Source organism: Salmo trutta, chromosome 34 (genome assembly GCF_901001165.1).
Source record: "Salmo trutta chromosome 34, fSalTru1.1, whole genome shotgun sequence".
Lineage (NCBI taxonomy): Eukaryota > Metazoa > Chordata > Actinopteri > Salmoniformes > Salmonidae > Salmo > Salmo trutta.
In genome coordinates this window covers 31,054,138-31,198,316 of record NC_042990.1, presented here as the reverse complement: position 1 = coordinate 31,198,316, position 144,179 = coordinate 31,054,138, and the positions used below count along the sequence as shown (strand labels likewise).

Sequence of the window (144,179 nt, the reverse complement as noted above, 5' to 3'; positions counted from 1 at the left end):
CCTTGGGGTGCGTGTATCCAGTCTGGTACCTCCAGTACCAGCCCCACGCACCAGGCCTCCAGTGCGTCAGCCCAGTCCAGTAGGTCCTGCTCCTCGCACTAGCCCTGTGGTGCGTGTAAATAGTCTGGCATCTCCAAAGCCAGCCCCACGCATCAGGCTTTCAGTGTGCAGTCCTCGTCCAGAGCTTCCGACGACAGTACCCCGTCCAGAACTTCCGGCGACAGTTCCCCGTCCAGAGCTTCCGGCGACAGTTCCCCATCCAGAGCTTCCGGTGACAGTACCCCGTCCAGAGCTTCCGGCGACAGTTCCCTGTCCAGTGCTTCCGGTGATGTCCTACAGTCCGGAACCGAGAGAGACGGCCTACAGTCCGGAACCGAGAGAGACGGCCTACAGTCCGGAACCGAGAGAGTTGCCCTACAGTCCGGAACCGGCGCAGCCAGAGTCGCCCTACAGTCCGGAACCGGCGCAGCCAGAGTCGCCCTACAGTCCGGAACCGGCGCAGCCAGAGTCGCCCTACAGTCCGGAACCAGCGCAGCCAGAGTCGCGCTCCAGTCCGAGGTCTCCAGCGACGCGCCTCAACCCGAGGTCTTCAGCGATGCGCCTTAGTCCAGAGACTTCGGGAGGGGTAAAATATAATAAGCAGTTAGCGGAGTTGGACAGGTTAGGTTGGGGAGTAAGGCCGCTGCCTGAGCCACCTCTGTAGTAGGAGGTTGGGGAGGGGGGTGTAGCACAAGAACTGTCGGTGACGGTGGCCACCCTCCCTTCCCTCCCTTTAGTTTGGGTTTAGTTTTGTGTTTTTTATGTTTAGGTGCATCCGGGGTCCGCACCTTTGGGGGGGGGGTACTGTCATGTCCTGACCAGTATAAGGGGTTATTTGTTATTGTAGTTTGGTCAGGACGTGCCTGACAGGACTGTTTTTGTCGTTCTTTTTGTTCAGTGTTCATTTATTTAATAAAGAAGAAAATTAGCATTCACATCCCCGCTGCATTTTGGTCCAATCACTACGACGCCCGTGACAAATCTAACAATTTCACAAAAACTACCTTATACACAAAAGTGTAAAGGAATGAATATGTACATATAAATATATGGATAAGCGATGGCCAAACAGCATAGGCAAGATGCAGTAGATGGTATAGAGTACAGTATATACAGTTGAAGTCGAAAGTTTACATACACTTAGATGGGAGTCATTAAAACTCGTTTTTCAACCACTCCACAAATTTCATGTCAACAAACTATGGTTTTGGCAAGTCGGTTAGGACATCTACTTTGTGCATGACACAAGTAATTTTTCCAACCACTGTTTACAGACAGATTATTTCACTTGTAATTCACTGTATCACAATTCCAGTGGGTCAGAAGTTACCATACCCTAAGTTGACTGTCCCTTTAAACAGCTTGGAACATTCCAGAAAATTATGTCATGGCTTTAGAAGTTTCTGATAGGCTAATTGAAATCATTAGAGTCAATTGGAGGTTTATCCGTGGATGTATTTCTAGGCCTACCTTCAAACTCAGTGCCTCTTTGCTTGACATCATGGGAAAATCAAAAGAAATCAGCCAAGACCTTAGAAACAATTGTAGACCTCCACAAGTCTGATTCATCCTTGAGAGCAATTTCCAAACGCCTGAAGGTACCACGTTCATCTGTACAAACAATAGTACGCAAGTATAAACACCATGGGACCACGCAGCTGTCATATTGCTCAAGAAGGAGACGGATTCTGTCTCCTAGAGATGAACGTACTTTGGTACGAAAAGTGCAAATCAATCCCAGAACAACAGCAAAGGACCTTGTGAAGATGCTGGAGGAAACAGGTAGAAGATTATCTATATCCACAGTAAAACAGCAAGGAAGAAGCCACTGCTCCAAAACCACCATAAAAAAGCCAGACTACGGTTTGCAACTGCACATGGGGACAAAGATTGTACTTTTTGGAGAAATGTCCTCTGGTCTGATGAAACAAAAATAGAACTGTTTGGCCATAATGACTTTATCTTTGGAGGAAAAGGGGGACGCTTGCAAGCCGAAGAACACCATCCCAACTGTGAAGCACGGGGGTGGCAGCATCATGTTGTGGGGGTGCTTTGCTGCAGGAGGGATTGGTGCACTTCACAAAATAGATGGTGTCATGAGGGAGGAATATTATGTGGCTTTATTGAAGCAACATCTCAAGACATCAGTCAGGAAGTTAAAGCTTGGTCGCAAATGGGTCTTCCAAATGGACAATGACCCCAAGCATACTTCCAAAATTGTGGCAAAATGGCTTAAGGACAACAAAGTCAAGGTATTGGAGTGGCCATCTCAATGCCCTGACCTCAATCCTATAGAACATTTGTGGGCAGAACTGAAAAAGCTTGTGCGAGCAAGGAGGTCTACCCACCTGACTCAGTTACACCAGCTCTGTCAGGAGGAATGGGCCAAAATTCACCCAACTTATTGTGAGAAGCTTGTGGAAGGCTACCTGAAACGTTTGACCCAAGTTAAACAATTTAAAGGCAGTGCTACCAAATACTAATTGAGTGTATGTAAACTTCTGACCCACTGGGAATGTGATGAAAGAAATAAAAGCTGAAATAAATCATTCTCTCTACTATTATTCTGACATTTCACATTCTTAAAATGAAGTGGTGATCCCAACTGACCTAAGACAGGGAATTTTTATTAGGATTAAATGTCAGGAATTGTGAAAAACTGAGTTTAACTTGGCTAAGGTTATGTAAACTTCCGACTTCAACTGTACATATGAGATGAGTAATGGAGGGTATGTAAATATTATATAAAGTGGCATTGTTTAAAGTGACTAGTGATACATTTATTACATCCAATTTTTAATTATTAAAGTGGCTAGAGATTTGAGTCAGTATGTTGGCAGCAGCCACTCAATGTTAGTGATGGCTGTTTAACAGTCTGATGGCCTTGAGATAGAAGCTGTTTTTCAGTCACTCGGTCCCAGCTTTGATGACCTCGCCTTCTGGATGATAGCGGGGTGAACAGGCAGTGGCTTGGGTGGTTGTTGTCCTTGATGATCTTTTTGGCTTTCCTGTGACATCGGGTGGTGTAGGTGTCCTGGAGGGCAGGTAGTTTGCCCCTGGTGATGCGTTGTGCAGACCTCACTACCTTCTGGAGAGCCTTACGGTTGTGGGCGAAGCAGTTGCCGTACCAGGCGGTGATACAGCCTGACAGGATGCTCTCGATTGTGCATCTGTAGAGGTTTGTGAGTGTTTTTGGTGACAAGCCAAATTTCTTCAGCCTCCTGAGTGATGTGTACGCCGAGGAACTTAAAACTTTCCACCTTCTCCGCTACTGTCCCATCGATATTGATAGGGGACTGCTCCCTCTGCTGTTTCCTGAAGTCCACGATCATCTCCTTTGTTTTGTTGATGTTGAGTGTGAGGTTATTTTATTGACACCACACTCTGAGGGCCCTCACCTCCTCCCTGTAGGTCGTCTCGTCGCTGTTGGTAATCAAGCCTACCACTGTGGTGTCGTCTGAAAACTTGATGATTGAGTTGGAGGCGTGGTTGATGTAGATGAGTCAGGCGCAGGACAGCAGATATGAGTAATGTAAGCAATTTTACTCAACAATAAATAACAAAACATGTCAATAAATCCCAGGCCACAATTACGGACCGCACTACAATAAACAATTACTCACAAACAGACATGGGCGAACAGAGGGTTAAATAATGAACAAGTGACTGGGGAATTGAAACCAGGTGTGTAAGACAAAGACAAAACAAATAGCAAATGAAAAGTGGATCGGCGATGGCTAGAATGCCGGTGACGTCGATCGCCGAACGCCGCCCGAACAAGGAGAGGGACCAACTTGTATACCTTGTTGTCAAACAAGGAGAGGAACCGAACACTGTTTGTATTCGGTCATGTTTCCGGTCGCCTTGCCATGATTAAAAGCAGTGGTTGGCACTTTCAGTTTTGCGCGAATGCTACCATCAATCCACGGTTTCTGGTTGGGGAAGGTTTTAATAGTCATCGTGGGTACAACATCACCGATGCACTTGCTAATAAACTCGATCACCGAATCAGCATACAGTATACATCAATGTTGTTGTCTGAGGCTATCCGGAACATATCCCAGTCCACGTGATCGAAGCAATCTTGAAGCGTGGAATCAGATTGGTCTGGCCAGTGTTGAACAGACCTGAGCACGGGCGTTTCCTGCTTTAGTTAGAGTCTATAGGCTGGGAGCAACAAAAGGGAGTTGTGGTCAGATTTGCCGAAAGGAGGGCGAGGGAGTGCTTTGTATGCATCGCGGATGTTAGAGTAGCATGGGTCCAGAATTTTTCCAGCCCAGGTCGCGCATTCGATATGCTGCTAAAATTTAGGGAGCCTTGTTTTCAGATTAGCTTTATTAAAATCCCCAGCTACAATAAATGCAGCCTCAGGATATGTGGTTTCCAGTTTACATAGAGTCCAATGAAGTTCTTTCAGGGCCGTCGAGGTGTATGCTTGGCGGGGATGTACACGGCTGTGACTATATTTCAAAAGAATTCTCTTGCTAGATAATGCGGTCGGCATTTGATTGTAAGCAATTCTAGGTCAGGTGAACAAAAGGACTTGAGTTCCTGTATGTTGTTATGATCACACCACGACTCGTTAATCATAAGGCAAACAGCCCCGCCCTGCTTCTTACCAGAGAGATGTTTGTTTCTGTCGGCGCGATGCGTGAAGAAACCGGGTGGCTGTACTTACTCTGACAACATATCCCGAGTGAGCCATGTTTCCATGAAACAGAGAATGTTACAATCACTGATGTCTCTCTGGAAGGCATCCCTTGCTCAAATTTCGTATACCTTGTTGACATGAGACTGGACATTGGCGAGTAGTATACTCGGGAGCGGTGAGCGATGTGCCCGTCTACGGAGCCTGACCAGAAGACCGCTCTGTCTGCCCCTTCTGCGGCACCGTTGTTTTGTGTCGCCTATTGGGATCTGATCCATTGTCCTGGGTGGTCCAAACAGAGGATTCGCTTCGGGAAGGTTGTATTCCTGGTCGTAATGTTGGTAAGTTGACGTTGCTCTTATATCCAATAGTTCTTCCCAGCTGTATGTAATAAGACTTAAGATTTCCTGGGGTAACAATGTAAGAAATAATACATAAAAAAAACTAAATACTGCATAGTCTCCTAAGAACGCGAAGCGAGGCGACCATCTCTGTCAGCGCCATCATTGTCCCACACAATGAAATAGGGGACCCCTTCACCTTGACAGGCCTGCTCGGTCGTTGTTTCTCTCAAAAGGCACCAGGTAAATGTATTTCATCGATACCTAGTGTCTCGGGTGACTGTTGGTAGGCTGATGGATGCCACTTTGGTAAAGGTATCATCGTTCTTCTCAATGGCCTGCTTTATTGCGGACAGCCATATGTCATTCCTGGCCCTCACCATTTCCACCGATGTCCACTCCTGCTGGTTGGTCAGCACACAGCCACGGCCACCACCATGGGGTCTTCTGTCAATTCTGAGGGTAGAACAGAGTCTACTGTCTATAGATCATACTGGAAGAATACTGGAACATGATTTGTGAATGGACATGCATTACAATATATCATTTACTGTAAATGTAATGGTAAAGCATAGTGCATATCCTGCAAACTTACCAGTTTTCTTGGTGAAATGTTCTCATGATCAAATTGATAGTTGATCTTTTCAGATTGGGGTGAACTAACCTAACTAATCAGCCTCTGCCATGGTAAGGCCTCTGTTTACCACATGGTCAACGACGATGGCCCTGGCTTCATTAGACACAACAGTTCCCTGCCGTTAAAGGAAAAAAAATGTCAAAATTAAACATAATAAAAGTATATTTGAATGACACTAAGTGACAGTGTTTTTACAACTAATGCCGGTTTGCCTGAGGCTGATGCCGTGCAGGTGTTTGTACACATGCATATACACACACTCTCATTCAAATAAACACATACAAGAACACACACATACATGTAATAGTGCCAGACATGCACACAAACATATAAAGTAGGTATTGCTGTTATGATTTCAGTTGTCCTTGATGTCCTTTGTTTTAAATTTCAATGTTTATTTTTAGTTTTTTTTTGCATTGTTGTTTGCGGTTTTCTTCTGTCTTTTTCTTTTTTCTCTTTAGTTCATTCTCTTGGTTGTTGGTGCATTGGGGGGTTCTTGGGGGTGGGGAATGGAATTAATTGTATTTTTAATTTTCATGCACACGCACCATCACATATAAGGTAGCGATAGCTCTGTTGCGGAAAGACTGATACATGTTTGATAGTGTCATGATGCTGTATTGTTTGTCCTTCATGTTCTAATACTTTAATGTTACCCCTTCCTTGTGTTTTTTGTAATAAATCATTATTTTTAAAAATTAAAACGTTCCCTGCCATCTGCCTCCCTATCTCTGATGTCCACCTCTTTGATAGGGCCCTTGCCCAACTCTTTAACCTCTTTGATGGGGCCCATACCTTCCTCTTTGATGGGGCCCATGCTCACCTCTTTGATGGGGCCTATGCCCAACTCTTTGATAGGGCCCTTGCCCACCTCTTTAACCTCTTTGATGGGGCCCATACCTTCCTCTTTGATGGGGCCCATGCTCACCTCTTTGATAGGGCCCATGCCCACCTCTTTGATAGGGCCCTTGCCCACCTCTTTAACCTCTTTGATGGGGCCCATACCTTCATCTTTGATGGGGCCCATGCTCACCTCTTTGATGGGGCCCAAGCCCACCTCTTTGATAAGGCCCATGCCCACCTCTTTGAGGGGGCCCATGCCCAACTCTTTGATGGGGCCCATGCCCACCTCTTTGATGGGGCCCATGCCCACCTATTTGACATCTTTGATGGGGCCCATGCCCACCTTTTTGACCTCTTTGATGGGGCCCATGCCCTCTTCTTTGATGGGGCCCATGCCCACCTCTTTGATGGGGCCCATGCCCACCTATTTGACATCTTTGATGGGGCCCATGCCCACCTTTTTGACCTCTTTGATGGGGCCCATGTACACCTCTTTGATGGGGCCCATGTACACCTCTTTGATGGGGCCCTTCTCCACCTCTTTGATGGGGCCCTTCTCCACCTCTTTGATGGGGCCCATGACCACCTCTCTGACGGGCCCCTTGTCCACCGCTCCATGTTGAAAGAAATTGCAAGTGTTCACACTCCCTCTTTATATATATATTTATTTATTTAACCTTTATTTAACCAGGAAAGGCTCATTGAGATTTAAAATCTCTTTTTCAAGAGCGCCCTGGCCAAGATAGGCAGCACCAAGTCATTACAAAAATTACAGACAAACAACATGAAAAACTACCAGTAATCTAGTAAAAACCATAGAATTCACAAGAGTATAACAAAATCAAAACAGCAAATTAAAAACATTGACATGTCAGGGAATCAGTCTCAAGATCATTCATCAGTGATTTAAAAATACCAATCGGGACAAGTTCTTCCAGTTTAAAAGTATTTTGTAAGGCGTTCCAAGACAATGGTGCAGAGTACATAAAAGCCCTTTTACCAAATTCAGTTCGGACATTTGGAACAGTTAGCAGGATAAAGTCCAGTGAACGAAGATTGTACACACCACATTTCTGAACAATAAAAATGCCCAAATAAAAGGTAGTAAACCCAAAATGGCTTTGTAAATAAAAGTATACCAGTGACTGAGCCTACGAGTGACTAGAGAAGGCCAGCCAACCCTGGTATACAAAGTGCAGTGGTGCGTAAGGGTTTTGCAATTTAAAATAAATCTCAGAGTGCCATGGTAAAGGGTGTCAATTGATCTCAAACACTGAGCGGAAGCATTCATATATAAAATATCCCCATAGTCTAGTAAAGGCATAAATGTAGCTGATACTAGCCTCCTTCTGGCTTCAAAAGAAAAACAGGCCTTATTCCTAAAATAAAATCCCAATTTCAACTTCAATTTATTTGTAAGTTGTTGAATATGCATTTTAAAAGAGAGGCCATCATCAATCAAAATTCCAAGATATTTATATGAGGTTACAACCTCAATCTCCTTGCCCTGACAGGTAGTAATAGGTGAAAGGGTCACAGGTCTATTTCTTGCTTTAGAAAACACCATTAATTTAGTTTTGTCAGTATTGATGATAAGCTTCTATTGACACAAGGTATGTTGAACAGTATAAAAAGCAGTTTGCAAGTTCTGGAAAGCTTTTGTAAGAGACGGGGCACAACAGTAAATAACAGTATCATCAGCATACAAATGAAGTTGCGCATTTTGGACATTTTTGTCTAAATTCTTTATATAAATAGTGAATAAGAGGGGACCTTAGTACAGAGCCTTGGCGCACACCATTAAAGACAGACACTTTAACAGACATAAGCCCATCAAATTGAGTGCTCTGAGTTCTATCAGACAGATAGTTAACAAACCATGCAACTGCATGCTCTGAAAGACCTACACTCAACAATCTCTGCATGATCAACTATATGGTGACCAATTGTAGTTACCACTATGTAAAGTCAATTAGCAATAACCAGTAGTCATTATGTATGGTTATCATGTATCATACATGTCATTTAGATGTTTAAACTTTACAAACACACATTCTATTTCTGTAGTTCTCAAAATCCATATATAGTAGACAAACCAGTTTAAAATCTATAGGTTAACCAAATGGTGAAGTGGTTAACAATTAAGCACAGTTGGATTAAGTGATGGTAAAATGTATTTAAAGAAATGAGAAGATAATCATATGAAAAGTATTGTGAGCATTGCGTTGTGAAAGGCAATTACTTTATATGAACGGTGTTTCTAGATGATTTTGTGTGATTTTGTGTGTTGTACTTAGTCAATTGAAAATGTGCTTAAAGTTAAAACAATAATAGCCGTTTTGATGATCTGTTATGAGTTTTGTACTAAGAGTTGTGAGATTTTACCACATACTTTTGAAAATAGTACCAAAGCAATAAAAAACAGAAAGAGGGAGAGATGATGACGGAAAAAGGCACAAACCGTTTCGCTATGGTCTGGTTCATCACTAGTACCGGTAAACCGATTGCTCCTTCAAGCACCATTGAATCTAAACACACAGTCTAAATGGGTAACAACTTTCTACTGTTTTACTGAATGGGGTATCGATGAAACGGTGGATCTATTCTAAAGGATACTATTACCAAGACACGTGCTAGTTGATTGGTACTCCTGATGGAACCTGTGTGGACCACTCAGAACTGTGGATCTTGACATGTATGTACATAAAAGACACAGTCTGCATTCATTTCTTCTTTACCCTCTTCATTTTGTTAATAACATTGCTCAAGTTCACAAAGGAATCAATTGTCTTCCTTTGTGAAGTGGATATTGAAGTTATTTTCAGTAAATGACAGGTTATCGTTGGAAATTAGATTGGTCAAATGTAAAAACGTGAAGGCCTTTAGAAGAGGAGCTCCCAGTCTTAATGAGAGAGCTGTGAACACACAGAGTCCACCCCAAATGGCACATTACTCACTATATAGTGCACTACTTTTGACCAGAGCCCTATGTGCCCTGGTCAAAGTAGTGCACTATATAGGGAATAGAGTGCCATTCGGGATGCAAACACAGGCCAATTTCCTTCCTTCTCAGACCAAGACATTTGTCTAGGTCTCAAGTCAGTTTGTTGTCAGTGCTTCAGATCTTGATGATTAGAACGAAGGATATTGAAAAACCAGTCAACTATTATTTTACTTTTCTGTTTTATCTGTTTGTTTGTGCCTTCTTTGTCACATTGACCCTGTAAATACATTATATTCTGTTATTTCCCTATTTTATTCTGTTCTTTAATAGCTGTATGATAGTCTGTATGCTGATTCCCTACTGAGCTACTGTTGTTTGCAGGCACTTAGTTTGTTATTTGTTCTAAATTATAAATAACAAAAAAATAGACGTATGACGTGTGTACAAGTTAAATGAATATTCATGCTACGATAAACAAAACCAAAAAATACCCAAATAGATGGTTTTAGATAGATAATTCCATGGTCTCCGGCCTTGCTGTGTTGCATGTCACAAAGCTGCTTAGCAGAGGGATGTATTTTGGGTACTGGGACAACAAAAGTTGGCCCTCTCTTTTGTATTGTGTCTGGGAATCCAATTCAGATAGTTTTCTCACAGTCTTGTCAGCAGGGGTGTTTTTTTCTTAATTATTATCACAAATGTGCGCTGCACTGTCCTGTAGAAGCAATACCATTGATTCAGAATGTAGACCAATAAGATGTGCTCTCTTAAGATGATCACGCTATTGTCGTTGAGACTTTTCCTGCAGCGCAGGAATTGCAAACTTGTAGTGTATTGGATTTTTAAACAGGCTCCTTCATTTTGTAATTCCCACTTTAAAATGTCATACTTGATTTGCCCTAATGAACAATAAATAAATCCCTACAAAAATGTCTATGAATTAAAATCCACATAATAATTAACTGTTGCTGTAGGATTATATTCCTGTTGTGAGAAACGGGTCAAATTAAAGATAGCAGATCTGTATAATGTAAAATTATAGTTAAAATGTAGAATATATAGAACAGGACAGATAAGGTCAAATAGCCATGAAATATTGGACCATTATATATTCTGTCCTAAAACAAAAGCTGTCTCAATGTTTTTGTTCTGGTTGATATCTGCTGGTCTCTGTCAATTCATTGAGAAACATCACTGTGTTGTTGTAACAATTTGTTAGCTAATGACGGCTGATGAATTCTCCCTTTGGGTCCCATAAAAGTTTTCACTGTCGTCAATGATACATACAGCTACTCTAAGATATCTCTTTGTGTTTTGCAGTAAGCTAGTCTTTTGACTGATTGTAGTCTAGAGCAGAGGAGTCATACCCATTGAAACTGAAAATGGCTCCGTCACCTTTCTCCATTTGCAGGGTAAAAAAAACATTTTAGACAGAATTGCTTCAAAATATATTGAATTTGGCTATCCGTACCCCTTAAAGGAATGGCTGTGTCCTGTGTCCTATATACTGAATACAAGCCAATGTAAAGCCTGTTTTCTCTTTAGTCCATTGTATGACTAATATAGATGCAGTCTGACCTTTTACTGTAACAGAGAAATCCAACATGGCAGTTAGATTAGGTTTGTGTCGAATAGACAAAAAAGCATTTTGGGGCTTCAACCGACCTGCCTTACAGGATGTTGCCCTTGGAATGGCACAGATAACATCCCAGGAATATAGAGGTATATATCCTATCTGTGTGTGTGTGTGTGTGTGTGTGTGTGTGTGTGTGTGTGTGTGTGTGTGTGTGTGTGTGTGTGTGTGTGTGTGTGTGTGTGTGTGTGTGTGTGTGTGTGTGTGTGTGTGTGTGTGTGTGTGCGTGTGAATGCATAATGCCACATCTGGTAGATGGCACATCCTATCAGAATGCTGTTGGTTTGTTCAAAGAAAAAGAAACAGACGAATACTAAAATCGAATACAATTAACCTTCTTAGTACTTACAGCACAGTTGCCTGGCACTAGCTCTATTCCATCTGTGGATTAAAGGACGACAGCAACAAAGTTGCAGTGGGCAACACTATTTGGTTGTAGAGTCCATCATGGACTACTTACTACACCATCTACTGTCTGTCATGGACCACTGAATGTTGTTTAAAGGCTTGATCCAATATTGACTTAATTTCTCTCTTCTATTTTTAGGACATTTGTATTCTATCCCATCCATTTCCATCAGTGTGTTGTTTCGTAGTTCAATGTTTCTTTCCTGCTTCCCCCTTTTCCCATTTTCCCCACGGAAAGCCACGGCCTTAAGGTTCACTGAAGTGACTCAACCTAGTCAGAGTGAAGTCAACAGAAAAGTTGAAATCTGAAACCGCGACAGTGTTTCTTAGAATGGCATTTACACAGGGTTCTGCTTTGCTGCGCTGACACTGTGTGTGTGTGTGTGTGTGTGTGTGTGTGTGTGTGTGTGTGTGTGTGTGTGTGTCACACTGGACGTGTTTACTTATACTTGTGTGGACCAGAATTCCCCAGTAAACAAACTAAAATTTGACCAACTGAGGTCATTTTGTTAGTCCCCACAAGGTCAAATGCAATGTCTATGGGGTTGAGGGTTAAGGTTAGAATTAGTGTAGTTTAGGGTTAAGGTTAGAATTAGTGTTAGGGTTAGCCCCCTTCAACTTTTTCAACTGTTTTTCACCTCGTCTGTTATTGATTCCCTGGCGTCTAACACGAATAAGTATGGTGCTAAGAAGCAGGCAGGAAAGAAAGAGATATGGAAGACCTTTTCCATGTCAGACCTTTTCTGCTACCTTTCACTGGTCATTTACATGTGGCTGGTGAAGTTGAAAACTCTGAGGGACTACTGGAAAACGCAGCTCTCTATCAACTGCCTTTCCCCATCACTGTGATGTCTTGTAAAAGATTTCTGGCTGTCTCACGGGCGCTTCACATCAGTGACCCAAAAGTTGGTGGGGAGAATGACAAGAAGAGAGGCACACCAAGGTGTGATAGGCTCTGCAAAATCAAACCTCTCTACACCAACATCGTTGAGGCCTGTAAGACCTATTTCCAGCCCACCCAGAACCTGTCCATAGATGAGAGGATGGTAGCCATGCGATGGATTCGTGAAGATGGCCTGCTCTTTGTAAAGTGGATGGATACCAGAGAGGTGGTCATGTGCACAACTATCCACAAGTCCTTCAGTGGCGATCACATCATCAGGCGTGTGAAGGACGGTACCGGTGCATGGACCACAAAATATGTCCACATTCCAGCTGGTGTAAAGGACTACAACAAGGGCATGGGTGGTGTGGACCTGTCAGACGCACTGATAGGATACTACAATGTTCTCCACAAGACAATGAAATGGTACAAGACATTTTTCTATCATTTCATCGACATTGCTGTGGTAAATTCCTTCATCCTCCAGAAGGAAATGGCTAAGAGCTGTGGACAGCCCCCCATCTCACAGCTAGCCTTCAGGGAACTGCTCATCCAGGAGCTTGCTAGCTACAGCAAGTCCACTGCAGCACCTTCTGTCCCCTCTACCTCTGTCCCTTCTGCTCCTTCAACCAGTGGTGTATCACTGTACAAATTTTGGGTACATACATTTGGGTACATTTGCGTGGGACACCTAGGTGACTTCATGCTCAATGTCATGTAGCTCGCTCATTCTTGAAGTTATCTGTCTGACACTTTGCTCAACTATTGTTGCCCTCTTATGTTCTTCATTCAAATTATCCCCAGCATCCTATCTCAATGTTAGGCTGTTCTTGTTCATTTGAAAGATGATGAAACAACAATAAAAAACTGAAAACAAATGTTTTTTCCTTATATTATCTTCAACCAGATCTATTGTGTTATATTCTCCTACATTCAATTCACATTTCCACAAACTTCAGAGTGTTTCCTTTCAAATGATACCAAGAATATGCATACCCTTGCTTTTGGGCACGCTTTTCATCCGGAGGTGGAAATAGTGCCCCCTACCCTAGTGAGGTTAACATCAGTTTATCTTCTACTCTTTGCTAAATTATTTGTCTTTGAAAAAATTATGAGCACTTTTTCTCACAGTAGCCTGGTCCCAGATCTGTTTGTGCTGTGTTTCAATGACCATAGGAGTTGGCTGTACAGCACAACGAGATCTGGAACCAGGCTACATTCACTGATCCTGGTCTTGTCATACTGAAATTGATTCATCCTTCTGGCGCACAATCAATCCTAAGAATTCGGACTTCGTTTTCCTATTTATGCATATGTAATCTCCGGTTCACAGCAGGGTGTCACAGCCACAGCTACCTGACTCAAACTTCACAGTCTATATATTCCTTACACTAGATTCCCTTCTTACTACTACAAACAGGTACACCACAACAGTCCTAAGAATTTATTTAGTTTTCCTATTTATGCAAATCTAATCTTCAGTTCACACTGGTGTCACTGCTGCGTTACAGTACCTGACTGAAGTTTCACATGAAGGAAAGGGAGAGTGTGTATAGTACTGCTAGTGGTGACAGGCATACAGTAGCTTTGATCTACTACAGGAGGGAGAAATGCAAGTCATTTCTCACCAACAAATCCTCAGATTTACCTCTCCGCTGCCCCCTCCCTCCCTCCCTTCCCTCCTCTCCTTCCTCCTTCCTCCTCCCACTCTCCTCTGCTGCCTCTCACTCCTGTCATCTCATTCATCATTGGGATTATAATTCGCTTCACCTTCAGGGCCTTCGTGTCTTGGAGCAGATTGGCAGCATATCACACCATCTGAGTGGGATACAATGGAGGGAGGGTCTGAGGAGAAAGAAATGATTTCCAACCTGTCTCCTGAGTCCCGAGATACCTTTAAAAACATCTGTGTGTGGGTAAAAGTAAAATTTCCGCTTGAATTTCCACTCTTCAGTTGAAAAATGTTCTCTTTCATCAGTAGCCTATGCCAGGTAGCCTAGTGGTTAGAGCGTTGGGCCAGTAACTGAAAGATTGCTGGATCGAAATCCCCGAGCTGACAAGGTAAAAATCTGTCGTTCTGCCCCTGAGCAAGGCAGTGTTCCCTGGCCACTGAAGACATGGATGTTGAATAAAGCAGTCCTCCGCACCTCTCTGATTCAGAGGGGCTGGGTTAAATGCGGAAGACACATTTCAGTTGAAGGCATTCAGTTGTACAACTGACTAGGTATCCCCCTTTCCCATTGTCTGTGCTGTACCAGCAGAAAACCCACCAAACCCCATCATCCATAATGAGTTTACCTTAGGATATCTGGAGACGTTTGGCCTGAAATAGATAATTACAGAGCCTCCACTCAGGCCTGACAGGGATATAGTGATGTCTTAGATATTGGTGCCCGAGGCAGGCCTGAATGGCTTTCAACAACAAGCCCTATCTCTGGGTGCTGTGCAGCTCCAAACTGCCCTGGTCTGTAGCCCTCCTAGGAGAAAACACTACCTTTAGAGTGTATGATAAGGTAGGAGGCCTTGCCTGCAACCATTAGTCCACACACACACACACACACACACACACACACACACACACACACACACACACACACACACACACACACACACACACACACACACACACACACACACACACACACACCTACAGTAGCTCTAGTTAATTTCCATCAAAGTTGCCGTCTAGCTGACTAGCCTCCAGACACCTTTCAACCTGGTGTTTATTGAAGCTAGCAGATGATGAATTTATACCTGCGGAATATCAAACGGAAACAAGTTATCGCTGCTCCCGCTATGCCTGGGACACCTCGTAAAACTGTTCTAGCACCGTGGAGGATGAGGGATGTGGAACTTGGATTGAAATGTTTCAATCTGTACCCTTCTAGAATCTAACCGCTGATGTCCAAGGTTCTACGTTCCCCTCAGAGCAAGCATCAGCCTTACTTAAACATGTGATCCTATTTCATCATAGGCTACACCCAAATGGCACCCTATTCCCTATATAGTGCACTACTTTACACCCAAATGGCACCCTATTACCTATGTAGTGCACTACATTTGACCAGGACCCATAGTGCTCCCATAGGGCTCCCATAGGGCTCTGGTCAAAAGTAGTGAGCGATGTAGGGAATAGGGTACTATTTGGGACCTATTTGAAATACGGCCAGCATTGAGTTAAATAAAACCCATCCGTCTCCAATTGAGATGTGTATCCTTGGTTAATAATGGTATGACACTCTGAATTAATGACAAAACAATTGGCTTTATGAATCTCAGCCATGAGGGCACAGTCAATTCTTTATCCATCTCCTGCTGCCTGTCAATCTAATTCACAGTTGTCCTCTGCTGTGAGCATGGGGCGGAATAGATAAACACCAAACCATGCAGTCATATCTATTTATACAATATCCTGGAGAGCATTGCTACAGTACAAGGCAAAGGGTTTAGGCCCATATAGCTGTTTGCCATTTTAAACTTCAAACAGACTTGAACTTGAGGTCAACTAAACTCTTCCATTTGATTATCCTTTATATAATATTGTGTGGCCCCTTTAGCCTCACTCCTAACAATTCCAAGCTTATCCGAAATAGTCATCATGACGACATCAGCGCGTGTGAATGCATGAATATCTCAACGGTTGGTTATGCAAACATTCCAAATGACCTCTGCTATTCAGGTCACAGGTCATTGCTTACAGACAGGACTATGCAGACAGGGAAAAATATGACAGGGCTATGCAGACAGGGTGAAACTATGACAGGACTATGTAGACAGGGTGAAACTATGACAGGACTATGTAGACAGGGTGAAACTATGACAGGACTATGTAGACAGGGTGAAACTATGACAGGACTATGTAGACAGGGTAAAACTATGACAGGGCTATGTAGACAGGGTGAAACTATGACAGGACTATGTAGACAGGGAAAAACTATGACAGGACTATGTAGACAGGGAAAAACTATGACAGGACTATGCAGACAGGGAAATACTATGACAGGACTATGCAGACAGGGTGAAACTATGACAGGACTATGTAGACAGGACTATGACAGGACTATGCAGACAGGGTAAAACTATGACAGGACTATGCAGACAGGACTATGACAGGACTATGCAGACAGGGTAAAACTATGACAGGGCTATGCAGACAGGGTGAAACTATGACAGGACTATGCAGACAGGGTAAAACTATGACAGGGCTATGCAGACAGGACTATGACAGGACTATGCAGACAGGGTAAAACTATGACAGGGCTATGCAGACAGGGTAAAACTATGACAGGACTATGTAGACAGGGTAAAACTATGACAGGGCTATGCAGACAGGGTAAAACTATGACAGGACTATGCAGACAGGGTAAAACTATGACAGGACTATGTAGACAGGGTAAAACTATGACAGGGCTATGCAGACAGGGTGAAACTATGACAGGACTATGCAGACAGGGTAAAACTATGACAGGACTATGTAGACAGGGAAAAACTATGACAGGACTATGCAGACAGGGAAAAACTATGACCGGACTATGCAGATGTCAGAGATAAACATTTACAGTGTGTGTGTGTGCATGCGTGCGTTGTGTGTGTACTAGCTTTGTATCCCCTTTATAACAGAAAAATGATTCTAAACGAAGTAACTAATTTGTTAAAACAATAATGAACAATATGTTTAGTAACATGTAGTAATCCCAGCTTGTTTAGTGTTAGGACAATGTAATTATCTGCAAAATGATGTTCCTCTCCCAGTGGAAGTGGCTTCTTCTAGTAACACTGCAATTAGTGGCACTGTCAAAATGATTTCCTCCACACAAAAACACAGGGATTAAATTGTTCCTGTCATAACAAATTAGCATTAACGAGTCTAATCATCTCATGTCTGGTAGATTGGTGGCTTCACTGTGGGCTGGTAAGAGATACTGTAGGAAAGGTCTTTCATAACTCACTCACACACACACACACACACACACACACACACACACACACACACACACACACACATGCACAGACACTCACAAGCACATGCACATGCACATGCATGCACACACACACACACACACACACACACAAACACACACACACACACACACACACACACACACACAAAAGGACCAGAAATGATGTTCTGAGAAGCTACAGATGTAGGATCGTAATTTGAGCTAGTTTGCTACAGCAGGAAAATAATCCTGCAGCAACAGGAAATGTGAATTATTATGTAGATTGTAATTAATGGACATATTTTTTAGGGGTTGATACATTTTTCAAAGTGGAAATTACAAACTTTAGAAGCCTTTTTAAGCCTTAAATAGACTACAAGTTTGCATTGCCTGCTGTGCAGGAAAAGTCCTGCATCAACAGGATGATCAAATTATAGTTTTTTCCAACTGCTTACACACAAAATCTTTTCATGTCACACGATTTTTGAAACCTCTCACTCAAAATGCAAAACTACACACCAAATATCCAAAACCATAAGCTATTTCTCAGCCTTTGACTCAGTTGTCAATTGCATAAAACACTTTTTTCAAAACACTACACACAATTCTCTACCTAAAACACAAAAATCTAACAGGAAGTGACTTGCTTTCCTTTTCCAAACACAACCAATCAAAATGCTACACTTATTCACCAGGTCACACACACACTCCTCACATGTGCAAACACTCATTGCTTAACTGATCACTAACCAATCACTGTTTTACTGTAGTATAGGCCTATAAATAGGTCAAAGGTCAGATTACCTGTTTTGAACAATGGATGCCAACAATGGACAGAGAGCAAGAGGAGTAGGAGGGAGAGGCAGGGGACAACAACGAGGACAAATTCAAAGACGAAGAGTTGGAAGAGGAGGAGGAGTAGGAGGAAGAGGGAGAGGAAGAAGTGGACGAGGGCAAAGAAGAGAAGGAAGGAGAGCCTTCTCTGATGAGATTAGGGCAACACTTGTTGATCATGTGATCAACCACGGTTTGACCACGAGAGAGGCTGGACTGAGAGTCCAGCCCAACTTGAGTCGATTTACAGTGGCGTCCATAATTCGAACCTTCAGAAATGAGAACAGGTATGCAACTATCTAATGACTATTTTAGCATTACAGTAATGTACTGTAAAATACGTATGACTGCATAGTATTGCATGAACATTTGTAACTCTAAGCCATCTATTTACTGCACTGCATTGAATGAATGAGGTTGGTTATCATGCTGTACTACCTTTTTTTGTACATTGTTTACAGTTCCTATGCTGAACACATACTGTGTTTGAATTCTGTACAGAGTGGAAAGGCAAAGACATCATGGAGGACGCTTGTTTACAGATGTACAAGAGACTGCAATTATAAATATGGTTTTGGCCAACAATGCAATTAGGATTCGAGAGATAAGAGAGCATATCTTGAATAATGACACCATATTTAACAACATCAATGCTGTAAGCCTGTCGACCATACAACGCATCCTCCAACGGCACCGAGTGACGAGGAAACAACTTTACAAGGTGCCATTTGAGAGGAACTCTGACAGAGTCAAGAATATGCGACATGACTTTGTAGAGGTATGTATGCAACACTACTTCCAGTACTTCAGACATACCATATTTACTCATCTGTATATCCTTTTGTCTGTTAGAGTATTGGAGCTGGATGCCCATGTAATTCGCCATGAATTTATTTATGTGGATGAGGTTGGCTTCAACCTCACCAAAACCAGGCGCTGCGGAAGAAATGTAATAGGACAGAGGGCAATTACCAATGTCCCTGGACAGCGTGGGGGTAAGACCTACCCCCATATTCACCTTCTCTAAATCCCATAGAGGAATTCTTCTCAGCCTGGCGCTGGAAAGTGTATGATCGCCAACCCTATGCCCGCATGCCGCTTCTCCAGGCAATGGAGGACGCATGTGGGGACATAGAGGTTGCCTCTGTCCAAGGTTGGATACGCCATGCTAGGAGATACTTCCCTCGCTGTTTGGCAAGAGAAAACATATCTTACATTTACATTTACATTTAAGTCATTTAGCAGACGCTCTTATCCAGAGCGACTTACAAATTGGTGCATTCACCTATAATATCCAGTAGAACAACCACTTTACAATAGTGCATCTAAATCTTTTAAGGGGGGGGGGTTAGAAGGATTACTTTATCCTATCCCAGGCATTCCTTAAAGAGGTGGGGTTTCAGGTGTCTCCGGAAGGTGGTGATTGACTCCGCTGTCCTGGCATCGTGAGGGAGATTGTTCCACCATTGGGGTGCCAGAGCGGCGAACAGTTTTGACTGGGCTGAGCGGGAACTGTGCTTCCTCAGAGGTAGGGAGGCGAGCAGGCCAGAGGTGGATGAACGCAGTGCCCTTGTTTGGGTGTAGGGCCTGATCAGAGCCTGAAGGTACGGTGGTGCCGTTCCCCTCACAGCTCCGTAGGCAAGCACCATGGTCTTGTAGCGGATGCGAGCTTCAACTTGTGATGTGGACGAAGTATTGTGGCCAGACCCAGCCCAGAGAAGAGATGAAGCGTAGCTTAGCACTGGTGACCGCCCACACACACAATTGTGTTCTTTACTGTATTCTAAAGAATATAGTTTTGGTTTACATATGTTTATGGTTTTGTTGTACGCTACTGTATACAACAGTAATGTTTGGCCTAATAAATATTTTCTGTTTCTACATTGCATTGGTGTTTACAGTGTACTTGTTACCCCTCTCAGCAGATTACTTTCACTGTAGAACATTGTAGTGAAATGTAGATATAAGCCTATGAAAGACCAAAGAGCTTTAGATTTAGAACAACAGTGTTTACATGGTATATCCAAAAATGTACTATTATGAAAGCAGTGTTTGCCATTTGATGCAAATGCTTCATTCTAACATGTGTTTATGGCATTTTGAATGTAGTGTTACATTTTGAAGGAGATGTGAGGCATTTTGCATTTTGTGTGTGCAGTTTTGGGAATTGTGTGTAGAGTTTTGAAAAAAGGAGAGACAGTTTTGAAAACGTGTGTAAGCAGTTGGAAAAAACTAAGATACGGCTTCTGTACTCAGCAGAAAATTAGCTATTTATCTGGCAAAACTGGTAATGGAATAATGCGCCCACAAGTACTATTAGGGAGGTAAGAGGATGGCAGTTATCATGTGGAACATAAGTCCACAATGCACTGCCAGATACACATTCTGAGTTTACTCATGGTAGAGCATCAACAGAGTGGTTTGTTTCAACCTATAGTTTACCATCTTATTTGTACTGGAACATTTACCATCTGTAAATATCTCATAGTTTTCTCTGTTCTCTTGTATAGATGAGACTCTAGAGGGACTGTGTTTAGACAGCCGTGACTTGATTTCAGTTCACGGGGTGGCAAAGCCGGGCATGGACCCCCACGTTAGAATTTGTGCACCCCCCCACACACACAGTTTTGTTTCCCCATAAACACAACAAATGGCATATGAATTAAAATGCCCAGTTTTGCCAATGTAGCGTTGTCAGGCCTGCCAGTAGCACAGACCGGGACAGAGGCAATTTTTTTATTTAACTTTTATTTAACCAGGGAAAAACACACTGAGACCTAGGTCTCATTTGCAAATGTGCCCTGAGAACAATACAGAAAATAAAATTATACACAATTTAGAACACAAAATTAAATAAATGGCAACTATTATATACACAATGAACAATCAAACAAAACAAACACATTTATCAATATAAAAATCCCTAGCCTTTCTCCTAAACTGACCCAGAGACAACAACAGGGTGATCTGAGGGAGGGGGATGTAATAATGTCATATTTAGTGGTTAAAATCTCAAAATGCATTCTGATTAGGCACCTAGCCATGCAATGTCATAAGGTACAGCCTTCATTACCTTGTTTAGGAAGCTCATTGGATCCCACCCAGGGCGAGGTCAAATTGACCGTTTATTTCTCACAAAGAGACAGCTACAGTTAATAATAGACTAGATAGTAGCTACTGGCTTTATTAAGTTTTAGTAGTGGCAAGCTGAATAACTATAGCTGGCTAATCAGCATGGATATCCACCATGTTGAGTGCGATGCCGAGCTCATGGAGCAGCCTGCTGCCCCGACCACTGAGGTTGAGGAGCCTAGCAGCAAATGTAGTACCCGCCCATCCCCCACACTGTCTGCTGACCAACAAGATAGAGAAGAGCCATGGCCTAGCACCAACAGCACGAGGGTAACATTACAACAAGCACCTGCACCTCTGTTACCTCAGCAACTAAGACCTGATGACCTGTTGGATATAAACAAACTGAACCAGTGGAAGCAGAGTTTATTGATTCTTGCAAAGTGAAATCGCAACAACAAACGGACACCCCACCCCTTTGTCAGCAATGCCGACTGTGCTGTTGGCACGGAAACATGGATTTGGATGAACATTTGGGACATCTACAGCAATGTGTGACACTTGTTACATCAACAAGAAGCACAGCTTGTCCAGCTGGCATTTGAGAGGGAACTGACAAGTAAATTTCGCCACGAAGGAGAATGGAATCAGAAACTTCTCCTGAGGTTCAACACAGCATGGAGGAGGCTGCAAATCGTCTAAATGGTAAGCTGGCATTACCCTGGTCGCCATGCCAGAATGATTACTTCATTGGTTTTCCCTCATGTAAGCCTGGTTGTTTGGCAGATTTTTTATGTAATGTATAGTTTAAGCCTTTGCTTTTTCTTCAATGCATCTTTGAAATTAATTTCATTGCTTGCTTTTGCTGGTCTAATTGCTATTGATAGATATACAGTTGTGTTTTTTGACGGGTATAAGGACGATGACCAACGTAGCATATTGTTTGTGCTCTGAGGTGATGCTGAAATTGGCAGTGCATCTAAAGTTATCCTTTCATTGTGCTGATGGGAGGAGGTCAGAGAGCTGGCCGTGTGGTGCAAGGACAACAACCTCTCCCTCAACGTGATCAAGACAAAGGAGAGGATTGTGGACTACAGGAAAAGGAGGAGCGAGCACGCCCCCATTCTCATCAACAGGGCTGCAGTGGAGCAGGTTGAGAGCTTCAAGTTCCTTGGTGTCCACTATCATGGTCCAAACTCACTAAGACAGATGTGAAGAGGGCACGACAAAGCCTATTCCCCTTCAGGAGACTGAAAAGATTTGGCATGGGTCCTCAGATCCTCAAAAGGTTCTACAGCTGCACCATCGAGAGCATCCTGACTGGCTGCATCACTCCCTGGTATGGCAACTGCTCGGCCTCGGACCACAAGGCACTACAGAGCTCTGTAGTGCGTACGACACAGTACATCACTGGGGCCAAGCTTCCTGCCATCCAGGACTTATATACCAGGCGGTGTCAGAGGAAGTGCCATAAAAATTGTCAAAGACTCCACCCACCCTGGTCATGGACTGTTCTCTCTGCTACCGCACGGCAAGCGTTACCGGAGCGCCAAGTCTAGGTCCAAAAGGCTTTTTAACAGCTCCTACCCCCAAGCCATGAGACTCCCGAACAGCTAATCAAAGGGCTACCCAGACCGCTCTTTTATGCTGTTGCTACTCTCTGTTTATTACCATATCACCTCAATTACCTCAACTAACTTGTTTCAAAATGATGCCTTTATTTAACAAAGATTTTTTTTGTAGATTGTATTTTACTTGACTAGCCAAGTCAGTTAAGAAGAAATTCTTATTTACAATGATGGCTTACCGGGGAACAGTGGGTTAACTGCCTTATTCAGGGAAAGAATGACAGATCTTTACCTTGTCAGCTCGGGGATTCGATCCAGCAACCTTTCGATTACTGGCCCAACACATTGACTCTGTACTGGTACCCACCGTATATAGACTTGCTATTGTTATTTTACTGCTGCCGTTTAATTATTTGTTACTTTTATTTTCTATTTTCTACTTATCAATTTTTTACTTACCACTTTTTTTTTCTTAACTTCTTAAAGCATTGTTGGTTAAGGGCTTGTAAGTAAGCGTTTGGCTGTTAGGTCTAAACCTGATGTATTCGGAGCGTTTGACAAATTTGATTTGATTTGGCAGTAGCCTTCTGTCCATGGTCCTGAATCGATGGTTACAGTGTATTCTGTTTTAATGAAAACATCTTGGGCTACCAAATAAAAGAAAACACTAAATCAGACTTCACCTCTGAAGTGATCGAGGTACACCAAATATGCTCTACACAGGACCAATAGTTTTTCAACGGTCCCTGTCTGAGACTCATGTAAAGAGTCTTCAACACCGTGTGCTTTCTTTCAAAAGGACACTTGTTGTGTATATGGCTGTATTTCCAGTTGTGGAAAAAGTACCCAATTGTCATACTTGAGAAAAAGTAAAGATACCTTAATAGAAAATTACTCAAGTAAAAGTGAAAGTCACCCAGTAAAATACTACTTGAGTAAAATTATAAAAGTATTTGTTTTTAAATATATAAATGTAATTGCTAAAATGTACAAGTAAGAATATTTTCTAATTCCTTATATTAAGCAAAGCAGATGGCCACATTTTGTAGTTTATATTTATTTACCGATAGCCAGGGGCACACTCCAACTCTCAGACATAATTTACAAACGGAGCATGTGTTTAGTGAGTCCTCCAGATCAGAGGCAGTAGGATGACCAGGGATGATCTCTTGATAAGTGTGTGAATTGGACCATTTTCCTGTCCGGCTAACATTCAAAATGTAACAAGTACTTTTAGGTGTCAGGTAAAATGCATGGAGTAAAAAGTACAGAATTTTCCTTAGGAATGTAGTGAAGTAAAAGTAAAAGTAGTCAAAAATATGAATAGTAAAGTACAGATACCCAAAAAAACAACTTAAGTAGTACTTTAAAGTATTTTTGCTTAAGTACTTTATACCACTGTGTATTTCAGATGTTGTATGTAGGACCAATAGCATGTATAACCAAACTAAAATCAGTAGGCAAACTTTCACTCTGTTATGATTGATTTGTATTACACAATCGTTGTGTGATAGGCTACTGTAAAGGTAATGTCAATACTATGAAAATTACACAGCCTACTTTTTCACCCCCTCCCTGTTCTCTTGCTATAGCATGTGTGTGTGTGTGTTTCTCTCTAACACATCAGCTGTGACATTAGAATATACACTTAGTTTGATTTAGTTTGCTCCTCTGAAACTCCCACACATAACATTTTACCCTCGTTGCGTAGTGTCACAAAAATGTAGCCTGTAGTTCTAATGATTGAAGTGTAACCTATGAAGCCTGTAAGAATCTCTGATAAACTAGTGGTGGTGCTCATCCTGTCAGCTGATCTGTGCATGTTGGTAGGCACAAATAATGTGTAGGCCTTACGCAACTACGGCTGCATTTCAGATACACATGTCAAAATGGGGTGGTAGGCCTATTTGGGCATTATTTTTGTTAAACATTTCACAAAGCTATACACGGTGTCACAATGATGGCATTTTTAGACTGCTGGCTGGTGGCAATAATGTGATTACATGTTCAGTAATTAAAGTTGGAAACATTGCAGATTGTACCTGAACCTGCATGGCATGAGCCGTCCTTGTGCTCTCTCCCAGCTTGGATAGAAAGTTGTTGTGCGTGAAACCAGTCTATTAATGCCAAATAATACAGTCAGTCTACCCTCAAAACACTAGCTTATTGGGGATTGTTTCATTATTCAGTGTACTATCTATAGCTATATACCGTATTTAGCTGCTGTTTAGCTGCTATTTATACACTTTTTCATAAAAATTGCACTTCAAATAGCCTAACAATGAGGAAAAAGTAGTCGGCTTGAGGATAAATTCAGCCACCACTCAGTGGGTTTTGTCTGGCTAATAGCCTACACAAATGGGCTGCAATATTCAAAGTAAATGTAATTCAATAAAATTAAATCCAATTTAAGAGACTCACCTAGTCTCCTGAAGTCCTCCCTTTTTGCGTCCAAATGTTTCCACCACGACCTGTAGGTCCAGGTTGCAGGCCCGACTGTTTTCTGTACTGAGAATTGCCAACCATACTGTCGTTTCTGAGACTGGAGATGGCATAAAGAACTACCTAAGAAGCATCAGGCTCTCGTACTGATATGCTGTATGCTTTTGAATTGATTAAGCTCCACTCATTGCACTGTCGCCGTTGTAGCCTTGACTACGGCATTTGTTCACTGAGATCCCCTCATACTTTGCTCTTTTTCAAGGCCTGAGGAACTTTTTCACTCACATTCCTGAAGCCCAAGAAACAAACCCTTAGCTTCCTAGTACATATGGAAATTAAAAAGGTTTAGGAATTACTTTTGGAAGGTTACTGTCAAAATGATTTATTAACTAAAAAAAATTGTCGCATTGGCCCCCAGAGCTTGTGCCCCCCCCCCATAGTTCTATGCACAGATTGGTCCTGTCTGACTGGGTACATCCTAAATGCACACTATTTCTTATGTAGTGCACTACTGTTGACCAGAGCTGTTGACCAGGAGAATAATGATGCAGCATGAGAATAGTGATGCAGCAGGAGAATAGTGATGCAGCAGCAGAATAATGATGCGGCAGGAGAATAATGATGCAGCAGGAGAATAATGACGCGGCAGGAGAATAATGATGCAGCAGGAGAATAATGATGCAGCAGGAGAATAATGATGCATCAGGAGAATAATGATACAGCAGGAGAATAATGATGCAGCAGCAGAATAATGATGCAGCAGGAGAATAATGATGCAGCAGGAGAATAATGATGCGGCAGGAGAATAATGATGCAGCAGGAGAATAATGATGCGGCAGGAGAATAATGATGCAGCAGCAGAATAATGATGCATCAGGAGAATAATGATACAGCAGGAGAATAATGATGCAGCAGGAGAATAATGATGCAGCAGGAGAATAATGATGCAGCAGGAGAATAATGATGCGGCAGGAGAATAATGATGCAGCAGGAGAATAATGATGCAGCAGGAGAATAATGATGCAGCAGGAGAATAATGATGCAGCAGGAGAATAATGATGCGGCAGGAGAATAATGATGCAGCAGGAGAATAATGATGCAGCAGGAGAATAATGATGCAGCAGGAGAATAATGATGCAGCAGGAGAATAATGATGCAGCAGGAGAATAATGATGCAGCAGGAGAATAATAATGCAGCAGGAGAATAATGATGCAGCAGGAGAATAATGATGCAGCAGGAGAATAATAATGCAGCAGGAGAATAATGATGCGGCAGGAGAATAATGATGCAGCAGCAGAATAATGATGCGGCAGGAGAATAATGATGCAGCAGGAGAATAATGATGCAGCAGGAGAATAATGATACAGCAGGAGAATAATGATGCAGCAGGAGAATAATGATGCAGCAGGAGAATAATGATGCAGCAGGAGAATAATGATGCAGCAGGAGAATAATGATGCGGCAGGAGAATAATGATGCAGCAGGAGAATAATGATGCAGCAGGAGAATAATGATGCAGCAGCAGAATAATGATGCAGCAGGAGAATAAAAAATTGTATCTTAAGTGATATACGAAAACCATTACATTTCCAAACTGGCCAATTTGCCGCTCCTGCTTCTCCCTCTTGCAGTTTCAGCAGCACTAGGTTGGATATGAATGGCAGCACTAGGTTGGTTATGAATGGCAGCACTAGGTTGGTTATGAATGGCAGCACTAGGTTGGTTATGAATGGCAGCACTAGGTTGGTTATGAATGGCAGCACTAGGTTGGTTATGAATGGCAGCACTAGGTTGGTTATGAATGGCAGCACTAGGTTGGTTATGAATGGCAGCACTAGGTTGGTTATGAATGGCAGCACTAGGTTGGTTATGAATGGCAGCACTAGGTTGGTTATGAATGGCAGCACTAGGTTGGTTATGAATGGCAGCACTAGGTTGGTTATGAATGGCAGCACTAGGTTGGTTATGAATGACAACATGCAGGCTTTCAGCCCAGTCTCTGATGTTTGTTAGTCTATCGTCTCATCCCCTGCTTTACAAATATACATCCTCACTAAAAAAGATGCTAATATAAATTGAAAGTACATTTTACATGAATGGATTAAGGGGTGCTCCGAGGAACATTATTTCATTATGTCTACTTAAAGGGCTACTTCAAGATTTTGGCATTGAGGCCCTTTATCCTATTGAGGACCTGATCCCGGTATTGGGATTTATTGTCAAGAGACCATGGCGGGAAATTCAAAACTGCAAGAATCTAATAATTTCAATTTCTCAAACAATCAACTATTTTTCACCATTTGAAAGATAAACATCACGACGGTCACGACGAAAAGTAAAAAAAAAAACTATTTACGTTCGTTCAAACATGTCAAACGTTGTTTAGCATCAATCTTTAGGGCCATTTTTAACGTGAAACATCAGTAATTTTTCAACCCGACCTCTCCTGTGTCTTGAAAAACGTTTTGAAAAATGTCTCGCCTCACATGAACTCACATGAACGCGCAGGTGCGCGCAATAATGAAGTGACGACATCCCAGGGACGTCAACTTCTCTTCCTTGTCATCCGGTATCTGTTCATCATAGACGCTTCAAACAACTTTATAAAGATCGTTGACATCTAGTGGAAGCCGTAGGAAGTGCGAAATGAATCCTTTGTCACTGTGTGATCTATTAGCAATGACTCGAAAATAGTACAACCACAAAATTCTCATTTCCTGGTTGTATTTTTCTCAGGTTTTTGCCTGCCATATGAGTTTTGTTATACTTACAGACACCATTCAAACAGTTTTAGAAAATTCAGAGTGTTTTCTATCCAAATCTGTTAATAATATGCATATCCCAGCTTCTGAGTTGGTGTAGGAGGCAGTTAAAAATGGGCATATATTTTTTTCAAAATTCTCAATACTGCCCCCTAGCCCGTATGATGATGAAGTTAGAGGTAGTTTCATGAGCATATGCTAACGAGTGTTAGTGCAATGACTGGAAGTTTATGGTATCTACTGGAATGCTAGCAGTTACCATAGACTTCCCGGCATTGTGCTAATGCTAGTTAGCAACTTCCTTCAAACTGCACTTCAAACTGCACACAGAGACAAGACATTTCCAAAATCCTGAAGTATCCTTTTAATAGCAAAGGATTTTCATCATAATACCCAATAAACTTTATCACACTGTGTGTATTGTAGCTATTGTAACACTCCCTAAAAATCAAAGGATTTATGCTACTAAACTCAATGTTGATGACTAGACCGTGTGCGTGGTATTGTAATCCTTAAGGAGGGAGTTATTTCATGTGATGATCACCACTGTTCAAGGCTTCAGAAGACATCTGACGGATGCTAATTTGACAGCGAGACACACACCATCAAGTACCATTTAAAATGAAATAACAGTGTTATTGTTGTGTGTTTTGTTAATAATTTGACAAGCTCTTCAAAACGTGGGAGAATGGGATCAGAAGCAAGCCCAGGGACAAGACAAAGCTCTGATGTCAGAGAGGAGTGTGCTTCACTTTACCAAATGGCAATGTGTTTTTATGGCCTTTGTGCATCTTCTGTTGTCATTGAAATTGTGTAAAATAACACAATAGATGAATTAGACAACAGGAGGCGCCTGTAGTGTCAGATGTCTGTAAGCTAAGTAGGTGGTTGTCCTACTGTGTATGATGACGTCATATCGCTGAGTCTGCCAGCATCCCAAATTGCACTCTATTCCCTACATAGTGCACTACTTTTTACACATAGTGCACTACTTTTGATGAAAGCCCTATGGGCCCTAGTCAAAAGTAATGCACTATATAGGAAATAGGGTGCCATTTGGTACGCAAAATGTCTTTACGGGTGAAGGTCTGGTTAGAAAAGTATCATTTCTAGCATCACCAGATAGTGACGACCAGATTGACCACATCTTTGTGGTGTCTTTGGCAGGAGATCCGCTATCTCAGTAGGGAGCTAACAACGCCAGCATATGGAGGAATACCAAAATAAAACTGCTCCATAAACAAATCTGGAAGAAAGTAAATAGTTGCACTCTCACACAAACAGATTGTCGGCTGATACATAAACCCTTGTGAAGGACTTCCATTATTAGACCCATGATTGAAATTACAGATCTTCTTCAATCTGAAAAATCTAATGTTAAAGGGAATCTGGACTCATTCACAGCAGATGAAGCATGTACAGCTTTAACCATTGACGGGAGAAGGTCTGTAATCCATGGAATGAGCCTTAGGAAAGAAGGAAAGAAGGAAGGAAGGAAGAGGGAACGAGAGGAGACGTGGCGGGGTCTGGCGTCTCAGTGTGGCAGACTAGAGGAGACACGGTGGGGTCTGACGTCTCAGCGTGGGAGACTAGAGGAGACGTGGCGGTGTCTGGCATCTCGGCATGGGAGGGAACGAGAGGAGACGTGGCGGGGTCTGGCGTCTCAGTGTGGCAGACTAGAGGAGACACGGTGGGGTCTGGCGTCTCAGCGTGGGAGACTAGAGGAGACACGGTGGGGTCTGGCGTCTCAGCGTGGGAGACTAGAGGAGACACGGTGGGGTCTGGCGTCTCAGCGTGGGAGACTAGAGGAGACACGGTGGGGTCTGGCGTCTCAGCGTGGGAGACTAGAGGAGACACGGTGGGGTCTGGTGTCTCAGCGTGGGAGACTAGAGGAGACACGGTGGGGTCTGGCGTCTCAGCGTGGGAGACTAGAGGACACAGAGATACCCAACCAAGAGGAAGAGAACAAAATGCTCTCCAACAACAACAAGGGATTTGGAGTCTCTTTCACACACCGCTGGGTCTATCTATGTATGTCTATGACTGGGCTCTGAGAGAGGTCTACTGTTACTTAGTTTGAAGGCATGAGAAAATGATACAACATATTCATAAAACGTTACATTCATGGTAAATTCCCCACCTGATTATTCCAAGGTAGGATACAAAGAGAAAATAATATCTGAATTCATTATGGAAATAGAACCCCAAATGGCACCCTTTTCTCCATACAGTGCACTACTTTTGATCAGGTCCCATAGGGCTCTGGTCAAAGGTAGTGCACTATTTTGGGAATAAGGTGTCATTTAGGGTGCATCCTATTTCCATGTTGGAATTCAGATATTATTTTCTCTTTTTATCCTGCCTTGGAATAATCAGGTGGGGAATTTACCATGACTGGTGATCCCTCAATAAGATCTGCTGTGTGAGGTTATGCCTCAATCCAATCCTTATGACTGAGTAAATGGGTTTCAATAAACAGGTTAAACGGTACGTTCCTGCAACAGTAAACTTTGATTATTTCCCCCCATTGTCTATTCATAAATACAGAGACAAATGAATATGAACCTGCTCCATATTGAGCAGGAGTCTCTTTGCTTCATTTTCCTCCCCACTTTCAAGTCGAACACTATCATTTAATGATTCAGTTTCATGGGTTGGGGTTTGCCTGTATAAGATATTGTAAAACAGCTATTTGAATAGCAGCTATTTGAAATCCAACATCATTGTTACTGACTTACTATGGTATAGCGGTGCTATAAAGAACCAACAGACCTTGAAATTGTCCTTCGTGGTCTAGATGCTGCATCGTTGCGGGGGCTCTTAGAAAAGCAAAAGCTTGGCCTATTAGGATGATAACAACCAGATTCTACTGATGGGAAGAACTGTCCTTTTCAGAGGACAACTGGGATCTGATGTGCCCAAACTTTAACTGTATCTCCAATGGCATCCTAGTCCCTTCATAGTGCACTACTTGTGGTCAAAAGTAATGCACTATATATGGAATATACAGCCTTTGTGTTGTATGGGTGTCAGAAGCATTACTGTATGACGGTTGATGAATGAGAGAGCAGGAATATAAATGAAGTCAATCTCACGATACATCGTTTCCATCACATACTCACAATGCAAATCCTCTGAAACTTGAAATGTGTATTTTTTCCGGACAGACGACTAGATTTTAAAGTATGCCTAAACCATTTAGGGGGGTAATTTGGGTACAAAATAATACAGTGGGGATTGTGATGAGGTATTTTAAAACTTTTAAATCCAGTTTCTTCTGCTCCCTTTAAAACACACACACACACACACGCACACACACATACGCACCCACACAAAGGTTTGTTCCTAAGTCCTACAGGTTGCATAGTATTGTAGGAAAGAAAGAACAAACACAACAGGGAATCTTTTAGGAATATATTTCTGATTCAAATAGCTTTCAAACAAACAGCTGGTCACTTTGTGCATTTTACAAAACACTGTTTTTGTTTTCTTTGAAATAACGCCACACAAAGCACTTAGATGTCGAGAGCCAAACACAAGCGAAACAAAAGAACCAAAAACAGCGCTTGAAACATTTCACATCTATTACACACACAAACTCTGCTGTCATGTTGACATGGGCACAGGACAACATGACCATGAAGATACTAAATATACAGAAATATTAATCTTCCTCCAAATTAAAATAAAAACCTTAACATGGTATTCATATCCACAACAAATAAACCTCAAAAGATGGATGGATCAAAACCTTTTTTAAATCCACTTCACAGTGGTTAAAGCCTTCTCTGGTATCAAACAGACAGAATTAGCTCTTAGAGATCTCATCAAATGGCCTTCTTCTAACTTTTCAAACTGATTGTCACCGTGTCAAATCTTCCATGCTGGCCCGACATCAGCAAAGACACTGGAAGCAGTATTAACATTGGCGTAAGTGTAAAGATTTACTTTATCTTGGCCTAATAGAATTTGAAGATGTAAAATAAATTAGATTGGCACAATTAACTGTATTGTCCCCAAAAGAAAATGTGTCTTCGACATTCAGGTCCAGACTAGTCTGCAATGGGTCTGGGCACCTGGGGCCTCATTTATAAATGGCATTGTATGCACAATTTAGGATTAAATCTGTGTGTACAAATCTTTTTATAAATGAGGCCCCTGGTTGTCATCGGTACTGAAGTACCTGTACCTGTCTACAGTAACATACTGCTACACTATTTCCAGATCAGGGCTGCTCCAGAGCCGTTCTTCCTTTCTGAGAGCCCCTGGAGTTAAATCCTAGCAGATGTCTATCTTTAAAAAACATGTGAAGATGGGATTAATCTGGACATCAGAAGGCCCCAAGGCTCATGGATCACTATCTGCATTTTACACACTGATAAACACACACACACGCACGCACGCTCGCACGCACGCACGCACACACACACACACATCTCCTTTAACTCAATACAAAGCAGTGTGCTGAGCCATTTCATTCAATTTCAATGGTTTTCAGTGTCCATTCTAGAAATCAATTTTGGTTGTGCAATTTACAAAGGAACACATTTGAAGGTTAAAATTAAAATTTCTATGAAACAGAAGGTGCTTGTTGAGGAGACCACCTGCATGCAGTGACGGTAAACAAGAGATTGTGTTTCTATTCCTGACTCCGTAAGACAGCCTTTGTCACACAAAACCAAAATCACACTCCTAAAAATTTGCCTGCGCTACCAGATTAGCTAAGAGCAAAGGATTCCACATTACACTTTCTGAAATGCCTCAATGACTTTAATTCAGGATCCAAGAGCATGATAATTTAAGGGCATGATATATTACAGATGTAGGATCTTAATTTGATTTTAACTTTCCTGGGGTTTAAAATCAAATATTATATAATCAAATTATATTTGTCACGAGGCTTCTGAAGTTTGTAATTTCCATTTAGAAATGTCAGACTTGATTTATCCTTACAAAAAATGTATCAACCCCGACCAATTTTTTTAAAATTCATTATAAGCCATGTAAAAATGTACATTTCCTGTTGCTGCAGGATTATTTTCCTGCTGTAGCAAACTGGCTCAAATTAAAATCCTACATCTGTAGGTGAATGAAAATACACATTCTGTAGTATTCACCACAAGAGAGTTGTTTGAATAGCCCTCAGTTAGAACGATTTAACAGATTCTGTACAATGGAAGGAAAATGCTTCTTCGAGGTAATCATGTTTTCAATTTAGATAATTGTATTGAAAATTATAATTGTTGAGATAGCAACACTGTGCAGGTAGCCTTAATTATTTACTCATTTTCTCTCCTCATTCCCTGTTATTTCTATTCATAAACGATTTGACAAAGAAAATACATTTGAACATATTTAAATGTTCTTAATTTAAGCACAAAACATAACATAATGATCCTTCGGTAACCATACAAGCTTCACTTTAGACCTTTTGGCAAATGGACACGGCAAACAATAGACAGGCTATTTCACTGAAATAGTCTCCCCTCTAGAGCCATGTGGTACTCAAAATGGCTTCTAAATGCGTTACCTATGTCATTCAATACCTTACTTTTATTTTAAGTTAATCAATCCTTTTTACTCTCTCTCTTTTGAGCCCATATCAAGGCGTTCTGTATCTTCTGCATTCTTTAAATCCAGGCCTTGTGACAAACACCACAAGAACAGTCAGCAGCTGTGCTAACAGCAAAGCAGTCTGGCGGAGCAAACTGGCTTCACAGGACAGATAGCAGGTATTTAAAGAACAAGTCGTTGACAAGAACAAAAACATTTAGTCCGAAAAATAGAATCTTCTAAAACACCCTTTGACACTTTTAAAGTGAAACTGGTGAAACAAATATGTACAGGATTCCAGAGCTTAGGTACAGGGAGCCTTTGTCAGCCTTTGATCTCACGTGTCATGGACACTGTCGGTCGCTTCAGTGTTGGATTCAGTTTCTCGCAGAGCATGCCTATGGCAGCCAAACCCACACACCCTTTGGTATAGACGAAGCAACAATACAGTTTCATAATCATCATCAACATCATCATCATCACCATCATCCTCAACGTCCCCATGATGTGTAGGAAGAGCTCCACAAATAGCAGCCACAAATAGCAGCTTTAGGACGTGCCACATTTCAAACTCGGCTCCCATTTCATGTATATCTTATAATGTTTTTAAAATCAGCCACAGCAGCAGCAATGTCATGTAAAGAAGCATCAGCCATCGTTGGCCAAGTCATGGGAGAGATACTGTATCACTGTATCACTGTCCAGCCACACACTGTCTTCTCCTTCACAGTCTGGGGCTTACCCCCTCGTTCTGTCTCTGAGATGTATAACCGTGGCGGGGACCGCTGGGAAACTTTTTCATGTTAGATAGCAGAGAAACGTCTCCATCTTGATTTCTCTACTAACTCTTCTCTCCTCCCACACTCAGACTGCCTCCCGCTTGTCAGGCCTACGTCTCCCCTGTCTTAAGAGCCACCAGCTCAGAGTCCTCAGAGGTGTGTCTGCCGTTTAAGTGTTCGCTGTTGCAGTCGTGGTGGTACATGAAGGCAGGCACCTCAGTGATGGATGTGGCGGTGTAGGAGGTAGAGCGCATGGAGCAGTGGTCCCTACGTCTCTGACCCCACTGGGCCTTATACTGAATCCACTGTCTCTTCAGAGCCGCCTGCACCTGAGAAAAAGGAATATTCATATTATAAACTGTATTCTCTAATCGGTGAGTACACACACAAACGGATAAACACACACACACGGAGCGAGAGACAGAAAGAGAGAGAGAGGGAGGGGGGAGAGAGAAAGGGAGAGAGAGAGAGAAAGAGAGAGAGAAGGAGAGAGAGAGAGAGAGAGAGAGAGAAAGGGAGAGAGAGAGGGTACAACCATATTAAGCCACTCTTGGAGGAGAATGGAAGTACATAAAAACTTCTTCATTATTAAAATCGCTGTGTTTCAGCTGTTGCCTTCATCAGGGTTTTACAGACACACAGAGAGACTCATTAGGCATGGACAGGTCAACAGCAAAAAGACACATGGTCTGTTTGTACCTCACTGTCACCTCACAGCATTTTAGTACCTCACTGTCTCCTCACAGCAATTTAGTACCTCACTGTCTCCTCACAGCAATTTAGTACCTCACTGTCTCCTCACAGCAATTTTGTACCTCACTGTCACCTCACAGCATTTTAGAACCTCAATGTCACCTCACAGCATTTTAGTGCACAACCACACATTTTCATCAATATGCATGATCATTGAATCAATGTAATGTGACTGAGCTCAAGAAATGTGGATTCGTATGATAAATGTTAATGACAGTTTTTAAACATGAATTTGTCAAGAAACAGAATTGAATCACAATTTAGGCTCCCATTTCCTGTGATCAATTGAAGGATAATACCTTCTTCCTTACTGAGTTTAGTGCAGGTAGAGTAGATTGATGAATTTACGCTCACTTATCTGCTGTTCCTCTTTTGAAAATCACCAAGTTAGTAAATTATACATTATGAGCGTATGAAATTATTCAGCACAGCACGAATCTGATTAAGAAAAAAATGAAAACCGGAGAATTATCTTGTGTGATAACTTTATTCTGCATGAATGAGCATGCAGTCTAAAAATGGAAAGCAAAGCAGTGTTTGTGTCACGTCCTGACCATAGTAAGATGTTATTTTCTATGGTAGAGTAGGTCAGGGCGTGACAGGGGGTGTTTTGTGTTTTTCTATGTTTTCTATATCTATGTTTAGTTCTAGTTTTCTATTTCTATGTTGTTGTTTTTTAGGATGATCTCCAATTAGAGGCAGCTGGTCCTCGTTGTCTTTAATTGGAGATCATACTTAAGTAGGGTTTTTTTCCACCTGTGTTTGTGGGTAGTTGTCTTCTGTTTAGTTTATGTACCTGACAGAACTGTGAGCTGATCATTTTCTCTTTTGTTATTTTCTTTAGTGTTCTGAGTTTAAATACATTTCATCATGAGCACTCAATAAGCTGCGCTTTGGTGCCCTCTCTACGACAGTCGTTACAGTTTGACATAGTTCTCTCAGAAGAACAGCCTGAGCCAGCACAGGGAACATCTAATTCCTGAACAATGCCACACTAATTACTGAGTGAAAATGAGGACAGGACACACTGCACTCTCCCATGATCTAATGATGCAGAGCATATCAACAACTAGCATTGAAAAACAAGTAAAAATGACATTCGCCTGTCTTCTTTTCAGTCTGCCGTTTTTTCTCATGCTTTTGAATACTAGTTGTTCCTGCCAAAACCAGCACCAGGACCTAGAGACACACTGCTGTGCACAGGATTTCACTTTTCTTTTTATAAACTACTTGTACTCTGGTCCAATGTAGTGCACTATATAGGGAATAGGGTGCAATTTCAGACGCAACCTAGAAAACATAACAATAAGTACTACTTTTTTCCTCATTGGTGTAACTTGACAAAGAGTTATTCAACAGACTGTGTAGCTAGTGCTGAGTCCCAAATGACACCCCTATTCCCTTTATATTGCACTACTTTTGACCACAGCCCTTAGGGAAAAAGGTGCCCATAGAGAATGTATGGAATAGGGTGTCAATTGGGACACAAGCTAGATCTAGGCAGTTTGGCCCCAGAATCAAATTGTGCAATGAACTCATCTCCAAAAATGAATGTCCCAAATTAGGAGACAGTAAAAGCCATTATACTGCAAAGCAAACAAACATTCCCTTACTGTGTCAATGCATCTTTTATCCCCCCCGACACTGAATCGGTTCTTCGGACACGTCAAACTTGGTTTACGAGGGCCGATGGAGATGCTGATGGGGCCTGGTTGCTCACGCATGAGCTAATAACTGACCTGTTTTCCCGGCCCAGAAATCATTTCCTACGTATAAAATATTACTAAACACTGCGCCTGATGATGAACGAACGCTGTGTTCATTCGCTGTTTTTGTCAGTGCCAGATTCGACCTCATGCTGTGTATTCAAATAAGGTCTCTGTTTTTCTGGGTGTGTGCATTGTTTTTCTTTCTACATTCTCAAGTGAAGAAAATGCTCAGTCGCTCTTTCTCCTGGTCTGGCCTCAGACTGGCCAAGCAGTACCTGATGCAACTCCTGACCTATCAGATGTATTCTCTCAATGTATTTTATTAACTGACTGGGTGGGTGGGCCTATGCTAAAACCTCTGGCCGTTCTGGATCACAGCATCTACAATATGACCTAAAAACAAGTCTGAATGGTCTCTTAAAAAAAAAAAAAAACCAGCAATGTCCTTAAAAATTCAAAAGTTCAAGTTTGTGTCGGTGACTCTAGATTATGGACATCCCCTGTCAGACAGCAAACAACTGCAGGCTGAGGTGAGTGAGCGACAGACAGACAGGGTGGATGATTCGCCCCAGAGAGGTTCAAGTGTCTGAGGCATTTCTAAGGCTTGTCTTCCTTCCACTTCATCTGAGATGGTCCTAGTGCTGTTGCCTCTGCTACTGTACAGGAGTCAGCTGACTCCATAGATTCAGCGCTAAACACTAATTGGTGACAACTCTATCGCCATGGGCCACTCGTCAATGTATGAGCCCCCGGGTTCAATCCCCGGCATCTCCACAATTGTTTGGGGCGGCAGGTAGCCTAGTGGTTAGAGTGTTGGGCCAGTAACCGAAAGGTTGCTGGATCAAATCCCTGAGCTGACAATGTAAAAATCTGTCGTTCTGAACAAGGCAGTTAACCCACTGTTCCCTGGCAGGTCGTCATTGTAAATAAGAATTTGTTCTTAACTGACTTGACTAGTCAAATAAAAAAAAAATCGAATAAAAAATCAATGTGTTATCAGGTACACAAGATGGCTGTCTGTTGACTTGGAAATGGTGTGCATGATGGGACAGAAATGCCACCAGGCAGTGATGAGCTGTTTCATTGGGGTCTGACTCAACATGGCCAATTAAAACTGTACTTTGCCAGAGGTTCAATTAAAGCTGTACTTCAGAGGTTCAATTAAAGCTGTACTTTACGTAAGGGTTCTTTAGAGGTTCTATTAAAATGGTACTTTACCTAAGGGTTCTTTAGAGGTTCTATTAAAATGGTACTTTACCAAAGGGTTCTTCAGAGGTTCAATTAAAACGGTACTATACCAACAACAAAAAAATGTACCTAAGGGCTCTTCAGAGGTTCAAGCTTAAACTGTTACTGTATACTGTACCTCAACAAACAAATTATATAAGAGTACAACTGAATGGGAAGTTGCTGGTTTCCACAGAGTGAAGAAAGATATCCTGTGTGTTGTGTGTTGTGTTAGTACAGTAGTGCTTACCTCGCCATTGAAAAAGCAGAATATCGTTGCCACTAGTAATCCCTGGAGGGAAAACAAGACAATCACACACTCTTAGAAAAAAAGTTGCTATCTAGAGCCTAAAATGGTTCTTTGGCTGTCCCCATAAAATATTTTTTTTTGGTTCCATGTAGAATCCTATAAAGAGAGTTCTACCTGGAACCAAAAATGATTCGACCTGGAACCAAAAATGATTATTTTATGGGGACAGCCGAAGAACCCTTTTGGAACCCTTTTTTCTAAGAGTGTACCTTATGTCAGATCAGAGCTGTTCAGGACTGTTCTGCTAGCATACAATCAATTGCCTTACATACATGGTAATGCATTAATATACGCATGATGTAGTCATTACCTGGTAATGCATTAATAAAGTCATTACCTGGTTATGCATTAATAAAGTCATTGCCTGGTAATGCATTAATATATGCATGATGTAGTCATTACCTGGTAATGCATTAATAAAGTCATTTTCTGATAATACATTAATATAGATATGAGCTAGTAATGCATTAATATATGCATGATGTAGTCATTATCTGGTAATACATTAATATAGATATTACCTGGTAATGCATTAATCTAAGCATGATGTAGTCATAAATATTATCTGGTAATGCATTAATATAAGCATGATGTAGTAATAAAGATGACATGTAATGCATTAATATAAGCATGATGTAGTCATTATCTGGTAATACATTAATATAGATATTACCTGGTAATGCATTAATATAAGCATGATGTAGTCGTAGCGATCAGTTTCCTTACCTGGTAATGCATTAATATACGCATGATGTAATCATAGCGATTACCTGGTAATACATTAATATATGCATGATGTAGTCGTAGCCGTCAGTTTCATTACCTGGTAATGCATTAATATAAGCATGATGTAGTCATAGTGATTACCTGGTAATGCATTAATATATGCATGATATAGTCATAGCGATCAGTTTCATTACCTGGTAATGCATTAATATATGCATGATGTAGTCGTAGACCTCCCCCGCCAGACGGTTCTCTGGCCTCCAGGGGAAGATGACAAACTGGATGCCCAGGAGAGGGACCAGGATCAGGGTAGCTCTCACTGCCTTCATGTACATGTTAGACTCTGCCCGGTGGGTGTCCCTCAGCTTGGTAACCAGCACCCGCACGATGTTCAGCAAGAAGAACAGATTCACCTAGGAAAGAGGAGAAAGAAGGGATTTTATAAACGGCTGAAAATGGTTGCTGTGTCTGAAAGGGCTGCAACCTAATCTGATTATAATAATTTTGTCTAAACAATGGAAGTCTAAACACCAGCATAGGACACCATTTGCTTTGGTTGATGTGTTGCACATTCAACAGTATAACAATACATGATTTTTGGTCCAATGATGGCTACCTACGTATTAAGTTTTGATCTAGAAGATCATCCATGTACCATTATGTTCTACCTGGAACCAAATGGGTTCTACCTGCCACCTATAATAGTTCTTCAAGGATTCTGCTATGGGGACATCTAAATAACTTTCTAAGGTTCTAGAGTGTAGGATGTAGCTTACGAGCAGCGCTGCCATGATGGGCCCGTGGACCACGTAGAGCAGGTGGGTCTCAACACTCATCCAGCAGCTACAGGAAGGAGAAACATTCTCCGTCACACAAGTCTACAAACGGACAATGAATTCTTCTTCTTCTCCTTCTACATCTGTTTACTGCAGCTTACCACACAGCTGCTCTGTTTATTTACAATACTAGTGCAGAGGACCATCACTCACTTGTCATCAAAATACTTCTTCCTCGCTACGGCATGGATAGATGCAGGCACTAAGGGAAACCCTGGAAACCAGAAGACAGACTCTGTAAGGACATCTGCAAAATGTCAATTCATCAATTCATGAATCAATCAATGAATGATGTTGTGTGTATTATGACGTAAACAGCTATAATGTGGTTATTACAGTAATTAGTATGTAATTCCTCAGTTATAAGAGTAACTTCTTGTATATCTTCTGTATTTTCTATAGAAGAGGTTAAAGGGGAAGTTCACTGAAAATACAAATGAACATGAACACAGCTAAGGTAAGTGGAGAAATCATGTTTATTTGTATTTTGAGTCAACTATCGCTTTACGGCTGTTAAGCAGCATTTAAATATCCTTTAAGGTAAAGATACCTGGCAGAGCAGACAGCCAATGGAAGCCCTTCCTAATTCAAAACAAGCTTATACTATCCTACAGGTGTAGGATCTTAATTTGACCTATATTGTCACAGCAAAATAATCCTGGAGCAACAGGATTTGAACGTTTAGTCCATAATGTTGCTTGATCGGTGGTTAGGCTATTAGCTGGCCAACAGTAGGAAACATGAAAAGTACAATACTGTTACAGTAATATAACCGTGTGTTAGTGTGGGTTTTCAGTGGATTTATGTAAATCACGAAGCTGTGGTGTAGGAAATTTGTTGGCAATAAAAGTGATCAAATTAAGATCATCCTCATCATGTTGTCCGCTACAAGCTGAACAAGAACAAACCCACACTGAGCAATTTCCTCTAATAATCCAGTCTTGTTAAATCCTTCTCCATTAACAACACAACCATACCAGTGTTTTTTGGGGGTTTCATCTTAGCTGGGCCATAAACAGATTAAACAGATAAATCCGAGCAGCGGGTCCGTTTAGAAGTGATTTATCAAGGCCCTACGGCCATATTGGCTACAGATGGACTAGCTGGATGTCCTCCATCCATTCCTCGGGGTGGCTGTGTGAAAGACACTGTAGCTTCGGCCCCAAGGTTATATCACGGCATCTTTAATAATGGCCGACCATTCACAGTTATCGTATCACTTATCGGATAGGCAGGGCTCATATTATAACACATCACTCCTCCTTTAAACAGAGGGGAGAACAGAGCAGACAGCATGTTAACAGCGGCTATCCAATAGGAAGAGCTACTAAAGCTGTCAATCTGATACAGGGTTTGGTGGGGTTGACACACAGGGAGTGTCGCAGTTAACAGTGACCTCAGGGTTGTCTCTGATCCTGTGTCCCGACACAGATTGTGTCCCATTGTGTTGTGTGACACACAAGCTGATCTACGTGTGATTCAGCGATGGTGGGAGCTGTTTACAATGTTATTTTATTTCTACAGTGAGTACAGGGTGATGAAATATGAAGATAGGCTATGAATCATGATATAAGAGCGCAGAGGCCTCCAAGGCTAGGTGAGTTTATGGTTTTGAACACACTATAACATGCAACAGGCTGCTATAAAGACTTATTGCTGTATCATGTTACCTCAGACGTCATTAGAATTAGATGGTGAAATACATGACCCAAAAACAGATGGGCAAGTTCACAAGGTTATGAGTTCAATTCCAGCGAGGACGACATAAAGGTGAAAAACCTACATCTGGTTTATCCATTGAATAGCTAAACAACTGCAGAATACATATAATGTAACATGTTCAAACGTAAAATAAAGCGTTAACAAATGGAATAATTATCACTGAGTATCATGACTAGCCATCAAGTGAATCATTTAATTACTGTCTGAGAATGCTGTTTTGGCAGATGGGGAGGAGAGGAAGTATGTACACTACCGGTCAAAAGTCCAGGTAACTAACTCATGAAGCTTTTTGAGAGAATGCCAAGAGAGTACAAAGCTGTCATCAAGTGGCTTTTTGAAGAATCTCAAATATAAAATATATTTTAGTAGAAAGAAGAGGAAGGGAAGCGCAACTAAGGTACATAATAGTACATTTTGGTAGACAGAAGGTGCTCTTTGAACTGGTCATCAGAAAGAAAAAAGAAAGGAGGACCAAAGCACTCTTCATATAATTCATTAAAATGCCTTTATTTGCATGGCATGTTCAATAGAAACGAAATCCGACGCGTTTCGGCTGCATGGCCTTCGTCAGGGAGTACAAAGAAATAATACAATGTCCTCTTTTGAACAGCTTTTCAAATTAGCCCTAATTTGAAGAGGGAATGGTTACAAAATTGACCATGATAGCTTGTTGGTGATGTGGACACCAAGGAACATAAAGGTCTCAACCTGCTCCACTGCAACCCTGTCGATGAGAATGGGGACGTGTTCGGCACTCCTTTTCCTGTAGTCCACGATCATCTCCTTTGTCTCCTAATTTGGGTAAATAAAAACCCCTATTACGCATTCCTGCGCATGTCTCCCGATCCCTTTATACCAATGTGACAAATGGGCTTTGAGCACACTATTATATTGAACGCTGAGCTGTAGTCAATGAACAGCATTCTCACGTAGGTGTTCCTTTTGTCCAGGTGGGAAAGGGCAGTGTTGAGTGCAATAGAGATTGCGTCATCTGTGGGTCTGTTGGGGTGGTATGCAAATTGGAGTGGGTCTAGGGTTTCCATGACGATAGTGTTGATGTGAGCCATGACCAGCCTTTCAAAGCATTTCGTGGCTACAGACGTAGTCATTTAGGTAGGTTACCTTGGTGTTCTTCGGCACAGGGCCTATGGTGGTCTGCTTGAAAAATGTTGGTATTACAGACTCGGACAGGGACAGTTTGAAGATGTCAGTGAAGACACTTGCCAGTTGGTCATCGCATGCTCGGAGTACACGTCCTGGTAATCCGTCTGGCCCTGCGGCCTTATGAATGTTGACCTGTTTAAAGGTCTTGCTCACATCGGCTATGGCGAGATTGATCACACAGTTGTCCGGAACAGCTCTCATGCATGCTTCAGTGATGCTTGCCTTGAAGTGCACATAGAAGTCGTTTAGCTCGTCTGGTAGGCTTGTGTCACTGGGCAGCTTGAGGCTGGGCTTCCCTTTGTTGTCCGTAATAGTTTGCAAGCCCTGCCACATCCGACGAGCGTCTGAGCCGATGTAGTAGGATTCAATCTTAGTCCTGTATTTTATGCTTTGCCTGTTTGATGGTTCATCTGAGGGCATAGCGGGATTTCTTATTAGCGTCTGGGTTAGAGTCCCGCTCCTTGAAAGCGGCAGCTCTTACCTTTAGCTCAGGGTGGATATTGCCTGTAATCCATGGCTTCTGGTTGGGGTATGTATGCATGGTTACTGTGGGGACAACGTCATCGATGCACTTATTGATGAAGCCAGTGACTGATGTGGTGTACTCCTCAATGCCATCGGATAAATCCCGGAACATATTCCAGTCTGTGCTAGCAAAACAGTCCTGTAGCTTAGCATCTGACCACTTCCGTATTGAGCGAGTCACTGGTACTTCCTGCTTTAGTTGTTGCTTGTGTGCAGGAATCAGGAGGGTAGAATTATGGTCAGATTTGCCAAACGGAGGGCGAGAGAGAGTTTTGTACCTGCCTCTGTGTGTGGAGTAAAGGTGGTATAGAGTTTTTCTTTTCTCTCTCTGGTTGCACATGTAATTTGCTGATAGAAATGAGGTAAAATGGATTTAAGTTTCTCTGCACTAAAGTCCCCGGCCACTAAGAGCGCTGCCTCTGGATGATTTTGATGGGAGTGGACCCTCTCGCTTCGACTATTAGTCTCTGCAATTAACCTTTTGCATTGCTTCAATTGCTGGCTATAACTAATGCAGAATTGCATACAATTTAGAGTTTGTTTTTTGTTTTAAAGGGAGTCAGATGAACTTGCGGATACCATTTTTATGTCTCTGCGTCCAGTATGTAGGGAGTTAGAGGTAGCTTTGTGAGCCAATGCTATCTAGCGTTAGCGCAATGATTGGAAGTCTACCGGAACAGCTAGCATAAGTAGAAAAATGCCTTAATTGCCCAAATCTCACACTATCTCTTTAAGCCCTGATCTGTGGTTAAGGCGGGTAGTAAGACTCACCCCAGCCTAGGAGGTAGTACCAGTGTAGGTGCTGCTCCTCGGCGAACACAGCCACCACAATGAGCGTGTGCAGATAGATCCCCTCACACAGCATCCAGAAGTAGTTACAGCCCAGCATGTACATGTGGAAGAAGTGCAACACCTTACAGCCAACCTGCAGGGGATTAGAATCACAGAGATTCACACAGAGACGACAACAACAACATCAAATAACAATAACAACAACAGAAAGCCCAACGCCCAACCAGCTCTGACACGCTTCAATGGGGCAGATGTCTGTGTGTTGTTGTGAGTCTGGATGACCAGATAGTTACCAACAATGACAAGAAACTGCCATGTGGGGAATCGTAAGTGACTCGTTTAATTTTGTTCTTGATAAGATGTCTTGTTTTGAGGTGTTTTGACTGATCAATGCTAATATGGCTCAAATTCGTTAGCTAGCTAACCCAACAACTGTAACGATATATTTGAGACAACAAGTGCTCATTGTGCACATTTATTTATGTTTTCAATAAACATTGAAAAAAATATATAGTTTACATGTTGTCAACAATCTAGGCCAACCAGAATGTTTTGCCCTATAGTTGCACACGCATCGGTTTTGTTGCTAAATAATCAACCTGTCTATAGGGAATATGGTTCCACTTGGGACGGTCCCATATAGATTCATTGACTCCTCTAGGTGTTGAGATTTGTGGATCTCAGCACTCTGTCTCGGAACATGTGTGCTGATCTGATTAGACAATTCTGGCATTGGTAGCAGCTACATTTACATTGACATACAAGTACAGCACCAGTTAAAAGTGTGGACACACCCAGTCATTCAAGGGTTTTTCTTGATTTGTACTATTTTCTACATTGTATAATAATAGTGAAGACATCAAAACCTGGAAATAACACATATGGAATCATGTAGTAACCAAAAAAGTGTTAAACAAATCAAAATATATTTTAGATTCTTCAAACTAGCCACCCTTTGCCTTGATGACAGCTTTGCACACTCTTGGCATTCTCTCAACCAGGTTCACCTGGAATGTTTTTCCAACAGTCTTGAAAGAGTTCCCACATATGCTGGGCACTTGTTGGCTGCTTTTCCTTCACTCTGCGGCCAACTCATCCCAAACCATCTCAATTGGGTTGAGGTCGGGTGATTGTGGAGGCTAGGTCATCTGATGCAGCACTCCATCACCCTCCTTCTTGGTCAAATAGCCCTTAAACAACCTGGAGGTGTGTTGGGTCATTGTCCTGTTGAAAAACAAATGATAGTCCCACCAGGTGGGATGGCGTATCGCTACAGAATGTTGTGGTAGCCATGCTGGTTAAGTGTGCCTTCAATTCAAAATAAATCACTGACAGTGTCACCAGCAAAGCACCTCCACACCATCACACCTCCTCCATGCTTCATGGTGGGAACTACACATGCAGAGATCATCCGTTCACCTACTCTGCATCTCACAATGACATGGCGGTTGGAACCAAAGATCTCAAACTTGGACTCATCAGACCAAAGGACAGATTTCCACCAGTCTAATGTCTAATGTCCATTGCTTGTGTTTCTTGGCCCAAGCAAGTCTCTTATTCTTATTATAAAGGCCTGATTGACACAGTCTCCTCTGAACAGTTGATGTTGAGATGTGTCTGTTACTTGGACTCTTTGAAACATTTATTTGGGCTGCAATTTCTGAGTCAGGCAACTCTGCAGCAGAGGTAACTTTGGATCTTCCTTTCCTGTGGCGGTCCTCATGAGAGACAGTTTCATCATAGCTTAACCCATGGTTTTCGCGACTGCACTTGAAGAAACTTTCAATGTTCTTGAAATGTTCCGGATTGACTGACCTTCATTTCTTAAAGTAATAATGGACTGTTGTTTCTCTTTGCTTATTTGAGCTGTTCTTGCCATAATATGTACTTGGTCTTTTACCAAATAGGGCTATCTTCTGTATACCACCCCTACCTTGTTACAACACAACTGATTGGCTCAAACACATTAAGAAGGAAAGAAATTCCACATATTAACACTTGTTAATTGGAATGCATTCCAGGTGACTACCTCATGAAGCTGGTTGAGAGAATGCCAAGAGTGTGCAAAGCTGTCATCAAGGCAAACGGTGGCTACTCTGAAAAATCAAATATAAAATGTATTTTGATTTGTTTAACACTTTTTTGGTTACTTCAGGATTCCATGTGTTATTTCATAGTTTGGATGTCTTCACTATCATTCTACAATGTAGAAAATAATAAAAATAAAGAAAAACCCTGGAATGAGTAGGTGTGTCCAAACTTTTGACTGGTACTGTATGTCTTCTAGACTCTTGTCCCTGAGGCCCGAATATGCAGAATATGCAGCATACGCAGCCTTCAGAACCTGTCAATCGCTCACAAACTCTTAGCCATACACTGGCCTACTGTTTTCTTGTGGGCCTTCAATGTTGCAGAAATTCTTTGCTCCAGAGCACTCAGGACATCAGACTGGGGTGAAGGTTCACCTTCCAACATGACAACGACCCTTAGCAGATAGCCAAGACAAGGCATGAGTGGCTTCGGGACAAGTCTCTGAATGTCCTTGAGTGTCCCAGCCAGAGCCCGGACTTGAACCCAATCAAACATCTCTGGAGAGATCTGAAAATTGCTGTGCAGTGACGCTCCCCATCCAACCTGACAGCGCTTGAGAGGATCTGCAGAGAAGAATAGAAGAAACTCCCCAAATACAGGTGTGCCAAGCTTGTAGTGTCATACCCAAGAAGCCTCAAGGTTGTAATCGCTGTCAATGGTGCTTCAGCAAAGTACTGAGTAAAAGGTCTGAATACTTAAGTAAATAAAATACTTTTTTAAACCTGTTTTCACTTTGCCATTATGTGGTTTTGTGTGTAGATTGATGAGGACACATTTTAATTTAATACATTTTAGAATAAGGCTGTAACGTAACAATGTAGAAAAAGTGAAGGGGTCTGAATACTTTCCCAATGCACTGTATGTCTCCTCCTCCTCTATGTCTTTTACCCTCCTCCTCCTCTACCCTCATCTACCCTCCTCCTTCTTTACCCTCCTCCTCTACCCTCATTTACCCTCCTCCTTCTTTACCCTCCTCCTCCTCTTCCTTCTCTTCTACCCTCCTCCTCTACCCTCATCAACCCTCCTCCTCCTCTACCCTCATCTACCCTCCTCCTTCTTTACCCTCCTCCTCCTCTTCCTTCTCTTCTACCCTCCTCCTTCCTCGTCTTTCTCTTCCGTCCTCTTCCACCTCCTGCTATTCCTCGGCTTCTCCCTCCCTCCCTCCCTCCCTCCCTCCCTCCCTCCATGACTCCTGGCCCTTACATGGAGTCCAGATGTGCCATTACAAGTATACTGAAATACAGTTCACTCATCACTAAGGTCTGTTGGTGTGATCTAAACACTTCATTTTTCTCACCACTTCATAACCACATTTAACCTCAACTTGAATGCCCAACTGAGGCGTCCAGGCTAATGTAACGGGACAGTCTGTGTGGTTAAGGTACTAATGTCTGACAAAGTGTGTGTCTCATGTCTTTGGCCCAGTCCTTCGTTTGACCTGAGCACTAGGGACCCACTCCTCTCGCTACTGGCAGACTAGGAGTCTCTACTGTGATCCGCCAGAGAGAAAGAACGCTTGTTCCTTTTTGGTCAGAGAGCGCCTAGTCTATTCTCCCAACAGAGTACCACATCCCTAAATCACACATGCAGAACACAGACCGATCCAGTCTAAATTTGGCGCTCCAGAATTTCAACATGTGCAGTATGTGCAACCAACTGTGATGGGATTTTTTTTTGTTCCACCCCTCGAAATCAAGACATGTTGTTTGAGGTGTGAAAGACAAACTGCAATTTAGTTCTCCCGCTTCTCAAAGCAAGCAGATTATAACACATTTAAAACAGATTGGGAAAGATGGTTCCGAGCCAATGCTGCTAGAACATAGCTATTCATATTGTAAGGTCGGGTTAAATAATGATAATCCATGGACACTGCGACTTCAGATATGACTCAAGGTTTAATCAGAGCAACGAAACATCTTCAGTGGACAAATAAAATGAGAAATCATATGAACAGAGAGCTGGCACCTGCTATGGCACCAGAACCTAAACGGAGGAGATATCCCAGCAATCCCTGCTCTATAAACCAGAGCCCTAGCATTCGGTATCAAATGAAACGTTTTCCAATTACATTCCCACAATATTTATTGTCAAAGCTGTCATTCCTTCCTCCCTGTCTGTTGGATCACCAGGGTCAGCTGGTATATCTGAGGAAACAAAAAACCTTCCACTGTGAATATGCCAGATGGATTAGGCTTGAAGTCTGTTTTTCCAGTGAGAACATGATGGTACGGGGAGAGGAGAAGAAGAGAGACTAGAAATCAAACCCAGACGGTAGTTATTTTCTTTGACTGGATAAACTGAAGGACATCTCTAAAGTGATGTACCAATCGAGAGCATGATAACAGGACCTTACTGTGAACATTCAACCAGGAGTTTTTACTAACCATGTGACCTAACCAGGAAAAAACTAACGTATCTACTCAAAGGTTACCCAACTGTAGCCATTTCTCTGGATCAAGAAGATCTCTGACATTTTCTAGCTTGTTTTTAATTATTATTGATACTTTTTGGGGGAACAGAAGCCGGTCGACTCAGTAACTCTGTCTTACACAATACCATAATCAAATCATTTCCTCAAAAGGTGGACAATAAAAATGTCTTATAAAATACAATACTTAAAGCACCAGAAAGGGATGATCCCAGATACAGCAACGCTACATTCCATAGAGGCAGATTTACCATGTTCACCTTAACAGGCCTCAGGATTCAAAGAATTCAGGTCCGACTTAAACTCAACAAGTGGCAACTGTTCAAAAGTCTGACAGAGGACAGAGTCTTTGAGTGCTAAGAGAAGGATAACTCTGGGCTGTCTGTGCACACCACATCAAAGATATGTAAAAAATACTAATATCCTAACGAACACTCTTAAAAAAAACATCTGCACTCCAGTTGATTGAAACTGATAGTAAACTCATTTGGATGAAGTAAAACCGAGCTCGAGGGCTGTGTTATGTTTTAAGAATGAAAAAAAATATTATTTTGAAAAAATCATGCAGTGAAACCCTGAGACTTATCTATCGTCTTCCCCTTAAATTGTTTTCATTTTATTAATGAAATGTGTAAGACTTACTGGATTTTATAGATGAAATGTGTGAGACTTACTGGATTTATAGATGAAATGTGTGAGACTTACTGGATTTATAGATGAAATGTGTGAGACTTACTGGATTTTATAGATGAAATGTGTGACACTTACTGGATTTTATAGATGAAATGTGTGACACTTACTGGATTTATAGATGAAATGTGTGAGACTTACTGGATTTATAGATGAAATGTGTGACACTTACTGGATTTATAGATGAAATGTGTGACACTTACTGGATTTATAGATGAAATGTGTGAGACTTACTGGATTTTATAGATGAAATGTGTGAGACTTACTGGATTTATAGATGAAATGTGTGAGACTTACTGGATTTTATAGATGAAATGTGTGAGACTTACTGGATTTATAGATGAAATGTGTGAGACTTACTGGATTTCTCTCCACTACATCTGTGTTGTTGACCACTGCTATGAGGTAGATGAGGGTAAGGGCGGAGTTGAGGACATAGGAAACGAAGAGGTTCTTATGAAGCGTGATCCTTTGGCAGCTCAGGTTCCTGAGTGAAGACAAACATACAGCATAAATAATAATGTTAACATTTGATATGTGTCTGGCTGCGGTTAACCAAGCAGACATTCACAGAGAGAACTACAATAAACATTGACAAAATGATTGTTATTTATTTTATTAGGATACCTATTAGCTTTTGCAAAAGCAGCAGCTACTCTTCCTGGGGTCCACACAAAACATGACATAATACAGAACAATAATAGACAAGAAAAGCTCAAAAACAGAACTACAGTTGAAGTCGGAGGTTTACATACACTTAGGTTGGAGTCATTAAAACTTGTTTTTCAACCACTCCCCAAATTTCTTGTTAACAAACTATAGTTCTGGCAAGTCGGTTAGGACATCTACTTTGTGCATGACGCAAGTAATTTTTCCAACAATTGTTTACAGACAGATTATTTCACTTCTAATTCACTGTATCACAATTCCAGTCGGTTTACATACACTAAGTTGACTGTGCCTTTAAACAGCTTGGAAAATTCCAGAAAAGTATGTCATGGCTTTAGAAGCTTCTGATAGGCTAATTGACATAATTTGTGTCAATTGGAGGTGTACCTGTGGATGTATTTCAAGGCCTACCTTCAAACTCAGTGCCTCTTTGCTTGACATCATGGGAAAATTATAAGAAATCAGCCAAGACCTCAGAAAATAATTGTAGACCTCCACAAGTCTCGTTCATCCTTGGGAGCAATTTCCAAACGCCTGAAGGTACCACGTTCATCTGTACAAACAATAGTACGCAAGTATAAACACCATGGGACCACGCAGCCGTCACACCGCTCAGGAAGGGGACCACTTTCTGTCTCCTAGAGATGAACGTGCTTTGGTGCGAAAAGTGTAAATCAATCCCAGAACAACAGCAAAGGACCTTGTGAAGATGCTGGAGGAAACAGGTACAAAAGTATCTATATCTTCAGTAAAACAAGTCCTATATTGACATAACCTGAAAGGCCGCTCAGCAAGGAAGAAGCCACTGCTCCAAAACGGCCATAAAAAAAGCCAGACTCCGGTTTGCAATTGCACATGGGGACAAAGATTGTACTTTTTGGAGAAATGTCCTCTGGTCTGATGAAACAAAAATAGAACTGTTTGGCCATAATGACCATCGTTATGTTTGGAGGAAAAAGGGGGAGGCTTGCAAGCCGAAGAACACCATCCCAACTGTGAAGCACAGGGGTAGCAGCATCATGTTGTGGGGGTGCTTTGCTGCAGGAGGGACTGGTGCACTTCACAAAATAGATGGCATCATGAGGTAGGAAAATTATGTGGATATATTAAAGCAACATCTCAAGACATCAGTCAGGAAGGTAAAGCTTGGTTGCAAATGGGTCTTCCAAATGGACAATAACCCCAAGCATACTTCCAAAGTTGTGGGCAAAATGGCTTAAGGACAACAATTTCAAGGTATTGGAGTGGCCATCACAAAGCCTTGACCTCAATCCTATAGAACATTTGTGGGCAGAACTGAAAAAGCATGTGCAAGCAAGGAGGCCTACAAACCTGACTCAGTTACACCAGCTCTGTCAGGAGGAATGGGACAAAATTCACCCAACTTATTGTGGGAAGCTTGTGGAAGGCTACCCGAAACGTTTGACCCAAGTTAAACAATTTAAAGGCAATGCTACCAAATACTAATTGAGTGTATGTAAACTTCTGACCCAATGGGAAAGTGATGAAAGAAATAAAAGCTGAAATAAATCATTCTCTCTGCTATTATTCTGACATTTCACATTCTTAAAATAAAGTGGTGATCCTAACTGACCAAAGGCAGGGACTTTTTACTAGGATTAAATGTCAGGAATTGTGAAAAACTGAGATTAAATGTATTTGGCTAAGGTGTATGTAAACTTCCGACTTCAACTGTATCTACACTTACAATAAGAGCATCGAAATAAAAAAGGTCCTATAGTGAAACAACACTGAGAAAACATACAGAACCATAATATAGCCAAAAGCCAAAAGATAAAGCTGGTAATCATATTTTCTAGTGTGAAAATATTCATGGAATACTGGGGAGTACATAGACTATATAATTTTGACAGTGTACAAAACATGAAGAATACCTTACTAATATTGATTTGCACCCCCTTTTGCCCTCAGAACAGCCTCAATTCGTCAGGACATGGACTCCACAACTGTCAAGCGTTTCACAGGGATGCTGGCCCATGTTGACTCTAATCCTTCCCACACTTGTCTGGATGTCCTTTGGGTGGTGGACCATTCTTGATACACACGGGAAACTGTTAAGCATGGAAAAACCCAGCAGCAGTTCTTAACACAAACTGGTGTGCCTGGCACCTACAACCATACTTTGTTCAAAGGCACTATTTTGTATTGTCCATTCATTCATTCATGTCTCAATTGTCTCAAGGCTTGCAAATCTGTCTTTAACCAGTCTCCTCCCCTTCAGCTACACAGGGATTATAGCTTTCACCTGGTCAGTCTATGTCAAGGAAAGAGCAGGTGTTCCTAATGTTTTGTACACTCAGTGTAAATCGTTAGTATATGAAATATTAAAAATCCATTCACAGCTCATATTTACAGATTACAGTATCTTCTACAAAGCTGGAGGTCTATTATTATTACAATTAGCCATAATAAAACTTGTTTTCATCCTTTCTGCATGTTGCCATAAAAACTGTAAAATTAACATATTTAATCCTAACAAAAATGTTCTGACCTTTGATGTAGTAAACAGGACAATAAATAACATAAACCATTGGAACGACTGGCCCATAATGACTTAGTCAGATGTTTCAGTCGTCTGTGAAATAGGTTAAAACAGAGAGTCATTAGAATGAAATGTCTGAACCAAGGAACCTCATATACTAAATCAAGATTGCCATTGTCGTCAGAGCACGCTGTAAACTGGTATAACAATGGACAATAATTCATAACCTTCTCTCAAGCAACACCAAAGGGGCTGAAATAATTTGCTTTTGTTCACCCATGTTAAATACTAGCACACACAACACCCTATATAGAATCACACCCTAAACAGATTATTAACAACTGTATTTGAGGCCCCATGTGGAGCTTCCTGATTATCACGGATCAGCAGTCATCAAAGCCTCAAAAACATCAAATTATTCTCTTTTCTATCAAAAGTTAGGAAAGTAATGTTTCCAATTTTTCCTCAACCAGGCTTCCTAAAACAAGCAATTGATAACCTTTTACTGCAGTGGGCTAAATCAGGGTCACACAGTCTTTCTTGGTAGTCTTAAACAATCTACATCTACAATCTACATCAGCATCTACTTGAAACAAAAGTATCCACCTCACACACATGGTTATGGGCTTAAACAAGAAGACACCTACACCATGTCAAATATAGAGGTGAAAAGTATTCCATTTTGAGTCTGCATCCCAATATTACACTTTATATACATCACAGAAGACTGAAATATAACAAAACTGTTTGACATAGAAACACTGGACTTTTGGCTGTTTTTTTGTAATTATGTTTATTAATTATGAAATTATGAAAAATATAACATTCCACCCATGAGACCACTAGAGGTCATTTGACTGCAGGAAATGGTGTTTACTGGAGTGAAATAGTGAAAACACTTTGTGTCCAATGTGTGTACACTTCAGCAATCAATGTCCTGTTATCTGTCTCCAGTCATTAGCTAATGTTGCAGTCTTAATGTAAATGTTTATAGAAGAAGGAGATCTCAGAATGGCAGCATTAGTAAGGGTTGTGGGTCGGTAGTGTGTTGGAGAACAAGGCTACCATTAAATGGCCCAACACAAGTAAAAAGACAAAGGAAGTGTCTTAACAGAATATCTTCAAACTAGGATGAGTAGAAAATAGGACAGAATCACTTTCTTTATCCCAAGGTGTTATATTGGGGTATGGATGTTCTCTGGCCACACCTAAACAAGCAACCACATTTAACTTCCTGCCATTTAACTTTCTGGCAGATGAAACCAGGTTTTTAAGCTAAAATGTCCTGGTACTCTGTAAAGTTCATGATGGTCAGATGACATGAAAATAGAGGTCTTTGACCATGCACACCAGTGGCAGGTTTGGCCTTCACAAGAACAATGCATATGCAGAAAATACCTCAGCCCTACTGTACAATATTGTGGTGCATCTTAGATGTTATGTGGCTATTTTGCTTTCACTGGGACTGGGGCTCGTGATATGGTCAACGCAACGACATCATGAACTCTATCAAGTACCAGGCCATTTTTGCAAAAAACCTGGTTGCCTCTGCCAGGAGACTAAAACTTGTCCGCAAGTGAATGTTTCAGAAAGACAATAACCCCAAGCACACATGAAATTCCACAAAGAAATGGTTAATTGACCACAAAATCAACATTTTCAGTCTCTGTGGTTTGAATTGAAGAGGGGGTCCATAAGCACAGATGAAGGATATCAAGGATCTGGAAGGATTCTGTATAGAGGAATGGTCTAGTTCCCTCCCAATGTGTTCTCCAACTCATAAAACATTTCAGAAAAAGGCTCAGTGCCATTATCCTCACAAGGGAAGGTGCTGGAGTATTGAAAACAGGGGATCCAATCAATTTGACCCTTATCTTTGTTTTTTATTACTTGTTAAACAAAATCTCTTTCTCTGAGTAAAATCATGATTAGTATTAGTATAAAATAATATTATTTGTTTAAAAGAATGAGCATTGAATAGCTCAGTATTTGAATGATTTATTTTATACAGGCTTTTTTATTATTCTTTATCTAGGGATCGAATAATTCCGGACAAAACACAACCATTTTTGACAACTGCATCATGTAGGACAGGCTCAGATAACCAAGTGATGCAGTATTTTTTAAGCTAACCCAACTGTATTTTTCCACGGCTAGTCAGAGTATTTTTATTGGCGAGTCCTGGCAGTGCTAAAGTGGAGACCATAAATAAGAAGACAGTGCAGCTGTACCGCATCAAATACCACTGTAAACTGCACATCTGGAAAGTCTAATACAACATTAAGACTTTAACGTTGAAAGAGATCAGCCTTAAATGCATTGCCATGCTTATAAAAGTGATGCTCCCTTAAAATCAATGCTTTGCTTGCTACCTATAAAACTTCATGGAGATAATAATTAGCAGATCGTGTTGGTCTTCCGTTAAAGCTTTACAATGCCAAGAAAGGATGTATTCTATTCTCTTCTTGTCAAGACACAGATACAGAGTAGTTTGAGCGTTTTACTTTTTGCTATTACGATGTGCACCTGCACTCTGTCTTACAGGGTTGGTGTCAATTCGGAACTTCTAAACTTGGCCTAGTTCAATTCAACCCATGAATGGAAATTTGAATTTGAATTGGCCATACTCCACAGGAAGCAGAATTTCAATTGAATTAAAGGAAGCAGAATTTAATTTACACCAATTCAAAGAAATTCAACTGAGACATTAAACATATTCTGTCTCCTTCCTTTGACAAATATTTTGCAAAAAGCTTCTGCATCTTCTAACTAAAGAACACAGATACCATTTCAAATATTATTTTAATTATAACTCAGAGATGTACAGTATTTTGTTTGTAATTTTGTTATTAGATGTTAGGTTGTACTTTCCATTCTGGAGTGAAAGGGGATTATGAATTGTTAACATACAAAATGATCCTAGAATATTTCCAGACCACTGTAATTATTTCAAACTATTTTTTCTGAGGATGAGTTTTAGAAATGCAATGTGTCAAGGACATGTTAAACATAATGTTGGCAACCATACATGATGTCAAAATAAACATGTGCATTTGAATTTTAATGAATTTTCATTGAAATTCAAATTATGCTTTTTCTGGGGGGTGGCCAATTCATGAATTGAATTGGAATCAATTCACAATAGTACTCGTTACATTTGGAATGCACACCTATCAATATAACGTGTTGACACCACTACTGCCTCTGATCTGACGAACCCACTGAACACAAATACTGTGCTTGTAAATGATATCTGAGTGTTGGAGAGTGCCCCTAGCTGTCTGTATTTTATTTGTTTTTAAGAACATTGTGCCATCTGGTTGGCTTAATATCAGGAATTTGATGTATAGCTTTTACTTTTACTCAAGTATGACAATTAAGCACTTTTTCCACCACTGACTGAGCCAAATAACAACTTTTCCAAGTCAGTAGTAGCCAATGTAATGCAGAAATGTTGTTTTGGTTCCTGCAGTTATATCCCCCATAAGGTGTCTTCAAGGATAATGGCCTGAATTAAAAAAGCATGTCAAATAAATGTGATGGTCATACTGCAGGATCATTGCTACTGCAGAAGACTATAGGGACATATTCATACATATCAAACTTTCCTTCACAGTCTGCTTTGGATTATTTGATTGTCATACAGCATTATTATTTTTTGGCTTATTTTTCTGGGAGATGGAGAATATAAAGTTATTGACATACTCTTAACTTTTCAAACTTTTCTTTACAATCTGTTTTTGAAGAACTGATTTTTTTGTAATGACAAATCAGTATTTGACATTATCATGGTAGAGTCAATTGCTTGCACATACGTATTGCTCTGAGGTGATTTCAGAACTTTTCAGTCATCATAACTCTCTCATTTGCTTTGATTTAACCACCTTTACTGACCCCTACTCCATTGAAATTCACCAGCAGTTTTCCTTGATATGCAGTTCCTCCTTAAGTGTGTACTCTCAACCTATATTTAGTAAGATAAATCAGTAGGGATTATCATTAAGGTTGCCCTGCACTTAAATAAGAGCACAGCCAACTCTGCTGAATTCATGTTTCTTTGGTCATGAACTCTTAAATGTACAGGAAATGAATCTGCTTTTAAAGTAGTTACACAGAAATAAGCCAGCATGAAATGAAAAGGACATGAGTATCAGAATGAGTAAAACATTCAGTGACACTGTTACTGCTCCTAAATATGAGTTTCACTAGGGCAGTGTGGAGGTCAAGGTCCATAATCCAATGCAGCTACAGTAACAAACCAAGCTTATTTGCGGACGTTCAGCTTCTAAAAATCTTAACTTGAAATGGTGTATGATAATCAAAATGTCAAATATTCTAAGGCAGAAAACTCATTATAAAATTTAAATAATTGAATCGTTATAAAACAGTCACTCTGAAATGTAATTTTTGTAACATTTTCCGTCACTATTGAAGAATATGTGATCTATCCATTTACAATATATTAGGAAATCCTGAAGAGGGGAAAAAAACTATATTATCCAATCAAAATATCTTCCCTTCAAATGCTACCCAACTCAATCACAGAAAATGACAAATTGGAAACCAGAGTGTTGTGTGGAAATGACAAACACAATCTGTTGAATAGATTTCCCTAAATGTGTGGAAAACGCATTAAGGCTTAATGTGAAGATGACATTTTCACAGGTCTGCACTGCCAGTGTTATCTCAGAGGAAACACACGGCCATCTTTACAATTCAGTTATCTCAGAGGAAACACACGGCCATCTTTACAATTCAGTTATCTCAGAGGAAACACACGGCCATCTTTACAATTCAGTTATCTCAGAGGAAACACACTGCCATCTTTACAATTCAGTTATCTCAGAGGAAACACACGGCCATCTTTACAATTCAGTTATCTCAGAGGAAACACACGGCCATCTTTACAATTCAGTTATCTCAGAGGAAACACACGGCCATCTTTACAATTCAGTTATCTCAGAGGAAACACACGGCCATCTTTACAATTCAGTTATCTCAGAGGAAACACACGGCCATCTTTACAATTCAGTTATCTCAGAGGAAACACACGGCCATCTTTACAATTCAGTTATCTCAGAGGAAACACACGGCCATCTTTACAATTCAATTATCTCAGAGGAAACACACGGCCATCTTTACAATTCAGTTATCTCAGAGGAAACACACAGCCAAGGAGAAATATATAATGCCGTCTGAACTGTAGCAACCACAGTCATCACCGCCATCGTTTTCATCATATTTATCACCACTATCATCATCCTAATTTTCCTCAGGATTAGGTGCGTCATCATCTTCATCATCATCTTCATCATTTGTTCAAGTGGAAAAAAGTGTTCAGAGTCCCAAGATAGACTACTCTCCTTGATCAAACCAATAGTTTGTTTCATAAAGACAGCAACCCAAGACAGCTTACTCTCTCTGATCAAACCAGTAGTTTGTTACATAAAGAAAGCAACCCAAGACAGATTACTCTCCTTGATCAAACCAGTAGTTTGTCTCATTAAGACAGCAACCCAAGACAGATTACTCTCCCTGATCAAACCAGTAGTTTGTTTCATAAAGAAAGCAACCCAAGACAGATTACTCTCCCTGATCAAACCAGTAGTTTGTTTCATTAAGAAAGCAACCCAAGACAGATTACTCTCTCTGATCAAACCAGTAGTTTGTTACACAAAGAAAGCAACAGCAGCATCTATATTTACCTGAAGTAGAAGAATATAGCCAGAGAGATCAGGAGGGAGGCAATGGATAAGGCATGACCCACAATCGCCATGTAGTACAGGATATAGGCCATCTGGAAAATACAGATACACCATATATTCAAACAAATAACACTATACAGTAGTGCATCAAGGACATTCATGACGTTCATTAACCCTGACTTCCATTTGCTACCTTGATGTAAACAAAATATGAAAGAGGGGAGACTAGGACATGGCCTTAAGGTCTGCACCACAGATGGTTTTAATCCATCCTCTAATCAAGGTGTCTGAGCCACGCTTGAATAACGAATAGTCATAGCATTCTTTGTGTCCTCACAAAGGCCTTTCTAAGAAACCTGCGCTAGATGAGTCACAGGCGTCGTATTGAAGAGACCAAGGCACAGCGTGTTGAGTGCTCATCTTTTACTTTTAATGAAAGCACTTCACAAAGAAAAAACAAACAACAGCCAAACAGTTCTGTCAGGTATACTAACAAACTAAACAGAAAGCAACCACCCACAAAACCCAAAGGAAAACAGGCTGCCTAAGTATGGCTTCCAATCAGAGACAACGAAAGACACCTGCCTCTGATTGGAAACCATACTTGGCCAAACATGGAAAACGAAACATAGAAATAGAAAACTAGAACAAATTCCCCTAGAAACAAACAAACCCCAAAACACACAAAACAACCCCCCTGCCACGCCCTGACCATTCTACTATGGCAAATGACCCTTTTCACTGGTCAGGACGTGACAAGATGCAACAATCAGTGTTCTTTATTGGTCTGTTCCAATACAGAGGAACACATATTTGTCTGTCTGTGTCGCATTGCTAGGGTAAGACATTTTACTATGCATTGCTAGAGTCAGACGTTTTACTATGCATTACTAGGGTCAGACGTTTTACTATACATTGCTAGGGTCAGATATTTTACTACTAGGGTCAGACGTTTTACTATGCATTGCTAGGGTCAGACGTTTTACTATGCACTGCTAGGGTCAGACGTTTTACTACTAGGGTCAGACGTTTTACTATGCATTGCTAGGGTCAGACATTTTACTACTAGGGTCAGACGCTTTACTATGCATTGCTAGGGTCAGACGTTTTATTATGCACTGCTAGGGTCAGACGCTTTACTATGCATTGCTAGAGTCAGACATTTTACTATGCATTGCTGGGGTCAGACGTTTTACTATACATTGCTAGAGTCAGACGTTTTATTATGCACTGCTAGGGTCAGACGTTTTATTATGCACTGCTAGGGTCAGACGTTTTATTATGCATTGCTAGAGTCAGACGTTTTATTATGCACTGCTAGGGTCAGACGTTTTACTATGCATTGCTAGAGTCAGACGTTTTACTATGCATTGCTAGGGTCAGACGTTTTACTATGCATTGCTAGGGTCAGACATTTTACTATGCATTGCTAGGGTCAGACGTTTTATTATGCATTGCTAGGGTCAGACGTTTTACTATACATTGCTAGGATCAGACGTTTTACTATACATTGCTAGGGTCAGACATTTTACTATGCATTGCTAGGGTCAGACGTTTTACTATGCACTGCTAGGGTCAGACGTTTTACTATGCACTGCTAGGGTCAGACGTTTTATTATGCACTGCTAGGGTCAGACATTTTACTATGCATTGCTAGGGTCAGAGGTTTTACTATGCATTGCTCAGAAATAGAAACCTGTTTCCTCTATGACCTCCTCCATATCATGATTGTAAAATGTAATTGTGTGTAAGCGTAGGTACATTTTACTGTACCATATTTACCATATCCAGCTCAATTTGACCAATTGTTCCCCCCTTGGTCTCCTCTGCATTGAAAATAACTGTATTATCGCCTTGTGAAAATGTCCCCTTATTGTTATTTGTAAAATAGTATCAAGTGTATGCTATAAATAGCACATGTATGGGATTGATGGATCACTCAGTGACAAACCTTACCTTCAGCTTGCCAGTAGTGTGGAAGTTACACAGCGTGTAGTTGGACCACGTCCTATTGGAATCTGGGTGGCGGAACCACTGTCCTGATTCGCCACAGGTCTTTGTAACTTTTTCTGATGAAACAATCAGGTAGGATTAATAATACACACTTTGAATATGTTTAACACTTAGCCACTTAAACAGAAACACAAACTGTACATGTCCATAAAGCTTTGCATCCACTTGACACCATGAATAATGAATTAAACGCTATGAATACTTAAAATTCAAGCCAAGTTCCACAGCGATGCATTTATCACAAAGAGTTAACAAGTCAGCATGGGAGAATCAGACATACCAGGACTTTGACTTTATTGATTCTTGCTTGCAGTTTAACAAACGCCTCTTATAGCCAGACCTTACCTGTGGAGTCGAAGTCACGGAAATAGTTTGGGCAGTTCTGCCAGGTGACTGTCCCAGCAGGTGTATCATCCCAGCACAGCCAGCCATCCCAGGTCCGGTTACAGTACAGCCCTGTAACAGCGCACAACAGCGCACAACCAGACACAACACACTAATGAAGAACGTTGCTGGGTGAAAACAACTGTACATGAACTATTTGGCCACACTGTCGTCTGTCTACTGGCATAGTATGTTTATCCGAATTCTGAACAGTGTCATTGTTTGTCTCTGTGACTTGTGATCGTACCTGTCTTTATGTGTTCTTCTGATTGTGTGCTGTAACCCTGAAATTACTGAAAGTTTTCTATTGTATTCCAATTATATTTAAGCAATAAGGCTAGAGGATGTGTGGTATATGGCCAATATACAACGGCTAAGGGCTGTTTTTATCTCCACAAAAGAACTCTGGAGCTCTGTCAGAGTGACCATTGGGTTCTTTGTCACCTCCCTGACCAAGGCCCTTCTCCCCCGATTGCTCAGTTTGGCCGGGCGGCCAGCTCTAGGAAGAGTCTTGGTGGTTCCAAACTCTTTTTATTTAATAATGCTGGATGCCACTGTGTTCTTGGGGGACTTCAATTCTGCAGAAATCTTTTGGTACCCTTCCCCAGATCTGTGCCTCAACACAATCCTGTCTTTGAGCTCTACAGACAATTCCTTTGACCTCATGGCTTGGTGTTTGCTCTGACATGCACTGTCAACTGTGAGACCTTATATAGACAGATGTTTGCCTTTTCAAATCATGTCCAATCAATTGAATTTACCACAGGTGGACTCCAATCAAGTTGTAGAAATATATCAAGGATAATCAATGAAAGCAGGGTGTACCTGAGCTCAATTTCGAGGTATTTCTGTTTTTTATTTTTAATACATTTGCAAAAAATTCTAAAAACCTGTTTTTTCTTTGCCACTATGGGTTGTTGTGTGTAAATTGCTGAAAAAAAAAATATTGAATCCATTTTAGAATAAGGCTGTTTCGTAACAAAATGTTGAAAAAGTCAAGTGGTCTGAATACTTTCCAAATGCACTGTATCACAAACCCCCGAGGAGCCTTATTGCTATTATAAACTGGTTAACAACATAATTAGAGCAGTAAAAATAAATGTTTTGTCATATCCGTGGTATACGGCCTGATATACCATGGCTTTCAGCCAATCAGCATTCAGGGCTCAATCCACCCAGTTTATAATCTGGAATAATTCCACATACTGAGTATTAAAGTAGTGCACATCATCACTACCTGATTTGTTATACGGCTGGTCTCTGTTCATCTTCTCAAAGCATTTGTATTGACCGTCGATGATCTTCTTCCTCTCCTCCTCCTCCTGACTAACCCTGGGGCTGACTGGAGTCTCCACAGTGGGCTCCACAGACCCTGGCTCTAGCAGACCATGGGGAGTCACATTCTGGCTGACTGGAGTCTCCACAGTGGGCTCCACAGACCCTGGCTCTAGCAGACCATGGAGAGTCACCTTCTGGCTGACTGGAGTCTCCACAGTGGGCTCCACAGACCCTGGCTCTAGCAGACCATGGGGAGTCATCTTCTGTCTGACTGGAGTCTCCACAGTGGGCTCCACAGACCCTGGCTCTAGCAGACCATGGAGAGTCATCTTCTGGGGAAGAACAACATGTAACGGGACAGACACCATAAAGAAACACACAGAATACAGGATTTCTATTTGTCAACAAGGAACAGTATCAGTGACTATATAAACAAAGATGTGTAGAATACAGTGTGAGGATCAGTGACTATATAAACAAAGATGGGTAGAATACAGTGTGAGGATCAGTGACTATATAAACAAAGATGGGTAGAATACAGCGTGAGGATCAGTGACTATATAAACAAAGATGGGTAGAATACAGCGTGAGGATCAGTGACTATATAAACAAAGATGGGTAGAATACAGCGTGAGGATCAGTGACTATATAAACAAAGATGGGTAGAATACAGCGTGAGGATCAGTGACTATATAAACAAAGATGGGTAGAATACAGTGTGAGGATCAGTGACTATATAAACAAAGACGGGTAGAATACAGCGTGAGGATCAGTGACTATATAAACAAAGATGGGTAGAATACAGCGTGAGGATCAGTGACTATATAAACAAAGATGGGTAGAATACAGCGTGAGGATCAGTGACTATATAAACAAAGATGGGTAGAATACAGCGTGAGGATCAGTGACTATATAAACAAAGATGGGTAGAATACAGTGTGAGGATCAGTGACTATATAAACAAAGACGGGTAGAATACAGCGTGAGGATCAGTGACTATATAAACAAAGATGGGTAGAATACAGCATGAGGATCAGTGACTATATAAACAATTTTTTATTTTTTTTTATACATTTGCAAAAAAATTAAAAACCTGTTTTCGCTTTGCCATTATGGGTTATTGTGGGTGGATTGATGAAGAAACATCATTATTTAATCCATTTTAGAATAAGACTGTGGCAGTGACTAGAATACAGCGTGAGGATTTCTATTTGTCAGTGACTATCAGTGACTATAAAAACGTAGATAAATAAGTAATAGAAGAAGAACAAGCAAAAAAACAATACAGACAAGATACAGAATAGGTAGGTGGGCCCAGAGTTGTTCCTGATCTAGAGACTAGACAAGGAAAAACTCCTGGCTCTAATTATGGCGTTAAACTATCAAAGGAATAATAACTTATTCCCAGTCCCAGACAGACCCGTACTATTTGGACCATTAATCAACAGAGAACAAATCAATCTCCAATTACCTTTAATTTGTCCTTGGAGAGCGTCAGACATTTGGACCAGGTCGTATTAATGGAGGGACTTTGGACCCAATTACCAGATTCATCACAATATTTTGACACTTTTCCTGCAAAAAAAATGTAATGGTGATTGTTAGCGGGGTAATTTGAGCTATGAGTAATGGCAACTAGGCAGCTGCTGAATCCATCAGGGTGATAGGGGCTAGTCATGAAGCCGCTGCTATAGCTATGCTGACTGGACTGTAATATCAACTGTCGAGTCAATAATTAGGCTTTTAGTGTTCTCATTTTGCTGTCAGACACCTTTTATTTATTTATTTAGAAATACACTATCGTTCAAAAGTTTGGGGTCACTTAGAAATGTCCTTATTTTTGAAAGAAAAGCAACAAAAAAATGTCCATTAAAATAACATCAAATTGATCAGAAATACAGTGTAGACATTGTTAATGTTGTAAATGACTATTGTAGCTGAAAACGGCAGATTTTTTTATGGAATATCTACATAGGCTTACAGAGGCCCATTATCAGCAACCATCACTCCTATGTTCCAATGGCACATTGTGTTAGCTAATCCAAGTTTATAATTTTAAAAGGCTAATTGATCATTAGAAAACCCTTTTGCAAATATGTTGGCACATACTGTTGTTCTGATTAAATAAGCAATAAAACTGGCCTTTAGACTAGTTGAGTATCTGGAGCATCAGCATGTGTGGGTTCGATGATAGGCTCAAAATGGCCAGAAACAAATAACTTTCTTCTGAAACTCGTCAGTCTATTCTTGTTCTGGGAAATGAAGGCTATTCCATGTGAAAAATTGCCAAGAACCTGAAGATCTGGTACAACGCTGTGTACTACTCCCTTCACAGAAAAGCGCAAACTGGCTCTAACCAGAATAGAAAGAGGAGAGGGAGGCCCCATTGCACAAATGAGCAAGAGGACAAGTACATTAGAGTGTCTTGTTTGAGAAACAGGATGCTGGCCTTCTAGGCAGAGTTCCTCTCTCCAGTGTCTATGTTCTTTTGCCCATCTTAATCTTTTCTTTTTATTGGCCATTCTGAGATATGGCTTTTTCTTTGCAACTCAGCATCCCGGAGTCGCCTCTTCACGGTTGATGTTGAGGACTTATGAGGAGTCTGTTTCTTGTCCTCTTGCTCAGTTGTGCACTGGGGCCTCCCATTCCTCTTTCTATTCTGGTTAGTGCCAGTTTGCGCTGTTCTGTGAAGGGAGTAGTACACAGCGTTGTACGAGATCTTCAGAAGAAAGTTATTTGTTTCTAACCCCAAACTTTGTGTATATATACAGTACCAGTCAAAGGTTTGGACACACCTACTCATTCAAGAGTTTTTCTTTATTTGGACTATTTTCTGCATTGCAGAATAATTGTGAAGACATCAAAACTATGAAATAACATATGGAATTATGTATTAACCAAAAAAGTGTTAAACAAATCAAAATATATTTGATATTTGAGATTCTTCAAAGTAGCCACCCTTTGCCTTGATGACAGCTTTGCACACCCTTGGAATTCTCTCAACCAGGTTCACCTGGAATACTTTTCCAACAGTCTTGAAGGAGCACTTGCTGGCTGCTTTTCCTTCACTCTGCGGTCCAACTCATCCCAAACCATCTCAATTGGGTTGAGGTCGGTTGATTGTGGAGGCCTGGTCATCTGATGCAGCATTCCATCACTCCCCTTGGTCAAATAGCCCTTACACAGCCTGGAGGTGTTTTGGGTCATTGTCTTGTTGAAAAACAAATGATAGTCCCACTAAGCGCAAACCAGATGGGATGGCGAATCACTGCAGAATGCTGTGGTAACCATGCTGGTTAAGTGTGCCTTCAATTCTAAATAAATCACTGACAGTGTCACCAGCAAAGCACCCCACACCATCACACCTCCTCCTCCATGCTTCACGGTGGGAACCACCCATGCAGAGATCATCCATGCACCTACTCTGCGTCTCACAAAGACAATGCGTTTGGAATCAAAAATCTCAAATTTGGACTCATCAGACCAAAGGACAGATTTCCACCGGTCTAATGTCCATTGCTTGTGTTTCTTGGCCCAAGCAAGCCTCTTCTTCTCATTGGTGTCCTTTAGTAGTGGTTTCTGTGCAGCAATTTGACCATGAAAGCCTAATTCACAGTCTCTAACAGTTGATGTTGAGATGTGTCTATTACTTGAACTCTGTGAAGCATTTATTTGGGCTGCAATTTCTGAGGCTGGTAATTCTAAGGAACTTATCCTCTGCAGCAGAGGTAACTCTGGGTCTTCCTTTCCTGTGGCGGTCTTCATCAGAGCCAGTTTCATCATAGCGCTTGATGGTTTTTGTGACTGCACTTGAAGAAACTTTTGAAGTTCTTTAAATTTTCCGGATTGGCTGACCTTCATGTCTTAAAGTAATGATGGACTGTTGTTTCTATTTGCTGATTTGAGCTGTTCTTGCCATAATATGGACTTGGTATTTTCCCAAATAGGGCTATCTTCTCAATACCTCCCCTACCTTGTCACAACACAACTGATTGGCTCAAATGCATTAAGAAGGAAAGAAATTCCACAAATTAACTTTTAACAAGGTACACCTATTAATTGAAATGCATTCCAGGTGACTACCTCATGAAGCTGGTTGAGAGAATGCCAAGTGTGTCCAAAGCTGTCATCCAGGCAAAGGGTGGCTACTTTGAAGAATCTCAAAAATAAAACATATTTTGATTTGTTTAACACTTTTTCGGGTTAGTACAGGATTCCATATGTGTTATTTCATTGTTTTGATGTCTTCACTATTATTCTACAATGTAGAAAATAGTATGAGTAGGTGTGTCCAAACTTTTCACTGGTACTGTATGGTAGACCGCTGTACCACTCGGGAGGCCCATATGTTGTCATTTCAATAACATATATGCTATCATATTGTAGTATCATATCAAATGTATGGTTTACCAAAACAGTGGCGGCTTTGCTGTTGTTTGCACTGCAGATTGCCCCTTTAAGTGTTACTCTGTTTCCCCTCACTACTCAATTGAGCATCACCACATTCCATAACACTGAGAGCCAGCTCCTTGCCATTCCATAACACTGAGAGCCAGCTCCTTGCCATTCCATAACACTGAGAACCAGCTCCTTGCCATTCCATAACACTGAGAGCCAGCTCCTTGCCATTCCATAACACTGAGAGCCAGCTCCTTGCCATTCCATAACACTGAGAGCCAACTCCTTGCCATTCCATAACATTGAGAGCCAGCTCCTTGCCATTCCATAACACTGAGAACCAGCTCCTTGCCATTCCATAACACTGAGAGCCAGCTCCTTGCCATTCCATAACACTGAGAGCCAGCTCCTTGCCATTCCATAACACTGAGCGCCAGCTCCTTGCCATTCCATAACACTGAGAGCCAGCTCCTTGCCATTCCATAACACTGAGAGCCAGCTCCTTGCCATTCCATAACACTGAGAGCCAGCTCCTTGCCATTCCATAACACTGAGAGCCAGCTCCTTGCCATTCCATAACACTGAGAGCCAGCTCCTTGCCATTCCATAACACTGAGAACCAGCTCCTTGCCATTCCATAACACTGAGAGCCAGCTCCTTGCCATTCCATAACACTGAAAGCCAGCTCCTTGCCATTCCATAAAACTGAGAGCCAGCCCCTTGCCATTCCATAAAACTGAGAACCAGCTCCTTGCCATTCCATAAAACTGAGAGCCAGCTCCTTGCCATTCCATAACACTGAGAGCCAGCTCCTTGCCATTCCATAACACTGAGAGCCAGCTCCTTGCAATTCCATAACACTGAGAGCCAGCTCCTTGCCATTCCATAACACTGAGAGCCAGCTCCTTGCCATTCCATAACATTGAGAGCCAGCTCCTTGCCATTCCATAACACTGAGAGCCAGCTCCTTGCCATTCCATAACACTGAGAACCAGCTCCTTGCCATTCCATAACACTGAGAGCCAGCTCCTTGCCATTCCATAACACTGAGAACCAGCTCCTTGCCATTCCATAACACTGAGAGCCAGCTCCTTGCCATTCCATAACACTGAGAGCCAGCTCCTTGCCATTCCATAACACTGAGAACCAGCTCCTTGCCATTCCATAACACTGAGAGCCAGCTCCTTGCCATTCCATAACACTGAGAACCAGCTCCTTGCCATTCCATAACACTGAGAGCCAGCTCCTTGCCATTCCATAACACTGAGAGCCAGCTCCTTGCCATTCCATAACACTGAGAGCCAGCTCCTTGCCATTCCATAACACTGAGAACCAGCTCCTTGCCATTCCATAACACTGAGAGCCAGCTCCTTGCCATTCCATAACATTGAGAGCCAGCTCCTTGCCATTCCATAACATTGAGAGCCAGTGGTGTAAAGTACTTAAGTAAAACTACTTTTGGGGTATCTGTACTTTACTTTACTATTTCAATTTATGGCAACTTTTACTTCACTACATTCCTAAAGAAAATAATGTACTTTTTTCTCCATACATTTTTCCTGACACCCAAAAGTATTCGTTACATTTTGACAGGAAAATGGTCCAATTAACACACTTATCAAGAGAACATCCCTGGTCATCTGTACTGCCTCTGATCTGGCGGACTCACTAAACAAAAATGCTTCATTTGTAAATTATTTCTGAGTGTTGGTGCGTGCCCCAGGCTATCTGAAAATAATAAAAAAATGACATTGTCATGTCTGGTTTGCTTAATATAAGGAAGTTAAAATGATTTCGACTTTTACTTTTGATACTTAAGTACATTTACTTTTGATACCAAATACTTTTATAATTTTACTCAAGTAGTATTTTACTGGGTGACTTTCACTTTTACTTGAGTCATTTTTCATTAAGATATCTTAACTTTTACTCAAGTACGACAATTGAGTACTTTTTCCACCACTGCTGAGAGCCAGCTCCTTGTCATTCAACAAATTCACCACCAAAGCTAAAAACACTTAAGATTTAAGTCATGGGCATCACATACGTTTTTATTATACCAGACTTAAGGGGAACTATTTTCTGCTGTAATCCCTAAAGTGTGAGTTGAATCTCCTGTTGATTAATGCCTGAGATCATGATGTTCCCTCTCTGAGAGTACGCTAACCCAGCAACCTGTCCTACCCCAGCAGCTAATCAACGGTTACATAAAACCCAGCAGAGCTTTCACAGACACCTGGCTTCAACCGAGCCTATGAAGGATGACCTCATTAGGAAGCTTGCTGCATCACCAGCCATAATAATCTAATTGCAGTTGTAAAGTGTCACTGGTCAGATCAGGGCCCATTTGCAAAAAAACATCTCAGAGTAGGAGTACTGATCTACGATCAGTTTTGCCTTTTAGATCACACTGATTTAAATGACATGCACAGGGAAAACCTGATCCTAGATTGATGTGTTTGATACATACGGCCCCTGGGCTGCAGATCTAGGACCAGGTCCCCCCTGTCCATATAATCATATTCATTATGATCTAAAAGGTAAAATTGATCCAAGATCAAAACTCAAGTGAACCCAGGTGCAGAAAGGGAAAGGGAAAGTGAAGGGGGATACCTAGTCAGTTGCACAACTGAATGCCTTCAAACGCATTTAACCGAACCCATCATTCCTACAGAGACCTTTGGTCAAGAGGATCTCTAGCCACCCATATCATCTCCATAAACTAGCTTCTAGTAAACCCTACCATCTCTATAATCTAGTCTCTAGTCACCCCTACCATCTCTATAATCTAGTCTATACTTACCCCTATCATCTCTATAATCTAGTCTCTAGTCACCCTATCATCTCTATAATCTAGTCTCTAGTCACCCCATCATCTCTATAATCTAGTCTCTAGTCACCCCATCATCTCTATAATCTAGTCTCTAGTCACCCCATCATCTCTATAATCTAGTCTCTAGTCACCCCATCATCTCTATAATCTAGTCTAGTCACCCCATCATCTCTATAATCTAGTCTCTAGTCACCCCATCATCTCTATAATCTAGTCTCTAGTCACCCCATCATCTCTATAATCTAGTCTCTAGTCCCCCCTATCATCTCTATAATCTAGTCTCTAGTTACCCCATCATCTCTATAATATAATCTATAGTTACCCCATCATCTCTATAATATAATCTATAGTTACCCCTATCATCTCTATAATCTAGTCTCTTGTCACCCCATCATCTCTATAATATAATCTATAGTTACCCTTATCATCTCTATAATCTAGTCTCTTGTCACACCATCATCTCTATAATATAATCTATAGTTACCCCATCATCTCTATAATATAATCTATAGTTACCCTTATCATCTCTATAATCTAGTCTCTTGTCACCCCATCATCTCTATAATATAATCTATAGTTACCCTTATCATCTCTATAATCTAGTCACCCTGTGAAGCAGAAACCGAGGCGGAGGATCGGACAGTGAGGAGACAGACAGGATGTTCTGGTGCTCACTTCTCTTAGAAGTTTTATTGACAATAGGTGCAGGACGAATTGACCAATAAACTTTGTACAGAAGGTAACAAAAAGGATGTTGACAAAGACGTGAATAAATCAACGATATTCTCAGTTTAAACTATTCCGGCAACAATTCTTTGCCTATAACCAAACTCAGGTATAACTCTACTCTAACCAACATGTTGCCTGCCCAGCCTGCCGTCCCCCAGGCAAAGGTCAACTGAGGACCTAAGAACTCTTTACAGGAACTCCCGTCCGCTAGGAATGTTCCATCACGATAGCCCCAAAACACATTTCTACCATAAATGTGTAGTTTCCCATGGACATACAGTATATCATAAACAACAGTTTTACATAAACACACACTTCAATAACTTGTGCCATAACTTCTTTAAGTCTCACAATACACATTCATGAAGTAATTCAACCCCGGGATAATTCATCACTTTGTTTATTCCCGTCAACCAATAAATGTTCCTTGATGACTCGTAGACTAATTTGAGCTATGTGTAATGCACACCGGCACTTCAACAAGGAAACAAACACATCAGGTAGGTAACATTATATGATTATTCTCTACCAACACTCGTTATTCCTCTAAAATATTTCACATTGCTAGAGCATGTACATTTTAAATGGGAAGCTTTATACACTGTAGAAACATGGTTAACAAGTTACATTGCTTTAGTTACTGGCGTGCATAACAAACACTCGACTTTGGCGCCTTACGTCAAAGTATTGTTGACAAACGGAATGCGCTACTCTAGCCAACATATTCTATTTTGTTTCAGGATTCTTGGCTATACCTTGAAGAGATACAATAACTAGTCTTTCTCCAACCAATCATTTGTTTCATTGTCTATAAATCACGGACATGCGCTCCATGACACACCCCTGTCATCTAAAAATCTAGCCTCTAGTCCCCCCTATAATCTCTATAATCTAGCTTCTAGTCACCCCTATCATCTCTATAATCTAGCCTCTAGTCCCCCCTATAATCTCTATAATCTAGCTTCTAGTCACCCTTATCATCTCTATAATCTAGCCTCTAGTCCCCCTTATAATCTCTATAATCTAGCTTCTAGTCACCCCTATCATCTCTATAATCTAGCCTCTAGTCCCCCCTATAATCTCTATAATCTAGCTTCTAGTCACCCCTATCATCTCTATAATCTAGCTTCTAGTCACCCCTATCATCTCTATAATCTAGCCTCTAGTCCCCCCTATAATCTCTATAATCTAGCTTCTAGTCACCCCTATCATCTCTATAATCTAGTCTCTAGTCACCCCTATCATCTCTATAATCTAGTCTCTAGTCACCCCTATCATCTCTATAATCTAGTCTCTAGTCCCCCCTAACACCTCTATAATCTAACCTCTAGTCACCCCTAACATCTCTATAATCTAGTCTCTAGTCACCCCTGTCATCTCTATAATCTATCCTCTAGTCCCCCCTATAATCTCTATAATCTAGCTTCTAGTCACCCCTATCATCTCTATAATCTAGTCTCTAGTCACCCCTATCATCTCTATAATCTAGCCTCTAGTCCCCCCTATCATCTCTATAATCTATCTTCTAGTCACCCCTATCATCTCTATAATCTAGTCTCTAGTCACCCCTAACATCTCTATAATCTAACCTCTAGTCCCCCTATCATCTCAATAATCTAGTCTCTAGTCACCCCTATCATCTCTATAATCTAGTCTCTAATTACCCCATCATCTCTATAATCTAGTCTCTAGTCCCCCTATCATCTCTATCATCTAGTCTCTAGTCCCCCTATCATCTCTATAATCTAACCTCTAGTCCCCCATATCATTTCTATATTCTAAACTATAGTCACCCTAAAATCTCTATAATCTAGACTCTAATCACCCTTATCATCTATGTAATTCTTGTCACTCCTATCATCTCTATAATTGAATCTCTAATCACATCACCCCTATCAACTCTATAATTTAACTTCTAGTAACCCCTAACATCTCTGTAATCTTGTCACCACTATTATCTCTATAATCTAACCTCTAGTCACCCCTATCATCTCTATAATCTAGTCTCTAGTCACCCCTATCATCTCTATAATCTAGTCTCTAGTAACCCCTAACATCTCTGTAATCTAGTCTCTAGTAACCCCTATCATCTCTGTAATCTAACCTCTAGTCGCCCCTAACATCTCTGTAATCTTGTCCCCCCTATAATCTCTATAATCTAGCTTCTAGTCACCCTTATCATCTCTATAATCTAGCCTCTAGTCCCCCTTATAATCTCTATAATCTAGCTTCTAGTCACCCCTATCATCTCTATAATCTAGCCTCTAGTCCCCCCTATAATCTCTATAATCTAGCTTCTAGTCACCCCTATCATCTCTATAATCTAGCTTCTAGTCACCCCTATCATCTCTATAATCTAGCCTCTAGTCCCCCCTATAATCTCTATAATCTAGCTTCTAGTCACCCCTATCATCTCTATAATCTAGTCTCTAGTCACCCCTATCATCTCTATAATCTAGTCTCTAGTCACCCCTATCATCTCTATAATCTAGTCTCTAGTCCCCCCTAACACCTCTATAATCTAACCTCTAGTCACCCCTAACATCTCTATAATCTAGTCTCTAGTCACCCCTGTCATCTCTATAATCTATCCTCTAGTCCCCCCTATAATCTCTATAATCTAGCTTCTAGTCACCCCTATCATCTCTATAATCTAGTCTCTAGTCACCCCTATCATCTATATAATCTAGTCTCTTGTCACCCCTATCATCTCTATAATCTAGCCTCTAGTCCCCCCTATCATCTCTATAATCTATCTTCTAGTCACCCCTATCATCTCTATAATCTAGTCTCTAGTCACCCCTAACATCTCTATAATCTAACCTCTAGTCCCCCTATCATCTCAATAATCTAGTCTCTAGTCACCCCTATCATCTCTATAATCTAGTCTCTAATTACCCCATCATCTCTATAATCTAGTCTCTAGTCCCCCTATCATCTCTATCATCTAGTCTCTAGTCCCCCTATCATCTCTATAATCTAACCTCTAGTCCCCCATATCATTTCTATATTCTAAACTATAGTCACCCTAAAATCTCTATAATCTAGACTCTAATCACCCTTATCATCTATGTAATTTAACCTCTAGTAACCCCTAACATCTCTTTAATCTTGTCACTCCTATCATCTCTATAATTGAATCTCTAATCACATCACCCCTATCAACTCTATAATTTAACTTCTAGTAACCCCTAACATCTCTGTAATCTTGTCACCACTATTATCTCTATAATCTAACCTCTAGTCACCCCTATCATCTCTATAATCTAGTCTCTAGTCACCCCTATCATCTCTATAATCTAGTCTCTAGTAACCCCTAACATCTCTGTAATCTAGTCTCTAGTAACCCCTATCATCTCTGTAATCTAACCTCTAGTCGCCCCTAACATCTCTGTAATCTTGTCACCCCCATAATCTCTATAATTGAGTCCCTAGTCACCCCTAACATCTCTATAATCTAGTCTCTTGTCACCACTATCATCTCTATAATCTAACCTCTAGTCACCCCTATCATCTCTATAATCTAGTCACCCCTACCATCTCTATAATCTAGTCTCTAGTCACCCCATCATCTCTATAATCTAGTCTCTAGTCACCCCTATCATCTGTATAATCTAGTCTCTAGTCACCCCTATCATCTCTATAATCTAGTCACCCCTATCATCTCTATAATCTAGTCTCTAGTCACCCCATCATCTCTATAATCTAGTCTCTAGTCACGCCTATCATCTCTATAATCTAGTCTCTAACGTCTAGTCACCCCTATAATCTCTATACCGTAATTTCCGGACTATTAAACGCACCCGAATATAAGCCGCACCCACTGAAATTTTTAACAATTATTATTTTGAACATAAATAAGCCGCACATGTCTATAAGCCGCAGGTGCCTACCGGTACATTGAAACAAATGAACTTTACACAGGCTTTAACGAAACACAGCTTGTAACAAAAATAAATAGGCTTTAACGAAACACGGCTTGTAACAAAAAAGAAAAATTAGCAGTAAGCTTTAGTTGTCTTTTTGCACTGAGTCAATTCCTCACGCTGCTGTTTCCAACATCTTATCATCGACTCATTAAGACCAAGCTCCCGTGCAGCAGCTCTATTTCCTTTTCCAACAGCCAGATCAATCGCCTTCAACTTGAAAGCTGCATCCTATGCATTTCTCCGTGTCTTTGCCATGATGAGGGTGACAACTGACTACCGTAATCAGAATGATGGGAAGTTTGAGAGCGCTCGATTTAATCTAAACAGTAAACAAAAAAGTTGTTTGACCTTAACCCGTTCGGCAATTTCATTGGTCTAATGAAAGCTTCATGCCGCCAAAAAAACTGAGCACGTCACAGAATGTTTTTTTTTTTTTTTTAATTGAAAGTGGGAAAAATCCATATATTAGCCGCGTCATTGTTTAAGCCGCGAGGTTCAAAGCCTGGGAAAAAAGTTGTGGTTTATAGTCCGGAATTTACGGTAATCTAGTCTCTTGTCACACCTATCATCTCTATAATCTAGTCTCTAACGTCTAGTCACCCCATCATCTCTATAATCTAGTCTATAGTCACCCCATCATCTCTATAATCTAGTCTCTAGTCACCCCTATCATCTCTATAATCTAGTCTCTAGTCACCCCATCATCTCTATAATCTAGTCTCTAGTCACCCCTATCATCTCTATAATCTAGTCTCTAGTCACCCCATCATCTCTGTAATCTAGTCTATAGTTACCCCATCATCTCTATAATCTAGTCTATAGTTACCCCTATCATCTCTATAATCTAGTCTCTAGTCACCCCATCATCTCTATAATCTAGTCTCTAGTCACCCCATCATCTCTATAATCTAGTCTCTAGTCACCCCTATCATCTCTATAATCTAGTCTATAGTTACCCCTATCATCTCTATAATCTAGTCTCTAGTCACCCCTATCATCTCTATAATTTAGTCTATAGTTACCCCTATCATCTCTATAATCTAGTCTCTAGTCACCCCTATCATCTCTATAATCTACCCTATCACCTGTGACCTGGCCAATTCCCTCTGCAGAGATTGTGTCATTTATCAGTGTTTAGTCTTACCAGAGATGTCCAGGCCGGGGTAGTCTGGGCAGTTCTGTGTGGCGTAGGTCCCCACCGGAGTCTCATCCCAACACAGCAAGCCATCCCACATACGGCTACAGAACACACCTGCATCAGTGAGAATGACTTTAATGTCTATGCCTGTATATTTATAACACATTAGGCTACCTCCCTATTGCTAAACCATGTGTTAACGATTCATGTCGAAACCTTTTATTTACATTTGAGTCATTTAGTAGATGCTCAGTGCCTCTAACACTTTCCATAGGCCTAATAGCTGAGATGCTCCTTCCATTTAGCATATGCTATGGTACTTTTACAGTCCTATATCACTGCACTTGGGTCCTGGTAACAACATCTCTATTACTTATAGCATCAATGGAGCACTGATTACACATCCATCCACTAAGCATTACGCAACCAAGGTCATAGCATCAACACTAGTGCTTTCTCAAAGTGCCCCAGTAATCAGATCAAAGGTCATAGCATCAACACTAGTGCTTTCTCAAGGAGCCCTAGTAATGAGATCAAAGGTCATAGCATCAACACAAGTGCTTTCTCAACGTGCCCCAGTAATCAGATCAAAGGTCATAGCATCAACACTAGTGCTTTCTCAAAGTGCCCCAGTAATCAGATCAAAGGTCATAGCATCAACACTAGTGCTTTTTCAAGGAGCCCCAGTAATCAGATCCCAGTCTCCCAGTAACTAGTGTGATTAGGTTAAAAGGGTAATCTGGGATTGGTACATCCATTTTTGGACTTTGAAATGATTGATTTGTGCTTTACCTGTTCTGTTGTGCTGCTGATCTCGGCTGAACAGTTCAAGACATTTGTATTGACCCTCGGTCATGGTCTGCCTCTCGTCCTCCATTATGGTCAGGACAGGCCTGAGAGATGTGTCTGGGCTAGCAGGCTCAGAGCTGGTCTCCCTGGCAACAGTTCCGCTCTGCAAAAACACAACAACCACTTCATCTTACCAAAATAGAGCTATCGAACACCTAAGTGACTGGCTAGTGATGTACTGTACGTGTAGGTTGCACTTAGGCTGTGCTGCCCTGAAACTAATTGCCCTGAGCTTAATGAAGTTGTATTGTGTTGTGACTATTGGCATGCTTGTCTTTCAACAGGCAATGTGTAAGGGTCTGGTACACAGAACTAGAATGAGTAATTCTATTGCTATGGTTTAGTATTGGTATTGTGAGAGTGATTTATTGACAGTATACTCCTACATGCATTGCTGATTCATGCTAAAAGCAATAGACAAATAGTCTCATCTTGTGCATTTCTCAAGTGAGTGTCATAATGCTGTACTTGAAATGTGCGTTGGCGTGGTTACAGATGACTAGCATACAAGAACCCTTATATGAATAGAATGAGAGCCTCTCTCTGATCCTGTCTGTTCTCCTATTGTGTGGTTTGGAAAACCATGGGAGCTCGTCTCGTCTCCAAAGCTGATATACTGTAGATAACGCTTCTCTGCACACAGACGAGAAGGAAATCAAGATTCAAATAGCAGCTGGGTCCAACAATGTGTCGTCAGGAGTGTGACTCATCTCTCCTAATATTTTGACAAAGAATGAATCCACTCAAAGCGCCAGGGCTTGTCCTCTCTCTCTCGTTCTCTCATTTTCACAATTTTTTTTTCTCTCTCTCTATGATGAGTGAGCAGAAGATGTGTAAATGAACGGGTATTACTTAATATAAATTAACTAAGCCATCATGAAATCCAGGCATATGCTTGTGGTTAAAGGGATTCTTTTTTGAGTATACTGTATGTTCATTTGGGCCTTTGGAAATATGATTCTCTCTCTCGCTCTCTCTCTGTGTTTGTTTCTCTCTTTCTCTTTCTTTCTTTGTCACGATCGTCGTACAACGCGGACCAAGGCGCAGCGTGTGTTGAGTTCCACATCTTTATTTGCAGTGAAAACTTAAACAAAAAACAATAAACATACAACGAACGTGAACTACGTGGTGCTGAATGCACTCACACAAAACAATATCCCACAAATGCAGGTGGGAGAAAGGGCTTCCTAAATACGATCCCCAATTAGAGGCAATGATTACCAGCTGCCTCTAATTGGGAACCATACAAACCACCAACATAGAAAAAGAATGACTAGAACACCCCCTTAGTCACGCTCTGACCTAAACACCATAGAGAACCAAGGGCTCTCTATGGTCAGGGCGTGACATTCTTGCTCTCTCTGTCTCTCTGTCTCTGTCTCTCTCTCTCTCTCTCTGTGTTTCTCTCTCTTTCTTTCTTGCTCTCTCTCTCGCTCTCTCTCGCACACTTTAATTAATTTACATGAATATTAACACAATAGCTTGGAAAGCTCCCACCCACCCTACCCTCCTCCCTCCTCCTTCATCTCGCCTTTCTCTTTTTTATTACTTTCATCTCTTCTCGTTTAACTTTCAGAGCGTTCTTTTCCTTTTCCAGGAAAATGTACATCAGTCTTACCTGACAATTCAAAGCATACTGAGCTACAGACACTAAAACAAAATGAAGGAGGGGGGAGATTTAGATTTTCGTCTGAGAGAGTTTTCGGAATATTGATGATGTCCCATGTAGCAGTTTAGCAGCCGTACATATGATGTCACTCCAAACATTGAAGTAAATGACGTCATACATACGACCACCAGGCCACCACCAATGTCAGCTTTAAAGCTAAAAAAAAATCAAAAATCTCTTTCAGACAGTGAGTAAACCTCACATGTCTGTAAAGGTCATTCCTCTTTCATTTCTTCCACGTATCCTGCTGAAATAAGAGAGTTACTGAAATAGAGCTTTACTGAAATAGAGTGTTACTGAAACAGAGCTTTACTGAAATAGAGTGTTACTGAAACAGAGCTTTACTGAAATAGAGTGTTATTGAAACAGAGCTTTACTGAAATAGAGTGTTACTGAAACAGAGCTTTACTGAAATAGAGTGTTATTGAAACAGAGCTTTACTGAAATAGCGTGTTACTGAGAGCTTTTCTGGAAACAAAGAAAACAAATACATGTGCAAGAACATCTGAGAGATTAAAGAGATCAGTATGAATTTACCTTCTTACACTCAGCCAGGCAGGCTAATTTAATGTAATATAATTACATGGTACGAACACTTATCGACAATCAATTTATCATCAGGTGATCATACAGATGAATAGAAGACCAAAGGTACAAAGGTATTATTATCAGTACAAAGGTCCTAGTTGAGCCAACCTGTTGCTGTACCGATCAAGAAGTTCACCAATACAAGTAAAGGCGAACATGTGAAACAAAACATCTGGAATCCAATTTGTTGACAAAGAAAACTAATTTCTACATGCCTTACCTGGGCATGTTCAATAACAAACTGTAACTACATGAACGCTCTAATAAATTACCATCACCATCATATCGCTTTGCATCTCATGAATATTTAATTAGGCTGATATCTTCTGACTTGATAACAGTGAGTTTCAATGTCATAAAGAAACAAAAAGCAAAGACCCTGGCATTTGTGCTGAAGGTCATTTGTTTTCTGTCTATGGCAGCTGACCATTATGGGTTAATAAATCTACACACACACACACACTCAGTCACACACACACACACAGTCACACACACACACACACAGTCACACACACACACACAGTTACACACACACACACACAGTCACACACACACACACACAGTCACACACACACAGTCACACACACACACACTCAGTCACACACACACACACACACACTCAGTCACACACACACACACACACACTCAGTCACACACACACACACACACACAGTCACACACAGTCACACACAGTCACACACAGTCACACACACAGTCACACACACAGTCACACACACAGTCACACACACACACACACACACACACACACACACACACACACACACACACACACACACACACACACACACCAGCCTCTGCCAGTCATAGACAGTATATGCAGAGCTTTAGCATCATGGCTGAAAGACCTCCAGGCTTTTAGGTCATCCATCCCACTGGGCACAAACTGGTTGAATCAACGTTGTTTTAATGTAATTTGTCAACGTATTGTGACGTCGAATCTGCGGGGAAAATACATTGGATTTGCAAAAAGTCATAAATGTAAACTGTTGTTTTGAGTGTGAAATTTCAACAATAGGATTATGACATCATGGTAACCAATTTCCAGCATAGACAAATCAAAAATGGGAACACTGTTTTGACTTTACGGCTGTGTTACATTATCTAGTGGAAATCTGGCTGTAATTTCCTGGTTGCTAAAATTCTACACTCTTTGCTCAATTTCAGTTTGTGAGAAAACAGGCCATTAATAGTGTAGGGAATCATTACACTACCATCTAAATCACTGTGAAATATATGTTCAATAACAAAAAATATCCTTTTTACAGATGGTGGACCAAAACCGAAAGTAAAAGGCTGAAGTGCGAGTTTCCGCCATGTTAGGGGGACATTGGATGAGGGGGTTGGGGGGAGATTTGTTTTGAATGCAGCCTAGTGCTGTTGCAATTCACCTAGCTTCCACATAGGGGAGAAACTCAGAGAGATTGTAGGTAGGTGTAGCACCTTTAACCAAGCCCTACTTTGATATTTGTCACTGACCACTTCCAATGTGCTGTCGTGAGAATGATTTATTGAGAGATCTACACTTTAATAACTAAATAGATTCACTGTTGCAATCAAACTCATTCCAAGGGGTGGGTTTAACAGAGCAAATTGAATGTAAGAATATTTTATAAGTCATATCATGAATGATACATTTAGGCCTATATAGCATTTGCCAAGTCATCAACCCAGAGTTCAACTACAAATCAACAATATATATAGGCCTAGGGTTTCAAGATTTGGTTGATTTCAAATTGAATCTACAAATTAATCATTAATATGCTGGATTCACATCTCAGCCAAATATCTAAGTTAAATAATAGGACTAAATCAAACTTTATTTAAAGAGTATTTAAAGTTTGATTTGATGTAATCCTATTCTTGAACTTTTATAACTTTGAATCCAACATATTATTAATTTGTGTAACAAACTGGATATTGAATTGGGTTTGGTTGTTAACACAACCAAATATAAACATTTCCATCTGTGCCACTGCCTTAGTCTGGCTATGACTCCAGTTTGTGTTCAGGAAGCATGCAAAGGTCGCAGGTCTGTGGAGATCTTCACAATTGCTTTAATAATCTTCGCAGAATCTCGAACAGCATTGATTACTTGGACCATGTAGGGTATTTTAATCTTGACTGCACACCAGTTCATTTGGTTGTGCTATTAAATAAAGCACAGTAATAACACATTAAGTTGTTGTATTTATTTAACCTTTATTTAACTAGGAAAGTCAGTTAAGAACAAATTCTTATTTACAATGACGGCCTACCAGGGAACAGTGGGTTAACTGCCTTGTTCAGGGGCAGAACGACAGATTTTTACCTCGTCAGCTCAGGGATTCAATCTTGCAACCTTTTGGTTATAAGTCCAACGCTCTAACCACTAGGCTACCTGCCACCCTAGCAGGTAGCTTTGTGGTTTTGCATAAGTACAAAATATCTGATATTGTATACTCATTTGAACTTTGTTGTGCTTTTAAATGTGAAAGCACAGTGATAACACATTTAGATGACAACTAAACTAAAAATCTGACATCATTTTTTTCATTGGAATTTGGTTGTGCTTTTAGATGGTTGAAAGACAAGACACAATGAGAATTCAACACATTTCTGGCTGTTTCTTTGAGTGGGTGAATAAAGGTTGAAATCTCAATGATCAACGTCTCAACAATAAACATCTCAACCAAATATTACCCACATTTCCACGTTGAAATGATGTAATGTGTCTAGTGGGGATGCTCCTAGTTGCCAAACTGAACCAATTAGTGATTAACGGATTAGTGAACTACATCAAATTAATCTCTCTGATTTTCTCTATTCGTTAAAAACCAGCCGAGTGAAACGTATTGCCATTTATCTTGGACATTTACAGCACGAATCGTACAATTTGGTAAAAAAATTACAGTAATATATAAACTGCATTACAGTAATATAAAAGTAATCTACCAACAATTATTTGTGTTAATGAGAAGCTGAAGATGTACTCACCACCAAGAAAGCTATCAGAAGCCAGTAGGAGCTTTTTAACCCCATACTGTCTGGTCCCAGTCAAGTCTGTGGAGACAGAAGAGAACATACTGTAGTTTCAAATTATGTCAACTCAAAATGCGTTTTTCTAGCAGAAAATTGGTTAAACATACACACAGAACCGGGTTGTTGTTTTGAAATACGATAAGGCAGCCTTGAGTTTGGACTGCAGCACAACATTCATTATGCCTGAATGCAAATATACTGCAAAAGTGTTTCCCATAAGTTTTCCTGTGCCAGGTTGCAGTGTGCATTCATGGGGAGGGAGGGAGAGAGAGAATCATTATACTGTCAACAGCATACTGCAGAGGTGCTTCTTTCTCAAGTGGAGTGGCTGGACTGTCATGCCTGGGAGCAATATTGATTCTATTTTATTTGTTTATTTTTTTTTACCTTTATTTAACTTGGCAAGTCAGTTAAGAGCACATTCTTATTTACAATGACAGCCTACCCCATGCTAAACCAGGACAACTGTGCACCACCCTATGAGACTTCCAATCACAGTCAGATATGTTGCAGCTTGGATTTGAACCAGGGGCCGCAGTGACACCTCTTGCACTGATATGCAGTGCCTTAGACCGCTGCGCCACTGCGCTAATCTAGCCCATGAAAGTTAGATTAGAATTCCCCTCAGGTCTCTACTTTGGACCTGCAGCTCCCCATTGTAAGCCCATTAGCTGCTGTGTTACGCTAATCAGTGTGCAGCTGTTCGATTTTCACACCTCACTGGGGCTCCACAGCAGCTTCCATACTCAGCTGACAGACATGCATCAGTGAGCATGTCATTGTGACTGACTTTGGAGGTTGGACTGGGGCTGGGGGAGTGTGAGTTCAGTCTAAGTAGGATAACGGTCTAGAGAGGTATAATGTTTCTTTGATTAAGCACTTGAAAAACGATAAACCCTTTATGAACATTATTGATGTGCCATCATAAGCAGTGGCTTGCTCTGGTGCCTAAGGAGCAGTGTAGGAAAGGGAAGTATATCCATTCAAGCACATTCTGTACTGTACAGCCTGACAACATCCACAGAACAGGCTTATAGTAAAACTTATAGTAAAAACAAAGACAAGGGAGACAACTGTCATGGTCATCTGAACAGTTTTCAGTAGATCTAGGATCAGCATAACCTCCCCGAATCCTAACCTTAACCAGTAGGATGGGAAACAATAAAACTGACCACAGATCAGTGTCTAGGTGGAACTTCATTGAACTCCAGCCGAGCACAGCCAGTTAAACCCCCTGTTCATTTATGCATGCCAGCTCCAGCTCCTAACCCTTCCAGATGGCTGAGGGCTGTGCCACACAGAGAACAAGACTCTTAACCATTGCTGGCATGGCTTACCCACCCGCCTGTGAAATGGTGCTCAGAGAGAAATGGGGAATGGGGGATATTGTAGAAAAATACCAATGTGTATTTGTGTGGTACCCAGCCATGGGAAGGAAAAAAGGAGAGAAGGCTGAGGATTGGAGATTGTAATGTAAGTGCCAGTTTTATCTTTTTACCTTGATCCAGTCTTACTACTGTGAGGCAGTGTCCCTCAGGCTATCGTGTCGGGTCTTTGTTCCAAAAACACAGTGTTAATGACATACTGTTATGAGTTATAAATACAATACAAGAACACCTCTGATGCTGCTTATAAGCCTTACAGTTATAATCAAAGTCAAAACACCAATAGTGGGAACAGAGTGATACTCATGAGGTACACTACATGACCAAAAGTATTTGGACACCTGCTCGTCGAACATCTCATTCCAAATTCATGGGCATTAATATGAAGTTGGTCCCCCCTTTGCTGCTATACCAGATTCCACTCTTCTAGGAAGGCATTCTACTAGATGTTGGAATATTGCTGCGAGGACTTGCTTCCATTCAGACACCAGACAATTAGTGAGGTCTGGCACTGATGTTGGACGATTAGGCCTGGCTTCCAAACCGATCTCGACAAACAATTTCTGTATGGACTTCGCTTTATGCACAGGGGCATTTTCATGCTGAAACAGGTAAGGGCCTTCCCCAAACTGCTGCCACAAAGTTGGAAGCACAGAATCGTCTAGAATGTCATTGTATGATATAGCGTTAATATTTCCCTTCACTGGAACTAAGGGGCCTAGCCCGAACCATGAAAAACAGGTCCAGACCATTATTCCTCCTCCACCAAACTTTATTGTTGGCACTATGCATTCAGGCAGGTAGCGTTCTCCTGGCACCCACCAAACCCAGATTCGTCTGTCGGACTGTCAGATGGTGAAGTGTGATTCATCACTCCAGAGAACGTGTTTCCACTGCTCCAGAGTCCAATGGCGGCCCTAACAACCCAAAGCACACAACCAAGACAATGCAAGAGTGGCTTTGGGACAAGTCTCTGAATGTCCTTGAGTGGCCCAGCCGGAGCCCGGACTTGAACCCGGTCAAACATCTCTGGAGAGACCTGAAAATAGCTGTGCAGCAACACTCCCCATCCAACCTGACAGAGCTTGACAGGATCTACAAGAATAGAAGAAACTCCCCAAATACAGGTGTGCCAAGCTTGTAGAGTCATATCCAAGAAGACTCAAGGCTGTAATCGCTTCCAACGGTGCTTCAACAAAGTACTGAGTAAAGGCTCTGAATACTTATGTAAATGTGATATTCCAGTTTTTTATTTTGTATACATTTGCAAAAATTTTGGAACCTGTTTTTGCTTTGTCATTATGCGGTATTGTGTGTAGATTGATGAGGGGGAAAAAATAACAATTTAATCAATTTTAGAATAAGACTGTAACATTACAAAAGGTGGAAAAAGTCAAGAGGTCTGAAAACGTTCCGAAGGCACTGTATATAGGGAATAGGGTGCCATTTGGGTTGCATCCTCTGTCTCCCTCCCTGCCTCAGATGTCCCTCTAAGACAGAGATGGGCAACTGGCGGCCCCCCTTTTGAAGGCCCTCGGATCATTCCCCCCCCTCAAAAAAAAAAGCTGTTGCAAATTTAAATAGTAGAATACACAATGTGCAATTGTTTTATTTGGCTGTGCATCAGCAGTTTTTCTCTTGTTATGTCAGTCACTGATAGTCACTCAATTAGCCCATGTCAGCTGACATGTTTTACTCTAGAGGCCAGCTATCTAAACCTATAGTAATGAAGGTGGAATTAGAGCCCGGTGGGCCCCTCTTGGATTTGTTAGTCAATCTCACTCAGATATCATATTAAATACTGTAAGAGTTGCCCATCCCTGCTCTAAGACGTGTGACACAATAGGGAGAGAACGCCTCTCTATCACATTACATTTTAGTCATTTAGCAGACGCTCTTATCCAGAGCGACTTACAGTAGTGAATGCATACATTTCATACATTTTTTTTTTTTCCTGTGCTGGCCCCCCGTGGGAATCAAACCCACAACCCTGGTGTTGCAAACACCATGCTCTACCAACTGAGCTACAGGGAAGGCTACATTTCTAGACTGCAGTACAAAAGGGTAACTAGTTGTAATTTACTAGCTAGCTTCGTTCTGCAACTAACGTTAGGCATGTATGTTAATTAACGATTCTAACTTTTACTTTGTTTATAGATCCGTTAATATAGCTAAATGTTAACTCATTTTCAGACACGCGATATATATATCATATAACATTAGCTAGCTAGCTAACATTAGCTAGCTTAAGATGAATGACAGACCAGTCAACATCAAAACTGATGGCTGTTTACTAAAATGCGACATAAGCGTATTGCAAGCTATTATAGTCAACAGTGAGGGAGTGTTTTAGCTGCGTCAAAAGGAGAAACAATATAGGCTTTATGGATATCTGTGTTTGACTTGAGACACTTTTCTGTCTCTCTCTCTTTCTCTTTTGCTTTCTCTCTCATCAGAATAGTTGTTTCCTAAGCCGAGTTTACACAGTACTATCCACTCTGTCTTAATAAAAAAAAGAATGTGCTTTCCGTTCTGCATGAGCCATAACATCTTAGCAACACATTAGCTAGTTAACCCCAGCCTTGTAGGCTAAACCCCAGCCTTGTAGGCTAAACCCCAGCCTATAATTGACGCCCTAGGCATGTTTCTCTTCCAACAGGGGAGTCGCAGCGCTACAGTATCTCTGCTTAACCCATTAGCTCAGTAGCTCAACAACTTCTACACAGAGACGTATGGAGACCTTAACATCAACGGGCCATTATCTGAACCTATGACGTGTGGTATGTGGAGTTACAGTACTCTATATGGACCCACTACGGAGACAGGGCTCTGTGTGTGTAATTCTCATGCAGCGGACAGAGAAAGGCACTCACTAGCTGGAGAGTGCATCTATAATGAGGTGGCACTTTAGAGCAGCAGTAGCAGTAGCAGTGCTTTCCATCGCTAAGGACAGGATGGTGATGTGGATCAAGTGGGGCTATAAGGGTTATATGTAGAGGGTAGGGACCTCTCCAGTATAACTTTACACAGATTAGCAGAGCCACTTAGGCTAGTGGTTGCAGAAAGGTGAGGACTAGATGAGGAGAGAAGAACACGGCAGTGTAAGAGACCAACAGTAAAGAGAATAAGTTGCCGAAGTTTGATACATCATGAAGAAATGTCTATACATTTATTTGGTTTGGGAAAAATGAGGCCACGATCCAGAGCAAAGTTTTCCAATAAATGTGTAAAAAATGACGAGATGTTTTTAACTTATATTGCAAATCAATTTATTGTATTTTAAGTGGTTCATAGCTCTTTGCTCTTTTGTCCTACCTAGAAAAATCATTTTAGAATTCAAAGCAGACCCAACATTAATTCCTACCGAAGGTCAATCCGCGAACTCAATGAAAGAATAATAACTCCAGCCCTAAAAGAGCTTTCATTATGGAAGTGAAAAGAGATATCTCATTGTGACGGAGTGCTTGGACACCATGGCCTTTCCATGCTGGGTCTCTCTCTCCTGGCCTCCTGCTCTATCCCTCCCTCCCCCCTCTCTCTATCCCTCTCTGTTCCGTTATCAGTCTGTCTGTCACCTCTCAGAGCAGGGTGATGATGTCACCTCTCCGCCTGGGTCTGGATGGTTCCAGGGTGATTATTCCCAGCCTGTATGATCTAGTGACAGATCCATGGTAACACATATGTGGCCTGGAAGCCCGGTGATGGAGGTCCATCATTATTCAGTCTGGTTTGGCCACACGATCCACCGGAATGTTCTGGAGTTCAATCTCCAGCCAGACCTGACTGTATGGAAGTATGCAGAGCCATATATTTCAAATATTATTCAAATTATTATTATTATATTGATCTTAAATATATGGCTCTGAAAGTGTGTACGCAGCAGTACTCATAGGGAGGCTTGTATGGGGCAGATAAAAACACATGTTCTGCATGAGTAATGTGTATGTTTACATAGAACGTGGTTGACATTGGAGTGTATAAATTGTGTTTGGTGACAGCGATGTCATGTTCATTCATGGGAGAGAGTATAGGAGTGTTGCATATGTAGGGTTACATGTTTATTGTGTGTAAATAAGACGTCTTGAATGGCGGAGGTTACACATTCTCTATAATCCACACAGTACCTGAGAGACCCGTTCATTCCCCACTTAGCTCAGCTCACATGTGCTAGTTGTTTAGGTCAAGTCAGGGGTAATACACCCTTAGCGGAGTTGCCAACAACGGATGTTTTCAGTTTTCAGGGATACAGCTAATTCAACGTAGTAATTCAACGTAGCTTCCTTTTCCGCTGAAAACTGGATGTGGGAACTCCACTCAGGCGATTTCTTTTATGCCTGCTACGTTAGGTTGGGGGTAGTCTGGCACAGGAGGAAGGATAAAGAGGTTAATTACCTCAGTGAAACCTTTATCACTATCTGGATGACAGTCACTCTCACTCACTGCTCCCATCGACCTTTGGCCTTATTATTCCCAGGTGTGGGATCCCACTGAAGGTAAGGGAATCTCTTGTCCCCTCCCTTCCACTCCCATCCTGTCCCCAATCACTGAGTGACTCCTCCTCCGATCCCCTGAATCATTATATCCTCTATTCTCCCCTTCTCCCCTCCTCTTCTCCTCCTCACTTCTCCCCATCTCCTCTCCTCCTCACTTCTCCCCCTATCCTATCCTCCTCACTTCTCCCCCTCTCCTCCTCTCCTCCCTTCTCCCCCTCTCCTCTCCTCCTCCTCACTTCTCCCCATCTCCTCTCCTCCTCACTTCTCCCCCTCTTCTCCTCCTCTCCTCCTCACTTCTCCCCCTCTCCCCTCCTCTTCTCCTCCTCACTTCTCCCCATCTCCTCTCCTCCTCACTTCTCCCCCTATCCTATCCTCTCCTCCTCACTTCTCCCCCTATCCTCCTCACTTCTCCCCATCTCCTCTCCTCCTCACTTCTCCCCCTATCCTATCCTCTCCTCCTCACTTTTCCCCCTCTCCTCCTCACTTCTCCCCTATCTTCTCCTCCTCTCCTCCTCACTTCTCTCCCTCTCCTCTCCTCCTCTCCTCCTCACTTCTCTCCCTCTCCTCTCCTCCTCACTTCTCCCCCTCTCCTCTCCTCCTCTCCTCCTCATCTCCTCTCCTCCTCACTTCTCCCCCTATCCTATCCTCTCCTCCTCACTTTTCCCCCTCTCCTCCTCACTTCTCCCCTATCTTCTCCTCCTCTCCTCCTCACTTCTCTCCCTCTCCTCTCCTCCTCTCCTCCTCACTTCTCTCCCTCTCCTCTCCTCCTCTCCTCTTATCTTCTCCTCCTCACTTCTCACCCTCTCCTCTCTTTCTCTCCTCCTGATCCCCTGATTTACGGACCTCTACAGTAACCTTTCCTCTCCTTCGCATACCCTCTCCTCTTCTCTTTCCTCTCCTCTTCTCTTTCTTCTCCTCTTCTATCCTCTCCTCCTCTCTCTCCTCCTCTCCTTCTCTCCACCTGATCTCCTGATTCATGAACCTCTATATCCAGTCCTCCTCCAAACAGAGTTCCTCTATTGTGACACATCCCATTTCAAGTTTCTCCGCCTCTCTGCCTCATTTCCGCATGTGATTCAGATGGTGCTATTCCCCCAGAAAGAGACAAGATATCTATTTAACGACACAGACCCAGAGACTGACCTGATAGTATACAAAAATATGGAATAATAGCAAAATTAATCGAAGGAAAACAGCAACTGTCAGCAATTAACCACAGAATGACTTCTTTTTTATATACACTACCGTTCAGAAGTTTGGGGTCACTTAGAAATGTCCTTGTTCTTGAAAGAAAAGCACATACTGGTTGAGTATCTGGAGCATCAGCATTTGTAGGTTCGACTACAGGCTCAAAATGGCCAGAAACAAAGAACTTTCTTCTGAAACTCGTCAGTCTATTCTTGTTCTGAGAAATGAAGGCTATTCCATGTGAGAAATTGCCAAGAAACTGAAGATCTCGTACAACGCTGTGTACTACTCCCTTCACAGAACAGCGCAAACAGGCTCTAACCAGAATAGAAAGAGGAGTGGGAGGCCCCGGTGCACAACTGAGCATGAGGACAAGTACATCCGTACTGCAGGCCGTCTCAGGAGGTTAATAGCTAATGCACAGCCATAATCTCCTGCCTGTGTTGGATGTAAACATTTTTATTGTTTAACTGTTTAACTTTTGAGCTGCAGGCTTACACCTGAGTAGATAAATAAAAAAAGTTATTTCACCAATGTTGTTATTGTGAAGACCAGCTTGGATAAATGAGCTCAGTAACACCTTATCCTATCAGTAATGGATAAACACATGTATCCAAGCATCCAAAGAGACAGACAGCGTTTTTCATCCTAATGGTCAAACCTTGACTTAATACTTATCTTGTCCAATAACATTTTTAAGCCCATTTTCTTCAATGAAAAATACAAATTCCATATAAAATTCAATATGAGATCGGTCATAAGAGCAAAAGCTGTTGAGCTGTAACCCAATGTATTTACCTGTTCCTTCTCCTATAGTTATTCTAACAGAGCACAGGAGGTTAATCCCTGCATGAGCAGACCAGAGTTGTGTACCAAATGGCACCCTATTCTCTTTATAGTGCCCTACTTTTTACTGTATTCAAAACTAGTGCACTATATAGGGCAGGGTTCCTCAATTGGTGGCCCACCAGTAAACTGTAAAAACACAGGGAAATCAGCAATTGTGATTTTAATTTAAGAAATCTGTTCCCCCCTAGTATTCCCACGCATAATAGAGAGACACGCGATCGTATACAAATGTAAGCACGGTTTGAAATTATTGTTTTATTCAAATATATCTGTTTGGGGTTCTTGCGGTCAATTTGCTGTTTACAAATTATATGTAATTATGTTCTGGCCCACCGACCATCCACTCAATAAAAATTAAAAAACAGCCTGCGGATAAATCTAGCTGATCACTTCCATATGGGCACCCATTTAGCAGACACTCTTATCCAGAGAAATTAGGGTTAAGTGCCTTGCTCAAGGGTACATTGGCAGACGTTGTACCTGGTCAGTACAGGGATTCAAACCCACGACCTTTCAGTTACTGACCCAACACTCTTAACCACTAGGCTACCTACCACCTAGTGAGCCCTGAAATAGGGAATAGGGTGCCATTTCAGATGCATGCCAGCTCTTTCCTCTCCTCTTCTGCCCTTGAGAAGGAGCACCCTTCACTATGAGAGCAGCTTTTATTCTCTACACAATGGAATGGAATACAGGGAGGAAGAGGCAGGCAGTGTCAAGTACTCTGGTGGTGAGCCTCTACTATCTGCCTTTACTATCTGGTGAGCCTCTTCAATACAAGCCTTTACTATCTGGTGAGCCTCTTCAAAACAAGCCTTTACTATCTGGTGAGCCTCTTCAATACAAGCCTTTACTATCTGGTGAGCCTCTTCAATACAAGCCTTCACTATCTGGTGAGCCTCTTCAATACAAGCCTTCACTATCTGGTGAGCCTCTTCAATACAAGCCTTTACTATCTGGTGAGCCTCTTCAATACAAGCCTTTACTATCTGGTGAGCCTTCAATACAGGACATCAGGGCTAGGGAAGGGGAGTGAACTATCTGGTGAGCCTTCAATACAGGACATCAGGGCTAGGGAAGGGGAGTGAACTATCTGGTGAGCCTTCAATACAGGACATCAGGGCTAGGGAAGGGGAGTGAACTATCTGGTGAGCCTCTTCAATACAGGACATCAGGGCTAGGGAAGGGGAGTGAACTATCTGGTGAGCCTCTTCAATACAGGACATCAGGGCTAGGGAAGGGGAGTGAACTATCTGGTGAGCCTCTTCAATACAGGACATCAGGGCTAGGGAAGGGGAGTGAACTATCTGGTGAGCCTCTTCAATACAGGACATCAGGGCTAGGGAAGGGGAGTGAACTATCTGGTGAGCCTCTTCAATACAGGACATCAGGGCTAGGGAAGGGGAGTGAACTATCTGGTGAGCCTCTTCAATACAGGACATCAGGGCTAGGGAAGGGGAGTGAACTATCTGGTGAGCCTTCAATACAGGACATCAGGGCTAGGGAAGGGGAGTGAACTATCTGGTGAGCCTTCAATACAGGACATCAGGGCTAGGGAAGGGGAGTGAACTATCTGGTGAGCCTTCAATACAGGACATCAGGGCTAGGGAAGGAGAGTGAACTATCTGGTGAGCCTCTTCAATACAGGACATCAGGGCTAGGGAAGGGGAGTGAACTATCTGGTGAGCCTTCAATACAGGACATCAGGGCTAGGGAAGGGGAGTGAACTATCTGGTGAGCCTTCAATACAGGACATCAGGGCTAGGGAAGGGGAGTGAACTATCTGGTGAGCCTTCAATACAGGACATCAGGGCTAGGGAAGGGGAGTGAACAAGTGAATATGGACACAATACGAAAAAGGATAGAGTTTTGTTTAAACAGGAGAAGGCCATGTTGGACCGTGTTTTGGAACTGAGGCCCATCTTAGGCAGCATTAGGTGGAACTATTTATAACGGAGGTTTTATGTTTGTGGGGGCGCCTGCTGAGAATCAACCAGTATTTCCTCCCTCAACACTTTGAATGTGACAACATGGAATTCTGTCGGGTGTCGTAAACTCCCAGTCCACCCTGTCATAACTCACACATATAAGCTTCCTTACGCGCCTGTCTGTGTGCTCTGAGGATTGAACCTTTAAGCACTCCGTTTTAGAGTGAGGCAATATCTTAAAATTAGCCAGCTTTTTCCATCTTTTCATCTCCTCTCAAAAAATATTTGGACATTAACAGCTGTCCTGAAATACACTGAGGTTTTTTATTTACAGTATCAGTCAAATGTTTGGACACACCTATTCATTCCTGGGTTTTTCTTTATTTTCCTTATTTTCTACATTATAGAATAATAGTGAAGAGTTCAAAACTATGAAATAGCACATATGGAATCATGTAGTAACCAAAAAAGTGTTAAACAAATCAAAATATATTTTATATTTGAGATTCTTCAAAGTAGCCACCCTTTGCCTTGATGACAGCTTTTTACACACTTTTCACACACCATTCCATCTGGTGGGACTATCATTTGTTTTTCAACAGGACAATGACCCAACACACCTCCAGGTTGTTTAAGGGTTATTTGACCAAGAAGCAGAGTGATGGAGTGCTGCATCAGATGACCTGGTCTCCACAATCACCCAACCTCAACCCAATTGAGATGGTTTGGGATGAGTTGGCCGCAGAGTGAAGGAAAAGCAGCCAACTAGTGTTCAGCATATGTGGGAACTCCTTCAAGACTATTGGAAAAGCAGGTGAAGCTGGTTGAGAGAATGCCAAGTGTGTCCAAAGCTGTCATCAAGGCAAATGGTGGCTACTTTGAAGAATCTAAAATCGATTTTGGTTTGTTTTAACACTTTTTTGGTTACTACATGATTCCATATGTGTTATTTCAAAGTGTTGATGTCTTCACTATTATTCTACAATGTAGAAAATAGTAAAAATAAAGAAAAATCCTTGAATGAGTTTGTGTGTCGAAAACTTTTGACTGGTACTGTCTGTTAGCCAGTGAACAAAGTCCTATTGTTAGTAACAGTCTGAATATTTTGGGTATGATTCATTAACACACTCACTAACAGGGAAGGATGAAGTAGCAGCATCCACCAGGTTAATGATACATCTGGGATGTATCCCAAATGGCACCCTATTCCCTTTATAGCGCACTGCTTTTGACCAGAGCTAGGAATAGGGAATAGGGTGCCATTTGGGATACAGCACTGGTTGATTGCGGCTCTAACATCTCTGTAGACTGATTTACATGTGTGTCATTGTATCCTATGCTAATGTCATTAGGACCCCTGGGACTCGGAGGGAATGCTCGAATAAAGAGGAAGATTGACAGTTGTTTGGGGATGTTTTCCTCACTATCTATCTATGTACTGGAACTAGGTCATATGACATACTGGGAATTCATTAGACAGAGGTGCTGCTACACAGAGATTCAAACCATTCTATTGTTTAACTGTATATAGAATATCATAACACCAGTATAGAGAGGAAAGGCATTATAACAAAGAACTGGAACCAACCTGCTAGTTTATTCACAGGTCAGACAGAACTACAGTCATATGTTTCTGTCATGTTGAAAACATCGGAAGTACATGGAGAGTTTCAATATGGATGAAAACACCATGTGTATCGCAGACCTGGGTTTCAAATGTTTCAACAGAATGTATTCAAAAACTTTGAGCGTTTGCTTGAGTCTGCCTGATGTGCCAGATGGGAAGGGTTTGCAGTTTTTGGGACTTTCCTGTTTGTTTATTAAGCCAGGCAAGCTCAAACAGACACAGATAAAGTATTTGAAAGCCAGTTCTGGTGTACAGTATCTCACCAGGATAACAGTCCTCACTCATGAACTCCAACTACCTGCAAGACCAGACTTAAACTATGGTCTCGGACCAATACAAGTTTTTCTATCAGGATTCAATCCAAGAGCTGTTGCAGACAGTCAGCCATCTCTAAATCATACACCCCGCTTCTTCTAAATCCACTCTGCTTCCAGCCCTGTGGGTAGTAATGCTAGCATGATCTGGACATCCTCGGTTTGTTTGCTCTACTGCAAGGCAATGAAGGCATGCAGCTTTGCTGAGGTGGTGATTGCTGTCAAATATCCAATAATTGACTCGCTATTTTCACAGTTGTCTGCTCTTTGATATCAACAAAGGGAAACAAACGGAAAATGTGATTCAATTAAAGGAACAACAGTGCTTTTCTTTCCGATGAGCAGATTCTCTCCTGACAGTTCTGACATTTTGTTTATCCCTGGACTGATGTTGTGTTGTTTAAAGCCCTTGATTTCAGCCCTTCTCTACCATTGCATAATAGGTATTTTGGAGGGACTAAAAAGTCCTTGATTTTCCGTCTATTATGCGGATATCTACATTTGAATGAGGGCTGAGGGCTATTTTAAGGGGGAGAATAACAAGTCCTTTCATCTAGCCAACCTTCGGTCTGTTTATACTGAGTCTGTTGATTTCCTTTGACTTTTTCACCAATGTACATCTCATCTGTCAGCGAGTGACATTTGTTCCTCTATTCTCCAAAAGCAGACAGTGGAGGACAGATCCAAAGTGACATATTGAATATTGCTGCCAGAGCTTTGGGCTCTCTAGGTAGTGAAGGGGAAAACACAAGCAGAAATAATCCCGATTATTGTCCAGCTCAAAAAAAGATATACATGTGTACCAATTTTTCATGCCTATATATCACACAATATTGCCATATTTTTTAACTTTGAACTGAATTATAAGGTGCATCAAGATAAACCCTCAGGGTCAAAAGCTGAGGATCTAGGAGAGATAATAGATCTGTGGACTAGATAGAAGGCCAAATAGTTCAAATATCCAAATCCTAAAACTCAATCTAGGGAGGTTCTTTGATGCTAGAGGTTCAAAAGATCAAAGAGAATGAGCACAGATATACTCTAGAAGAATTATAGGTGCACAAAGGGAGCTTCTAAGAGCTTTGGGAAGTGCAGCGCTTGGTGAATGGAACCAACATTAGTCCGATAAATCAGAGCTGGTAGGAGGCGATAAACGGCCAGAAATAGCTCTGGCTACGTCCCCAATGGCACCCTATTCCCTTGATAGTGCACTCCTTTTGACCAAATAATGCACTATATAGGAAATAGGGTGCCATTTGGGACACAAGCTCTGTAAGAGCAGAGAAGCAGACAATGGAAAAGCACATCCCAGACACAGAGCCCAGTGAAGTCAATGGGGACTCCAGGGGGATATCAGTCTTCCATGATACAATACAGCCAAGGGGGAAGCTACACACTGACTAACCTTAATGGGGAAGAGGAATACTAATAATTTGTTTTTCTCTCTGAAAACAAGATTAACCCCACATAATATTGCTTGTGTACCATATAAAAACTACAATTGTTCAAGTCTCATACCATGCAAATATATTTAACACATACATTATAAATATCACAAAGAAAAAACAGAAGACATTCAAAAATAATTTCTTATGCAAATGAGTGATCGTGGCTCACAAACCCAACAGCCTCAGCAATTTTTAGACCTTTATTTAACTAGGCAAGTCAGTTAAGAACAAATTCTTATTTTCAATGACAGCATAGGAACAGTGGGCTAACTGCCTTGTTCAGGGGCAGAACGACAGATTTTTACCGTGTCAGCTCAGGGATTCAAACTTGCAACCATTTCAGTTACTAGTCCAACGTTCTAACCACTAGACTACCTGCCACCCTATGAGAACATGAGAACATTACGACAGTCAGAAATTAGGTATGGGAGAAGAAGAGAAAGGCAGCAGTTGGGTTTCAGGGAATCTAGATGAATGTGTATGTGATCATCTTATTGTTCTGTTGGTTCCCTGACCATCAGTCAATCAGCACACTAGCTACCGCCAAACCACAGAATGTATTGCCTGCATGGTTGGAAGTTTCTCCTCTTCATGCTCTCTTTTTTCTTTCTTTCTTTCTCTCACTCTTTCTATAGATGTCTCTCTTTGTCTCTTTCCATTTATTTTTCAACAGTGTTTTTGTACGATTGTTCCAGCTTTGATTATTTTCAGGGACAGCCAGAGAAGGGATCCTTAACTCAGAGTGATAAAGGTATTCCTAACACCCAGTTTCCTTCGACATGAACAGTGTATAGGATGCTGCTATTGCAGGTAGCTACAGTTCAGCTGTGATTCTGATGCCGACCATCTCCTTTTCTTTTTACTACCATTTTTGGATTTAGCAAAATAATTTAAAGATGTAAAGCTAAAATAAACCATTTATGTTAACATTTTTTTTCGTGTAATTTTTTTATGCAAAAATCATAGCTTTGTTAGCAGATGTTAAAGCATTACAATAACTTGCAATAAAAATGAGAATATCACTGAAAAGTTATCAAAACTATAAAAATACAATCCTCCCATGTGGGGCAGCGGTCTAAGGCACTGCATTGCAGTGCTAGTGGTGTTACTACAGACATGGGTTCATTCCCGGGCTGTCCCACAACTGGCCGGGAGTCCCACAGGATGGTGCACAATTGGCCCAGCGCCGTCTGGGTTAGTGGAGGCTTTATGTGGCTCATTGTGCTCTAGTGACTCCATGTGGTGGGCCAGTTGCTTGCAAGCTGACCTCAATTGCCAGTTGAATGGTGTTTCCTCTAATGCTTCTGGATTAAGGAGTGTGGTTAGGTGGGTCATGTTTCAGAGGACGCATGACTCTACCTTTGCCTCTCCTGAGCCTGTTGGGGAGTTGCAGTGATCAGACTGAAAATTGGGGAGAAAAATGGTCCCAAACTGTTAACCCTTGTTTGGGTCTGTGGGACCCATTTTCAATGTTAACTAAAGGAAAATAATCCTGTGAAGAACATGTAAAAGAACACATTTTCATTGAGTGCACGCTGCACCCGAGGGTAATAAAAGTGTGGGAAAAGTATGTGTGTGTAGGTGAAAACAAGTAAAAAATGAAACAAAAAGGTCTGCTGTGTGCCTTAATCTCCATCTTCCTCCTCCCTGGGCCTGCTGTTTCAACATAGCACCAATAACCTGTCTGTCTCCCTGGCTTTCTGCCTGTCTCCCGCTTTTCTCGCACTCTTTACCCTTTGTAGTGTGTGAAACTACACAATGTTTTGCGGGAACCTGCACAATGTTATTACAATACATTATTTCGATAGATTCGATACATTGTAAAAAATGCAGTATTTTCCCATACTCTACCCTAGCCAGGTGCAAATTGGGGGAGGGACACAACAAATAAAAAGTTTTGCATGTGTGGCTCCTTACCCTGCATGGCTGGCAATGTGATAGGGATGCAACCAGGGCCGACGCGGATGGTGGTTACTCATGTACAGGACATGAAGTCTTCTTATGAACTGTTCAGCACCGACACCATCCAGAAAATCATTCTGGACTGCACTAATTTGGAAGGAAGACGTGTTTTTGGAGAGAGATGGAAGGAGATGGACCAAACTCATTTACATGCATACGTTAGGGTTCTTATCCTTGCTGGTGTTTTCAGATCCAATGGGGATTCCACAGAATCCCTGTGGGATGCAGAAACTGGCAGATAACTTTTCCGTGCAACAATGTCTCTGGAAAACTTCCACATTATTTCCAGGATTATCCACTTTGATAACCGAGACACCAGATGTTATGGCTGTATTGTTTTGTGGGTCCATCAGACCCGGGAACATTGGGTGAATAACTAAAACATGAACACCACACAAGGGTTAATGTAGCCTGACTAGTGGGTTCTGGTTCTGGTTCTATAGCTCTGCATATTGTCAGGCAACACAGACAGTTCAGCTGAATTGGCACCCGTTGGGACAGAGTCACGATAGAAGCACCGGAACCCTCTCCCTGGCCAACTAATCCTCATCATTAATCACATCCATAAAATAAAACATTTAACCAAACTGCCACATGTTCAATCACATGTTGTGTCAACAGTCAACACCACATTATTTAAAGAAATCCCCAGTCATCTGATCTGCATGCCGTATCAGGATTCTTGGAAGGTTTTTGTTAGCTGAGAATACAAAGGATCCAGTTTCTATAGCAGATTCGTCGGTCACACGGCATTCCCAGTCCTGGAACGTGGCCTCGTCTAAATATTTCTCAAATCATGAATGAACAGCACCAGCAGGACATTCTTCACAGTTGTATTGTGCCTGAATGGATCTAATTCCATCATTAAGAAAAAAATGTGGTGCCAGCCATAGAAATATAATAAGTAGAACGGAAAAACGTCACTCAGACCATGGCAATTTCACTGCATCCACATTGACTTTATTGTGAAAACCCACTCTAGTGTATTTTATTTCTATGTGAAAACCACTCTAGGGCCTCTTTTATTTCTATGGTGCTAGTGGCTCTATTCCCTGCAGTGCAGCCTGTCATATCGACCCCTACTGATGAAGTAAGAGGAACTACATGGGGGAAACATCTTCTGGAGCATCCCCAAGGGTTATTTACCTGAAATCCGATTAATCCTGTCATCTGAACCATGTTCTCATTCACAGTAACGCATCGTGAGAGAGCAGTGTTTGATCACCACACTATGCCCTACCTCAGTGGGGACGTTGTGTCTCAGCAGAGAGAAATATCAAAAAGGGTAAAGAGGAGAATGTTTACCTCTAGTGTTCGACAGACCACATTTGAGGTAAAAGAATGTTGGTAAGCTTGTGTTTGTACTCAAACGCAAACCGCTAATCCGGGTCCCTCAAATGTCACAATGAGAAAGGTTGTTTTTACCGTAGAATATCAACAGAATTGTGTTCCGTTTAAAAAAATGGCTTGCACATGTTTTGGTGTGATACAGAGAAGAGAGAGGGTGCTCTTGGAGGGGAATCATAATTTAAAAGAAAAAGTCAAAATTATAAACACAAATGGGTGCTAAGTGGCATTAAAACGCCAGGACAGCGGAGTCAATCACCACCTTCCGGAGACACCTGAAACCCCACCTCTTTAAGGAATACCTGGGATAGGATAAAGTAATCCTTCTAACCCCCCCCCCCCCTTAAAAGATTTAGATGCACTATTGTAAAGTGGTTGTTCCACTGGATATCATAAGGTGAATGCACCAATTTGTAAGTCGCTCTGGATAAGAGCGTCTGCTAAATGACTTAAATGTAAATGTAAAATGTAAAAAATACAAATCCAGGCACTGGTGTGAGTTTGAAAGTTAAAAAACTTTAATTTATGGGCTAAGTCAAGAGATTGTTAAATACCGGTGTATTTTAATAATTAAATGCTATTGTAATTAAGCCATGAGCACTGGGACTTTACATGAAAGGTAATTAACGTCACTTTGGTCATTTAAAATTCTCTTTCTTGAAATACTGCATGCCTAGCCCTAATAGAAAATAAGCACACTAACTTCTGGAAGCACCCTAACTTCTGTCTACTCTCACTATTCCGTCTTAACCTATTTCATTATCAAACGAGTGTTAAAAGGAAACACTAATGGCCTTTAAAGGGATGTATTTTTATGATTTTCTCTGTTTTGCTTAATCTATGTGAACAGTCAGTGGGCTCAAATCTCTCTCTCTCTCTCTCTCTCTCTCTCTCTCTCTCTCTCTCTCTCTCTCTCTCTCTCTCTCTCTCTCTCTCTCTCTCTCTCTCTCTCTCTCTCTCTCTCTCTCTCTCTCTCTCTCTCTCTCTCTCTCTCTCTCTCTCTCTCTCTCTCTCTCTCTCTCTCTCTCTCTCTCTCTCTCTCTCTCTCTCTCTCTCTCTCTCTCTCTCTCTCTCTCTCTCTCTCTCTCTCTCTCTCTCTCTCTCTCTCTCTCTCTCTCTCTCTCTCTCTCTCTCTCTCTCTCTCTCTCTCTCTCTCTCTCTCTCTCTCTCTCTCTCTCTCTCTCTCTCTCTCTCTCTCTCTCTCTCTCTCTCTCTCTCTCTCTCTCTCTCTCTCTCTCTCTCTCTCTCTCTCTCTCTCTCTCTCTCTCTCTCTCTCTCTCTCTCTCTCTCTCTCTCTCTCTCTCTCTCTCTCTCTCTCAGCATTGCCACAACTGGCCTCATAGCAACTATTTAAAGAGCAGGAAGGGAAGAGAGTCTGGACAGCTAAGTCTAAATTACCCCACTTTTTACTAATCACACAATTGGGTATGGCCTAATGCCTTTTATGTGTAGCAAAGCAATCTGCAGTGGATATTGTAGCTAATTTCCCAGGTCTGTCTAATGTGAGATACTTTGCACAGATCTAACTAAGTTTGTGAAATCATTACATTTAGGAATTTACCTTTGTGGTGCTATTCATTTGATTCAGTCTTAAAGCATTTCTGTTTCTGATGAGACTGTATATGAGAACACATTGGGACTATTTAGTATTGTTGGGAAGTTTCAGTGGACAAACTAATGATGACGAATGGCCATCCGTTGTGTTGTATTGATTAGAAGAGAAGGCAATAAGTCCTAAGTATTCATAATCAGGCCTGTGCATTGTTCTTATCTCTCCCATTTGTATTTCTTTATTTCAGATCGTAATAATGCAACTATGCAACTGTCTTGGTAAAAATAGCACTTATCGTTTTAAGACATCGTAAATAAACGTTCTCCTTTAATTCTTCCATTTACTAAAATATACTGTTAGACGGATGGTACAGGAAAATGTTGACAACCACATGAAAACACTTCCCTGTTGCCGAGTCTGTAACTTGGCATCTGGGGTGAGCTTACCACAAGTTTTGTACGTCTTTATAGATCATAGACACGTTAAGGCCGGTCCTCACATTTCTTTTGAGTTTTATATGTTGACAATAATACTTAATAAACTTTTCTAGAGTTTCTGCCTGGAGTTCTGAGGGAATGTGCAATCTATTACTTTAGAATTTGTTTTTGTGATTTAGAAAAACAATTTGTTTAAAAAATCTATGGCAAATCAAACAGTGTAATCCCAATTCTTTCAAATGATTTTACTGACTTTGATATAAAGTACAGCATATTACAACTGATTAATGAAAAAAGTGGACTATGGCCATTCCATCTATTATGGCAAACAGCGTACTCCCAATTATTTGAAGTTATTTCACTGCCTGTGATAAAGTTGTAAAAAAGGCACATGTAGTTGGTGGAATCGCCGTTTAATTCATGACCACTTGCGCAGCTGGGCCAGAGCGCTTTACTTAGGTCAGGTGGAAATGTCCGACAGATCTCAACTCATTAAAAAAGGAGGAGCCTCGTTGCTTTCTCTTCCCCAACTCCGTCTAATCCAGACATTCTGTGCGTCTACGAATCAACGTAAATCCACTGAATCATCTGAACCATCTGTTGCGATCGGGAGAGCGGGCCGTCAGTTATTGTTTAAAGTTATTATTGCGAAGCGTGCTTTGGAGGGCATGCTTCAAACCTACTGTGTTATGTCAATGGACATTGATCACGGCCCTACAAATCATCACAGGCCAATTATGCCATTGATATATGGTTAAAGTGTAACGAAATTACATGTACATACACTACCAGTCAAAAGTTTTAGAACACACACTCATTCAAGGGTTTTTCTTTATTTTTACTATTTTCTACATTGTAGAATAATAGTGAAGACATCAAAACTATGAAATAGCACATGGAATCATGTAGTAACCAAAAAATGTTTCAACAAATCAAAATATTTTATATTTGAGATTCTTCAAATAGCCACCCTTTGCCTTGATGACATCTTTGCACACTATTGGCATTCTCTCAACCAGCTTCACCTGGAATGCTTTTCCAAAAGTCTTAAAGGAGTTCCCACATATGCTGAGCACTTGTTGGCTGCTATTCCTTCACTCTGCGGTCCGACTTATCCCAATTTGATTGAATACATGATATTCTGTTTCCTTTGTTATGCAGCACAGACAAACTACCCAGTAAATATACCACTTTATGGTTAAAGGAATTCCTGCCTCAGTCTCCTCCATTTCTATCAGTCACCTGACCGGTGACCACCCGTTCACCTTCACTATTGTCAGTCATACCTGTCCAGCTACCCACACAGATTCCAAAACCTTTCCAAGTCAATGAAAACATGTCAAGATCTTTGAAATAACTGATAGAAAAACGAAGAAAAGAAGCCAGTAGAACCCAGAACCCTGTATGTTGACACGTAGGTGGCTCAAAATAAGCCTTTCTATATATGATAATCCATCTGTGGTTCATAACTCATGAGTCTTGATAAACTCCTTTTTTAAGTCCAGAAAAACTTGCTCACATTCTTTTTAGTGTGTGGTTTCAGTTATCACCAGAAGAAAATACCTTTCCCAAGAATCCCTTCTTTCTCTTCCTCCCTTTCCATCTCGAAGACAGAGTGATGTGCTTTTCTAAGGTTTTCTCCTCTCACTCATCATTGCAACCTGGCAGTGAAAGGCAAAGACAGGCAGAGGCAGCCGATGTATCATTATCTATCAACATCATGAGTAAACTAGTTCATTTTAATTAAAGGTTCTCTCTCTCTGACATGGCAGACATTTTGAAAGAGTTTTCAAAGTTTCAGCAGAACTTAAATTATACAGTTTTGTTAGCATTACAGGAGTTTTAATATAAAAATGTGTGATGTGAACCAAACACACCAACATTTTGTCAAACGCTGAATATATATATATTATCAAAAGAACAAAACAACTTGCTGAGATGCAGTGTAGGTGAGAAAGAAAGAAAGAAAGAGAGTGAACAGGGGTAGGTTCAGAAAGGGGAGTGGCCATGTCCCAAATACCCTTACTTGCGTTCTAAAGAGTAGGCATTTAGGGTATGCGAAAATATAACGTTTTATAGAATGTGAAATTTTGAAAACTGAGTATGCTTTAAATGCCTGGATGTCATACTAACTAGCCTTTTCATCTAGTAGAATCTGCTGCACACTATTGAAGAAAACAATTGTCTTTGGAGACCCACTTGTATTTGACAATAGCTGATAATCGCATGAGGTGACACGCTGTACTGAAATGAACGAATGGCGGGAATAAACACAATTGTGCATCAGATGACACATTCTCAGTATGGAGGAGTAGTATGTTGATATTTGTTGCTTACTGCATACATTTGTACAAAACAGTACGTTCTAAATAGTATGTAGTACGATTAGTACACAGTACGTAGTTATAGTAAGTAGTAGGCAAGACAGATTTCAGACATGGCCAATGGGCTGCAGGACACTAGTTATTTCATCATGAGCCCTTGGTCTCTAGTTAAATAGTTCACTGAGGAGCATGCTGTGGTTCAGGGATGGAGAACTCAAGCCAAGCCGTTGCTCTGACAAGCTTGTTTAACGGTAGCCGGGGGCCTGTTCGCCACTGACCATGGTTAGTAGCTCTCAACAGATTGTTATCTAAGGCTGAGTTGATGCATGTTAGCGCAGCAATATAGAAATCAATAGCATTATGTAATCAATTGTTTTTAAACAATTTAAAACCAATACATGTATCAAGTATAGAGTATAACCCCAAGCCCCCTCCCTCAGAAGGGGAAATTGGTATTATAAAAAAAATGTGTGGAGACAATTACAATGTGTAAACACTGTTCACATAACAGTAGCCTAGATAAGAATACAATTGTGCAAGTATATTTAATGTTTTAATTATATTTTTGTAAATTTGACATTTCTCAAATTCCGTACTCATCTCCTGTATCCACCTTTGTTTTGTAACCTTCTCAGGAGATTGAGAAGGTCAAACAGAGGAGAATGTTGATCATTTTTGGTTGCTTCCCAAATGGCAGCCTATTCCCTATATAGTGCACTACTTTTGACCAGAGCCCAATCGGTCTTTGTCAAAATTAGTTCACAATATAGGGAATAGGGGGCCATTTTGGGATGCATACTTCCTTTGAAGTCACCAAGACAGGCCCCAGGGTTCATAATCAATAGAAGAAAAACAAACCAATGTGGGGTTGATTGTTCCTGGCGTACCTTATGACAATTAAGCATTATAGGCTGCTTGTACCAAAGTTAGTTAAATATAGGTCGCCAGGCAAAACACAATCAATCAGGAGTAGAACAATTAATTCCTATTGAGAGGCCGTCTTGACCGAGAGACTTGGGAAGGGGAAGCATAATCAGTCAAAATGATAAATGTCTCACAACGGTTAAGGAATGTCCGTGAGAAAATGACAGCTGTATGAATGATAATTTTCAACCAGACAGTTATTCCAGTCTCTCTGAGAGGCTTGTGTGATATTTTGATTGTAAAACAGTGAAGCCTTTTTGCTAGCTAGGCGAAGTCTGTGGTTCTTCTGGCTGGAATGAGAACTAAGCATTCAATGCTGACTGTCAGTGTTTTCCTCAGTTTTTAGCAGAAGCTGATCTGTTGTGGCCTTTCCATCCAATCCTTATGATATGTGTAGATGTATGATGCATAGAGCATCTGCTCATTAATCAAGCTTGTATCTACGGGTTAAATCCCCATGACAGCGATCTGAAACAATCTGCACAGACTTCTACCCTGTGTGAAACATCTGCACCAGTCAGGCCTCACGTCTTGCTCTTCATTGTAATCGGGTGGCTGATATAAATACTATGCTATGCATGCCAGTCTCTCTTGGTTAAGAGTTGAGGAGAGACTGACTGCATCACTTATTTTAATACGAAACATTAATGTTTTGAAAATCCCAAATTGTTTGCATTGTCAACTTACACACAGCTCTGACACACACACTTACCCAACCAGACATGCCACCAGGGGTATTTTCACAGTCCCCAAATCCAGAACAAATTCAAGATAGCATACAGTATTATATAGAGGCATTATTGCATGGAACTCTGTTCCATTTCATATTGCTCAAATAAACAGAAACCCGGTTTTAAAAAACATAAAGCAACACCTCGTGGCACAACGGCTCTCCCCTATTTGACCTAGATAGTTTGTGTGTATGCATTGATATGTAGGCTACATGTGCCTATTTTTTTAAATTGTTGTAGTTCTGTCCTTGAGCTGTTCTTGTCTATTAATGTTCTATATTATGTCATGTTTGATGTGGACCCCAGGAAGAGTAGCCTCTGCTTATGTAACAGCTAATGGGCTGTATAACATCTGGCCGTGATTTGGAGTCCCTGTCACAAACCTCTTCGTCAGAAGATATGTTGAAATCGCTGTCGGACAAAGTAGACCAATATGCAGCGGATTGCGTGCTCATCATCATTTATTTTAAATGTGAACATAAGGAAAAAACAATAAACAAAACTCACGACAGGAACAGTGTAGCAGGCTAAACAAAAGCAGTGCTAACATACAACTACCCACAAGTGACAAACAAAACACACACCTACTTATAGGACTCCCAATCAGAGGCAACTAGAAACACCTGCCTCCAATTGAGAGTCCAGCAACCAAACCTGCACATAGAGAACTTAATCTAGAACCTACTCATACACCACAAAACCCCGGAACACATAAATAACACACCCCTCTAAGCTATACACAAAAAAACCCACCATACAAAACAAACATACCTCTGCCACGCCCTGACCAAATAATAGTCTATACTGGTCAGGACGTGACAGTACCCCCCCCCCCCCCCAAAGGTGCAGACCCCAGATGCACCTTACACAAAACCCAGTAAATACCCCAAAACAAACAGAAAAATCCCCCTAAACTAAAGTGAGGGAAGGGAGGGTGGCTGCCTACACCCTTGTTCCGGATCGTAGGCAGACCTCTTCCGTTCCACACTGTAGGTAGACTCATTCGATACACAGTTAATCCTTTTTATTATTCGGATCGTAGGTAGACTCACCCGGTTCTGGGTCACAGGCAGATTCCCTCGGTTCCGGGTCACAGGCAGATTCCCTCGGTTCCGGGTCGCAGGTAGGCTCCCTCGGTTCCGGGTCGCAGGCAGACTCCCTCGGTTCCGGGTCGCAGGCAGACTCCCTCGGTTCCGGGTCGCAGGCAGTCTCCCTCGGTTCCGGGTCGCAGGCAGTCTCTCTCGGTTCCGGGTCACAGGCAGTCTCTCTCGGTTCCGGACTAGACACTGTTGCCGGATACTCTGGACTGCACGCTGGTGCCGGATACTCTGGACTGCACGCTGGTGCCGGATACTCTGGACTGCACGCTGGTGCCGGATACTCTGGACTGCACGCTGGTGCCGGATACTCTGGACTGCACGCTGGTGCCGGATACTCTGGACTGCACGCTGGTGCCGGATACTCTGGACTGCACGCTGGTGCCAGATACTCTGGACTGCACGCTGGTGCCAGATACTCTGGACTGCACGCTGGTGCCAGATACTCTGGACTGCACGCTGGTGCCAGATACTCTGGACTGCACGCTGGTGCCGGGCTCTTGAGGCTGGGCTGGTGCACTGGAAGCCTGATGCGTGGTACTGGTACTGAATGTGCCAGTCTGGGGACACGCACCTCAGGGCTAGTGCGAGGAGCGGGAACAGGCCGAGTCGGACTGGGCTGGCGCACTGGAAGCCTGATGCGTGGTGCTGGTACTGGATGTGCCAGTCTGGGGACACGCACCTCAGGGCTAGTGCGAGGAGCGGGAACAGGCCGAATAGGACTAGGCTGGCTCATGGGAAGCTTGGTCCGGGTTGCTGGTACTGGTCGTGCCGGACTGGAGGTACCGACTTCCGGGTTAGCACGAGAGGTGGGAACCGGAAAGACTGGGCCATGAAGGCGCACAGGTGGCCTAGACCTCACCACCTGCACAACCCGTCCTGGCTGGATGGAACTAGCAGCCCTGTACAAGCGGGGTGCTGGTATAGGGCGAACTGGGCTGTGCAGGGGCCTGATGGTTGCCGTACGTAGAGCGGGCGTAGGGTAGCCTGGTCCTAGGAGGCATACCGGCGACCAGATGCGCTGCACAGGCATCCTCCTACCAGGCTGGATGCCCACTCTAGCACGGCATCTGCAAGGGGCTGGAATGGCGCGCACCGGACTGTGCGTACGTATGGGCGAGAGAGTGCGCACCTCAGCGAAACACGGCGCTCTCCACCTCATACGCTCCTCCATACTCTCACGGGTAGCTGGCTTATGGCTCTTCCTAGGCCTAGCCAAACTACCCGTGTGCCCCCCCCCAAAAAAAATATTGGGGTGCCTCTCCGGCTTCCTCGCCAGACGTGTCCCCCGGTAGCGTTCCTGGTCCACCCCGGCCTTCTTCCACGGGCCCTCTCCAGCCAGAATCTGTTCCCAAGTCCATCTCTCAGTATAGTCCATATGTTCCTCGTGCCGCTCCTTTCTCCACTGCTTGGTCCTGTTGTGGTGGGTAGTTCTGTCACATTCCTCTTCGTCAGAAGATACGTTGAAATCGCTGTCGGACAAAGTGGACCAATATGCAGCGGATTGCGTGCGCATCATCATTTATTTTAAATGTGAACACGAGGAAAAAAAATTATAAACAAAACTCACGACAGGAACAGTGTAGCAGGCTAAACAAAAGCAGTGCTAACATACAACTACCCACAAGTGACAAACAAAACACACACCTACTTATAGGACTCCCAATCAGAGGCAACTAGAAACACCTGCCTCCAATTGAGAGTCCAGCAACCAAACCTGCACATAGAAAACTTAATCTAGAACCTACTCATACTAAAACATACACCACAAAACCCCGGAACACATAAATAACACACCCCTCTAAGCTATACACAAAAAAAACACCATACAAAACAAACATACCTCTGCCACGCCCTGACCAAATAATACAAATAATCCTCTATATTGGTCAGGACGTGACAGTCCCAGCGTTGACCCAGCGTCGTCGGGGTTTGAAAGGAGTAGGCCATCATTGTAAATAAGAATTGTTCGTAACTGACTTGTCTAGTTAAATAAAGGTTAAATAAAAAAATACAAATAAATGGGGATCCTAATAAAATACAAAAAATACCAAATGCTACTGAATGTCAGTGATCATCAAAGAGTGATCATGTCTGAAGCTATAATCTGGCTCAAATTTAAGACAGCCATAGGAGTAACAACATGGCTGGCTGAGAAACAATGCATGGTTCAACAGTATTCCAGCTGTCTCCTACTTTGCTGAATTGAATCCTCACATTTGTAAGTGAAATCTACATACCAATAGTATGGTGCATTAACTAACTCAAAACCAAAAGTAAAACCAATGTTGTTGGGAGAACCACTGCCATTAAATATCCCCTCTGCTCTCTCTAGATGAACAGTTCCATTAACAGAAACCCTCTCCTCTTCCTTCTCTCTTTCCACAATCCATGTCAATTAAATATGGTCAGAGTTAGACCCCTTCACCCAGGAGAGAACGAGAAAGCTATCAAGGGAGACATGACATTGACACAGAGAGGAAGTAATAGTCTGGAAAGGGCAGGGAAGGCGATCCCTAATAAACGAGAGAGAAAGATTTCCACAAAGGCCCAAATGAACATATACTAAAAAAAATAATAACTTTAACCACAAGCATATGTATGGCTTAGTTAATTTATATGAAGGCGTAAACTCCGTTCATCTACACGTCTTCTGCTCACTGATCATAACCATTTTAGATTGGATACTGTAACGATGATGCTGAGAGTCAGGAAGCAGGTGACGAGTTTAATAATAACAAACGTAGAGCGATACAAAACAAGCACGCGTCTAGACATGAACGCAAAACCAATACTGCCTGAAGAGTGATGCTAGGGGGTGGTAGATAAAGGGTGAGTAATTAGGGTAATGATGAAGTCCAGGTGTGCCTCATGATGCGGCGCAGGTGTGCGTAATGAGGGTTGCCAGGTGTGCGTAATGAGGGTTGCCAGGTGTGCAGAATGAGGGTTGCCAGATATGCGTAATGATGGTTGCCAGGTGTGTGTAATGAGGGTTGCCAGGTGTGCGTAATGAGGGTTGCCAGGTGTACGTAATGAGGGTTGCCAGGTGTGCGTAGTGATGGGTTGCCAGGACCAGTGGTTAGTAAACCAGTGACGTCAAGCACCAGAGTGGGGGAGCGGGAGTAGACATGACAGATACATTAGGCTGCATTGTATCAATCATGAAACAACAGAAGGAAAATAGCTGTAAAAAAAAATAGCCTCCATGTAGGACTGTTGGGAGAAATGGCATTTTGAGAAAAATGGCTTGGCTGGGTTCTGAGGTTGTCCATGGTCTTTTCATGATGAAAACAAACTCATTACTGACATTTATATTTTAATTAATTGTACAACTTACACAAATAGCAAATGCCACGAAGTAAAATCACAATAATGCATCAAAATCTTTCCAAAAACAGATGCCACTCCCTCATTGGACTACATTACATCTGAATCAGAGCCAATATCTCTACTCTCATAATAGAATCAGCCTATATCTCTACTCTCGTAATAGAACCAGAGCCTATATCTCTACTCTCATAATAGAATCAGAGCCTATATCTCTACTCTTGTAATAGAATCAGAGCCTATATCTCTACTCTCATAATAGAATTAGCCTATATCTCTACTCTTGTAATAGAATCAGAGCCTATATCTCTACTCTCATAATAGAATCAGCCTATATCTCTACTCTCGTAATAGAATCAGAGCCTATATCTCTACTCTCATAATAGAATCAGCCTATATCTCTACTCTCATAATAGAATCAGCCTATATCTCTACTCTCGTAATAGAATCAGAGCCTATATCTCTACACTCATAATAGAATCAGCCTATATATTTACTCTCAAAATAGAATCAGCCTATATACCTCTACTCTCATAATAGAATCAGCCTATATCTCTACTCTCATAATAGAATCAGAGCCAATATCTCTACTTTCATAATATAATCAGAGCCTATATCTCTACTCTCATAATAGAATCAGCCTATATCTCTACTTTCATAATAGAATCAGAGCCTATATATCAACACTCATAATAGAATCAGAGCCTATATCTCTACACTCATAATAGAATCAGCCTATATCTCTACTCTCATAATAGAGTCAGCCTTTATTTCTACACCGCCTTTCCTTCCAGTTCTCTTCTGCCAATGACTGGAACGAATTCAAAAATCACTGAAGCTGGAGTCTTATATCTCCCTCTCTAACTTTAAGCATCAGCTGTCAGAGCAGCTTACCGATCACTGTACCTGTACACAGCCAATCTGTAAATAGCACATCCAACTACCTCATGCCCATATTATTTCTTACCTTCTTGCTCTTTTGCACCCCAGTATCTCTACTTGCACATCATGATCTGCACATCTATCCCTCCAGTGTTAATGCTAAATTGTAATTATTTCGCCTCTATGGCCTATTTATTGCCTACCTCTATGGCCTATTTATTGCCTACCTCCCTACTTTTCTACATTTGCACACACTATACATAGATTTTTCTATTTTATTTTATTTTTATTATTGATTGTGTTATTGATTGTACGTTTCTTTATGTGTAACTCTGTTGTTTTTGTCGCACTGCTTTGCTTTATCTTGGCCAGGTTGCAGTTGTAAATGAGAACTTGTTCTCAACTGGCCTACTTGGTTAAATACAGGTGAAAAAAATAAATAATAAGAAATAAATAGAATCAGCCTATATCTCTACTCTCATAATAGAATCAGCCTATATCTCTAATAGCCTATATCTCTAATCTCCTATATCTCTACTCTCCTATATATCTACTCTCATACGCTCTGCATAGGATAAAGTGTGATCGAAGCACTCTCACACAACTATACTGTACATCAGCTCCACCTACTGATGCAGACGGATGTTCAGTATAGTATAGGTAGACAGTGTAGTATAGGAGAGCAGGAGGATACTGATCTTGGGTCAGTTTTTTAGGAATGAGGGAGGGGAAGCTGATCCTAGGGCCATACCTAAGGGAAAGTTCATCCCGGAGTGTAGTATATAGGACTGAACGTTAGGTAGATACAGCAGGGCTCAATCACTGGAAATGGTTAACAGCTTAGAGTGGGGAGAACTGGCACACCACCCAACACTATTCAAAATAGATTCAGAGAGAACAGCTCCTCTTTGTGTTCCAGCAGCTTAAAAATGTCTTCGGTAGTTCGAAGACAGCTGATCATGTTGCTTCAAGAACATGAGTGATACGCGCTCATTTCAAACTGACAGCACACATATTGCAACAATTATACTTGTAATGTAAGATTCACATCCTGCCATCGTTAGCTCTATGCGTTGTCCTTCAAGCATGCTTCAGGGTCCCCCGCTGTCTATAAGTTTCATTACTATGTTATGGGGACGTAATTGTTTATGGGATCAGCTGCATCCATACATCAGTGTGAACAAGTATCCAAAAGGGAGCTGTATTCTCTCACACTAGCTTCATACACAACTGTATATTTTATAATGAAAGAAAACTCAACACGTCATTCTGGCTGGATAATGTCTTGACATAGCCCGCAGTAAAATGTTTTACTGTCGATAAAAGAGAAAGACATATTTTAGAAAACCACTTCAAGATGAAGTTGCACGAAAGCATGTCTTACACAAAATCTACAGTACACAAAAGGCCCAAGGACAGAATGTCCACACAACAACTAACACATTTCATCACATTTCATTTAAAGCTACAATTTGGGATTCAAAAAACAATATGGAAGAATGGAAATGGCTGCGGGGGATAGTGTGTGTCTGTGTGTGTGTGTGTGTGTGTGCGTGCGTGCACGTGCGCATGTGTGTGGCATTTTCCCAGGGCACATCCCAGGGACATGACAGCACCAAGGTTTAACTTTCATTTGAATTGTATCTCCCTCCTTGCTCTCCAGACTCTCTTCTCTCTGCTGTCCCGTCAGTCGGGCATATCTGCCTCTCCACTCATCACTGATCACACAGCTGATGTATTACTCCCCAATCTCACAGATAGAAAGAGCAACCAGACATATGCAACTGAGCTCCAATCGGCCTGTGTGTTCGTGTGTATGTGTGTGTGTGTGTGTGTGTGTGTGTGTGTGTGTGTGTGTGTGTGTGTGTGTGTGTGTGTGTGTGTGTGTGTGTGTGTGTGTGTGTGTGTGTGTGTGTGTGTGTGTGTGTATCTGCGTATGTGCGTGTGTTTCTGTCTGTCCTAGTGTCCCTTCATATCTGTGCACATTGCTTTTACAGCCCCTCAGCCCATATCAAATCAATGCCGGTTCAGACAGACAGACAGACAGACAGACAGACAGACAGACAGACAGACAGACAGACAGACAGACAGACAGACAGACAGACAGACAGACAGACAGACAGACAGACAGACAGACAGACAGACAGACAGACAGACAGACAGAGGGTAATACATTTCCTTAAACATGATTACATTAACAGAACTCATAATTTCAACGAGGCCTCCCATCCAGATATAGCCACAATAGCCACCTGGGTACTTTCTGTCCCTGGCCCGGTCAAAGTAGTGTGGTATGTAGGGAATAGGGTGTCATTTGGCTTGTAGCCTTACTGATTCTCTGTAAGTATAGATTTGATGTATAAGAGGAACGGTTTAAGGCTCTGTCATGGCAGTTATCACTAGATTTAGTCTCGTCATTAGAAGTCCATATCAAGTCGTCGCCTATCAAATCGTCTGAGTGGACACACTGTGGTACTATTAAGGCTATACCACACTCCGATTTATACAAGAGCTTAGTAGTCCAGTATGCTTGACTTTTGGTCCAGCATTCTGTCTGTGAGACGTTGATAACAGCCACTGTCTCCCCAGACACAATCACAACCACATCTCATTCACACACTCTTCATGAGGGAAAAGTGGTGCTGCTTTAGGCACATTAATAATATTAATGCTCAACTGGCTACTTTGGAATTGTCTTGTAAAATATTGTGCTCCTTTAAATGGCACTGCTAGGACACACAACTGATTCAACTTTAAATCTGCCCAAACCACTGAGAGGGAAAGTGGCTATACAGTATGGGAAGGGGAAATTGTAGGCTAAGCAATGTTTTGTACAAAAGCTTTGAGAAAATGTCTTACATCAGCATATCATGCTCAAAGAAAAATCCAGAATATGTGTCAACAGCATTAGTCTATTTGGCAGGGATGGGTTTTTAAAGGTATGACACATTTTAAAACTCGATACATTTTACATTACAAAGCATTTTATTTGTTTCGTTTTATTTTTATATGAAATAAATCATGTCACAGCCCTATAAACCATGTTAAATTGTGTGAGACCGGTTGCTTGATATGGTCAAGCAAATATGCCATCCATTCCGAAATACACTTACACTATGTCCGTTTATAGTCACGGCTAAATCATCAAATATTTCCCATTGTGTTTCTTTGGTGTTTATAACATATTTTATTCCAAATATGACCCAGCATTATACACAGAGTTGATGAAGGGTCACTGCCATCCGCTCAGCACAAGCTGCGCAACTGAAAACAAGGGCGCAATTTATTTATGTAAAAATTGCAAAATTGAACTATCATCAATAACTCTTGATTAGCAGGCTATGTTATTGTATTACTGGAGTGAGAGATAGTGACAGACAAATAAGAATACGAATCCAAAAGTGATTAAATAAATGCAATAAGATAATTGAAAGCTCTTACCTTGGTAAAGTTGGGTTGAAAGATTGAAATTCAGTAATCGGGGTCCAATAGTAAAGTATTTCAGAAGAGCCCGATGTTGCAGCCTATGTAGACGAAAAGCTTGTTCTGAAACTGTCTTCCATCGTCCGTGATCCTATTAAACGAAATGTCAATTTACAATATTTTTTTAAAAAGGAGAAAAATTGTCCACTCGATATAATAATAATAATAAAATCAATCAAGTGCGACAATTGTTTAATGAAGTGTAGTCATGAAGGCTACTTTTTATGACTGGCGCGTGGTTAACGCTTTCGCGGTGATAATGCCTCGTCTGTAGCCGTTAACTCTGTGACAGTTCACCAACCGGTAATCCAAATGCATCTAACTGCCGCTTCCTGTTTCGCAGACGGTGCATGTGGCGGAGCTTCTCCTAGGATTGTCACTGCCCGGCAGGTTTCAGCACTCTGTTAAACACACTGCATGGCGAGGTGCGAGCATCTCAGTGTGCTCTTGTTTCTGACTGGCGCTCTGATCTGGGCACGAGTGATGGAGTCTCGAAAAGGACAATCCAGGTAATAAACGTGTAACCCGATGGAAATTAAGATTCCCACCGGTTGATTATTGCTGTTGTTATCATCTTCCTCCTCAGTAGATCTGGTAGGCTATCCTATAACAGTTTTTGATTGGCTATTGATTCGTTGAGAAAATGTTGAACTAATTATTCATATTTTTATTCTATACTGAACAAAAATATAAACGCAACATGCAACAATTTCAATGATTTTATTGAGTTACAGTTCATATGAGGAAATCAGTCAATTGAAATAAATGAATTAGGCCCTAATGTATGGATTTCACATGACTGGGCAGGGGTGCAGCCATGGGTGGGGCTGGGAGGGCATAGGCCCACCCACTTTGGAGCCAAGCCCAGACAATCTAAAATGACGTTGGAGGCAGCTTATGGTAGAGAAATTGACATTCAATTATCTGGCAACAACTCGGGTGGACATTCCTGCAATCAGCATGCCAATTGCATGCTCCCTCGAAACTTGAGACGTCTGTGGCATTGTGTTGTGTGACAAAACTGCACATTTTAAAGTGGCCTTTTATTGTCCCCCAGCATAAGGTACACCTGTGTAATGATCATGATTTTTATCAGCTTTTTGATATGCCACAACTGTCAGGTGGATGGATTATCTTGGCAAAGGAGAAATGCTCACTAACAGGGATATAAACAAATTTGTGCACAAAAAATAAGACAAATACATTTTTTGTTCATATGGAACATTTCTGGGCTCTTTTATTTCACCTCATGAAACACCAGACCAACACTTTACATGTTGCATTTATATTTTGTTCAGTATATAATTCTATGTTTTTTCAGTGAGGTGATGAATTTGTGATTTTCAAGGCACAAGGCACAAGCAGCATTCTTAATTAATGGTCCTCCTACCTATGGCAAAAGGCAAAAAGGAGTGGCTGCAGAAACAAACATAATCTTTATAGTAATCTTCAGGATTTTCTTTGTCCTGGAAATCATCATCATCACCATCCTTCTTCTTCTTCTTTTTCTTGTACAAAAAAACTACACATTTTTTTTCTTCATCTTCCTTTTTCTTCTTTTCTTCTTTTCTTCCGTCACACAGAGGGGGCTACGGGGGTGTGAAGCTGCATATTTATGACTTATTATTACACTGAAATGCATGATTGTCTTGTCATCTCTAAGATTAATCTCTAAATCTCAAACAACAGCGATACTTTCAAAACGCTCAGACAGTTAATCCACTGGGGAGAAGGGGGTGGGCAAACAATCTTTTCATGGATATTTTTTCTTTCAACTTTGAAAATAACTTTGCCCTTTCTGCTGCATGTGAGGAGTGTTGGTTTATGTCTTTGAGAGATCATTAGTTTAACCTTAACTAGCAGCACATCATCTCCCAGGGATTATTTTAATACACACTGCTCATTAGTGATGCCACAATGTTAATTTAACAAGGTAGAGAAAATCATGTTCTGGGATGCGCTTGAAATGGCAATCTGTTCCCTCTATAGTGCCCTACATTTGACCAGAGCCATGGAGGTATGTACTGCACTATGTGTGTGTCAGTTTCTTGAAATACTTTGCAAATGCAACTTATTTCTATATGAAAACTGAACTGGTCTATTCATTCCTTTTCAGTAGATGCTCTTATAAAGAGCAACCTACAGTAGTGAGTGCATACGTTTTCCTACCAGTCCCCCGTGGGAATCAAACCGACAACTCTAACATTGCAAGTGCTATGCTCTACTGAGACACAAACCACTTGATGTCACAGTGTACTCAATTACTGTATTGGTCATTGTTTTTCTTAATTTTGATGGAAAGTCTACAGGTACAAACCTTGATGACCTGCCTATGTGCAATACGGTACATTTACATGAATTGGTTTGTAAGGATGGTAAATTAATACTGTTTTCCATGCCACTTGATCAAGAAAAACTTTTTATTTGATATGGAAGCTTGGTGTCTATGCCCAAAACTTTGCACCTTTTGATGTAAATGTTCGAGGACAGGGTTTTGTTCTTTCTGAATTCTATTATAATGACAATCACAGAGAAAGGGACATGGCAACAACTCTTACAATTCCAACTATTGAATCCTGAAAGATACTGTTCGTAATTATACAACTACCTTTTTGACCAAAGTGGAGATGCAGAATATATATTTTTTTTCTCAAGCTACATATGTCTATATTGGTCCGCTAATACTAGTAAAGGCCCATTGCACTACTTTTGTGAACATATATAGTTTTCAAAATATATATATATATTTTTTTATTGTAATTCTGATTTTTCAGGGGGTGCTGCATCACCCTCAGCACCCCTACTTCCCGCGGCTATTCCATACTACTAGGGTTCTTTCTCACCAGCTTCTCAGGTTTACTGTTCATTTGAGCGATATGAAATGGAAGGGAGTTCCGTGCAATAATGGCTCTATATAATACTGTATGCTTTCTTGATTTTGTTCTGGATTTGGGGACTATGAAAATACCCCTGGTGGCATGTCTGGTGGGGTAAGTGTGTTGGTCAGAGCTGTGTGTAAGTTGACAATGCAAACCATTTGGAATTTACAATACATTAATGTTTCTTATTAAAAGAAGTGATGCAGTCAGTCTCTCCTCAACTCTTAGCCAAGAGTAACTGGCCTGCATAGCATTTATATTAGCCCTCTGATTAGAACGAAGAGCAAGACGTGCCGCTCTGTTCCCCGCTGCACTCTACCACATGACAATAATCAAGATAAGACAAGACTAGTTCATCTGACTATTAGAGACCAGGGAGATATAGTTCATCTGACTATTAGAGACCAGGGAGATATAGTTCATCTGACTATTAGATACCAGGGAGATATAGTTCATCTGACTATTAGATACCAGGGAGATATAGTTCATCTGACTATTAGATACCAGGGAGATATAGTTCATCTGACTATTAGAGACCAGGGAGATATAGTTCATCTGACTATTAGAGACCAGGGAGATATAGTTTATCTGACTATTAGAGACCAGGGAGATATAGTTCGTCTGACTTTTAGAGACCAGGGAGATATAGTTCATCTGACTATTAGAGACCAGGGAGATATAGTTCATCTGACTATTAGAGAGCAGGGGGATATAGTTCATCTGACTATTAGAGACCAGGGAGATATAGTTTATCTCACTATTAGAGACCAGGGAGATATAGTTCGTCTGACTTTAAGAGACCAGGGAGATATAGTTTATCTGACTATTAGAGACCAGGGAGATATAGTTCATCTGACTATTAGAGACCAGGGAGATATAGTTTATCTGACTATTAGAGACCAGGGAGATATAGTTCGTCTGACTTTACGAGACCAGGGAGATATAGTTCATCTGACTATTAGAGACCAGGGAGATATAGTTCATCTGACTATTAGAGACCAGGGAGATATAGTTCATCTGACTATTAGAGACCAGGGGGATATAGTTCATCTGACTATTAGAGACCAGGGAGATATAGTTCATCTGACTATTAGAGACCAGGGAGATATAGTTCATCTGACTAAGTGATACAGGGGGATATAGTTTGTCTGACTATTAGATACCAGGGAGATATAGTTCATCTGACTATTAGAGACCAGGGAGATATAGTTCATCTGACTATTAGAGACCAGGGAGATATAGTTCATCTGACTATTAGAGACCAGGGAGATATAGTTTATCTGACTATTAGAGACCAGGGAGATATAGTTCATCTGACTATTAGAGTCCAGGGAGATATAGTTTATCTGGCTATTAGAGTCCAGGGAGATATAGTTTATCTGACTATTAGAGTCCAGGGAGATATAGTTTATCTGGCTATTAGAGACCAGGGAGATATAGTTTATCTGGCTATTAGAGTCCAGGGAGATATAGTTTATCTGGCTATTAGAGTCCAGGGAGATATAGTTTATCTGACTATTAGAGTCCAGGGAGATATAGTTTATCTGGCTATTAGAGACCAGGGAGATATAGTTTATCTGGCTATTAGAGTCCAGGGAGATATAGTTTGTCTGGCTATTAGAGACCAGGGAGAGTTGGTGTTTTTAAAAGGGCAATCGCACCTGGATAAAGGTTAGACACAGCGTGAAACACAGAGCAAAGCTGTCCTCACTAGACCCCTCATCAGACAGCATCCTCTTAGAAAGCCAAACCCGCCCACTGGTTTCCATGTTCTAAAATATATGAGAGTGCCACTGAGAGGCCAGTGCCCTTCACAAGCAGGGAAGAGATCTTCAGCCAGCTTAAGCCCATCATTTCCATTGTTTGAGCCAGGTAGAGAGGAAAGGGAGCCAGTCAGACACCTGTTTCATGAGGCGATGCTACATTTCAGGCTCTAGAGGTGAAAATAGAGGCACGTAATGACGGCAGGCGGCAGATAATGTCATGGGTATCACATCTCCACAGAGAGGATCCTTCTGGCAATATCTGGAGAGTTCCCCAACTCAACCAAGTTTAGTTGTGGTTGATGTGAATAGTTAAATCGGTGCCATTTTGCATTTGTAGTGACAAATAACTGTTGATTGTGTTGAATTTACAGGTACTTGATTCTGAAATGGCACAAAATCACAGGTCAACTCACAGCCGGGTAAGTACTGTGTCGCACATCGCATGTCACTGTCATATAAGAAATTAAACTTTCTTCCAAGAACCTTTTCAAAGAACTCTGTAGATCAAAAGAATTCCATCCCATCAGGTGGAGAAGACCTTTATGGTCTACATGTTGCCTGACTTATTGTGTGTACACAATGAATCTCACATTTTGGAGAGGCAATATTATGGGCTGCCTTCTATTTGCTGTGGACCCACTACAACTCACCTACAGAAATGGAATGTTCTCTTGCAGAAGGGTGATCAAATTAAGATCCTACATCTGTATATGCCCATAGGCTGGAGGCACTCTTCCTTGATGTCAGGCCAACATTTTGTGACCATTCCTCTGAGCTTGGCTACAGTGGCAGAATAACCTTGTGTTTGATTTAAGGAAGGTAATCACAGAAGGATGGTTCCACACCTCTCACCTGCATACACCTTGCTAATTTAGGGGGTTCTAAGTTCAGCTCTCAGGAGGTGGAGCGCTCTACAGCGGCCTCCCTCCACAAAGCTAGTATGGAATATCACTTTATTAAGATGCACAAATCCAATAGTTCCAATGTGTTTACTTGCCAAGTCTGTCTGCTGAGAATGGCTGAAATTCCCTTTTGATATAAAGTCATTAACCTTTGGAAGCTGCCATGTGGAGTGCACAGAAGACGGTGCGAGCTGAGATTGAAGTATTATTTCACTTTGTGAATGTTTCGGAAAATGCATTAAGTTAAAGAAATGTGTTGGTGTGTGTCTGTGTTCAGGGGATTTGTTGGAGTAATTTCTTCTTCTTTTTTTTTTTTACTTTGATTGAAAACAACTCTGGCACGTGTGCAGCTTGACTGTATCTATAGTGGGAGAAGGAAGATTCTACCTACAGACTAAAGGTAAATGCTTCTGCCAATCATAATACAAAAGTCTCTGAATAAGCACATATTATTTGAAATAAAAGATTAATCATCAAACTCAGTGTTCAGTGAATGGAGACCATGTAATTTAGGGGAGTTTAACTTTTTTCATAGGCATTCAGATGAAATTATAAAACCTTCTGATTACATCCTTTGATCATTCAAATCACATGAACTATTTTATGCGCGCAGATCTTAAAACCTGTCTGGGCTAGGGGGCAGTATTTTCACGGCCGGATGAAAAACGTACCCAATTCAAACAGGTTACTACTCTGGCCCAGAAACTAGAATATGCATATTATTAGTAGATTTGGATAGAAAACACTCTGAAGTTTCTAAAACTGCTTGAATGGTGTCTGTGAGTATAACAGAACTCATATGGCAGGCAAAAACCTGAGAAAAATCCAAGCAGGAAGTGGAAAGTCAGAATTGTAGTTCTTCTTTTGATTCTCTATCGAAACTACAGTGTCTGTGGGGGATGTTCCACTTCCTAAGGCTTCCATTGGCTGTCAACAGCCTTCAGAAAGTGGTTTGAGCATTTTCCTGTCACTGGGCAGATAATAGGAGCTCAGTTTCTGAGTGGACTGCCTGGCAACAAAGGTATTGGATATTCGCGGTCACGCGAGCACGCCGTTCCTTCCTTTTCTTCTTGAATGAATATGCTATTGTCCGGTTGGAATATTATTGCAATTTTACATTAAAAATACCATAAAGATTGATTTTAAACAGCGTTTGACATGCTTCTAAGTACGGTAATGGAACATTTTGACTTTTTGTCTCTGGTTCCCGCACTCGCGCGTTATGCCTTTGGATAAGTGATCTGTACACACGAACAAAATGGAGGTATTTGTACATAAATATGGATTATTTCGAACAAAAACAACATTTCTTCTGGAAGTAGCAGTCCTGGGAGTGCATTCTGATGAAGATCAGCAAAGGTAAGAGAATATTTCTAATACTAATTCTGAGTTTAGGTTGCCCCAAACTTGGCGGGTGTCTGAATAGCTCGCCGTGATGGCTGAGCTATGTACTCAGAATATTGAAAAATGTGCTTTCTCCGTAAAGCTATTTTAAAATCTGACACAGCGGTTGCATCCAGGAGTAGTCCATCTATAATTCTTTAAATAATTGTTATATATTTTGTCAACATTTATGATGAGTATTTTTGTAAATTGATGTGCACATTCACCGGACGTTTTGGCTGGGAATACATTTTCTGAACATCACGCGCCAATGTAAAGTGCTGTTTTTGGATATAAATATGAACTTTATCGAACAAAACATACATGTATTGTGTAACATAATGTCCTAGGAGTGTCATCTGGTGAAGATCGTCAAAGGTTAGTGCTTCATTTAGCTGTGTTTTGGGTTTTATTGACACATGTCCTTGCTTGGAAAATGGCTGTGTGATTATTTTTGTCTATGTACTCTCCTAACATAATCTAATGTTTTGCTTTCGCTGCAAAGCCTTTTTGAAATTGGACAATGTGGTTACATCAAGGAGAAGTGTATCTTTAAAATGATGTAAAATAGTTGTATGTTTGAGAAAGTTGAATTATGACATTTTGTTGTTTTTGAATTTGCCGCCCTGATATTTCACTGGCTGTGTCCCGCAGGTGGGACGCTAGCGTCCCACGTAGCCCATAGAAGTTAAGATACCAAGCTCTTCGGATGTGAAAGCTAAACCCTCAGTTATGTAGTGGTGGTCTAGTTTCCAGACCAATTCCGGATCTGTCACTACCGTAGAGACTATGTGGAGGGCAGTATATGCCATGCTTTAGAGTCAGACAGGCTTAGACCAGTAGGCTTTCACAAAGCCTACTGCAGAGTTATACAGTACAGTGGATCTGTGTTTCCATAACATGGTCAAGTGACAGAGAACGGAAGCGGTGAGACAGATAGGCAGGGAGTGTCAGCCAGGCCAGCCCAGCCATGGACCAGGCCAGAGAGTTCAACTCAGGGGTGAGAGAGAGACTCCACTCATTTTAATCCAACACTGGATGATGGACTCTGGGGAAAGTGTGATGCCATGTATTGGTACGGAAACAGCCAGAGCACTCAGTCACAAGATGTTAGGTTTAGCCTGCATCCCAAATGGCCACTTGTAGTGCTCTAGTTTGACCAGGGCCCAAAGGGCTCTGTAGTGCACTATATACAGTAGGAAATAGGGTGGCATTTGGGACACATTTTTGTACTGACACATGACACCCAGAGCTTATAAGTGTAACCGATGTGAAATGGCTAGTTAGTTAGCGGTGGTGCGCGCTAATAGCGTTTCAATCAGTGACGTCACTTGCTCTGAGACTTGAAGTAGGCTTTCCCCTTGCGTTGCAAGGGCCGTGACTTTTGTGGCGCGATGGGTAACGGTGCTTCAGTGGGTGTCAGTTGTTGATGTGTGCAAGGGTCCCTGGTTCGAGCCCGGGTTGGGGCGAAGAGAGGGACGGAACCTACACTGTTACATAGGCAATGGTCAGAAATTTTACTTCTCCTATAGGACAATTTAATTATCAGTCACCTCAACATGACCAAACTTCTTGATTTCCTTTTGGGGGGATAATTCAAAGGGATGTATGAGTGAAATGCATTTTATTTTATTTTTATTTAACCTTTATTTAACTAGGCAAGTCAGTTAAGAACAATTTCTTATTCACAATGACGGCCAAACCCTAACCCGGATGACGCTGGACCAGTTGTGCGCCACGCTACGCATGATGAAGGGATGAAAGGAAGAAGACTCCGCTGGGCAAAAACTGGTTGAATCAATATTTCCACGTAACTTCAACACAAATGCAATGTGATAACATTGACTCAACATGGGAAAATTATTTCGATTTTTCAAAAAGTCATCAAATAAGAGCATTTAGTCTTTTTTCCACCTAACTTTTAACCTAAATCCAATAACATGGTGCATTTTTTGGGTGATTTCACGTTGAATTCACGTTAGTTGAAAACTGAACCAAATGTAAATCAAACCTAGATGTTGATCTGTGCACAGTGGGAGGGGTGCTGCTGCTTACTCAATCCAGAAGTAAATGTGGGTGGAAGTCTGTAAAAAGTTGCCTTGGATCCCCACCCAGTGGCTGTTTATGCTCCAGGTCCTGCTGCCAAGCTGTGAGGTCATGCTGAAGAAAGGTCCTTACAGACGGAGGACCGGATCCACCTACAGATAGAGGGGTTAGAATGAAAAGACTCTGGTAAATCCCACACGCCCACTCTGTTTATTATGGATACTAGGAACACAGTCTACATGGAGCCTGGGTGGTTATCCTGTGATGCAGCTTTCCACTTTTTATTGTTTTATATTTTTATAAATAAACAAGATATATACACACAGCCATAAACAGCCTAACATCAACATGACCTTCCTGTCCCCACCCCATCCTCTCCCCTCCAGAGGTAGGCAGGCCTATAGCCTAAAACCCTCAAAATCAACTCTGAACTTCAAAGCCAGTTCCACTGCATTTTTTCATTGATCCCCTTTAATCAGGGACTGATTTACACCTGGGACACCAGGTGGGTGCAATTCATTGTCAGATAGAACAGAAAACCAGCAGGCTCTGGACCTCGTAGGTTAAGAGTTGAATACCTCTGGCCTGAAGTCTATTAAATCGGGGGGCTAGGGTCAGTCTGTTATATCTGGAGTATTTCTCCTGTCTTATCCGGTGTCCTGTGTGAATTTAAGTATGCTCTCTCTAATTCTTTCTTTCTTTCTCTCTCTCGGAGGGCCTGAGCCCTGGGACCATGCCTCAGGGCTACCTGGCCTGATGACTCCTTGCTGTCCCCAGTCCACCTGGCCGTGCTGCTGCTCCAGTTTCAGCTGTTCTGCCTGCGGCTATGAAACCCTGACCTGTTCACCGGACGTGCTACCTGTCCCAGACCTGCTGTTTTCAACTCTCTAGAGACAGCAGGAGCGGTAGAGATACTCTGAATGATCGGCTATGACAAGCCAACTGACATTTACTCCGAGGTGCTGACCTGTTGCACCCTCGACAACCACTGTGATTATTATTATTTGACCCTGCTGGTGGTCTATGAACATTTGAACATCTTGGTAATGTTCTGTTATAATCTCCACCCGGCACAGCCAGAAGAGGACTGGCCACCCCTCATAGCCTGGTTCCTCTCTAGGTTTTTTCCTAGGTTTTGGCCTTTCTAGGGAGTTTGTCCTAGCCACCGTGCTTCTACACCTGCATTGCTTGCTGTTTGGGGTTTTAGGCTAGGTTTCTGTACAGCACTTTGAGATATCAGCTGATGTAAGAAGGGCTATATAATTGGAATCCAAGATGGCATAGCAGTCAGACATCCTTTGTCCTCGTCTTGTCGTGTCCCGTGTATATATATATTTACATATTTTCTTCGCATATCTTTTTATATATTTTTTCTTCTAAAAACTCAACTTCAAAACACTCTCCTGCAACCCACCTCACCAATTTAAAAAAAGTATTATTTACCTCAAATCTGAAATCCACAACAGAAGCTAGCCAGAAGTTAGCCAGAAGTTAGCCAGTTCACTAGCTAACGTTAGAATTCAGTTAACCACGGTTGGTGGTCATCAGCTATCCCTTAGCTCGAAAAGCTATCACCAGTTTTGTACAACGCGACTCAGACCAGAGCATACCGGACCTATTTTCTCTCCATATCCCCGGATTTCTACCGCAGGCTCTGGACATTTACACCTGGATCTTGCAGCTAGCTAGCTGCTATCTGAGTAACTATTGGCTAACGTCGGTCCCGGAGCTAACATCAATTATTCCGGAGCTAGCCAGCTGAAGAGTTCCATCAGCCACTCCTGGGCTACAATCACCTATCCGGACCCGTTTTACTGCTGATGTGGAGCCCCATCGGGCCTTCATGACTGGACTACCGACGTTATCTGCCCGAGGGAGTTATCCAACTGGCCCCTCCGTCGCGAAGTAACCTGAACGCCCATCTGTGGCCAGCTAACTGTTAGCTGTCTTATCGGCTGCTATCTGAATAGGTCTATCGGCCAATTTTCTTGGGTCACTATAACTATAACTATTTTTGCCAATTGGATTGGTCCCCTCTACCACACGGAACCCCACGAATCTACCGACGGAAACACACGAGGTGGCTAAAAACAGACCATCTTCTGCCAACTTGCTACCCATGGCCCGGCTAGCTGTCTTAATCGCCGTGACTGCAACTGACCTCACTACTCACTGGACCCTTTTGATCACTTGTCTAAGCATGCCTCTCCTTAATGTCAATATGCCTTGTCCATTGCTGTTCTGGTTAGTGTTTATTGGCTTATTTCACTGTAGAGCTTCTAGCCCTGCTCATTATACCTTATCCAACCTCTCAGTTCCACCACCCACACATGCGATGACATCACTTGGTTTCAATGATGTTTCTAGAGACAATATCTCTCTCATCATCACTCAATGCTTAGGTTTACCTCCACTGTATTCACATCCTACCATACCTTTGTCTGTACATTATACCTTGAAGCTATTTTATCGCCCAGAAACCTGCTCCTTTTACTCTCTGTTCCGGACGTCCTAGACAAACAATTCTCATAGATTTTAGCCGTACCCTTATCCTACTTCTCCTCTGTTCCTCTGGCGATGTAGAGGTGAATCCAGGCCCTGCAGTGCCTAGCTCCACTCCTATTCCCCAGGCGCTCTCTTTTGATGACTTCTGTAACCGTAATAGCCTTGGTTTCATGCATGTTAACATTAGAAGCCTCCTCCCTAAGTTTGTTTTATTTACTGCTTTAGCACACTCTGCCAACCCGGATGTCCTAGCCGTGTCTGAATCCTGGATTAGGAAGACCACCAAAAACTCTGAAATCTCCATCTCTAACTACAACATTTTCAGACAAGATAGAACGGCCAAAGGGGGTGGTGTTGCAATCTACTGCAGAGATAGCCTGCAGAGTTCTGTCCTACTATCCAGGTCTGTACCCAAACAATTTAAACTTCTACTTTTAAAAATCCACCTATCTAAAAACAAGTCTCTCACCGTTGCCGCCTGCTATAGACCACCCTCTGCCCCCAGCTGTGCTCTGGACACCATATGTGAACTGATTGCCCCCCATCTATCTTCAGAGCTCGTACTGCTAGGTGACCTAAACTGGGACATGCTTAACACACCAGCCATCCTACAATCTAAGCTTGATGCCCTTAATCTCACACAAATTATCAATGAACCTACCAGATAAAACCCCAAAGCCGTAAACACGGGCACCCTCATAGATATCATCTTAACCAACTTGCCCTTTAAATACACCTCTGCTGTTTTCAACCAAGATCTCAGCGATCACTGCCTCATTGCCTGCATCCGTAATGGGTCAGCGGTCAAACGACCTCCACTCATCACTGTCAAACGCTCCCTGAAACACTTCAGCGAGGAGGCCTTTCTAATCACCCTGGCCCGGGTATCCTGGAAGGATATTGAACTCATCCCTTCAGTAGAGGATGCCTGGTTATTTTTTTTAAATGCCTTCCTCACCATCTTTAAATAAGCATGCCCCATTCAAGAAATTTAGAACCAGGAAGAGATATAGCCCTTGGTTCTCTCCAGACCTGACTGCCCTTAACCAACACAAAAACATCCTGTGGCGTTCTGCATTAGCATCGAACAGCCCCCGTGATATGCAACTTTTCAGGGAAGTTAGAAACCAATATACACAGGCAGTTAGAAAACACAAGGCTAGGTTTTTCAAGCAGAAATGTACTTCCTACAACACAAACTGAAAAAAGTTCTGGGACACTGTAAAGTCCTTGGAGAATAAGAGCACCTCCTCCCAGCTGAACCACTGCACTGAGGATAGGAAACTCTGTTACCACCGACAAATCCACTATAATTGAGAGTTTCAATAAGCAGGTCAACAGCACTGCACCCCCCACAGCAACACCGCCCAAGCCTTCCCCATTTCTCCTTCTCCCAAATCCAGTCAGCTGATGTTCTGAAAGAGCTGCAAAATCTGGACCCCTACAAATCAGCCGGGCTAGACAATCTGGACCCTTTCTTTCTAAAATGATCTGCAGAAATTGTTGCAACCCCTATTACTAGCCTGTGCAACCTCTCTTTCGTGTCGTCTGAGATTCCCAAAGATTGGAAAGCAGCTGCGGTCATCCCCCTTTTCAAAGGGGGGGACACTCTTGATCCAAACTGCTTCAGACCTATATCTATCCTACCCTGCCTTTCTAAAGTCTTCGAAAGCCAAGTCAACAAACAGATTACCGAACATTTCGAATCCCACCGCACCTTCTCCGCTATGCAATCTGGTTTCAGAGCTGGTCACGGGTGCATCTCAGCCACTCTCAAGGTCCTAAACGATATCTTAACAGCCATCGATAAGAAACAATACTGTGCAGCCATATTCGTTGACCTGGCCAAGGCTTTCGACTCTGTCAATCACCACATCCTCATCGGCAGACTCAATAGCCTTGGTTTCTCAAATGATTCCCTCGCCTGGTTCACCAACTACTTCTCTGATAGAGTTCAGTGTGTCAAATCGGAGGGCCTGTTGTCCAGGCCTCTGGCAGTCTCTATGGGGGTGCCACAGAGTTCAATTCTTGGGCCGACTCTTTTCTCTGTATACATCAATGATGTCGCTCTTGCTGCTGGTGATTCTCTGATCCACCTCTACGCAGACGACACCATTCTGTATACTTCTGGCCCTTCTTTGGATACTGTGTAAACAACCCTCCAGACGAGCTTCAATGCCATACAACTCTCCTTCCGTGGCCTCCAACTGCTCTTAAATGCAAGTAAAACTAAATGCATGCTCTTCAACTGATTGCTGCATGCACCTGCCCGCCCGTCCAGTATCACTACTGGATGGTTCTGACTTAGAATATGTGGACAACTACAAATACCTAGGTGTTTGGTTAGACTGTAAACTCTCCTTCCAGACTCACATCAAACATCTCCAATCCAAAGTTAAATCTAGATTTGGCTTCCTATTTCGCAACAAAGCATCTTTCACTCATGCTGCCAAACATACCCTTGTAAAACTGACTATCCTACCGATCCTCAACTTCGGCGATGTCATTAACAAAATAGCCTCCAATACCCTACTCAATAAATTGGATGCAGTCTATCACAGTGCCATCGGTTTTGTCACCAAAGCCCCATATACTACTGCCAAAGCCCCACCACTGCGACCTGTACGCTCTCGTTGGCTGGCCCTCGCTTCATACTCGTCGCCAAACCCACTGGCTCCAGGTCATCTACAAGACCCTGCTAGGTAAAGTTCCCCCTTATCTCAGCTCGCTGGTCACCATAGCAGCACCCACCTGTAGCATGCGCTCCAGCAGGTATATCTCTCTGGTCACCCCCAAAGCCAATTCCTCCTTCGGCCGCCTCTCCTTCCAGTTCTCTGCTGCCAATGACTGGAACGAACTACAAAAATCTCTAAAACTGGAAACACTTATCTCCCTCACTAGCTTTAAGCACCAGCTGTCAGAGCAGCTCACAGATTACTGCACCTGTACATAGCCCATCTATAATTTAGCCCAAACAACTACCTCTTCCCCTACTGTATTTATTTATTTATTTTGCTCCTTTGCACCCCATTATTTCTATTTCTACTTTGCACTTTCTTCCACTGCAAATCTACTATTCTAGTGTTTTACTTGCTATATTGTATTTACTTCGCCACCATGGCCTTTTTTGCCTTTACCACCATTATCTCACCTCATTTGCTCACTTTGTATATAGACTTATTTTTCTACTGTATTATTGACTGTATGTTTGTTTTACTCCAAGTGTAACTCTGTGTTGTTGTATGTGTCAAACTGCTTTGCTTTATCTTGGCCAGGTCGCAATTGTAAATGAGAACTTGTTCTCAACTTGCTTACCTGGTTAAATAAAGGTATAATTTATATATATATATATATATATATATATATATATATATACATTTGATTTGATTTGAAATGGCAAATAGGCCTACTGAATGATGTAATTCAGGGGTAGGCAACCCTGTTCCTGGAGTGCCGCAGGTACTGCAGGATTTTGTCCCAACTCGGCACCACACATGACCAACTGAGCTAATTGATCAGTTCAGTGATTGCCTGAATTCAACATGCCTGGTCATCCAGGTCAGTTAAATCAAAAACATGAAGTGCCTGTGACACTCCAGGACCAGGGATGCCTACCCCTGATGTAGTTGCCTACATAGCAACACAAAGACTAAGAAAAGAAAACAATGCATTGGAGATGCGTCAAAGTATTACAGATCATTCTTCTTTTTCATTTTTAGATGGTCATAAGATTCATACGGAGCATAATCTTTTCTGCACAAAATAAATAAATACACTTACTTTCTCAAAATACAATGTTTGTATCCCAAATGGCACCACATTCCTTATTTACTGCACTGCTTTTTACCAGTGTCCTATGGGTCCTGGTCAAAAGTTGTGCACTATACACGGAATAGGGTTCCATTTGGAATGTCCATCCTATTTCTTTTTCCCCAAGGGCAGCTGTAAGGGGGGTAATGCTGCCACCAGGAGGCGCCTAAAGTTCTGTTACTCCAAGTTCTCCTCCAACTTCGGTTACTGCTGTGTGTCATCTTTGAGCTTCCAGCACTTTCAATTGTATTATTGATAGAATACATGATTATTTGGTATACTACATACAATCGCTTTTATGAAAAAATACTGTTTTGTTATTGTCTTTTCTTACCAGCACTGACTGCTGATAAGTACTTTGAGGACAAATGTACTTGATACCATTGTGAAATGTTGTTGTCCCACCTAGCTATCTTAAGATGAATGCACTAATAAGAGCATCTGCTAAATTACTAAAATGTAAAAGTGTAAAATGTTTGATTTCTATAGACTGCCAACCAATATTATGGTGACTGAATATTGCCTTAGAACAACAGGCTTATGCAGCATATGAGGTAAAGGGTCTGATAACTCATGAAATGGACTGATTAGCACATGGGATTCATGGTTCTCTATATAAAAGTAATTTAGTGAATTACCAGTAAATTGCCTAATCCGTTGTTCTGCCACTAATACAGTGGCCTGACTAGAAACGATCGCACAGCTCGAGCACTCCTCTGAGTTCGAATACGTTCAAACTCAGAGGTTTTTTTGTAATAGAAAATAAATCACCAAGTCTATTACAGAGATGGAACATTTTCACGGCATTTGCTGGTGGTTTTATCTCATGACAAAGTGACAAAAAACAGGGCTACATTTTTTTATGTGATTAAACTTAAGTGCAATCTTTTCTGAAATGCATCTTTTTTGTTGTTGACAAAAGCGAGTAGTGGAAACTTATGGGAACATTTTCATTCCCTCTAAATCCTTCTTAATGCTTCCTCCATTTCTGGTCCATGGGTGTTCAATTGGATTGGAAGAATTGTGTCACTGTTCGCCTCCTTCCCAACGCTAGCATTCCGTCACCTCATCTAAGGACAGGTAGATAGGTCTATTTGTGACCCGATTCAGGAAACTTGGCATATGTCGCAAGTCACGACTTCAAGTAAAAAATATATTTTTATCAAAATGAGTTTTTTTTCCCCAGAAATGCCTTCTAGAACATGTGAACTTCCATGTGCCTTAATAACAAACTTGTATGCCATCTGTAAATACGAATAAAATTGTTAAATTACGAGCCGGATCCAGGTGGTGAGTCACATTTATGACATCCTCTCTGATACCACATCCTCAGTAATGGATGATTTACCCTGGAGTCCTAATAGAGAACCAGCCAGACATATTGCATGTATACTATTTATATCCCAGCTTAATGGCCTGGCAGTTACCTTTTGATGACTTCCATAAAAATGTATTGCCTCTGAATCACAGAGCTACAGCTTTTCTTTAATGGGATGATTGAATAAGGGGGAAAAGCACAGGGCAGGTACAATGGAGGGGATGAAAGAATGGCTACTAGCTTGTTTTATGAAACTCCACATGAGAAGATTTATTAAACTTTTGTAATGTCTTAGATGGTACTGAACAACACTGAAAACAAGAAAAATATGCATGTGTACTGATTCTGCTGCCAAAACGAATATTTACACATAAAATAAAAATGCATGAGCGTGAACAGAACACGTTATTACTTTTCTATTGGGTTGGAGGTTAGGCTTCATGTCAAAACAACAGAATAGATTGGAAATGTAATCTTATTGTATAATGGGTGGGAATGTACCTGCAGTTGTGTCAGTATTCTGTATCACAGATTATATTGTTGTGTTGACTTCCCGATACTGTATATACAGACTCTGGTAAAGAGGTTAATGGAAATATAGTTTGTTGACTTCCTTCTAAGGCCAGCAAAGTAATGAATGTGCTGCCATAACTCTCTCCATCTATTAAGTGGGGCAGCAGGTACACTAGTTGTTAAGAGCATTGGGCCAGTAACCGAAAGGTCGCTGGTTTGAATCCCTGAGCTGACCTAGCGAAAAATCTGAGCAAGGCACTTAACCCTAATTGCACCTGTAAGTTGCTTTGGATAAGAGCGTATGTAAAATGTAATGGTTACTACCTTCCTCTAGTCTGGCTGTTCAGAAGGGGCTGAAAATAACCCAGTCAAAGCAAGATAAGAGAAAGTTAAAGATTTAGGGCGGAAAGGAAGTGGGATAGGGAGAGAAACAGGTATCATGCTCGGATGAGAAGGGGCATAGTGACAATGCAAGCATACATGAAAAAAAAGAGGACACACATTCAGTTCTTATCCCTGCTTAGTAACAGGATTATATTTAGAGGCAAAGTGGAATTTCAGGACAAATGGGAGAAAAACAACTGAGTAGTGTACAGACAGAAATGTCAGAGTTATTTTATTATATCCATTATGTCATTGTGCGAAAACTTAATATAAAGCTAAGCAAAGGTTTTTGATAAAATGTACTATGTTGAAAACAAAAAAAAATACATTAATTATTTTGCTAATATTGCTTAACTATCTAAACAGTGTCTCAGTATAACTTCATCATAAATGGTGGAAAACAGTAAACTGTTAAAGTATATTAAAAAAAAATCTATAATACATTAAAACAATTCTACAAAAATATACTTTTATATTGTATGATAGTTGCCATGGTAAATGTATACTACAATACAAACTGTCTTGAGAAACCTACTCAGCAAAAATACTGCTGGTGTAGGTTGATTCACATTTGATTGATTGGTTTGCTATTTTCAACTGTGCATCACAATTAACCACTACAGACAAGGCAGTGCAAGTAGCTAGTCAATTATGGTGCAGTAAAAAAAATACAATTCAACATGTCAATGTTAGTCCATTTATGGTCAATTCATGTGCCCCTTTGAATAAAATCACTGAATCAAATTGTTGACCATTTAATATTGTTATTAGGCTTTATTCTAATACGGTTTTTGGAAGTTGTTCTCATCATGCCTGCTCTTCTGCCTGTTTTTCTGCTTATCCATGGTTTCCCAGCTGAAACAAAGAAAATGACATATCATCATACAGGTCATTATTACATCCCATTAAGGTGCAGAACGTTCCGTTTGCATGCAGGTGGGCAAGGAGACCCTCAGCTCTGCTAAAACTATTGAAAACTATGTGCAGATTAACCTAAACCACACATACTTGTCAGTTATAATACACTTTTATTTTGTATTACTGTAATATCCAATTAATGTGGCCAATATTGAGAGATTGAGATGTAATCCAGCTGTTTTTGGGCACTGTACTTCATTGAAAGCTGGCCACGCTTAATCCCCAGTTAGAAATGGACAAAGTCATAAAGCATGTTCCTTATAATGTGATCCAAAGTTAGCCAGTCTTCCAGTCACACAATGACCTCAAACACAACCTGTTACTGGGATACTAGCTTGTGCTAACGAAAAGGCCTGTAGCCATTACTGCAATTATGGGGAACATGCAAATAGTTGTTGAGCTGGCAGATGTAATAAGTCTATTAGTCATTATATTCAAAAACACCCCCTCCCTTCCCCCCAGTTATATCTTCAGATAAACAGAGAATAGAGGATACTCTGTGTGTGTGTGTGTGTGTGTGTGTGTTTGTGTGTGTGTGCGTGATGACCACTATCATACCTTTAGCACAGACGTCCATGCAGCTTTGTTTGGATATAAAGTTGTTGCTGCTTCCTCCACAACCTGAATAGATGAACTGCTCACACATCCTGGAGGCTGAGTTGTAGTAGTAGCGCGGTATAGATGCAGCACACCCTCCTTTATCCAGGGGATCCAGGCAGAGCACAGGAGTAGCTGTCAAGCACATAAAACAACTATAAGAAATCTGGGAGAAAGTAGGCTACTCTTCAGCTAACATTAACCATGACGCTCATCTCTGGTAGTCTGTAACCTAGCCTGGGTGCCAGTCTGTTTGGTAATGTAACCTAGCCTGGGTACCAGTCTGTTTGGTAATGTAACCTAGCCTGGGTGCCAGCCTGTTTCTGATCTGTCGCCAACTCCTTATGGAACTCTCATGCCAAACATGACAAGGAGTGGCCAGGAGTTGAACAGCTAAACAGACGGGTACCCAGGCTACATCTCTAGTTTCTTAATACTGTAAGTTGATATAAAATTGAAATTTCATGATATCCAATCACAAGCTTGTCTCATCACTTCAACTCCCCAACGGGCTCGGGAGAGGCGAAGGTCGAGTCATGCGTCCTCCGAAAAATGACCCGCCAAACCTCGCTTCTTAACACTTAACCTGTAAGCTAGCCGCACCAATGTGTCGGAGGAAACACTGTTCAACTGACAACCGCAGTCAGCCTGCTGGTGCCTGGCCCACCACAAGGAGTCGCTAGAGCGTGATGAGCCTGGGATCGAACCACAGGCTGTAGTGCCTTAGATCGCTGCGCCACTTGGGAGGCTGGTACTGGTCCTTCTATCTAGTTTGAGTATAGTATTGATCAGTGGAGGCTGCTGAGGGGAGGACAGCTTATAATAATGGCTGGAATGGAGCAAATGGAACAGCATCAATCACATGGAAACCATGTGTTCAATGTATTTGGTACCATTCCACCTATTCCGCTCCAGCCATTAACACGAGCCCGTCCTCCCCAATTAAGGTGCAACCAACCTCCTGTGGTATTGATAGAGGAGACCGTTAGAGCGTCAGGGTTGGTCCTTTTGTACTGGTCCTTCTATCTAGTTTCATTTCCTGATTACTCATCAACTATTGCATGTCCTCATGGCCAGGATTTTGATGTGGCTGTTTGCAATCAAATTGCCAAATTTCATGAAAAAGCTTCCTCTAATCTTGTTTCTATATCATTCCAAAATAATACAACGTTAATAACACTTTAGAGTGAACACAGTGGAGTCTCATGAAAAATCTGGATCTATTTTGTAATTAAATTTTTTTTTTACCTTTATTTAACTAGGCAAGTCAGTTACAAACAATTCTTATTTACATTGATGGCCTACTCAGGCCAAACACCGACGACGCTGGGCCAATTGTGCACCACCCTATAAGGCTGTGCTCAACACTGGATGTGGAAATGTTTTCCCTATTGTGCTTCACGGCTAATCGAAAACAGTCAGACTGTTGACCTTGACTATTGCCCACATACTTTTGTGTGGTCTGCAGTACTCCATGCAAGACAACTGGTCCTGGAAGCGGTTCTCGTTGCCCTGGCAGCCTCCGTAGACGAACTGCTCACACTGCATGGTGGTCATGTTGAAGAAGTAGCTCAAGAAATTGGCCCGGCAGGGACCCACCTCTTTCTGGAACCTGCAGATCTGGGGGATCTCTGGTGGGGTGGAGAAGGTGAAAAGAAACATTCTTATAGGAACTATTGAAAAATGAAACGGGTCACATCGTTTTGTCTTTTATCCTGAATCGGTTTGGATTTCCATTTAAAAACTTCACAACCACAAAACTTTTCAAAAGTGCTGTAGGCTAGATGTTCATACAATTCATGATTTAGAATTGTTTTGATGACATAAAATAAATGGCCTATAGTCTAAATAAATAAAAACTGAACTTGATGAATATTTAAATGCAAAGAAAAACTACTGAGAATGCCACACAAAAACAGACTTGTATAAAAAATAAAAACGTACTTGGTATTCTAAAACATGCTTTCTGACACGCCAGAAAACTCATGAAGTTGTTTGCATTCCCTTGGCAGCCTCCATAGACAAACTCTTCACATTGTTGAGTGATAGTATTGTAGTAGTAACGTTGGATATCTCCTCTGCAAGGTCCCTCATCTACTTGAAGTAGACACACCTCTGAAATGAGCAGAAACACACAACATCAACACTATTGCTGGCTGCAAAATTAGGTCAAGGAATCTCTGCTGAAGTACAGATTCATGTCAACAACAACTTTATCACTACTGAAAAGTCATGAGCCAACGCCCATCGATTGATTATGATTGCAAAGTATTTTTGCCGTCGAGAAAAAGTAATAAAATGTTAATGTGGCTATTACCAGTTACGGTATTAAAAATACATACAATAACTTTTCTTTACCTTGTGTCGGTGACAATGCAAAAACGTAACAAAGAGAGCATGAAAGGATCAGAAAAATCAATGAACTGAGCTCCATTGTGGTAGATTTCCTCCAAGTTCAACTCTCCTAACTCTTCTAACTTTCCGCACCATCAGTACAGCCATTTATACTCTGGTAAACGCTTTCCCAAGCGGCTCGAGGGGCGGGCTATAATGGCTAATTTCCATACAAATCCGTAGTAGGAACGACCTGATTAATGTTTTGATCTGCATCATAGACAACGTCACGTTCATACACTGTTGAACTAATAACGCAATATGTCAAACGTCCTTCATCGTGCGCAATAGATACGGTCCAAACATTGATGTGGAAATAGACTACAATAAATATAGGCTAGTCTGGGAACGAAACTACGATGGGAGTATCATGAGAAGAAGGATTTGTTAACAGATTTATGACCATATGTGTCATGTAGTAGATAACATATGACCATGCTTATTATTGTTTTTCCTCTACTTTATTTTTGTCTTTATTTAACTTGGCAAGTCAGTTAAGAACAAATCATTTTTTACAATGACGGCCTACCACGGCTAAACCCAGACGACGCTGGGCCAATTGTGCGCTGCCCTATGGCACAGCCCAATCACAGCCAGATGTGATTCAGCCTGGATTCGAACCAGGGACTATAGTGACGCCTCTTGCACTGAGATGCAGTGCCTTAGACCGCTGCACCACTCACTTTGCAAAGTGGTTTCTAGTAATTAATTATAACAAATTATTTGATCTAGAATTTGAGCCTTTATTTATTAATGTGGGCTACAGGCTTTTAACGTTCTATTCAGTTCATGTTTTAGGCCTAAATCTAATTCAGATGAATGAAATTGATTTACATTATGTGTGTGAATAGTCCACATACTCACCACAAAATATTGCATTGTCTCTAAGGAAGTGATACAGTATAAAACATTAACACATTGAGCTTATGTCATTCTTTATTGTGTCATAGTCCCCATCACATCTGGCTGTTTCCCATTAAGCAAAAAAAACAACAATCACAACTCTGGGCATCCATGCAGGATCTGCCTTGGTGAACTTTATTAGCTATTCTCTTTACATCAGTAGAAATGTAAACCGGTGGGAACTCTAAAAGGTATGAAGAGACATGTTTCATAAAGGACCAACTCAGTGGCCTTGTAGTTAGTGTCCACCCTGAGATCGGAAGACTGTAAAAATGGGACCCAATTCCTCTCGGCTTGGCACGCAGCATTAAAAAGATATATTGGGGGTAACGCCTCGATCACACCAACAGCGTCATTGCATTTTGGTACGCCAGAAGTACAGTACATTCATTTCCAATGGAACGCTGTATTTGCCTTAATAGCATTGCGTTGCAGAGGCAGATGCAGTGCGTTCTCTGTGGTGCATACATTGGATTCATCGATAGTATGCATCAAACTGTATGCATAGATGGCTTGACAGAAATGGTAGCAGAAGGTAAATGTTGAACTTTTGTTGCACACATATCCAGATGATGCGTACCGTTTTGAGCGATAACGGTGTCGGTGTGATTGAGGCATAATGCCCTGCGATAGACTAACGTCCTGTCCAGGGGGTGTACTTGTACATCAAGCTGCCTCACACTATGAGCCGTTCCGGCTTATGCAAGGCTACTTACCTTTCAACAGGGAGAGTGGAGGCAGAAAATATAATATGAGCTGCTTTATAATGTGTCCTATTTCTGTCCTAACTGACAACTGGTTCCCTGGATGCATAAAAACAACAACACTCTCCCCCTCATTGAGATTTTGTCCTTTGACATACCCCTACGAAATGTCCATGAATTATAATCCACCAGTGGAGGCTGCTGAGGGGAAGACGGCTCATAATAATGGCTGGAACGTAGTAAATGGAATGGTATCAAACACGTCAAAGACGTGTTTTCCATGTGGTTGATAACACTCCATTGACTCCATTTCAGCCATTATTATGAGCTGGCCTCCCCTCAGCAGCCTCCACTGTAATCCACATAATAATTCACATTTCTTGTTGCTGCAGTATTCTTTTCCTGCTGTAGCAAACTGTCTTAAATTAAGATCCTACATCTGTACCTGACCTGTATTCGATAGAATATTGAATAAGAATCTTGGTCAAAGAAGAGAGGCCTCTTTCCTAAGACATATCAATTACATAAGTAGAGAACTATATCCCATAATGACAAAGCGAGAACAGGATTTTTTTTGTTGTTGTTGCAAATGTATTAAAAATGAAGAAAAAAGAGCTTATTTACATAAGTATTCAGACCCTTTGCTATGAGACTCGAAATTGAGCTCAGATGCATCCTATTTCCATTGATTATCCTTGAGATTTTTCTACAACTTGATTGGAGTTCACCTGTGCTAAATTCAATTGATTGGACATGATCTGGAAAGGCACACACTTGTCTATATAAGGTCCCACAGTTGACAGTGCACGTCTGAGCAAAGACCAAACCATGAGGTCGAAGGAATTGTCTGTAGAGCTCCGAGACAGGATTGTGTCAAGGCACCATTGAAGGTCCACAAGAACCCAGTGGCCTCCATCACTCTTAAATGGAAGAAGTTTGGAACCACCAAGACTCTTCCTAGAGCTGGCCGCCCGGCCAAACTGAGCAATCGGGGGAGAAGGGCTTTGGTCAGGGAGGTGACCAAGAACCCGATGGTCACTTTGACAGAGCTCCAGTGTGCCTCTGTGGAAATGGGAGAACCTTTCAGAAGGACAACCATCTCTGCAGCATTCCACCAATCAGGCCTTTATGGTAGAGTGGCCAGACGGAAGCCACTCCTCAGTAAAAGGCACATGACAGCCCGCTTGAAGTTTGCCAAAAGGCACATAAAGGACTCTCAGACCATGAGAAACAAGATTCTCTGGTCTGATGAAACCAAGATTGATGACTTTGCCTGAATGCCATGCGTCATGTCTGGAGGACATGGCACCATCCCTACGGTGAAGCATGGTGGTGGCATCATCATGCTGTGAGGATGTTTTTCAGCGGCAGGGACTGGGAGACTAGTCAGGATCGAGGGAAAGATGAACGTAACAAAATACAGAGATCAATGATGAAAACCTTCTCCAGAGTGCTTAGGACCTCAGACTGGGGCAAAGGTTCACCTTTCAACACCACAACGACCCTAAGCATACAGCCAAGACAATGCAGGAGTGGCTTCAGGACAAGTCTCTGAATGTCCTAGAGTGGCCCAGCCAGAGCCCGGACTTGAACCTGATCGAATGTCTCTAGAGAGTAGAGGACGATTAATTAGGGCCTATTTCAAGTTTTCATAACAATCGGTAATCTGCATTTTTGGGCGCCGATTATGGCCGATTACATTGCACTCCACGAGGACTGTGTGGCAGGCTGACCACCTGTTAGACGAGTGCAGCAAGGAGCCAAGGTAAGTTGCTAGCTAGCATTAAACTTATCTTATAAAAACAATGAATCTTAATATTATCACTAGTTAACTAGACATGGTTTATGATATTACTAGTTTAACTAGCTTGTCCTGAGTTGCATATAATCAATGCGGTGCCTGTTAATTTATCATCGAATCACAGCCTACTTTGCCAAACGGGTGTTGATTTAACAAAGCACATCCGTGTAAAAAGCACTGTCGTTGCACCAACGTACCTAACCATAAACATCAATGCCTTTCTTAAAATCAATACACAATTATATTTTTTTAAACCTGCATATTTTGTTAAAAGAAATTCATGTTAGCAGGCAATATTAACGAGGGAAATTGTGTCACTTCTCTTGCGTTCTGTGCAAGCAGAGTCAGGGTATACAGTGGGGGAAAAAATGATTTGATCCCATGCTGATTTTGTACGTTTGCCCACTTACAAAGAAATGATCAGTCTATAATTTGAATGGTAGGTTTATTTGAACAGTGAGAGACAGAATAACAACAAAAAAATCCAGAAAAACGCATGTCAAAAATGTTATAAAATGATTTGCATTTTAATGAGGGAAATAAGTATTTGACCCCTCTGCAAAACATGACTTAGTACTTGGTGGCAAAACCCTTGTTGGCAATCACAGAGGTGAGACGTTTCTTGTAGTTGGCCACCAGGTTTGCACACATCTCAGGAGGGATTTTGTCCCACTCCTCTTTGCAGATCTTCTCCAAGTCATTAAGGTTTCGAGGCTGACGTTTGGCAACTCGAACCTTCAGCTCCCTCCACAGATTTTCTATGGGATTAAGGTCTGGAGACTGGCTAGGCCACTCCAGGACCTTAATGTGCTTCTTCTTGAGCCACCCCTTTGTTGCCTTGGCCGTGTGTTTTGGGTCATTGTCATGCTGGAATACCCATCCACGTCCCATTTTCAATGCCCTGGCTGAGGGAAGGATGTTCTCACCCAAGATTTGACAGTACATGGCCCCGTCCATCGTCCCTTTGATGCGGTGAAGTTGTCCTGTCCCCTTAGCAGAAAAACACCCCCAAAGCATAATGTTTCCACCTCCATGTTTGACGGTGGAGATGGTGTTCTTGGGGTCATAGGCAGCATTCCTCCTCCTCCAAACACGGCGAGTTGAGTTGATGCCAAAGAGCTCCATTTTGGTCTCATCTGACCACAACACTTTCACCAGTTGTCCTCTGAAGAATTCAGATGTTCATTGGCAAACTTTAGACGGGCATGAATATGTATTCTTGAGCAGGGGGACCTTGCGGGCGCTGCAAGATTTCAGTCCTTCACGGCGTAGTGTGTTACCAATTGTTTTCTTGGTGACTATGGTCCCAGCTGCCTTGAGATCATTGACAAGATCCTCCCGTGTAGTTCTGGGCTGATTCTTCATCGTTCTCATGATCATTGCAACCCCACGAGGTGAGATCTTGCACGGAGCCCCAGGCCGAGGGATATTGACAGTTCTTTTGTGTTTCTTCAATTTTCGAATAATCGCACCAAATGTTGTCACCTTCTCACCAAGCTGCTTGGCGATGGTCTTGTAGCCCATTCCAGCCTTGTGTAGGTCTACAATCTTGTCCCTGACATCCTTGGAGAGCTCTTTGGTCTTGGCCATGGTGGAGAGTTTTGGAATCTGATTGATTGATTGCTTCTGATTGCTTCTGTGGACAGGTGTCTTTTTTACAGGTAACAAGCTGTGGTTAGGAGCACTCCCTTTAAGAGTGTGCTCCTAATCTCAGCTTGTTGCCTGTATAAAAGACACCTGGGAGCCAGAAATCTTTCTGATTGAGAGGGGGTCAAATACTTATTTCCCTCATTAAAATGCAAATCAATTTATAACATTTTTGACATGCGTTTTTCTGGATTTGTGTTGTTGTTTCTGTCTCTCACGGTTCAAATAAACCTACCATTAAAATTATAGACTGATCCTTTCTTTATCAGTGGCAAACGTACAAAATCAGCAAGTGATCAAATACTTTTTTCCCCCCACTGTGTGCAGCAGTTTGGCCCACCTGTCTCGTTGCGAACTGTGTAAAGACCATTTCTTCCTAACAAAGACCGTAATTAATTTGCCAGAATTTTACATAATTATGACATAACATTGAAGGTTGTGCAATGTAACTGTCACGGGTGTCGTTGTGTATTGATGACCAAAACGCAGCAGGAATGTGGATGCTCATCTTGAATATTTATTAAACACAGAGAGCACGGAAAAAATAACAAACCGAAGAACGACAAAGACAGTTTAACAGGCTATACTCACAACAGCAGTGCTAAATACAACTACCCACAACTAAACAGGTGAAAACAAGCATTTTAAATATGACTCCCAATCAGGAACAACGATGAACAGCTGTTCCTGATCGAGAGCCACACAAACCACAAAGAAATATACAAACTAGAACACCATAGAAAACTAACACTAGAACAATTACTCAAACCCCGGACTACATAAACCAAACACCCCTTTAATAATACACACAACCCCAACCATACTAAACAAATATCCTTCTGCCACGTCCTGACCAAATATTAATACAATTATTCCCTCTGCTAGTCAGGGCGTGAGTACCCCCCCCCCCCCCCCCCCCCCAAAGGTGCATACCCCGAATGCACCTAAACAACCAAAAAACAACCAAAAAATAAACCCCTAACTAAAGGGAGGGAAGGGAGGGTGGCTGCCGTCAACGACGGCACCTGTGCTACACCCCCCCTCCCCAACCCACCTATACTGGAGGTGGCTCAGGTTCTGGCCTACTGCTCTCCAGACTGTAGACAGACTCTCTTGGCTCCGGACCATAGGCAGATTCACTCGGTTCCGGGTTGTAGGCAGACTCATTCAGTTCTGAGCTGTAAGCAGACTCACACAATTCACAGTTATTGTCAACCTCATTCTGTTCCGGACCACAGACAGACTCACTCGATTCCGGATCGCAGGCAGGCTCACTCGGGTTCCGGATCGCAGGCAGACTCACTCGGTTCCAGATCGCAGGCAGACTCACTCGGTTCTGCACAGTGGGCCGTCTTCCTTGGTTCCGAACTGTAGGCCATCTCACTCGGTTCAGCACAGTGGGCCGTCTCCCTTGGTTCCGAACTGTAGGCCATCTCACTCGGTTCCGGGCTTAACACTCTCACCGGTTACTCATGACGGGGCACTGTTGCCGAATACTCTGGACGGGGCACTGTTGTCGGATACTCTGGACGGGGCACTGTTGTCGGATACTCTGGACGGGGCACTGTTGTCGGATACTCTGGACGGGGCACTGTTGTCGGATACTCTGGACGGGGCACTGTCTCCGGACTCTCGAGGCTGGGCTGACTCACTGGAAGCCTGATGCGTGGGGCTGGTAGTGGAGGTACCAGGCTGGAGACACGCACCCTAGGGCTAGTGCGGGAAGCAGGAACCGGCCGAGAGGAACTAATATTACGCACTAGAAGCCTGATGTGTGGTGCTGGTATTGGAACTGCCAGTTTGAGAACACGCACCTCATGGCTAGTGCGAGGAGCGGGAACAGGCTGAGTAGGACTAGGCTGACTCACTGGAAGTTTGATGCGTGGTGCTGGTACTGGACGTGCCAGCCTAGGGGTTCGCACTTCCGGGTCAGCACGAGAGGCGGGAACAGGAAAAACTGGGCCATGGAGGTGCACAGGCGGTCTTGATCGCACCTCCTGCACAACCCGTCCTGGCTGGATGGAACTAGCAGCCCTGTACGAGCGGGGTGCTAGTACAGGGCGAACTGGGCTGTGCAGGGGCCTGATGGTTACCGTGCGTAGAGCAGGTGTAGGGTAGCCTGGTCCTAGGAGGCGTACCGGCGACCAGACGCACTGCGCAGGCATCCTCCTACCAGGCTGGATGCCCACTCTAGCACGGCATCTGCGAGGGGCTGGAAAAACTCGCACTGGACTGTGCGTGCATATGGGCGAGATCGTGCGCACTTCTTCAAACTTCGGCGCCCTCCACTCCATACACTTCTCCATATAAGCACGGGTAGCTGGCTTAGGGCTCATCCTTGGCCCAGCCAAACTACCCGTGTGCCCCCCCCAAAAAAAATTATTGGGGGTGCCTCTCGTGCTTCTCCCTCAGCGCGTACATGGCCTCATACCAACGCCTCTCTGCCTTAGCTTCCTCTATTTCTTCCCTTGGGCGACGGTATTCCCCAGCCTGGTGCCAAGGTCCAGCCCCGTCCAGAATTTCCTCCCACGTCCATTTCTCTCGATAGTCCATATAATCCACCTGCTGCTCCTTTCTCCGCTGCTTGGTCTTTTTGTGGTGGGTAGTTCTGTCACGGTTGTCGTTGTGTAGAGATGACCAAAACGCAGCAAGAATGTGGATGCTCATCTTGAATATTTATTAAACACAGAGAGCACGGAAAAAATAACAAACCGAAGAACGACAAAGACAGTTTAACAGGCTATACTCACAACAGCAGTGCTAAATACAACTACCCACAACTAAACAGGTGAAAACAAGCATTTTAAATATGACTCCCAATCAGGAACAACGATGAACAGCTGTTCCTGATCGAGAGCCACACAAACCACAAAGAAATATACAAACTAGAACACCATAGAAAACTAACACTAGAACAATTACTCAAACCCCGGACTACATAAACCAAACACCCCTTTAATAATACACACAACCCCAACCATACTAAACAAATATCCTTCTGCCACGTCCTGACCAAATATTAATACAATTATTCCCTCTGCTAGTCAGGACGTGACAGTAACAGCAATATTTAGACTTGCCACCCGTTTGATGCCACCCGTTTGATAAAATACGGAACGATTCTGTATTTCACTGAAAGAATAAACATTTTGTTTCGAAATGATAGGTTCCGGATTTGACCATATTAATGACCTAAGGCTCATATTTCTGTGTGTTTATTATATTATAATTAAGTCTATGATTTGATATTTAAAAGAGCAATCTGACTGAGCGGTGGTAGGCAGCAGCAGGTTCGTAAGCATTCATTCAAACAGCACTTTCCTGCGTTTGCCAGCAGCTCTTCGCAATGCTTGAAGCACAGCGCTGTTTATGACTTCAAGCCTATCAGCTCCCGAGATTAGGTTGGCAATACTATAGTGAACATCCAATAGTCAAAGGTAAATGAAATACAAATGGTATAGAGAGAAATAGTCATATAATTCCTATAATGACTTCAACCTAAACTTCTTAACTGGGAATATTGAATACTCATGTTAAAAGGAACCACCAGCTTTCATTTGTTCTCATGTTCTGAGCAAGGAACTTAAACGTTAGCTTTTTTACATGGCACATATTGCACTTTCACTTTCTTCTCCAACACTGTGTTTTTGCATTAGTTATTCCAAATTGAACATGTTTCATTATTTATTTGAGACTAAATGTATTTTATTTATGTATTATATTAAGTTAAAATAAAAGTGTTCATTCAGTATTGTTGTAATTGTCATTATTACAAATATATATATATATAAAAAAAAATCGGCCGATTAATCGGTATCGGTCTCTTTCGGCCCTCCGATAATCTGTATCGGTATCGGTGTTGAAAAAAATCATAATCGGTTGACCTCTACTGGAGAGACCTGAAAATAGCTGTGCAGCAACTCTCCCCATCCAACCTTACAGAGCTTGAAAGGATCTGCAGAGAAGAATGGGAGAAACTCCCCAAATATTGGTGTGGCAAGCTTGTAGTGTCAAACCCAAGAAGACTCGAGGCTGTAATCGCCGAAATTGCTCATCCTAATATTTATATATTTCTTAATTCCATTCTTTCACTTTTAGATTTGTTTGCATTGTTGTGAATTGTTAGATACTACTGCACTGTTGGAGCTAGGAACACAAGCACTTCGCTACACCCGCAATAACATCTACTATATGTGTATGCGACTAATACAATTAGAGTTGATGTAATAAAATAAATAAAAATAATGCACATAAAATCTTCATAATTCATAAAGGTCATGTTAACTGACTGATATTAACACATAGAACAAAATGTATATGATCTCATAAGCCTGTGTTCACCTCCAAAACCCTTTTTTTCCCCACATTAATTTTCGTTTTTTAGGACTACAAGCTGGCAAGCTCCATACTCCCCCACATTTTTTTTGTCTGCATTTTCCCTCTGCACTGACATGTAACCTTGCTACATCTAAAAGCCATAGAGAATGTAGGCTAATAGATCCACTGGATACACATCTCTATACATCTGATGGTCCCATGTGGCTCAGTTGGTAGCGCTTACAATGCCAGGGTTGTGGGTTCGATTCCCATGGGGGATCAGTATCAAAATGTATGAACTCACTACTGTAAATTGCTCTGGATAATAGTATCTGATAAAATGTCTAAAATGGATCCATCTGTTGCAGTATCTTTCCTTAGTCTACGCTTTTTTATCTGCACTGAAAACTCATGTAACCTTGCTTCATCCCAAAGGCATAGAACATGTAGACTAATAGTTACTTACATTACTAGCCTTCACATCTCATGGAGGCAGCTGTTGCCATATCTCTCTATGATTTCAGTTGAAGCTCATCCATCCCATATACTTCACTTCCTGGAGAACTGCTGTCATTGTCATATTCGTAATGATTATGTATCCTTCAACATGACAGGTTGAGGGTAAATACAGATTAGCCTTCTTGTCATGCTAACCTGAACTGCCGTGTCATTCCCCTTGACCCATATCTGCATTGGAACAGTGAAGAGAATCACAGGCAAAATATTGTAGGTATCCACATATTGTTCATATTCTTCCACTCTCATTGCAATTCTTAGACATCATAACAACACAACGGCCGTGTGGTTATAAAAGAGCCTCATAACAGACACCTGGAGAGTGGCCCTATGGCCTCTACTATGATGCTGTGTTGGAATAAAGGACATAGTTTTAATCAGATTAAGAGATTAGGATGTTTATGCAGATTACTTTATAACCCGGATTGAGGGAGAGGAGAGGGATTTCTCTGGCAGTATTCAGGGGTGGAAGACAGTTACCCGTAAAACGCGGTATGTATTTTTTTCCTTGTATTTTTTCCAATTAATAAAAATATTTGATAAATTAATGTTAT

The 144,179-nt window shown here is 41.7% G+C and overlaps 3 protein-coding genes across 3 annotated transcripts in view; 1 reads left to right on the top strand and 2 right to left on the bottom strand.

Moving 5' to 3' along the window:
* Nucleotides 1-31,403: 31,403 nt before the first annotated feature.
* calcr (calcitonin receptor) lies at nucleotides 31,404-112,479 on the bottom strand. Its single transcript, XM_029732623.1, has 16 exons — nucleotides 112,281-112,479; nucleotides 80,980-81,045; nucleotides 75,672-75,831; nucleotides 74,886-74,993; nucleotides 63,324-63,427; nucleotides 61,812-61,977; nucleotides 60,536-60,646; nucleotides 60,134-60,246; nucleotides 58,178-58,269; nucleotides 49,661-49,787; nucleotides 44,071-44,224; nucleotides 40,042-40,102; nucleotides 39,829-39,895; nucleotides 39,247-39,465; nucleotides 38,267-38,308; nucleotides 31,404-34,656 (listed from the first exon to the last, which is right to left on the bottom strand). The coding sequence occupies exons 2-16, from the start codon at nucleotides 81,022-81,024 to the stop codon at nucleotides 34,438-34,440; spliced, it is 1,788 nt and encodes a 595-aa protein (XP_029588483.1). The 5' UTR covers nucleotides 81,025-81,045; nucleotides 112,281-112,479; the 3' UTR covers nucleotides 31,404-34,437.
* Nucleotides 112,480-129,946: 17,467 nt separating this feature from the next.
* tfpi2 (tissue factor pathway inhibitor 2) lies at nucleotides 129,947-133,837 on the bottom strand. Its single transcript, XM_029732622.1, has 5 exons — nucleotides 133,702-133,837; nucleotides 133,288-133,458; nucleotides 132,795-132,974; nucleotides 131,305-131,478; nucleotides 129,947-130,683 (listed from the first exon to the last, which is right to left on the bottom strand). Exons 1-5 carry the CDS (start codon nucleotides 133,775-133,777, stop codon nucleotides 130,568-130,570), a joined length of 717 nt encoding a protein of 238 aa, XP_029588482.1. The 5' UTR covers nucleotides 133,778-133,837; the 3' UTR covers nucleotides 129,947-130,567.
* A 10,200-nt stretch (nucleotides 133,838-144,037) lies between these two features.
* Nucleotides 144,038-144,179, top strand: part of LOC115173221 (guanine nucleotide-binding protein G(T) subunit gamma-T1-like) — a 1,407-nt gene continuing 1,265 nt past the window's right edge. The window contains exon 1 of the mRNA XM_029731138.1: nucleotides 144,038-144,117. The gene's annotated coding sequence lies outside the window, so the exon portion shown is untranslated. The remainder of the gene's footprint in view (nucleotides 144,118-144,179) is intronic.

Excerpts from the sequence above, each read along its gene's own strand:
- calcr (XM_029732623.1), bottom strand. The coding sequence starts at position 81,024 with ATGGGGTTAAAAAGCTCCTACTGGCTTCTGATAGCTTTCTTGGTG. Across the intron at positions 74,994-75,671 it reads TCAGCAGCACAACAGAACAG|GTGTGTTCTGTAGCCGTATG; the intron begins GTAAAGCACAAA and ends TCACTGATGCAG. Across the intron at positions 61,978-63,323 it reads TCTCCAAGGACAAATTAAAG|AATGTGACTCCCCATGGTCT; the intron begins GTAATTGGAGAT and ends CCAGTCAGCCAG.
- tfpi2 (XM_029732622.1), bottom strand. The coding sequence starts at position 133,777 with ATGGAGCTCAGTTCATTGATTTTTCTGATCCTTTCATGCTCTCTTTGT. Across the intron at positions 131,479-132,794 it reads GTACTGCAGACCACACAAAA|CTACTCCTGTGCTCTGCCTG; the intron begins GTATGTGGGCAA and ends TGTGCTTGACAG. Across the intron at positions 130,684-131,304 it reads CATGGACGTCTGTGCTAAAG|CTGGGAAACCATGGATAAGC; the intron begins GTATGATAGTGG and ends TCTTTGTTTCAG.